Source organism: Acanthopagrus latus, chromosome 16, assembly GCF_904848185.1.
Source record: "Acanthopagrus latus isolate v.2019 chromosome 16, fAcaLat1.1, whole genome shotgun sequence".
Classification (NCBI taxonomy): Eukaryota; Metazoa; Chordata; class Actinopteri; order Spariformes; family Sparidae; genus Acanthopagrus; species Acanthopagrus latus.
Window position 1 is genome coordinate 12505485 of NC_051054.1, and position 135299 is coordinate 12640783.

Sequence of the window (135299 nt, forward strand, 5' to 3'; positions counted from 1 at the left end):
AAGAAAAGGACCATAAACCTCAGATATGGTTGATGATGGATCAACCATAGATCAGGTTTTATCATTTCAAATAATCTATCAGGATAATTGTATAAAGAGGGTTTGTTTTCTCTGCATTTTCAAAAGTCAACCTTCACATCCCCATACTGATGTGTCCATAAATGCTTGCTGTACAGTAGCCGGCGGTAATTCTCCTGGACAGAAGACAAAAGGATGTGAACGAGGGAAACTCCCCGCCGTATGAAAAGCCTGAGCCACAGGAAGCACCACAGCCGCAGCGTCATAAAGATAAGACGACAGGTGTTGTCTGTGCTCTCCAGCTATGTGCCACCGCATTGGCTTTTGTCTGAACACACGCACGCTCCTATGGATGGATGCCTTTTATGGCACACATCACAGAGAAATACACTTCCATGTCCCCTGGTTGCTGTCGTCTGCTGGGCAGTTATCATGCCATTGTCACTGTTTCATTGGTGGAACTAATGGATCTGATAGGAGCATGTTAACCAAGGCCCATACGTTTAAATACATAAGTCTGTTGTGAACAGTGTAGCTTTATGTGGATGTGGAGTTGCAGTTGCTCATTTTTACATTGTTTCTGAGAAATTCTTTAGCTGTCGTAATGAAAAAATCTAATTAGCTCTCCACAATAACCTCGTATGACATTAGCAGGTTGTATTATTGTTGTATGAACATTGTGCAAATTAACAAATGCCTGTGGTTGCATTTAGGGAGAACACACTGTGGATGTGATAGAGACTGCCGCCCGTGAATGTTTAAAAGAAGACGTGTCTGCCCTCTTCAGGCCTAGAAAATAATTTGGATCACAGCAGATGATCAGATTCTCAATGTCAGAAAATCCAATTAACCCAACAGGTGTGGTAGATGCAGCACTGGGCGTATCTCAGCAGGTGTGCCCCCCACCCCCCACTTGTCTTATATTTCCCTTCTTCAGAGTCGCCGGAGGAGAATATCTAACTGAACTCACCAGGTAACTTATTTGCAATTAGATTTGTTTTATTTGCCCCATTTCTCCCCAACAGCATCTGTAGCTTCTGCTGGAACCAATTACTCCCTCAGTAAAAAAGAAGAAGTGCAAAACTGAGATCTTGTTCTCTCTCTCTCTCTCTCTCTCTCTCTCTCTCTCTCTCTCTCTCTCTGTGTGTGTGTGTGTGTGTGCGTGCGTGCGTGCGTGCGTGCGTGCGTGCGTGTGTGTGTGTGTGTGTGTGTGTGAGTCTGAGTGTGTGTGGCGGTGCATCCACAATTTGTGACAATTCCCATCCAGAGGCCAGGATTCTCTGGGGGACTTCCAGGAAATTACACCTTGCTCTCATATCATTCCATCTTCCCTGAGTCTGTTGAGCTGCCCACTTCCTCCTCACCTCCTCCTCCCCCCACCGCTGCAACTGACACAGTTACTCTACCACTATATTGCACCAAAATGTTACAGTAGCCCAGTTTTTGAAAAGCCATTTCATTTTTCACTCTTGTCTGGGACTTGCTGTAATGGGCTCCTCTCACTGCACAAGCTTCCATCAGTGGCACACATTCAGCCTGATACTCACCGGCCTCCTGCAACCTCAGACAGCGGATGCAATTATGACGGGCCCGATGCCCTACTGAACTGCACTGCCAGACTGCTTTTAGCCAAACAGAGCCAAAAGGCAAAAAGAAAAAAAAAACCTTGATGGCTACCAAATCAGAAAGCTTCACTCAAAGAAGCTGTGCAATCCACGATTTCTTATAAGCAGAACAGAAATGAAAATGTCTATAGTCGACAGGCCTTCACACAAATTTGGAGGAGCAATCATTCAGGATTATACACAAACCCTCAATCTTGAGACCAGGGTAAAGTAAGCTGTGTGATACTGTACATGTATCTTTACGTACATTATAGTCGGATGGTGTCAGAAGGATGGAGGCCGGGGAGTCTTACAGAGCTGCAGTAGGTGCAGGTCGAGCTGAGGCTCCTCTGACACGAAAAATGAATAAGGCAAGAGGTGTGCTAAACCCACATGTATTGGCCAGTGAGCAGGAAGTGACACACAGCATGACCCCAAGACTAAATGAAGGGAGCGATACTGAGAAGTGAGACCAAGTTGTTTCCATGCCAAGAAATGTTGTATTAAAAGGTAGAGGAAAGCGTTGTTGAATTGCTGTGTCAGTCGCTATTAGAAGCTTTTGAAGGGGACTTTTCACTAACGAATGCATCCACATTCTGATGTAAGATGTTGCCATGATACTAAAAACTTTCATGTCCCTCTGAGAGGTAATTTTGGTAGCTGTGGAAGTCTGCTGACTTTTCGTCAGGTTCAGATTTAACAACAATAATCTGGTTTAACAACTTTGAGAACTATGATATTCTAATGACATTCCTATCGCCTTCATTTGTGTTTTGTGTTTAGGGCTAATTAGTAAAATGTTAGTATACTAATACACTTATGTGATTGTTACACTCACCAGAGACTCCCGTTCTTGTTTTTCTTCTATGCTCTCTGTAATTATATGCTGAAGTGGTAAACAGCTCCCAATCACAGCAGAATCAGCTGTGACTTCAGGTGTTTATTCCTCCAGAGGGCCGGGCTCTGCACCTGACTGACTCCTCCAAAGCTGAGCAGCTGAGTGCTGGCTCGGCCCCCCCCGCCCCCCCCCCCCCTTCTCCATCCGGCCCTCTCATCATAACACTTGATAAAAAACCCACAAAACCTGTAGCATTTTCACTGCAGTTGAATGCAAAAGTTAATTTTGTGTGACTCAGTCATTCACATTCACATCAAATTCATGTCTGTTAGCAACATTGCATTTATGTAATCTAGAAAAGAATACAGGTGCACTCCCGATTCAGACCTAGAGATTTTCCTGACTGAAAATACAAGATTAACAGTGACTGCAACAATACAACAATGAATCTTTTGCTTCCGCGCTACGCCGTATTTACAGTCACACAATAATTGGGAAGTAGCAGGAAGGAAAAGAATGTCGCACATTGTTAGAATCATAATGGATCATTTCAAATGACAAAGACACTGAAGTCAATGTTTACATTATGTATGTGCCTCTCCGTACTGTACTGAATAACACCATGTGAAGTCTGGACTGGTCTCTTGTTGGTTTTGTCTATTTCCCTCATCGGTGTAATCCTCCCCTCCTGATATGGCAGTGAGGCATTGAAATGATACCAGAAAGCAGCGTGTGTTTGGGATACATCCTCCAGTAATAAAACCAATATTGTGAGATAATTATCATGGATTTTACAATATGCCCACTGCATTTCTCCTGGAGGGGAAAACTGTCAGGCATTTGCAGATGAATTTTGCTTTTTATTAGCTCACAGTAAAACACTGCCTCAGTATCTTAGATGTAATACAATAGCCTGGCTTTATAGTCGAGGGAAGCTGCAATAAAAAATAAACGCACCAGCGGTTGCATACTAATGTAATGTGCAACATAATACATATTATAGTATAGTGTAGTATGTCACCTTGTTTGATGTTGCATATTTTGTGAGATATAAATGTCCAGAGGAGCCCCTGGTGTAGATGCTCACCTGCCAAAGGCAACAGCATTTAAAGATAAGCCAGTCTGCATTCTGTTGTTGCCACAGGATTTCTATGTAAAATAAATGCTTGTTATTCCCAAAACAACTGCAGAAATTGTTATAATATAGTGAATAAATGGTGAAATCAGTATGTCAACACTATGAATCTAAATCTATACTCAAATAAAAGTGAAATTACTCAATTAATAGAAGAAATTGGCTATTGGTTATGTTAACTGCCTCCTGAAGCCCATAGATTGCTTCTATAACTCATGTGCGTTACATGCGTTACTAACCACCCCTCAATATTAAATACAATTTTGGATCTGATAAAAAAAAAAATTATACAATAAATAGTCCCTCTTACAGCTGAAGTTCATCCTTGTGAACAAGTGAGCCACTTTCTATAGCATATGGCACAGAAATCCTCCAACAGTGTATTGCTGTTCCTGAATTTCTGCACACAAAGAGGTTTCTTCAAAGTTTCATCTTCAAACTATCCAGGTACAGCGACTTTCGACTGCCATAGCAACCGTATAAAATATATATAACTCTCGTTGTTGAAGACATTGGCATGTTTGCTTTCCTGTCGTGTGTCTACAGAGTGTGAATGATGAATGGATCAGCATGTCAAGGTGAGCCGAATTCAAACCATGCATCCTTACCAGCTGAACCAAGGGAATTGCTTACCTTTCATCATGAAGAACGTCCCTGAAAAAAAATACATGCTAAACCAACTACAGGGCAGTTGCAGCCATTATTCTAACCTTTATAGCAGACACAATTCCACTACCACCTGTTCCCAGTCAGCCATGTGTTTTGCCTCAGTTTAATTTACTGCACGGAAGGTAATTCTGCGGTTTTAGTACGTTTTACCTCAGTATTGTATAACAGAAATGCAGCAGTACATCCTTACACTCGCAGGAGCAGCAGGTTAGTCACTCCGACTGCCTCTTTGTGGCCTGTCAGAATGAGCCATGGCTGAGCAGGTGGGATTGTCCCACCACGGAGATGTATGCATCAGGAAGCTGTAAATCCTCCACTGCCTGCCGTTTGTTTACGCCTCCTGTTTCCCGCCAAACAAACTACAAGATTTCCCATGAGAGCGTCCCGGCCCCCCACACGGCGTCCTCAGTGGACATGCTTTACGGGCGCCACAGCCAGATGAAAACAGTTAAAACACCATTTTTTAAAGAAAAAAAAAAAAAAGGTGTGTTTGTGCAGAGGGGCGCGCGAGAGCTTAGATTCAGCTCAATTACTAGCACAAAACGAGAGGGTGTGCGATAAATCGACGTGCCGATCATGCCTGTCGTTCCTTTGAATAAACGCCCTGATTCATTTCGCGGACAAGCAATTATGCTCGAATTTTATTTTAATCCATCTCCGGATTCATGCATCAACACCTACAACACCAAGGCCTGTGGAGTAGGAGCCGGAGCTACTGTAGTGACAGGAGGAAAGTACCACAGTGCTGGTACGACATGTACTGCATATGACTTTGAACATTGTGCTTAGCCAACAACACTACTGCACGTCATGTGTGGCTACTAATTGTCCGTTTTCCTTTCTTTAGGATCAAACTTGGATTTTAATTAAATTGAGCAGTTTCCTTGTTGTCAAACTCAAGCTCATTATAAACAGTCTATGCTTACCCTGAGAGTTTCAGCTCTTTCTCGCTCCAAATTATGTCACCCCAGATGAATCCTGATAATTAGATGCGCTGAAATGTCGGCAGAAGCTTCTCATTTGATGCGTTTACACTCTTTCGAGACGGTTTGACTGGGGCTAAATCTAGTCTAAGCCTTGTGTGTGAGCGTGCACCTAATATTTGAGTTTTATGTCTCTGTGCCAGAATGTTTTATTAACGCGGAGCCTCACAGACGAGTTGACATATTTCACTAGTGAAGGACGTGACCCTGGTTGTTTATTTCCCATGATGAAATTGTCCAGAGGTTGATGACTCCGTAAATAAACAGTCCGTGGTGCAGTAGCTCTTGGCTTCCTGGTGACCAGTGTAATTATTATTGTGTAATCATCACCGGGCAGACGTGTTTCAGGATTTTCAACATCACATATCCTCGCCCAGGCAACCTAGCTGGGGTTCATCAGCTTCTTGGTGGCTTGTGTGGTCCACAGACCACCCGGCATGATCCCCAGACATCGTAATGTCTTATCAGCGACACTGGTGATTTCTTTGATGGTGTCTCTTGCTGTGCGGTCCCCTGGCCTACAATTCTCTGCACCTGACCTCCACTGGGTCCTTCGAAATAAAGATTCTACAACTGGGTGCCAACAGGAACAAATCCAGCAAAGTTTGATGTTCCTTTAGCAAGATAATGAGGGGGTTTTTTTGCCTCATGTCACTTTGAATTTGTGGTTTTTGATAACAGAGGTCAGTACATCCTCATTTCAGTCTAAGTGAAGCAAGCTACCTTTTGAGTTAGTGTCATTTGTAATCGAATATTTACTTTTGTTCACTTTTTACCATATTTAAGACAATCAAATTGTTCTGTTGTAGCTGGCTAATGTAAGACACAAAGATACGCTTTATTAAAATGTGTCATTTTCAAGGTTGAAATACTTAAATAGTTTATCTGGATAAAGACTCAGACTTCGGTGTATCTCATCCACTTCTAAAATCAAACCTGTGCCCCTGTTCTTGCTCTACTGTACAAAAAAATGTCCTGTTGCTTTTCAATTTTTTGGCTCTGCAAGACAGACAAGCATGTAAATTTGATCTATGTCGCCTAAAATCACAAATCACACAGCTTCAGAGGGCCTGAGCATAGGCACTGTGACACCGTCTTTCCTGAGACCCTCAATTCAAGAGAGGAGAAGTTTCCCAAAGAAGCAATTCAACAGAGGGAAGAAAAGGAAACCAGACCAGAACAGACTAACTAAATCACAGAATATGCTGATTCCAGTGACAACATTTCTGATACATGTAGGGGGCGCCTGGTTGCATCAATGCCGTATGACCTCCCCTCCACCATGGTGACCTGGAAAAAGGAAGGCCACACAAGGAAAAAAAATAACAAAAAATAATCAAAGCGTGTGCAACTGTTCCTGACACAAATACAGACACGGGGGCGACGACCCAGATCCAACATCTGCATGAGACACCGACAGCCAGGAGACAGAGAGCGAGAGAGGAAGAACTTCTCTCGCTCAAACATCCAACAATCTCGTCACCATGAAAAGGACACATTACTGGGGCCTCACAAACCCAATTACACGCATTAAGCAGACCTGGTCATACAGGATTTAATCTAATTCGCTGACAATTAATGGACGTCATGTGGCTGTCTGTTAACACCAGAGCAGCTGAAACCTGGGCTGCCACACAGAAAACAGGAAGTCTGGCAACTGCCGCAGTCGCTTTCATCAGTGATTTTCGTCTTTTTCCTCCATGGATTTAGAAAATCAATTGACCTCATCACTCCATTATCATTATCTGCAAATGTCTTCATTAGTGCACTGTAGCAAGGTTCAAGAGTACAATAGTTCTGTGAGAAATCATCTACTTTCTCGGGTGTACATTTCGCAACCCTAACCGCCATCTTACTTTCAACCAATCTATTAATCGAGCTCTGCGTCTTCTATAAGTCGCTGTGAGATTTTACTAGTTTTTCTACCCCAGCCACCTTACCATGCTTTGTCAGCACAATTTACTGCCTATAGATCCGCTGTATGGACAATCTATAAAGCCCTCCCTCCCTCACGCCCACGCAGCTGTTAGAAACTGTGTTGCAGAGGGAGAAATTAAAGGGCCAAGCAAACAGGGGATCTATAAACATATTATGTCCTGTTGTTAATGGAAATGTCATCAGCAGAAGTCTCACAGCTCTATTGAGCGATGAGCCAATTTCCCTGACTCTCTCCAAACCACTCACATGTAAAATGGCTGGAAATTCGCAGGATTAAGTATGTACAGTAGCGCCAGCTCGCCACCAAAAACAAAACGACCAGATTTTCCGACCAATTAAATTTAAAAGCCTCTTATCCCGGTTTTGAATGGACCGCAATAAAAAGGAAGTTGAGAGTAGGAATGGAGAGCTTCTCTTGGAGGATGAATAATGACACATAAACATTTACTGTGTGTGGCCGGTCCCTGCTACTCACTGGCCCCTCTGCCCCTCCGTAATAACCACCCTGCCTCCTGCCTACTGAGTTATCATAAAGTGAGGTGTGTGTCTCTGAAGTCTGTATCAGCGGTTGATTGACCGTGACACTGACCGCAGCTCCTGCCGAGGCAGCAGCATCGCACAGTCACGGTCATGACTGCGGGTCACCGAGCGCGGAAAGAGACGACGCTTAACCTTTAATTCTAGCGCTGGCATTCCTTTCAACCTGTGCGATGTTTCTGATGATATGAAGTCATGCAGGAGGAACAGATCAGACTCAGGGTTTTTCTCAGCGTTACATTTGAAAGCAGGAGTTGTTATCAGCGCGCTGTTTTCCGCGATAGTCCCGGTCGACTAGACTCTGCCGCTCTGATCGACAGTAATATCCAACAAATTACCATTTTACCAGCATGTAATGAAAGTGAGGGTGAAATGGGTTCTGCGAGGAGCTTCGGTTTATCAGATTAGGGAGATACAGTCGCCCCGGAGTTATCTCAGGAGAGCTCCTGCAACAAAGACAAAAGAGGTTGCAAATGCAAATACAAATCATGACAAAAAGCACAGAGGTATTTTGAGCTAAATGCTAACTTAGGCATTCATATGATGATAATGCTTACATGCTGATGTTAGCAGGTGTATTATTTACCATGTTCACCATGTTAGTAGCGTGGAAACATGACAAATTGGCATGACGTTGTACACGGCCCAGGATAGGAGGGCTCTGCAGCGGTTGAAACTACCCAGACCATCTTTGGTACCATCTATGATATCTGCCAGGTTAGTGTGTCTGCCAGAACACGTAGGAGCACCTAAAGACGAAACCCACCCCAGCAACAGTCTGTCGCCTTGTGGCGTCTGGTAAGCAATACAGAAGAATTGTAGAACAGTAACACTAGTCTACAGAGCAGCAGAGAAATGTTTGTTTTTCTTCCTGTAGAGTACAACTTTGAACACGAGGTTAGCATGTTATGGGGATGGTGGTAAATGAAAAGTTTGCGAATCACAAAAGATCCCACAGATTATTCTTAGGTGGACATGAATGTGAGTACAGAATTTGTTGGCAGTCCATTAAGTAGCTATTGAAAAAAAAAGACTAACTAACTAAGATTAACATATTGTGAGCTAATACATGTCGTTTGACAGTCCGTGCTTGTGCTGCATAATAGTGGATGGGGCTTGACATTACGGCCCTCGCCATCCTGACTTATGGAACCAGTGTGACCGTATTTGGATGCCAGGGTGGAGCTGGGAAATATATACTGATTGTATTTGTCTGAAAACCAGATAACTCTAGCCACACCCTAACACATACCCTGCTTTATCATCTATTTTACTCTAAATTGGACCATAATTTAGTGTCAAAGAAGACTCAAGTGATCAATCAAGTGAGAATTTGGGTGTTTTTCTCATAAGCTTCCAAACAATCCAACTTCTACTGAATGCAGGTTTAAGACGCTTCCACTTTACTTCTCAGAACTGGGACCTCCGTCCACTTTTAATACCGTCAGTGCTGCACGCAAAGCAAAGGACGACACTGTCGGACACTTTTAATCACACTGTTGTTGAAGACATGCGGGGATTTACACTAGAAACATTCCCGCTGGTTTGTTTGCTGCTGCTCTGTTGCAACTGACTCCCTTTTATATTCAGTTATATTCATATTCTTTTATTCAGTACTGTTACTATTTGGAAGGATTTGGGGAAAACAGCTTAAGTGTGATGTTATAAATATGAGCGGCTTTTCAATAATGACACAGAAGCTCTGTTGGGACTGATAATATGTGCTTCTGTGGCTCATTCTAGACTCCTAGTGGAGAAAAGTGTAAACAGTTTATGTGGCAACAATCTGAATGTTTTGTTGTTGTTGTTGTTGTTGTTGTTGTTGTTCCTCTCACCTCAGAAACAGACAGTCAGTTGTCTGTTCCAGAGTGCTCCGCTGACTGAGGCTTCCTGTTTGTCTTTGGTTCAAATTGGAAAAAAAAACAAAACTGGGCTTTGTTGTTGTCATGAAAGCCTTCCAGATCTCATCATTATTGTTCCACTCAGACACCCTGAAGGGGAGAAAGCAGCCAAATGCGACTGCTTTGATGGAGTGGCCCACACTTGCATGATTAGGGGGGATGTGGGAGAATGAAAATGATGAAATGAAGAGCAGCAACAAGGCCAGTGGGCCTGCAGGTGTCTTGTTAACACTTGAGCCTGATTGACAGGTGGCGTGTGGCCTGTGTCGAATTCATCGCCGACATTAACCCGTTAACCTTTGTATTCCACAAGTGACCCCTCAAGTAGACCGATAATATGATTGTTTCCCCATTGTTTTCTTATCATCTCCCTCCTTATGGAGAAATAGCAAACAAATGAGCCAGATGCCGCTTGTAACGACTGTATGCAGTATGACCACACGGTGCAAAGCGGTGTGAAATATGTCTGTGAGGTCTGGCAGAGATCCTGTGACCCTGAACACCGTGATACGACTGTTACAGTGAGTGAGCAGCTGTGAGTGTCGCCGCTCATATCTTACCCGAGACATCATGTCCCGAGACAGACAGCAGAAATGGAAAAGGACAGAATGGAAAAGAGACCATCAGAGGATGAGTGGGAGTAGGTGACAATATCAGACAGTCAGCAGTCAGAGCTGAGTGGCTGTCACAAGTGACTTAAAGGTGTGTAATCGTTGCCGACATTCCCATTTACAATGAGAAGTAAATTCTGTCTTCTGACACTCGCTTTTGTCTCTCCGTTACTACCTCCCACACAGAGAATGAGCACGGAGGGCCGTGAGACATGCGGGCCTGAAAGATTTGAGGCGTCAGTCACTCCTCAAAAGCAATATCCTGTTTCACTCACATTAAAGGGTAACTCCACCAGTTTTACACATTAAAGTGTTTACAGGTCTTAGGGAGTACAACTGAGTATGTGGAAAAAGTAGTAAAAAAGGCTTTTGTGATCAGCTGTATATTATCATTTCTGTAGCATAGAGTCTTTTTTACTCTTACAAAAATACCAATAGATGATCCCACAGCGATATGAATGGCTTCACCCTGTGTTGCAAAGCTCTGTCCACAGTATCTCAGACTGTTTACAGTCCATGAATCATCCACTAGGGGGTGCTAGAGTGGAGCAAAAAAACAATGATCACAGCAGAGGTGCTTCATGAGGCATTCCCTGTAATCAACAGTTCTTAATGAATCGATTTTAACATACTGTGATGAATTGTTAAAAAAAGTCGGTTAAGTGGCTGTTTTCATTAAGGACATTTAAATAAAGCTCTTGCTCCTCAGTGCTAGTCACGCTGAGGGTGAAGTATATACTGTATGTGACCCTTTGACAATGAAACTGTAATGAGGATCGCGATAATTATGGCCACATGCCTGTAACTATACAGGATCTGTGGTGACTCATAACGGAATGCACTGCTCATAACTGACAGCAGTCATGCTCAAAGCCCCGGAGGGAAAGAACTGACCAGAAAGAAACCATAAAGAGTGTGGGATGATGTATGGATGTGTCATAATCTCAGCTGGGGGATTTGCGTTTCTGTGTTTACCTGGACAGTGTTTGTCAGTAAAAGTCACTGGGTCAGATAATTGAGTAAAAAGAGACAGATGGTGGCAGCATTTACTGCTGATTACATGGAGGTCATAAACTGCCTTTCAGTAGCTGGGGGTGTCAGGTCCAAGGCTATTAAACTGCCAGAGCCTGAATCTTAGAGGGATGCAGCTGCACCGGCAGGAGAGTGGAGGGGTTTAAACAGTCAGCCAAAACTATAGACCCCATCATAGAGAGTACACGCCCACGATATGTACTGTATATTGTGTTTCATATCTGCAACAGTGCATGTGGTGTTTTGTGCAACTCAACAGTGTATTATTTCAAAAAAGAGGGTTAGCACTCGATCGTCTTCCCACATCATTGAAGTTGGCATCCTGTGGCGAGGGACGTAGCTGCTGTCACTCACACAGAGTAAAATATTCCATACCGCGGGCCTCCGGGCGACTGCAAAATTGCACAGAGTGGCTGTATGTGCACAATGCAGGAAATATAAATAGTATGTGCTGATTTAGGGCCATGCGCAGTGTCGTGAAATGACACGAGGACACAAGAGAAGCGATGTTCTCTGGCAAACCTGCTGGACAATGCAGAATGCATTATTCTAACAAATGGTTTATAAACCCGTCCATGATTTATGACCCTGTGGTAAATATCCACGTCGTCAGACTCTGCAAAACTGGAGCTGTGGAGATTTTCAGAATAAAACAACAGGCCACACTTGATTTTGACCAACTGATAAAGTTTTGTAGTTACTGAGGGCAAACTGTGATATTTAACCCAGCTAGAGATGTACACCTTGTAGAACAGTGTAAATATAGATTACACAAAGCATCAGCTCTAATTGAATATACTGAGGTTTACAGCACTGCAATAACCCGCTGATGTTAGATTTATATCTGCGGATAAGTCACTGTTTGATTCCACTGTGCAGGGCTCAGCTCACCATTCATTTACATTAGCCTGGTGTATTGGCTTCCCGGGGAACATCTGCTGTGGAGAGTGTTTACTGATCACACTGATGCATTCGTCCACCAACTCCGTGAGACAGACAATCAATATTCCAATTACAGGTAGATGTCCATTCTTGCACTGTAGAACGCTGAACGTCAGTCAATACCGTTGTCAAAATTGTATGTACACAAAGGTGCTCGGAGGGGGATATGTGTTAATCACCCTCAGCTTTGTGGGGCTGATTGCTCAAATAAGTCAATCTTCTACGCTATAATTATACAATTAAATGTAAAAGAAAATATGCATAGTTATGGATTGTTTGGGGACAGCATAAGATGTAAGGTAGCTATAAATTTAGGGTGAAAGTCACAAATGAATATCACTAATTTTCCCAAGTGGAAAGTGATCTTTGGACCCAAAATGTACCAAATGTACCTACTACTCAACTGTTTGTTCTCATTTTGTAAAAGTGTGATGTGCTACAGTCAGAAGACACTTTTTTTGTTGACCTGAACTTCTCAGTCTGGCTAGCATGTGCATTTGTTTTGGCAGTGAGTGAAAGATACCTCATTTTTATGCTATTTTCTTCTTTAAAACAGCTTTATCCTTTGTAAGACTGTAATTGTAATATGACAATGATGAAATAAAGTAATCGTTGTGTTTGTAGCTCATTCCCTCAAGCTGTGAGACCCCTAAATTTATCTTCAGCCATAAAGAATAGTTTTCATTTATGAATTATCTGTGTGCGCTGTTGGCAGGCAGAATAACGTTGGGTCGACCCATCCTCCATCTCAGTTCCATGGAAATCTGATCAGCAGTTTTGTATAATTCTGCTGACAAACCAACCAACAAAAAACAAACAGGCAAAATCGGGTGAAAGCATAACCTCCAGAATAGCCAGTCTGCTCGCTGATGGACTAGTTTGCTCATGTAGATCATATAGCGGCATCAGTATTAAACTGAGACTGTTTCATAACCTGATGATACATTTATAAGATGTGTGGTTCACTCACAAATGTCAGATTTCCTGAAATAAAAACAGTATCTATGTTTAAAGATAAAGTACTGTTCTTTACCTTTCGTGACATCTTTCTGCTTCCCTCCTGCTTTCTTCTAAATGAGTTTTTTGTTCCAATTTTGTTTTGTGTTTCTGATGCTACATAAACAAAACAGAATAAATTGGTATGTTTTTACATAACCTTCAAGTAGCACAACAGCAAGCAAGCCTCCTTTCCATGTGTCACTGACTCCTGAACATAACCTGCACAATTATATTGCTATATTGTCATCGCATCATAAACCACACCACGCCTCATTATATGGCAAACACTTTTTCAGCTAGAAAGCGTTACAGTCCTGCTTGGGTGGGTTTCCCGTTGCATGGCTGTTGTCAGATGTTGTTAACATGAGGACGAGAACATCCAGTGCCGCCTCCTCACAGCTGATGTGTGTCTGTTCAGCTTGACTGGCCCGTAATGAGGAGACAGAGCCCACTCTTTTTCAATTAGGACAGAACACTGAGAGTCAGCCAGAGGCCCTCCAGCTCAATCACGTCAGGAGCTTTGCTTACTTTCTCCCTGCATTCTAACTCAACTGTATTGACACCGCAGTAAAGTGGGCTGAATCACCTGTCTGCACTCCCCGGCTCACCGTTTGGAGGGGATAAAGCGTCCCTGCATCAGCATAATCAAGTCCCAAGGCTGCTCTAGTCCAAAAAGAGCACTGTTCACAGTTCCCTGAGTCTGACCTGCCAGCGCAGGTTTAATGCTCTCTCATCCTCCATCCATGGACATCCACAACTATTAAAACCCCATCCTGCTCAGCTAGGTGCATCGGACACTAATGGAGACTGACTCTGTCCGTTTGCTTTGTGTTCCATTCATTTCCTCCAGCCACCACACTTGTGCTTAAATGGAGCGCGGGTGGGCCGGAGTGCTGCTCTCAGAGTCAAGATCCATTCATGATCCTCTGGATCATCCGCGGATCAAGAGCTGTGTTCTCCTCTCTCCCTCCCTCTCTCCCTCCCTTTCTTGCTTTCTCTCTCTCTCTCTTGCTCTCTCTCCTAAGGCATAGATTGGCCTCACATTAATGTTGATTAGCAGAGTGTGAAGGGAAGTGAGCAAACATCCAGAGGAGGCGCTCCTTATGAATAAATATTTGTTGTCCTTGTTTGAATAGTGAGGAGTGCTCTCTCTCTCCCTCTCTCCCTCTCTCTCTCTCTCTTACAGTACTTAATGACCTGGTGTTTGCATCAGCCGTCTGTTTCACAGAATCTACAAAAGCCTGCTCTCTCCGTGGTCATGTGAAACTTGCTCACACACCATTTCTCCTAGTTTTCTTGTGAATGCACATCCCTAATGCATCCTCATCTATAAATCATAACTGGGGCAGTAAAACTCGCACACTGCTGAAATACATAATGCACTGCTTTGTGGATGCGCAACATGCAGTAAATTAGGTCAAAATTTAAGTCGTATCGTAGATATACATCATAGAGCATGTGCACACCATATTTGGTTTCCATCATCAGCACCTACAGCATTGCAATCTCCCTGTGCAAGGATTGGAGAGAAACCCAATGTGCTGAACACACGCTGGCGGAGCTACTGTACATGAGCAGAGCAGGGATTGGTCCACAGCTCTGCCACTCAAACAGCAAATACTCTCCCACTTCCTCTGTCCTCCTTTCCTGGTGCAGCCCGAGGAGGGGAGGGGAATGGATCTTTTCTGTGTGACTCGCCGGAGCTCCCTCAGCCTGCTCCTTACCACCTGTCCTTGACTTACTGAGCTCGTACGAGGCTGAGTGGAAGCCGTGCTCGCTCCCTCCTCTCCTCTGGCTCCGCTCTGTCTGTGTTTGTGTGAGCAGCTGACATTTTTTGTTTTCTTTTCAATCTCTCATTCTGTGTGGGGCTGTTTCTTTCTACCTGTGGTGCTTCAGTGGAGTGGCAAGGAGGGGAACATTCGTCCTCGGCCGGCGGAGCTCTGATGGGAGGCAGTGCTGGCTCTGGCTGGGACTGGGGATGCTGAACGGGGGGAGGGAGGGCCTGTTTGAGCTGGGACAGCAGCTCCAGCAGCAGGGGGAGTATCAGGCCGCCCTCCACTGCTTCCTCAGCTGCCTGTTGGGACTGACCCATGTGCAGAGCTTCACCTCTCTGCCCAACTGCCTCCACCAGGTGACACACACGCTGCCTTTCTTTCACTTACACACACATACACACACACACACACACACACACATACACACACACTAACATGCATGTGCATATTCAACACATGCAACCACATAATCTGCTGTATCATGTATTTGCACAGCTGTCTAGACACATTTGCATCAGTTCTCCTGTAGAGCATCATTCATTATCGCACAGGACAACCTTGATATCAATGACAACAATGTCAAGTCTAACAGTCCATCATGTGTTCCTGTGTTGACACTGTGTGATCATTTCAGTCTCAGTAGTACTGATAGTGTGCATGCTTGCTGAACGACATAACAGATGCAGCTGTGAGTAACAGTGTGATTAGGCAGCTCACACTGTCAAAATGTTTTAATATCTATTTTATTTCTGTCCCATTGTGTTTGGGCTATGTTTTGGCACTGTGTAGCCAGGCCAAAGTCTTAGCAGATTGCAAACTGGGGTGCCTTTCAAAGCTCCTCTGCAACGGCAAGGCTATAATTTTCATTTTGTTTAGTAGTGGCTGAAGGCATGTCCAAACAAAGCCTTTACTCTGGTGCTGCAAGGAGAGCACAGCTACTTGTTTTAACAGCCCATGACATCATGCACACGCACAACCTAGCAATAATGCTGGACATGAGTTATTTAATATTTAACTTTGTTCCCCTGGTTGTTGTTTTTTTGTGCTTTGCAGATCGCAGAACTCTTCATCACTGAAAAGAATTGTATCCTTTACAAACTCAGGGCAAAATCTCGCTCCCCGTTTGACACTTTTACTATCACCATTCCTTCACGACTGTTAGCAGGAAGGCTAACTATACGCTACCATTCCCTCTGTGAGCATGTAAAGGATTGTTAGTGGTGGAGGGCATGGCAAATTCCAGCACAATGGAGGATGCAGACCCTTTATAGAGAGCGGTGTAAACGGAGGGGGGGATGAGTGGATGTCTTTGGCGACTTCATAATAACACAGTTGTCCCAGAATGCCACACATATTGTGTGTAGCTCAGTCTGTGTGTCTGTCTCATAAGAGGATTTGTAGGCTCTTATCTCTGCACAACAGAGTGGGAGAGCACTAATTAACCTGTATCTGCACTGACGAGTCCGCACGTCCCCACTTCGCCGCTTCTATAAACCATAGCAGTATAGGACATAGAGATAATAGAGAGGTGTTACATTTCAGGATATATTACCTCCATGGCTCTTCTCCCCGTCACTGAGACAGTCCAACACTTAACTTGCCAGCTCAGGTTATCTACCTCAGCAAGGCTCTAGCACTCTCTGTCCACCTTTTCCAAAATAGGTCGATTTGCTGAGCCTCACTTCGTCAATAGCCGGTGGTGGGCCACTTCTCTGCATGAAAAGGTATCCGCTAAAGAGGGTCGTCTACTGTGACAGGGTTAAGTCTTTAGACATACACAACATTATTACATCACATCATCAATAGTAATGCTGTGGCATTTCATGTATGGTAGAGTTACCATGTTACATTGTTTAACTCTTAGTGTAAGGCCATGAAAACGTAACATACAGTGTTTAGTAGGGCAGAGAGGAGCAGCTCAATAACTTTATAATCTTGCCTCGAAGAACAGAATAATGTAGACCAATGCTTGCAAACAAAAAATAGTTAACAACAAAGTAAAGTACAATAGCTAAAAGCAAAAAAAGAGGATAATAAGCCTGCTATAGAGTAAATGATAAAATGGAAGAAATACATTGAATAAAGTATAACACTTAAAGGGAAACATCACCAATTTTACAAATTAATGTGTGTTTACAGGTCTTGGGGAGTCCTACTGCATATAAAAAAAAAAGTGGCTCCAGAGAAAGCTGCATTTGATCTGATAAATTACCCCCAGTGATGTCACTCAGTGGCCGAGCTGGATTGTGGGTAATGTAATTGACAGGTTTTGAAAATGAAGAAAAAAAACGTCTCTTGTGATCATTTGTTTTTGTAAACAACTTGCAGTGCTCAACCAGTAGACCTTTTTAAAACCTGGGGTCTACATAACCCACAATGCAACGTAGCCACTGAGTGACATCACTGGAGGTCAATAATCAGATTATAAGCAGCTTCTTCTGGAGCTACAAAACTCTTTACACTACTTTTTTCCACATATGCAGTCGTACTCCCCAAGACCTGTAAACACACTTTTATGTGTAAAATTGGTGGAATGGCCCTTTAAGTGATTGTAAACGTTTCCAGGGTACCCTTTAAAAGTCCAGCTCCATTTATATTTTGGGTTGGTAGGTCTGGCCAGCCACCAACCCAGAGCATCAGTATTTGATGAGTTGGGACTGAGACTCTACAGTCAACTGGACCTTTGAAATTAAATTCAAAATTAGGGCTTTGAACAACAGTAGTGGTGGTGAGAGTCCAAGTTTAAGGCCTTTTGCAGATCGTCCCATGTATAAGGTGGGCTGTAATAGAATGATTCTTTCCGTGGAATGAGCAAGAAGCCAATTCTGTGGCTGAGTACCAAGATTATGCAAGTTCAGAGTTAAAAGTATGTGGTCAGATTCCAGAAAACATTTCCAAGTCCCATTTGTTTTCTGCAGCAGTTCTCATGAACATCAAAAGGGGCTATGATGCCGATGTTGTGGTCTTTGCAGTACAGTCCTCGAGGGAGACAAGGGGAAGGGTCAGTGTGCTCGAACTGGGGGTGGGTGTGGGAACATTGGCATTTCATACAAATGGAATTTCTTCACATGCTGCCTGAAGTAGGGAAACAAAGCTAACTTTACATAATCAAGTACAAAGTTTTCAAACTCTTGATCTCTAATGCTGAGCGCAGGCTTCATTCCAAACAAATACTGTATTAGGTGCGGCTCAAAGTGTTAGTGGCAGTGCCGCAACTGCTTAAGGCTTGATGCTTCGCTATCAGCGCTGGCAGTTATCCACAAGTGACCTTTCTCCGAAGCCAAAAGCTCTTTCGGCTGCCGAGTGTTGTCTGATACGTGCTTCTTATTATTCTTTTAAGTGTGCTGACCTGGATGATTTGACTTTAATATCAAATGAAGGGGAATATCAGTACAGCACAGTACAGTACAGATAGAGTAGTAACAGACAGGCACAGGGAGCGTTCCTGAGTGTATCCCAGTGTGGCACATGTGATCAGATTTGCCTTTGAAGCTGCAAGTGATAATGTAAATTCCTGTCGGGTTTTGGATTGCAGTCAAATTGCCAGTTCGTGGGAGGTTGTTCCCTGTCTGTGTATATATATAGGAGTAAAGTAGAGCACACGTGCCATGGATAGGATTGTGTGAGGTTCCTGTTGTGGCGTTGTTGTGGTCCAGCCAGGCTAAAAATAGCAGGCAGAAGTAGTGCTCTGACCTTTGATTATGGCTGTTCTGCTAATCCTCCCTCCCAGATGGTCTACCTCATACTCGCCTCCCTCCCAGGTGACTCACAGGTATACTGCATCCTGTGACATACATCTTCAGAACATTAGAACAAATTTGTAGTATTGTGTGCAATAATAATATGAGAATCCCGGCTTTACGTGACAGGTTGCTGTGTCATCTCTTACTGTACTGTACATTGAATTATTCAGCCGTACATGCACTAATAGCTTTCCAACATCCAGCCCTCACCATCCATCATCTTCCCCGCTAACTTGAGGAGCTCATCAAAAGGAACATTTAAATTTTTAATCCATCTGTCCTCTCTTTTTAACAGAGCTGGGTCATGGTTTTCATTAAATCCCCTGGTGACAACGTGAAGGAAACCAGCTGTTGTGGTTTTTCAGCTCTGAGCTTAACTGTTCTGTAAAAGTGGAAACCAATTGTCCATCTTCCCAGCCTCTGTATAAAAGCAAGAATTTCATTTTATGTGAGATGTATTAAAGTACAATTGGCAAGTGGTGGCAGCGCAGTGATGAAAAGCGAAATACCCAGAATGGAATTTATAGCGTTTTACACATGAGAGATCTGGTGTTAAGTAGGACATTTAGACAGGCGAGGCCGTGTTTATTTTAAGCATTCTTCGTCCCATTGGTCTTTAAATCCACCTGACAAGCGTCAGTGGTGTCATTTTACAGCGGGACGGACTCTCAGTACGCAGAATGCTTGAGACAAAGGGCTCTATTTTTAGGATGCTTTTTATAGACGGCCTTTTCAAGGAAACAAAAGTGGCATCCAGACAAATCAAAACACACAAAAAAAGCAAGAGGAAGAAGAAGAAGAAGAAGAAAACAGACATTAAAATAGGCATATAATATGAGATGATACAGTGAAGTGTAATCAGATACATCTACTGTGTGAGTCAGCATTTTAAACAGATCATAGAAGTCCACTACAAAACCCACAAAACAATGACACAGACACCGGCGGTTGGCAGAATCCAGACTTCAAGAACAACAATCTGTTTTGGTGTACACGCAGTCACTCTCTAAAGGGATGGAACAAAAAAAAAAAAAGAACAGTAGGCATGATGCTGTTTTTAACTTCAACAACTGACTGACTAATCCCAGCGACATGTGAGACTGATCCTTCACCTATATAAACAGATGGGAAGGCCCTGCAGTTCATTCAGGCTGAGAAAATGTTCTATGAGGTGGCATTGATCGAGCTCACTGCTCTTCAGGGGAGCACAGGCAAGTACTTTTGACATTAAGCTATTGATCAGTACTTCTCAGTATATACTGGAAGTGCATTTTTGGTTTTGCGTGTATATGATGCAGCCTAGGATTAAACACAGACTTTAATGGTTTGTGGTGGAGCTTTATTTAACTTACAATGTCCTCGTGCCATTTGATACTTGTTATATTTAAAAGACAGAGACTTTATCATTCTGTAAACTTATTTGATTCCAAAGAAGTTCATGCTCAGGTCAGGTTGTAACTTGTGAATTATGTGAAATTTGTCAGCAGGCAAGTAAATAATTTAGCATGTTTGAAGAAGTCTTTAAAATATAAATGAATTGTAAATTAATATTTACTTTGGTTTCATTGGATGAGCTGTTTGGGAGGAAAACAGCAATAGCAAAAGAATTCCATTGTTTCTGTTTCCCTATAATAAGTATCAAATGATTTCTTTCAGCGAAAAATGTCAAGAAATTATTAGGAAATCATGAGAAAATCGTGTTGTTGTTGTTTTCCATTTGATTTTAGGCTGTAAACAGTCAGTGGCTGACAGTAACTAGGAACTAAAGTTACCAAATAAATGCTGTGAGTAAAAAGTGCAATATTTCCCTCAAAATACAAAATATAAAATGAAATAAAATAAAATAGAAAAACTCAAGGAAAGCCCAAGTGCCTCATAATTGTATTTTACTTTATTCTGCGAAACTATTCAGCCACTATGAAATGTACCCACCTCCATCTTTGTTTACAATGTACTCGCTGGAGGATTAAGCGAGCACATTCACAGCGAGGCCGCTCATTCATCACCTGCTGCCGCTCCAGACGTCTGCCTCTGCCTCTCTGTCTGCTGCTGAGGCAGCAGCGCAGTGTAGCGTGCTGGGCACAGCGGAGGAGAGCGGGGACAGACGTAGTAGAAGACAAATGGCCACGCTTTGCTCATTAGGATCTCTGTGTCGCTGTGCAATAGTGAAGCCCCTGATTCAGCACTCAGTTGGATTGAATGCTGCACTCCTCCAGGGGCAGAGCTGGCACTGTAGCTGCAGCGCTCAAGCTTTATTTCTCCCTCAGAGGCTTTTTTCAGATGTGCCCTTCTCACTATTCACTATTTTCCCCACTGACAGCTGATGAAATTGACATTTTGTGGTAAACACCTGCTGCAATGATTTATGTGCACTTGCTCATGGCATATGGTTTAAAAAGCCAGAGTCATTTCTAGCCCCGCAGTCGTACGTGTGTGCTGTGTACAGTACACGCTGTATGTTTGTGGTTCGTCACTCTCACTCTGTGCATGCGTGTGTTCCAGTGGGCGTGGTGAGTGTGTTGTTTGACTCCCTCTGTCCTGCTCTTATCTCTGCTCTTGTGTCTCCAGTCCTCAGTTGGCTCCACTCTGCTGTACAGGCTTAAAGTCCACAGCGGTGCCAGACACTAGAGCTTTATTTTTCAAGCTCTGTGCAGTGGTAGAGAGGGAAAGAGTGCAAAGGACAGTGAGGGGAGAGGGATAAATAGACAACCAGAGGGGAAAAGGCTGCGCTGACTGTGACTCCATGCCCTGTGTTTGTGTAACAGGGCCTCAGGAGGAGGCTACTTTGGGCTCCGCAGGATGGACGACCCCAGAGGAGCTTTCGGAGCAGGCCTCCCAGGCACAGCACCTCGAACGGCTGGCCCAGCTGTGCATCATGAGCAAACAGTAGGTAAAACTGTGTCCTGCTGTAGCTTCTGTTGTGGAGTAATTAATGGGGCATTACATGTCCTGTGAGTTTAGGGGCCCCGGTCGGCTCATCATGAGTGAATTTATTGATGAATAAAGTCACTTTTATGACAATTGATATGATCATTGTAAAAGTAATATGTATACGTGTGTGTGTGTGTGTGTGTGTGTGTGTGTGTGTGTGTGTGTGTGTGTGTGCGTGTGTGTGTGTGTGTGTGCGTGTGTGTGTGTGTGTGTGTTCCCTTGAATTTGGGTTTTCATCCCTTCACAAAGCTGAAGCTTAAGTGAAAGAAGTCCTGACTCAGTCGTAACAAAGAAAACACTGCGTTGTAGAAACAACTGCAAAGTTTCTGTTATCAAGTTGTATTACATAAGCAGCAGCTTGGAGCAATACAAAGCTCATTTGTTGATAAAGCTGATGAGATCAGACCGAAATAATCTCAAGATAAATATTTGGCTTGCAAGTGTAAATTGGTGTGAGAGTCTAGGAAACTGACCTCATGGAAGTACACCTTAGTTTCATAGTTATGTGTCACATAGAGAAGGTTAGGTCAGCCACTGATGCTTCCCTCGGCAGCAGGGGCGGTTCTAGGGGGGCCAACAAGGGACAGTGCCCCCTTAACTCTGAGTCCAGACCCCCCCTGTGGCCCCCCGTCAGGGAGTCTGCATCAATAATACAATGACAGATTTCTTGCAATGATTTTGTGGGGGAATGATTTTGAAAGGAATGGCGAACATAAAGTCTCTCAGCAGTTTACTACCCAATCAAAATTGTTGAAATTGTAAGCATCGTTTAAGTCCAATTTTTCCCTTTTCTGAATGAGGCATTTGTCTTTTTTTCTCTGGTTCTATGTGCCCCCTAACAAAAAAAAACTGGTCTAGAACCACCACTGCTCAGCATGGCAAACAGAAAGACCTCCACGTATACATACACGCATTCGTCCTATCTAGAATGGAAATTTTTCAAGCTAGTTTAACTCCAGCTCTGAGCCTTTCTTAGCCCGCCTTGAATTTCCCTGTAGATGTGCAGAAAAGAGACACCGTGCTCTACGTGAGTGTCACAGGAGGAACACCTTAACTGGATCTGGTGGCTCTTGTTGCAGGGGTACTTTGTTAGGCCGCAGCATGCCCCCATTTTCTGTGCCTCTGTTGTCATTGTTTGGATCAGGCCATTTAACCTGATTGCCAGAGAGGGTGACGGGGTGGAAGGTATGCTCGACCGAGCGCTGGTCACACTGCTTCATTAATGCAAGGACCATAGAGTGGTTAAACTTAGATAAGACGGTAGCATGACTATACCCAGACACTTGGGTTTCTGGCTAAGCAGGAATTTCTGCTCTTTAATCTTTCCCTGCATACCTCCACCTTAAGCCCCGGGTTTTTTGCTCTTGCGAACAGGAAGTTGTGATACTTCCTGAATCTTTCAGCGGTGGCGTAGGAAGTCCTTTGGAGCGGTGAAGGGCTTTTCTGTCTCTGCCTATCGGATGTCCCCTGAAAAGGACCTTCTAAAGCAGCGCAAACTGACACCTGGCCCATTACTAATTGAAGGGAAGTGTGGGTTTTGAACAGCAAAGCCGACATGTGTCACACTAAACAGAGCTTGCTCTACATCTATAGGCACACGTGAGGGTGTGAGGGTGATGAATGTCCTTGGCTGACTTGCCAGGTCAGATATGAGCGGAAACAGCTGGTAGAGCCTCACAACAGCACGTTCACCTAGCTTACTGCTAAGCAGAGGAGTGGTGGAAGGGCACAAGTCAGTAAACTAACCTGTGCGCGCCATGCCTTCTGTAATTCACCCTGGCCAATAGAAAGGGGTAGTCAGCGCTGGCAGAAATAGAAGGTTTCCACTTCCTCCATGAGGCGCCTGCAGCCCTGCTCTCTGCGTCCAATCAAAGCACAGCACACGCATGTTTAGATTTCTCTGCTGCTGCGCTTCACTGAAACAGATCTGCTCACCTGACAATGCATGAGCCAGTAGATTTGATTAAGGTCAGGTGTCATTGTTGTCTTTGAAAACATTTACATGGAGGAAGAATGGGCCGAGATAGATTTCATCCGATAACTCAGCTTTTTATGAGACTGCTTTGGTTTCCAGCAGGTACAAAATATTTTGCTTCAGCTGTCTCATGGTGCATTTTTTTCCTCTTTCCTATGCAGACCTCATCTTGCTCTGGAATACAGCGGTAAGGTATGTCAGTTTCATCATCCTCTTTCATTCCTTTTCAGATTTTTGAGCAAATTTAAATTTGAGTGAGGTTTATTGAGAACTAGATTTAAACGTGGATGTTGTCTTTAAGATTGTTTTGACATTTAAACTTTCATTTGAAAGATTTCAAATGCAGTTCTTCTGCACTGTGGTATTTGCTACTTTAAACTGAGTAAAAGATCTGAGTACTCCCTCCACCAGTTCACACCCTGTCTGTCCGCTCATCCATCCTTCAGGCTACAAAGATCCACCAGAGGGCCTTCGGTAACGACCACCCCATCACGGCCAGAAGCCTGGAGCTCATGGCCAACGTCTATGCTGAGATTGGCAAGACTGAATACTCAGGTAAGCGATCAGCCGGGATAACTGACACAGTAAACACTACTGTCATGAGAAAAAGAGCCTCAGTTGCCTATTCATCTACAGTATGTAGATGAATAGGCAACAAAATCACAGTTGTATGAATCTGTGAAATAACAGGGTAGGACATTTTTTTTAGATAGTATATAATTTAACAGCGTACAACATGCAGTCTGAAGTATGAGGGTGGAGCCCTTACTGTCTCGTGAGGCGTGACACTACCAGAACAGCGATGTTAATCTCAAGAACAAGTTATCTCCTCCCTGCTTTAGAGAGCACACAGCACACTGAGGATGCTGTTGAAGTAATTCAGTTAGCCTTTAAGCCATGTCAGATGTTGAATTAATAAACACTCGCATTCATGTTGGACACAGAAGTGCTTTTATGCAGGGCATAAAGGAATGGTTTGCCTTGTGACAGTTTGGGGGCACAGTTTGTCGTACAGGATGTATGCCTGGCTTGCATTAAGAGGGAGCTCTGCATTTTTGTGAAGAGTGCTGCGGTGTTAAAAGCAATACGTAGAAACCTGCTTTTGCTGTTGAGTCAGCTTCCGAGGGCAGCGGTGCTGAACAGGGCCAGCTACATACAGACATGAGCGTGCAGCAAATAAAGACAAAGATTTACAACACTCCCCGTTCTCAGACCTCAGGGGACATGTGCTTGGCGAAACGGTGGAAGAGTGAGGGGTCAGAGAGTGGTTGTAGTTGTTGTTGCAGATCAGAGCTGTGCACTTTTTGTGACCCTTTATTTGGGTTGTACACAGAGAAATCCTCTTTGACCCACAGTGAGACGCTTCAACAACAGTCACGTTTAACTGTTTCCAACTCCCGTCCTCTAGATACTCTTCACTGGAAACTAGGCCAGTCACCCTCCTTCAGCTGACCAACTATTTACATGTAATTTCAAGATTAACAGCTGACTACTTGGCGAATTATTTGGCTGGGTAAGGCAGATAGCTAATGGTTCACTTTATGATGGACCTTCCCGAGTGTTATTAAAAACCTGCTCCTCCAAAACCTTTTAGCAAAAAGAAATGATACGTAGCCTACCTTCATTTCTTCATACAGTCTCTTATGAAAGATATTTAACTGTAACTAAATATTTGACCTTTTAAAGGAAACACTAGAACACAAGAAGCTTTTCCTGTTTTGTTTCTGTAATGGGGGGAGGGTCCTTAGTATAAGTCTGAATGCGTATTGACTTCTCCTGACACATCTGTTATCTTTGTTAATCCTCTGATTTAATCTCATTTTACAGGTGTGTGATTAAAAAAGATAGAAATAAAATTTTAAAAAATAGTAATAATCATCTATGTAGTATGAAGTAAGGATGAGTTTTTCTCTTTGCCCAGGGCCACCCAAAAGGGGGTGGAAACAGGAAAGCTTTCAGGGGCCCAGCCACTAGGGGGCCCCATGGAGGCCAGCATTAATAATGCTCATCCTAAATATAAGCAATGATTAGCACATTTTATTTTGAAAAATACTCTAGTCTTCACTCCAATGCAGCTGCATTTTGTCCTGCATTTGTGCACCAAAATTGCAGCAAAAATGTACATTGTATTTATTATTGATTTAGTCAAATGTAGCCCATTTTCTTACTGACACAACATCTAAACATTGAGACTGCATCGTGATCCGAGCAATTTTTCTGATCTAATACTAGCTAATGTTGGTGCTATGCAAAGACCTGCATACAAATCGGGATGCTGGAAAAGACGGGAGAAGAAAAGGAGGGAGAATAATGTGATGACAAACTTGAACGATAGCCAGGAGGCTAACGTTACTGCTAACCTTCCTAGCCAAGAGGTAGCTAGTGTCAGTGAGGGAGCCTTCACCACCTGTGAGAAAGAGGATAATGTCAATAACAGCAAAGACACTCTGCATGTACTTATGTGAGAGAGAGATCCTTTACAGGGGCCCAGTCATTGCTGTGGGTGTGCCTGCTTTGTTTTTTTGTTTACAGCTGGTACAGCCTCTTCTTGTCTTATAAAAGTGGAACTATGATAGAAAACAACTTCAGTTATTGTTTTTTTATTTTATTTTATTTTATTTTGTTTTTCAGGGACATGTTTATGTAGGTCCAAGAAGTCATTTGGAATTGTGTAAAAGATGAAAAATGATTCTAAATTGTCCTGCCTATATGTCTCATTTAAGCAGTCCTTCTCCATGGAAACTGTTCTCATTGCAAATGACCCAGAAGAGTAATAGGCTGACTTATCAACTGATTAAATCACTGATCCGTCAGCCGAGGGACTAATTCATCAGCCAGTGTTGACAGATAAAACAAATACTGTATTTAGTAGAGACACAGGAAATGTTCAGGCGATACAAATGTAGTAGACGCTCAGACTGAGATCCACTTTTTACCTCTTTGGGCAGTGGCACTTCTTTTTGAAAGATGAGGTCAAGTCAAGTTGAATTTGGTGAGTAGGAATACCAAAGCTTTTTAGCTCCAAAAAACAAGTGAGTACTCTACCAGCGCTGACAGAGTTAACACTGCTGTCTTCTCTCGGGCACATTTGCATGTTTCACTTTGTATGTTTAACTTCAGCTCAGCGCCTGTCTTCAGACTGCAGACTCCTCAGGTCTGTACTCACGTACGGTCATGGTTCTCTTTCTAGACTCCCTGGGTCAGTGTGTGTCTGCGCTGTCCAAACGCTTCGCTGCTGCAGAGTCCATCAGAGACTCGACTGTCAACTGTCTTCCTCATTCCCACCGGGAGAAACACTCAGAGGTCCGCCACAGAAAGGACACCCACCACCAACAGGAGGACACGCCGAAGCCTAAGGTAGCTTTGACGACCCCCTGCGGGTGCAGTATTACTCTACTCACCAGCAGTTTGTTTGATAAAGACGCGTACCTTTGTGTCTAATGCAGATAACCAATGTCAAAGTACCCACCTCCATTCTAAAGAGGCCGAATCACATCTACGGGTCGGACCCAGAACCCAACCATAGGCGGAAAGGCGAACGGAGGGTTCGATTCAGGGAGCCAGAGACCACGGTACATGGTGAGAAAAACAGCTAGCAACCAGTTTGCCTGCTCAGTCGAGAGACGCCTCGATGTGTTTGTACAACATGAGTACAAGAGGGCCCTTAACACACACAGCCTGCAACACAAGTTTACACTTAGCAGTAAAGAGAAAGAACAAAATGCATAAAAAGAGATTGCATCGTGAACTCCTGTCCTTGAGAGATTCAGTACTATTTAAAAATAATGCCGAGAGACTCCCAAACAGGAGCAAGCGATTTACTCTTTTGGTAATTCATTATGCATGCAAATGAGGCACCACCGAGTCTGCTCCAAAGAGATAGAGAAAGAGTCTATGAGGGCAAAGCACCATCACAACAGACTGACGGGCCTCTTTTCTGTCGGTTCACAGACATTCCTTACAGTGACTGTGTAGGTGGTAAGTCCGTCTGAGGGAATCACCGTGTTAATGTGCATGAGGGTGACACGACACGAGCTTTTATGATCCAAAAAAAAAAAAAAAAGTCCACTGGGTGCAAGTGTGTGTCTGTTTTTCAGTTCATTTCTTTAGGTTAAACACTTGATTAACTTTTTGTTGCCTGCCACACAAAATAGATTGAAGCTTTTCACTCTCATCCACTCTTTTGATGTTTAAAACAGTTTGAGAGCACAGTTTTTGCGTCACTCTGCGCTGTATGTACTGTATGTTATCACGTCACATCCTCCACCGGCACCACAGAGTTTGCCCTCTTCAGTCTTTCAGCCAAGTGAAAGATCAATTCAAATGCTGATTTACAAACAGAAAACGGTGAAAAACTGCTCTCTGTTTCCGTGTTCGCAGCCTACGAGACGACGCAGTCCCGCCCCCACCTCGCCCTCTTCACTTGCCTCTTCCTGCTGATGTCATTCCTGGGCGTGGCCATGTACTGCACGGACCGCCGGCGCCCGCAGCGAGTGTGCGAGGAGCTGGAGGCCGCTCTGGCTGTATACCTGCTGCACATGAAACAGCTTCTGTGGGGCTGCTGGATATGGCTGACCATGCAGTGACTCAAAGCGACCACAGGGGGAGAAATGGAGCCTCCTTAATGGTTTTTTTTTTTTTGTTTGTCTTTTTTTATCAGACCCCTCTTTTTTCTTAACTTGGAAGGAGCCCAGGCCGACCAACACCTCAGCCATTTGGCAAAAGGCTCTGCGAAGCACTCTCGCAGTGAAAAGGGAAACGTGTAATCCCAGAAATATGTAGCTTCCATTTCTGTATGTATATATGTACTAAGGAGGTGGGCATGCCTCCTCGTTTTAAGTTGAAATGATTTTTGCACATCTGCAATGTTTAAGCTCACGTATATAACGCTCACCTAATCACCACAAACGTCAGGTTTTTTGTTTTTTTTTTCTTTTTCATATCATGGTCTATCGTATGCGAGTGAACGTTTCCATGGAATGCACATATTTATTTTGTTACCTGATTTTTTTGTGTGTATATCAGATATTACACAGAACTGAATGTGTATATATGGCTCAATATATAAGGACTACTCACAATACTCAGCCTTGTAATTGCACATATATGAATGTAGAGATGTTTGGAAACGGCTGTGATCCGAGGGGAGGAAGAGGAGGAGGAGGAGGAGGGTGGAAGCACAAATGTGTTGGATAACGAGACAGAAAAACAACAGGGCTGCATCACTTCACAGGACCAGGTTGAATGACTAACAGATGAAGAGAAAAAGAAAGAAAAAAAAAAAAACACCACTTTCCTTACCGACTGTCTTCAGCTGATTCCTGCAGCACAGTGTTATGAATTCTCTCTCCTTATCTATTGTCGAAGAGAATATACTCAAGCCGAACGAATGCTAATTGCTTTTGACGGTGTTTCCCCTTTATAGCCGCTTGAATCCCACAGAAAACATCCCCTTGTCCTTAAATGTTATTTATTCTTGTATACTGTATATCTGCATCAAATATCCAATTCGGTTCTTTTAAAATTTTTTAAACTTTTTGTTACGTTTCTATTTTAAAAGAAAATAATAATATTCAGGTTTTAACCACGATGTCAAACGCCCATCGAGCTTTGGACACATTGCATGGATGATGTACCCCCCACACACACATACACACACATCACTACATCATTACTACTTAATATATGAGGCCAAACACAGAAATATAACAGAATCAGATTATTATTGTATGAGTCCCTTTATCAGATGAAGCAAATATAATTCAAACAGCCAAACCGACACACATACGGATTATAGGATATCAAAGGGCACAGTGATGCACGCCCCATGGACCTCTCATCGTCAGCAATAACACACATCACATAGTTTCCAGTAAAACATTGCTCTTTATATAACAGGTTTCAGGGAACTCAAAAAAAAAAGCTAAAGTATTTTACATTTGAATGTCAAAGCAATATAAGGCTGATAACGCCCGGATGGAAGGACGGACCCGCTCTGCACCGTCCAAACTAAATTGTCATCAGCAATAAAAACAATACCCGGTGAACTCACGTCCTGTATGTGCACACTGAGCTTCGAGAGCTGCATTTCACGGCTGTCCAAACATTTACGGTCACTTTGAAAGAAGTGCCTTTATGGAAGGGTTTTCTTAGTTCCTAACCGTTTTATGATTTGTTTGGAATAAAACTGTCATTGCCTATCAAAGTCGAGCAGGTGATTTTGCTTTTTTTTTCCCTTCCCCCCTAATCTCTTACAGCAGGCGAGTGTGTGATGTGTATGCGACGGGTAGAGAGAGATGCATGCAGGGTACATGTGTGCGTCTATTCACAGTAGCACAGTATATTGGTTTGTAGCCTATAAAGTGAAGGAGAAGCCTGAGTTACTACTGTATATGGCACAAAATAGGATTCGGTTTTTGTCTCACACAGTTCGCTAGAAGCAGTTTTTTTCCGGACTGGCTGCCTGATCCACGAATGTTCTGAACAACAATTTGTCACTTTTATATATAAAACACCTTTTGTAACTGTTGATAAACGTGTGAATACACTGCAAAAGCACACAGCGCTTTGCTTTGCTGCAGCATGCAAACGAATTCATATCAGGTAGTGTGCGACCTACCAGAAAGAAGCCTACTTTAGGAACACAATTATTAGTCTATAAAAACAAAAGAAAGTCCCCTTATATCTAAGAAACCCACCACCCCTATTAATTTGTCATGCATTAGGTCCATGCAGAAGTTTCACGAAGACAACATTATCCATCGGCCAATCTGTCCCGAGTCATTAATACTGTGCTGGGTTGAGAAAAACTGGGTGTATATCTCCATTAAATTGTTTTAATAGCGCCAAAGCTAAAGTACGGCTGTATGTGTTGAAGGGGAATGCACACAATAGATGAATAACTCTATAAACCGGGGACAGCTTTTTGAGGGGAGATCAATTACCTTTGGAGAACAGAAGCTAAAGCCCTCCGTTTGATCAATGCGAGCGGAAGCCAATTGGTTTTGATTGTCTACAGAGGCAAACCTTGGTGTTTTCTCATGGCAGGCGAGAGGACTGTACAGCTGAGTGTGAGCTGAGTGTTTGTGTTTTCTAGATCAGGCCGGTCTTGTAGTCGGAGCCGCGGCGCGAGGAGCGGCCCAGCAGCAGGTCCTTCTCGTGGATCAGGCTGTCGAGCAGGTCCTCTTGTCTGTAGTTGTGGTACACCTTCAGGAAGGCCATGACCGCGATCCCCAGCCAGGTGAGCCAGGCAGCCCACAGCCCGAACTGAAGGAAGGGGACGTTACGAAAGAGGATTAGTCTCAACTCCACCTACCCTCTGTCACATAAACACGACTGAGCTTCGGGGTGACGATGAAACAGTCTCACCTGAGCTATAGCGAACTGGTCGTAGAAAGCGGAGTTGTCCAGGCCCAGTTCTAGATCGGTGTCCTGCAGGTCCTCGCAGCTAAAAACGTGACAAACACAGGCTGGCGATTACAGGAGGGCCACCGGACTGTAACGTCGTGTTCACAGTCTGAAAAGCTGCTCTCGCTCTTACCTGCTGGGCATGCTGCCACCCTCTGTGATGGAGTCGCACCACATGTTGAAGCCCACGCTGACGATGGTGCTGGACAGGAAGACTGTGAACACCACCAGGGAGCTGATGAGCAGGTTGAGGAAGGCGTTGAAGATGGAGCTGCGGGCAGGTGGAACAGGAACAGAAGAGGTTAACATAAAAAAAAATTTTAAAAAAAGAACAAAGTGTGCCATCATTTTCTTCTGGAACATGTAGGCCTATAATAAAACATCACACAGCATACAGGGATTGCTGTGCTGGAGATGCTGAACGTGTCCGAGAGCCACAGTATGATTCTGATCTTTCAAAGCCTGTTTCCCTCCATCTTTATGATGGAGGAGGACAGTGACTAATCGTTTTCAGGGCTCATTCACGGGCTTTTAACATCATATCACGCCTTACATCACATGCACTCTATAGGATGCAGCCACAATAGCGCACACACAGCATCAGGGCGCGTGAGAAACACATTTCTACAAAGACATTTTAACCTGAGCCTGCCCTATCGAGCGTTTTCTCTGGTGCCGGTGTTGAATTGCGTTGATGGAGCACAAGAGGAATGTCACTCACTCGTCGTGTCCCTTGCACAGGAAGAACAGCAGCCTCCATGCCTGCACCGCGGACAGGATGAGGGACGCTATCCCGACAAAAGTGATGAAGCTGCAGGAGGACTCGGGTCCCCACTCCTCCACGATGTAGCGCTGCTTCGACACAGTGATGTTCTCATTCTGCCACATTCCCCGCGTGAAGAGCAGGCATTTCCCCCCGAAGTCCTCCGTGTTCTCGGACAGAGGCACCACGGCGATGAACCCGAACACGAAGGCTAAGAAATAAAGGATGCACTGGGCGAAAATTAAATTATCGAGGGCCATCTTTCTTTTTTCTTTTTTTTTCTTTTTTTTTTTTTTGCCCCTGTCTCCCTCTTCTTCTGCTCTCTGCGTCCTGGAGAGACTGCGGCTGCGCAGTGGAGGCAGCGATGAGCGGGGGCGCAGCATCCGACGACGCGCTCTGCTGCAAACTAATGAGCAGGCTGAGGCCTTCAGGGCTCTCCATCTTATCTTCATCCAGGCTGTGGAGATGTTCCTCTTCAAAGTATTCAGCAGTTGATTATGACATTTAACCTCTGAACATGTAATTTACCCCCCGCAGATATAAGCACAGCTCATCCTACCATTCTGACAGGATGGTATATATGCTCTGTTTCAGCTGGTTCAAACTCTTCATTGAAGCCTTCAGATGTCTTTATGTTTCATGGCTGCACTATTACACAGAAGCCCAGAGGGTCAAGTGTGAATTTCCATTTTCAAAGTGTGATCAAAATTATTTTCTCTCCCGTGTTTATGAGACCTTTGTGTTTATAATCCTTCCGTTATGTTTCTTTCTCCTTCTTTTTTCATCTATGAAATGTGGGAAAAGATGAAGGAGGGGGAAAAAAAGAAAGCTTGGTTTCACACATGAAAAACAGGTCTTGAGTCACAAACACAGGAGAGAAAATCATTTAGATCACACTGGGAAAATGATTAGCCTGAATTAAAAACGTTGACTTGCCCCTCAGGGCCTCCGTACTATTCCATCAAACCTAAATGTTCTTGATGTGCATCATTTTATCAATTTCCCCAGAATTCAGTCTGATATAGTTTCTATTTTTGGAAATGTTATTATCGCCTCTAGAATTTAAATGTGGGCTGCACAGCGATTCACGTAATTACCTGGTAAACATCCAAAGGAGAATAGCGTTTACTTATGATAGTGTGCAACTCTCCTGTTGCAGTGTGTTCATTCATCATGCCCTTGTACACACACATTTGGTACACACACACACACATACACATAAGGCAGTGCACTCACAAATTAGAGTAATGGTTTGTTTATACATGGTGACAGTCCTTAAGGAAGGGCAGGTAGCTGTCACAGCCATCTGACATGCTTCGCTGAGCCCATCTGGTGAGCTGGCCAAGGTGTCTTTCAACCTCCCTCTGCCTCAGTGCCGCTCACAGTGCCCTCCAGTGGGTGACATGGCTGCACAGTCAGACCCCTCTGCTTCATGACTGAAGCGTGATCATTGCCTTGATGCGTGCCCTACAGATGTAGGATGAGGCAGAGTGTTTGGGTGAAAAGACATTTGGTGAATTGCATAAGAAAGGTTTTGCTTCAGATACGGTAAGGTGCAGGGAAGCTGCACATTCAGGTGGCAGAAGTGAAACAGCAAAGAGAGCAGCTCCTTTAGGGAGCTGGCACGGAGGCATTTTGTGTCAGAACGTCGGAATCCTACTGCAGTTTCCCAGGAAAATGTTCCATGCAACACACAGACAAGTATTTATGCAAGAGCTCTCCAGACATCAGACGGCTATTTGTACCCATCATACAAACTGCAGTGTTTTGCACGCTCTCCCTTGCACATGATTTATGTGTCATTTTGCTGCGGCGCAGCGCTCTGATTTCCATGACGTTATCATCTCTCGGATTAGCTTGAGTTATTGTATGTGTGCCGAAGTGTGTGTGTGTGGTCCTGGCCTGGGAGTGGATTTCATACCAGCGTTTTGCTTTTTTAGCATCATTAGATATTGTTACATATGTTTCATGCTTCTTGTGCTTTCCTGGCCCTGGCAGGTCTTTATTCTTGAGACAAATAGTCCAGATTACTATTTCCCGTAACGAATCGTTTTCTCTGCTGCGATACATTATTCTGCTGCTTGTGAAACAGCATTTCCTCCATTTTTCTGATAGAAAAATCAAAGCACAGAACAGCAAAAAGGCCTCAGAGGTGCTGCCACACCTGCAAGGTCACAACAACTCCATAACACATCACCCCCCCTTACACATGGAGGAGATTACACACAGAGAACTCCAAACCCTACTTTTAAATAATACAGCATGTGTGGGCTCGTGAACTGGGCACCCAGGGGAGACCCCGAGCAGAAGTGTGTCAAGCTGAAATATGTGTTAAGTTATTCACCCACAGAACAGGCCTCAGAGGGAGGGAGGGAGGGAGGGAGGAAGATGCTAACCCAAATGCAGTCCCTGGGCTCAGTGCAAATATAGGGAGCGATGGGCAGCAGAAAGCATTGAGAGGTCATCCATTTTTCATGAGATGCAATGGCAGCAAAGCAAACATCCTTTTTTTTTTTTCAAGAGGGGATGAGAAAAACCATCGAAGAATCTAAAGTGCAGAACCATTTTCAAGGACACCATCAGTGCATTTCAAACAGAGCTCATTTAAGCCCCAAGTGGACCACCGTGCATCCCTGTGATGTTGACCAGATAATAAAAGCACATGACGACAGAAGCCATCCCTTTTACCGGAGGTTTAATTAGAAAAATATTCAATAATTTATGTCTATCAATAATTCCTGAGAAATTCATTATGGACTGAGTGTTTCTGACACGTGGTGGTACAGTGGAAGAAAAAGGGCGTGGCAGGACAATAGCACTGAGTGGGAGAGGCTGCTGGTCGAGGCAGCAGCTGTCGGAACAATCCAACCAGGTGATTGACGAGGAGGGGGAGACGGATCGCGTCAAGGTGAAAAGTCCACGTGGTGATGATCAAACCTGTGGCGTGGTCGGGCGGGAATGGATCCTGACGGTGTTGCTTTAGGATTTGGATTCAGAATGGTATTCTGAATAAAAAGAAAGACGCATCATGTTTCAGATTCAGCTCAGTCCTGGACGTGCTAGATCCTCAGGCTTTCTTCACTCGTTTTCCTTTCCTTGATCGCGTCCTCCCACTTCTTATGGCACCTTGTGAACCCCTCCCAAAACTACTCCAACCTGCGGGCTCCTCTTTGTTTGCCTGTAACACAAACCAACAGCAAAAACAGACACAATTACAGCCTCATATCCTGGGCAGTGATGTGGAGGGCCTGATGAAATATCCTGTACCCATTAATCTTTCCCCAGGGGGGCACAGGAGACTGGGAGCACTGATTAAATGTCCCTAATAGAGGCCGTTTGTCTCGACTTGAATCTTGGATGTTTCAACATGCGACATCACTGCGACTCGCCTGCCTCTCTCTCTGCAAATATTGGCATTTTCATAAAGACAGCAAAGTCGATAATATTTCATTTTGTGGTATCTTTTCTAAGCGGGCATGATCTCTTGATCGACGACTTTGTTTCCAGCACCTCATCCATAACTGTGCCACAGTTATCATCATAAACAGTCACGCGTAAGGTCACATGGGACGAGATCAGAATTTATAGTTTGCACTAATAACTCTGCTTAATATCCTGATTTTCTTATCTCTAGCCACTCTGGCATTAAATAGACCAATCAGCCATTAAGCGTTTGTTATTAAGTTAGCCATTAATAGTTCTCTATTGAGCAAATCCTACGCAGCATCATTTCTGGCCTGATGAGCAATTAGATAACACTAACAGCATTTCTTTCCAAACAACCCCCTGGAAGCAGGCACTCCACTGAGACTGCGACTTAATGAATGTGATGCATTGACTACAAGCACGCACTGTACAACCAAAATAGATTGGCCTTGATAGACACATGCTGTTTGTACAGTATAGGCTGCTCGGGCCCAAAGTATAATCATCATAAATTAACATGGCCTAATTATGTTTCACCTGCCAAGCTCCATATGGTCCCCAGTTCTGAACAAAATAATTAGCTGACCGCATCCCAATTAAACAATTATCCAATGAAACCTCAGTAAAACAATTACCTGGTCATATCCGTGGAACCATTTTACAGTGCTTACCAGTGTTAGCATTCAGGTCGATGAACAACAAGGCAGTGAAATTATGTCATGTAAAAACATGACCCCATCAGAGCAGGGAAAGGATTTTAACAAACAAACAACAGCTATGATCTGTGCATCTGGATCCAAAATCCCCTGAAACACTGCCTTCATGTTTCTAACATGACATCATTGTAGGCGGAGATCTCAAAAGCAACAGTGTTTATGCTGGAGGACAGGAGCGAGAGGGGGATGAAGGGTAGTGAAGAGGGCACCTGCTGGGTTCTGATGAAGCAAAACCCTCTGGGACCAGAGATGAGATCATCCAAAACGGAGACGCTTGTCAAGCTTCCTCGCTGGAACAATAGTGACCCCTACTGATCGCACTCCTTAAAGTGAATACACACAGCTTCAGTGTACCTGTTTGCCATCTCTGCTGTCTCCTTTTTGCTTCACAGTGAAATCCATGAAGTTGACCAGACTGTAGGAGGGAGGTTGGCTCAGTACGAGTAGAGACTTCATATCATCTGTGAATGAGCACAAACGAAACCAAAACATCATCAAAACGGCCTTCTAATGAGTTTTTATGATCCCTTGCTGGGCAAAATCTGACACTCTTCTTCTAATTGTCTGCAACACTGCTCCATTGTTGCGTCTTTAACCCTTGTCCCAGTGACAAGGTTGGGGCATCAGCGTGGGGCAATAGGCCGTAGATCCCTGAGGCCCAGCTGTGATCAGCACAGCCCAGCAGATGGAGAGAGGTGTGCTTGCAGTGGTAGACAGTATACCCCCCACTGAAAGTGTTGGAGAGGGAGGGGGTTGTTTTACGGATGACTGACTGCCGCAGCAAGGTTAAGGGAACCAATCTCTGACACTTCACTTCCTCTCCCTGCAGCAGAGACCCCCTGCCTTTGGTGCATTTACCTATTTCCTGCTCCCTGTGGTGGACAGCAGCACCTCTGACAAACAATTATGGTTGGCCAAACACACACACACACATAAATTATTCAGCTAGCGCTGGCATAAATCAAGTTTTTCAATTAGCAAGTGCTAATGACCATTTGCAATGTTTTGGGAGCACTAAATGTCACACGTATTTGATTATCCCCCCTGACCACTGTACAGCATGTGGCTGCAAGTGTTTGTATGTGACTTTCTAAAGAGGAAATAGTTGATGTGCAAAGACAACAAAAGATCAAAAATGTATTTACCTGATGTATTTGCCGTTCCTGCATCTGTAGCAGACGGAGGGCCACTGGAAGCACCACAGGTTTCCTGGTCCTGTTTCCACCAGCTGCCTGTTTCGCAACGATCGAGCCGGCCGGCTGAGGTTCTCTGGAAACAGGGTTCATCCTTCTCATTGGCGGTGTCCGAGGGAGCAGAGGTGGTTTTGATGTTGTAGGTTGTGCTGGAGGTCAGAAAGCTACCAGAAATCTGCTGAAACCGTGTGGGGCGAACAGAGCTGCACACTGGGGGGAAGAGGGAGACATCCCAACTCGTCCCTGCTGATGACCTCGAGCTGCAGGCTGCGGGATCCTCTGATGGAGGAAGGTTCTGCTGAGGGTCCTGAGTGGTCTCAGATGTGGCATAGGAGAAGCCTTGACCGAAGCATCCCGGTGGGTCCTCCTGCTGGTGATTCTCATACGTTTTCTTGGCACATAAAAAGCACACGAAGAACCCCATTTTTAAAAACACAGATGCGAGTCAACGTACAATATGTACTTTTTCAGTTGGATGGAGATACTGCATACCCAGAGAGGCTCTTCCTGCAGGAGACAGTCAAATGTGGCAGCCTCACCGACGTCGAAAATCTCATACCGGATGCGATCCAAATGGTCCTCTTGGTCAGTTTTCTTAGTTTCCTCTGACACTTCTTCACAACTGGCCACTTTCTCTGCAAATAACAGTATGTGAAGTGATGTGAACAGTGAGAGTGAAGCACATTTCAGATGGATAATTTTGTACCAACACACCATCGTCAGGCGAGAGGAAGCTGTGACTCTCAGACTCGGGTTCACAGAGATCAGGTAGTGATTGGTTGTTCTCAGTGCTGTGGAGTAATGAAGAAATGATGAAGTAATTTAGAAACTGAACCATAGGAGGCAAATGTCACTTTCAATTGACTTAGCGGTGTGAAGTGAGTGAGATAAGATGACCTCTGACCTCTTATTTAAAAAAAAGGTTTCATCAATGGAAGGTCCAGGAAATGCATCAACACCGAGGAAGTCCTTGCTTGTGAAAACATCTGTCTCAACGTCTTCTCCATCTAGAAATCAATCGAAGTTTCTCTTAATCTTTCGACCACATCTTAATGTAAATAATGCAGATTTTATATCCAACACAAAGCCTACCCTCTGCAGAAAGCACCAGCCCGGCCACAGCGTCGTTGTCCAAGTTGCTGAGGAAAATGGGGTCTGTGGCGCCATCTAGTGTCAGCATCAGCTCAGGGCACTCTGGCAAGGCGTGGAACGGCGAGGGGGTTCTGCTGTCCTCTTCCTCGTCCCCCTTGCTTTGATTTTCTTCATCGTTGAGCAGAGAGGAGATTCTCTGAAGAGTCAAGGTACTCTCATAAATATGACAGCGTTGCCTTCTCAACAGAGGCAGGGAAGAGGCCGAGGTGAAGGAGGAGACGGACTCAGTGCTCAGATCCTCAGAGGGAGAGATCTGCTCTGGTGATTCAGGTTGCTGCTGGGATACAACCAAAGGGCATTATTTCACAGTCACATGTTCTGAAAAGAAAGAACAGTCTTGAAGCAGGCACATTCAGAATTTTACATTTTGAACAGGCTGCGGTTCCTCTTGTGGTTCATCTGTACGAGCTGCTGGCTCTGTTTCCTCCATCAAGTCCAGTGGCGAGGGGCTTGGCGCGAGATGACGCAGAGCCTGGGTCGACAGGAACATCTCTCTGCTGTGCCATTTTCTCTCTGTGTGCTCTGGCCACACCACCTCACTGGAGGGAAGAGCGTGGAGAAGGGATGAGCTGAGACCTCTGGGTCACTGCACACATTTTAGCATAATCCAACCTCAGTACCTCATTTTGGGACGTGGCTTTCTCACTTCCATCACAGCATTTCTGACCAGTCGGACCAGCTCCTCTGAGGACACTGTGTTCACTCTCTGAGCCCGATACAGGTCAGCAGACAGCGGGCAGGGTGGCCTTACTGCTGACTTGTCTTATAAAAGGAAATGTCACGGTTAAACGCACTGCACTTTATTCTGCCCTGATACCATTTAATATTCCATTCACAACCAGCCTTACCTTCCTTGAACACTGATCCTGTAGTCTCAATACCATTTACGTTCTCTCCTTCACCCTAATAGAGATTTTTAAGGTAAAAAAACATAATTTCAGAGCTCAATCTCTCTGGTACACCCACTTAATTGCTGTATTACAAGACATTCACCCACATGGTATCCTGCAGGGATGTACTTCAGAGCCTCTGCACACAGACCGACTCCATCACAAGCCTTGAGGAAGTACATGACCGTGTCGTTGCTTTCAGTGTGGCCTTTCTTCAACAGCGTCCAGGCTTCGGAGACGCAACTAATAGACATTGTCAACAGCACACAATATGACAATAATTTAAATGTAAATAATCTTAGCTCAAGAGTTTTCAAAGTGCATCCTCAGTCATAAAAACTTTTAGAGCCCTGGTCTGCGATGATCAAATTAAATTATCACAGATTAGTTTGGCGTAACGTACTTGTTTTGAAGCAGCACATCTGCAAAGAGCTTAGCATCATCAGCACTTTCTATTGCAGGCGTGGTCCAGTGGAGGTACCTCAACGCCAGCTGAGGCTGCTTCCTTGTTAGCAGACAGTGGATGATGCAGCCGTGCTGCCAGGAGAGCCGGGGAACAGCAGCCCTGGGGCTCAGTAGCAGCTCCATGGAAGCCTGGATAACATGTAACATGACATTAGCACATGAGTGACAAGGTGTCAGGGGCCCCTCGATCACAGCATCGATTTTAAGTGGCTGTCAATCATACAGTCATTGATCGACATCCTTGATCCTATTAAGAGGTTGTGTACCACAGTCCTTCAAAGTAGCTGATATTAAACATCCTCCTAAAAAGCCTACATTTTATCCAGAGGTTTTAGCCAACTTTAAACTCATAACTAACCTTTCTATGTGACTTTATACATAACAATAGTTGTGAGAATGTGAGAATTTCCCATCAGGTTTTAAAGTGCATCATAGCATCGAAAGATGCACACAACTACCACATCAGACATAAAACAACTACATGGGACAATAACATAAAACAACTACAGAAAGACACAACCCAGCTACAAAGGGACATATAATTACCACAAAGAGATACACAGTTACAACAGTAATATAAAACAACAACAAACAGACACAAAATACAAAGGGATATGCAACTATCACAAGCAGACATGAAACAACTACAAAGATGCAGAAAACTAGCACAAAGAGACACAAAATTGCGACCCTGACAGACAAAAAGACACAAAACAACTTCAAAGAGACACTGTGTCTCTTTCTCTCTCTGTGTGCTCCTATAAAGGAGGGTTGGGAGGCCACATGTCGGTGCCGAGGGGCCTGTTGTCTCATAATCCATGTATGATAAAGCAGCAGGACGAGTTTTTCCTTCATGAAACGGAATCAGTAACATCTCTCCTACTTGTTGTTGTGGAGAATATTTCCTTTACTTCCTTCATCAATGAAAGCATTTCCTCTGCCCAATGAGAGGCACACTGTAATTTCATCACTAATGAGTGGCACAGTGGAGCGTTATTACATTAATCATATGCGCTACTCAAGTGGCCCATTAGTGTCACCTGCAGACTGTTATGGCTGCTGAAACGAGGACACTAATGTAATCAACGGGATGGTTAACTGGCCTTTGATTCGCACTCGCGATCACAGTCAGCCTGCATATGTTCATTTAAAAAGACTTCAGAATCAGCCGCTGGAGCATGAAATCAGTTTTGCCTCTTGGCTATATACCTTGACGTGTCCATGGTCGAGCATCCAGAAGGCCCTGATTTGTTGGGAAAAGCTGGAAGGAATGGTGAAGGCGTGGCAGAAAGACTGAAGGAGGTCGTCTTTGCACTGCAGGAAGTTTGCCATGTCCAGAACAAAGTACATGAGCTGCGACATACAAAGGTTAAGAACTACATAACAACGAATCATAAAGCACAACAAAGGAAAAAAGGGGGCTGTACAGTATGATCCACAGAAGATGTTTTTGAAAAGATACAAGCGCTTGGACTGACATGTTGTCAATATGAGGCACCAGCACGAGCTTCAGCAGGGACTGCAGGTTAGGAGGAGGATAGCACTGGTCTGTGCAGCATCCATGTTGTCTGTCCAGCTGAGTCACCATGCCCTGTATCAAAGAGCTGAATCTTCCCGTGACTCCTACCTCGCATCTAGTCGAATGTAAGAAAGTAGAAAATCAGAGGTGAAACGGGAGGACAGTTTGTAACAATGGCTCAGAATTCCTTCATCGAGTCAAACCGTCCGAGTTACCCGGGTGCCTCGAGACAAGCCTTCCTTTGGCCGTGACCCATTTCTTTCCACATCTGGGATATACGCTTCACCTCGTGAGCCTCTAGCAGCACCAGCAGAGAACAGGAAGACTTTTTAGAGACGTCATAACAGTTCATCGTGTCAACGTCATGTGATTTGTGTGATCAAATCTGTACCAGGCTGCTTGGGCAGAAGCCCCATGATGCCCCACCACTGAACAAGCCGTCCAAGCCAAATGTGCTGCTTCAGAGCCCTGTGCTCCCGGTTCCAGCATCCACGTCTGACGTCTGAGGAGCCCAATGTATCCCCGCACACCACGCACGGCACCCCCATGCCTGAACAGAAACATTTTAACTCGAGTAAATTCACGTCGAGAGGTTAACTACTGTCAAAATCATCATCCGTGCTGCATGCTGAACGTGTTCTACCGTGCCAGAGGTGGGCCGAGCTGAGCTGCCTTCTCGACCACTGGGCCAGGGTGAGCAGGTTCCTCAGTCTCTGGAGCAGCATGTGCACTCTGGTGAAAGAGCTCCGGTCCAGAAACATCCACAGGCCCTGGCAGCGGCTGAAACCTGCGGGGAGACATACAGAGATCCTGAGCGTGTGCTGTGAAATCCAAACATTCAGTCGTGGTTGATGAACACGTTCTTACTCACATAATGTTAACAACTCCTTTTTAGCGAACTCTGACGTCCTCTGGACCCAGCTGCTGAAAGTCAGGGGGATTTCCTCCACATCTGCTTCACCTGCAGCACAGATGAAAGTCGATGAATGGAACAGAACAGAACTACTTCTGCCGCTACCTTTATGTCAGTCGAACGCTTCTTGTCACGTACCTTCAGCTGTGAGCTTCCGTAGCCAGCGGATGATGGCTCCTATGTTGTTGCTGGCCAACGCCTCGGACCACTGGTGCTGTGTATCCATCATGACTGCCCTCTGACCCCAGGGTCCACACAGAGACAAGGGAGTTCACATGATGGGAGCAAAAATAAGTTATACCTGTTTATTACAGCAGAAGAAACAAATGGTTATTACTACAGGTGATATAACCATAAAGACACATGTGAGATTAAGGCATGAATGCGGTATCTGTCGTTATTTTGGGAGCCTCCATGGAGAAAACTGTAAAGATTTGTTTGAACACTCACTTGGAGACGTGGTTCAGTTGTCCAGCCGTTAAACTGTCCGTGTGTGAAGCGGTGAGCGCTGTGTGCTCTGTCTGCCCCGGGGATTTGCTGACTGGACCGGTGGCTACAGTAACACTCTCTTCTTACACAAGCTACTTTGGTACATGTTAATCCACTAATCTCACTCTCAGTTAACATTTCATTGGCTGAGTTGCGGCGTGGCTGTGAGCGCGTGCGTGTGTACGTTTTGTTGACTTCACTAGTCACTACTTTCTCGACTAATCGTTTTGTTGTTTGGTTTCTGAACGATGAAAAATGTTGATTAGTGTTTCCAAAAGTCCTCAAATGTGTTGTTTTGTCAACAACCTAAAGGTATTAAATTACACAGGAGTAAAGACACTAATTTTCAGCGTTTGTTATCTAAAAAAAATACTCAAACTGATGCATCCATTATCAAAATACTTGCAATGAAGGTTATAGTTGACACCAAAGCAACTGATCGGTTAATTGTCATCACTCTGGACATCAAAAGTATTTTTTCTGTTTTTTCTGACATTTTCTACAAAACATTTAAGCTGCACCATGTAGTTTTGGAAAAGAACTACAGAAAGTAAGACAGGTAATATTTGCAAGTTTGCAACAGAAAGAGGTCTTATTTCCACGATTGAATAAAGGAAAATAAGAGAATATAAAAGGAAATTAGGTCCCCAGAACACTGTCAAAGCTGGAAAGGTGGCAGGGAGATGACTGCTAAAAGAAAACGGTCTTTAGTTTTAACCCTAGTGGAATGTTTCCAGCAGTAAACAGCTGTGCAGCAGCAATTTTTTCCTTCTATAACTGTGTCAGTGTGTAATGACCTATTTACTTTTTCCAGATCATGTGTGTGTGGCCCTCATAAAAATTACCAGACTGCAGAACATGTGGAGGTATTGTTAAGCGAAAAGCAATTCATTTTGTAATTCTTTCTGTTTACATACACTCAGTTTTGTAATTACAGGCTGGCCTAATTAAAACACAAAAAACTGTAGGATGTCAAACACTTTTCACAATGGATGTCCAGGCTTTTATAGTACTTTTACGTTTGACACACATGCACACACAGACGCGCCCTCACGCGATGGCCATCATCCATTACTTTTTACGGTGCCGGGACAGTCTACAGATTTGCGTAGGTGACAGAAGGTAGGTCCAAATCCTCTCGTGGGGCCCAGGGATGATTAATGATTAAAGGGGATTAGGAGGTGGGTCAGGGCTCGGCTACTAGTCTCACTCTGATGCTGCCGTGGCTGCCTCCATACTATTTGTGTCACTACGACCACTCGCCTCTCGCAGGACTAAATCTGAGGACGCCGGCGGGAAAACAAAGTGAAAACGAGTGGAGGAGGATGGCAGACGTTCGAGGTGAATGCTGACCAGGATAAGGTAGGAGCAGTGTGACTGATTGGACTCTGTGTCAGTTGCCTCTTTCATTTCATTGTTGGGAACTTTGTCCAGACGGAAATTCCAGATTCACTGGAATTCCGTTTTTTTAAAACCACATTGCAACTCGCTGATCTCTTTTCAATTTGATACATGTGAAGATTGTTTCAAGCCTGTGCTCATCTAATCACATGTCACTGTGTTTTGTCTTAGCAGTGTCTTGTATTCAAATAAAATGGTGCTATTATGTGATCTTACATACTTTTCATATTTATAGGCCTGCCTGCATCTACAGTATAACCAAAATGCAGCGTCCACAATATATCGATCATGACTACCAGGCTAAGCTGCTTATGAGAGGACCTTCGGAGAACTCTGCAACCAATCCCCCTCCCCTTGGTCCCCCACACCCCCTAGAGGATAACCTGTTCCTCTCCCCTGCTTCACCTGCATCCCACCCTTAATCACCCCCTGGACTTTAAAGGACGAGAGGAGATATATATACAATGGCAGTTCTGAGAGTGAAGTTCACCAAGACCAAGAGGGACAAGCTGGCCCAGGTGCTGTGGATCCTGAACTGGATCTCGGTAGTGACGGGGGCCATCCTCTTCAGCCTGGGCCTCTTCCTCAAGGTGGAGCTCAACAAGCGGCAGGAGCTGATGGCTGAGAGGGACATCCAGTACGTCCCCAACATGCTGATCGCCGTGGGCCTCATCGCCTGTGCCATAAACTTCCTGGGTGGGAAGATCTGCTACGACTGCGTGGACAGCACCAAGTTCCTGCGCTGGAAGCTCATCATGCTGCCCTACATCATATGCACCTTCTTCTTCACCTTCTGCGTGCTGGTGGGGGCCCTGATGTGTTACAGCATGCGCGGGGAGCTGGAGGAGTCTCTGAACCTAGGGCTGACGGAGGCCATGAGGTTCTATAAGGACACGGACACGCCGGGAAGGTGCTTCCTGAAGCGCACGGTGGACGTGCTGCAGATAGAGTTCCAGTGCTGCGGGAACAATGGATATAAAGACTGGTTTCAAATCCAGTGGATCAGCAGCCGTTACCTGGATATGTCCCAAAGAGAGGTGGTGGAGTAAGTAAACGCTACAGACTGAGGACGCTGATTTATTAAAAATTATATTCACATTTAAGATGGCATAAAAAGGGCAAAATAATATTTTCTGTAATCATTTTTGCACAGTCTCAAACAATGACACACTAAGTTCAGATCTTTCACATGTAACACCTGCTATAAAACCCTGAGCTTCCCCCTCTTCCTCCTGCTTTCTAGCCGACTGAGAAGCAACGTGGAGGGGAAGTACCTGATGGACGGCGTCCCCTTCAGCTGCTGCAACACCTTCTCCCCCCGGCCCTGCATCCAGCAGCAGATCACCAACAACTCCGCTCACTTCAACTACGAGCACCAGACGGAGGAGCTGAACCTGTGGATGAAAGGCTGCCGCCGGGCGCTGCTGGAGTACTACACCCACATCATGCAGTCCATTGGCCTCACGGTCCTCATCACCTGGCTATTTGAGGTGAGAGGACACAAGTTAAAGGGACATTCTTACCCTAACCCCAACCAATCATCGCTCTTTATGCCTAAACCTAACCAGACCCCTCGAGTAGAGAGAGTCACAACAGCAGAAATACAAATTGCTGATCGTCAAGTCTAGTCATGTAGACCTTGGATAGTTCAAGGAAGTTTTTTTTCCTGGAAGGAAATTTGATTACACTAATATGAGAGACAAACGATTGGTGAAACTGCTGCCATTGCTGTGAAACAATGGTCCGCTGGAGCGAATGGAGATGGACTCTCACTACTCAAGGAACCCAACCAACCCAACCAAGGAAGCCAACAAGTACTAGCCAGTCAGAGGCAGAGTAGGGCCGTCCATGACTTTTCCCACCATTGTTAACCAAAGTTCACCACAGGTGTAACATATGGCAATGTAACAAGTAATGTGGGATATCAAATAAGTGAGTTTACCAGACCACTGTGGCTTGTTTGCATTGTGTTTGAGGCTGGTGGCCCGAGCCTACACCGAGCTCCTGCTGGCACAGCACGCCTCAAAATACAACTGAACTGTGGCAGTCAAGTTGCATTGACTAGTGAAGGGCATGACTGGTGTCATCTCAGCCTTTGCATGAACTCCGCTATGGCACATTCACTTCACACCCTCACAGTACTAATCCTTGAGTAAATCTCTACCGTCGTATTATCTCTGTGTCCTCCCTGCAGGACATGAGGTGGACTCTCTCATTGTCCCCGACTCAGCTGCATGTCAGTTAGAGCTGCGGACACTTTTAAGTTACAAAATGACTGCAGCAGGCCATAAGGACAAAACACGCACAACTCTACCTGTGTGACCGCCTTGTATCATGAGTTGCGTTCACATGCTTGTGTCACGTGTTCACTAATATGCTTCTGTGCGACTCGTTTCAGCTGTCAGTGTTGACGGGGGTTCGTTTCCTCCAAACCTCCCTGGAAAACGTGCTGAGGCAAGGCGACCCCAACTCTGAGTCCGAGGGCTGGCTGCTGGAGAACAGCTTCATGGAAACGGCCCGCACGAACCTGAACATCATCAAGAGCCTCGGCAAGTGCAACCAGATAGATACAGCCAACAACGGGGACCCAAACATTAATGTTCCCTGCACGTCTAAAGCAAACTACGGGCCGGACAACGTGCCCCCGAAGCCAACACCTGAAGACAGTTGACCTCTCATTGAACAGCATCTTTAAAGGGCCTTCATCTAGATGCTACATTTAGTGGTTTGAATCCACATGAATCCAAATCTCTCGGTTGCATGTTCTTTTTTCAGCATAATGTAAATCATAGATCACCACAACTGTACACATCTGTACTGTGATTTGTTTACAAATGATATCTGGTTGCCTGTGTTCGGTGTGGTTTCACAGCAGGTGTTCTTACAGTTCCTTACACCTGTCTGCTTGCGATACCGGAGTCACGATGAACTCGAGATTTGTATGAAGAGAAATTAGGGAAAGTGATCAGAAGTTGAAGGCCACGTTTTGCCTGATTTTGCCTCAAAGTGTGATAATAAAAAGCAGTGGAAAGAGGTTAGAACATAACTTATATTCTACATGTAGTGGAGCAGGGTGACTTGGCCCTCAGGTTAAATAGAGCCGCATTTCCATCCAGAACCATTAGTCCTAGGAAACATTTTTCAATGAGTTGACAGCCACTTGTTCAGAGACCTGTGAAGGTTAGGCAAATTAGCATCTCATGTACGAAAAAGCATCCGCTGTTTTAGTGCACGACTATACAACAACGGCCATCATCAGTCCATCTGTCATTTGCTTGCTTCTATAATTCTTACTTGATGCGTCAGAGCACAAAGAACTAAAAAAAAAAAACTGGTTTGCAGCTGTAGATTTTTAATAATACTTTGAAAACCCACAGAGCGGGAACTTTTTGGGGATCAGGTCCTGGGGACATCATTTAGGCCGTGTTCCCTGCAGTGGAAAAGCACTCGAGTTCCCTTAAGGTTCCTCGTCTCTGGGGAATGTTCCTGCATTGAAAACGAGCTCATATATTGCAGTACAAATAGTGGAAGAGCATGAGAATGAATTTTTAGATATGTTCTGGGTGTTCAGATTACATTAATGGATCACTTTCTACTTCTTGCTTACACATTAGTTAAAAGCACATAAATAGATAGAACTCGGATTGCTGTATAACATTGTATAAAACATTTCCTAGAGCGTTTGAGCTGTCACTAACATGGATCTCATGTGCCTCAGCAAAGCCGCCATGGTCTTACCAGAACACCTCAGTCACTGTCGCTGGGATGAGCTACCACAAGCTGGACAATAAAACTTCTGAGCTGGTGACGGTCAGGCATTATTGTTTGATTGTTTCGTAAGGGCTCCAAACAAGCACAGTGGAAACTAGGCTACCATGTCTTACTTTGTTTTAATTATAAAGCCTTCAACATATTGGCTTGTGGTCAAAGGAACTCTGCTTTCTTCGCCTTTCTGTTCAGAAATTATAGAGCACAGCTGAGAAGGCAAATTACAGCTTAAGCACTCAGGGGGACAACAACAAAGAAACTTGCAGGTTGTTAAATTAAAGCATGAAGGTTAATAAAGTACTGTTCTTGCTATGAGACATTTGAAATAAGAGAGTGTTTTCTATTTCTGCCTTGGGCAGACTTGATAGACAAAACAATGTACTCTATGGGTGAGCAACATGGTAGATTTTAGAAACTGTGACACTATAGTACTCAGATGTATTCAGGGCACAGGAACAGTTCATCTGTATAGAGGCTAGTGTTTTTATTTCCACAGCCTGGAAGTCATGTAGTACTGTCAAACAACACAAAAAGGAGGACATTTTGTATTCACACTTTTCCTGAAAAGGCTGAGCAAAAATGAACAGAATAACTGAAAAGATATCATATAGATTGCTTTCAATAAAAAGTACATTTCTTTCTTAAATAGAATATTGAATTACTTTTTCTTAAAATCAAATTGTATTAATTGAATCAGCACCATATGGTGAAATGTGACTATAATCTGTATAGCAATGGCCCCTTTAATAGGTTTTAATCATTACAAACATACAGTGGATATCTGATTATCAATTTGGCCGAACGGGATTTTTCTTTACATATATGTATGTTCATATAATTCACAAACATAATCTCAAGAGGAGTGAGGATTTGTAGCCTTAAAACAAAATTTAAATTAAAAAAGAGGCTGAAATATTCATAAAACTTTAATTTGGTGTCATGAAATGAAATGATGGAAGCAGATTACTGTGTACTTCTGATTATTCAACCTGTTTAAAACAACTTTGAAAATAAGGTATATTCTAAAAAAAATGTTTCATCCATTACATATGTGCCTCTATATGTGTGTAAAGGTTACAGTAAGATGTGGCCTTTATCTGACACAAAAATGTGTAAAATATGACCCATGCATGAACATTTCCAAATGAACGTACCTTCCAAAACGGCATAAGTCAGCAATTATAACTTAGGACAAATCTGAATGTCTAACACAAAAAAAAAAATGCAGAAAATTCACAGCATCACTGAGGAGAGAAATCAAATACAGGAACTGATAACAGAAACATGTCAGTGTGTATCTGATGTTTGTCTTTATTGGAATGAGCCTCTTTGTAAATTACATTTTTCTTGGAGAAACTCATTCTCACAGCAGACAATCAAATTAAAACAAGGCGACTTGGGTTTACTATTCTTCATCTTCCTCTTTTGACTGTCCCACTTTTCTAGACTCCAGCAGGGGTTTCATCGGGAATGGACCGGCTGCTCAGGCCTTCTTTGATTGTAGGAGGGCTGTTTGTTTTCCGTGTGTTTGTGGCGTGTGTGTGTGTGTATTTTGGGTGTGTGTGTGCTTCAGAAGCACTGGAGCACATTACGCTCTATGGCTGTGCTCTTTACTTTTTGGCCCACCACAGCTGGAGTAATCATCACAACATCTGCCACTCAAAGGCAAACATAACGTTGACCACCTCGAGGCTGCGGGCAATTTCTTCCAGGATGCAGTGCTGCTGCCACAGCTGGTTCAGCTTCTTGTAGCGCTCCGGGCAAAGGTGCAACGGATTGCCCCTTCTGGAAATTTAGAGACAGAAGGTGTCATTTATTCAAGTGTTTGTACAAGAAATAAAAAATACTTTTAATATGACAGAACTGTGTTCTTCATGGCCATGGCTATGCTGCTCAGACTGGCTGCAGATGGCGGAGGTGTTTAAACTGCAGCAGCAATTACTTTTTTGCCTGTAGGAGGCAATGTTGCCATGTCTGCATCTACAAAAAAAGCTACATCTCTTACACAAGATGAGGATCTGTCTCCCCATAGTCATCCAGGTAAGGAGCAGGGTATGTGCTTCCTCGAGTCTTACTGGCCATCAATACGATTTCACACTCTCTTATCCTGTAAACATGACATTAAACTTTATTTACACAGCACATTTCATGCAAGAAGTCAAATAATGCTTTTTCTAGGGCTGGAAAATCCCTCCCAGAATTTACGCACCTGAGGAACATCCCCACTCCAGCGCCACAGGTAGCGGCGTGGGCTGTGCAAGCTCCCACATCTTCCCCATCCAGCTGGCTGAGACAGCAGGAGCTCTGAGAGCACAACATGGCCCCGCAAAACAGGCACAGGGTCGGATGCTTCCTCTCATCGTCTGTGGACTTGGGACACCTGCGGAGGGGAAGAGTGGGTTGGACACCTCAAGCTGAGTTTCCACTGAAAAGCTCTGACTGAGAAAGGACTTCAAGTGGCCACGTACTGAAAATGACAGGCTTGGTTGAGGAGAGCACTGTAATCCTCTGGAAGATCAATCAAGCGATTCCTTCTCCTGGGGTATCTGGAGAAAGTTTATTAATCAATTATTGGAAGATGTTTTGTTACAAAATAAAATTAGGGCTGAAAGAATACGAAGGCTGAAGTTTACCTGACAGTCTGCATTTTGCCATTCAGGGCTTTGGTTACAGCTGGGCTTCCACACCACCTAAAAAGACAAAACAAATGATAAAAATGTTGACCCCTCCAGTGAATACTAAACGATCACTGATCACACTAACATTGCTCATATGTTTATCACCAACCTCTGCAGCAGTGGAGTAACAGGGTCTCTGTGCTCCTGGAAGAGCTGGAACAGATCAGAGGGTAATGCCAAGTATTTGCACAGTTCCTCCATCTGTCCTTGAGGGGTAGCTGCAAAGACCGAAAACGTCAGCTTCCATTCATTAATCATCGCGTGCAGTCTGTTAGTGTGATTAAATACTTCAGTTTGACCTACCAGCAGCACTAAATAGCTCCTCTGGAGGATGCACTCCCGTAAGGCAATTGAAAAAGAGAGCAGCACAGCGCAGGAAAGGTTCAATTCCTCTCTTCACTCTCTCTGCCACAGAGCTGCCAGAGACGTCTGGAATTTGCCTGGCGAGCAAACCACAGAACAACCGGTCAAACAAGCTGAAGGCAGTCTGTAAGATCATAAACACCTCTGGGCATGCAGCATGTAAAGGGACAATGTTTGCTTCAACTGAGAGGGCATTTGTTTCCATTACAAACAGGCAAGGGTGATTCCTGTCAGGTTTGCTTATGAAGCAGGCTAAAAAAAAATGTCTCAGTGAATATGTCTTTAGACAGTGTTCAACGGGGAACACGGATGGCGATTTGTAGGTAAAAGTCTACATGCAGTACATGGAAGGACAGCACTAAGAAATGTGGACAAGAAGCATTTGTACCTGCCAGTGTGTTGTGACACTGTAGTGAGCAGTTCTGCTGCTGCTCTCGCCTCCTCTGTCTCTTCTCCACCTGCTACTGCAGGGAAATCTAGGCAGAAGCGGCACCATTATTTATTAAACATAATCATCCATATTGTTGTGCAGCATTCTTAGATAGATACAAGAAGTACTGTCAGACCAGAATGGATGGTGGAGACATTTGCCATTTGTACCTGGAGAAGTCAGGAGGATCTGCAGCATGTGAGCCATGGTGACCAGATGCAGGATGTGCAGGTGGTTGTAGGCAGAGCTGACAGTGGACGGCTGTAGGTCCACAGCCTCCTCCTGATACAGTGAGGGTATAGACAGCACTAACCCCACCTGACAAAACACACAAGAGCACACACATTAACAAAGTAATAGAAAAAATCTAGCTCTTTAAGTAAAAGTTGGGAGAAACTCAAACAAAATGTATATCTTTTAGGGGGAACCTACCAAGAGATGGAAGAAGTCCACCTCCAGGAGAGAAGGGGTGTTCTTTCTGCTCAAGACCGGTATCAAAACTGAGGAAAGAGGTCACACATATGACCACAGTGCTAATGGACATGACAGCCTTTTTTTTACAGTATGTGTTTTTACAGTTATATGAAAAGCTATACAATTACATCTATTAGACAAATATGACGTAATCTTAGATGAGCACATACCACCCAACATGTCGGTGAAGTGCCTCTGAATGACAGTCTGGGAGCTCTTAAGTCTCTGAGTTGCCGAAAACTGAACAATTGCCTTCAGACCTGCAAGCTAAAATACAGAAACATCTCACAGTACTGATGACAAAGCTCCACCCAAACCATTATTCATCGTATGCATTACATGACAGGTTTGCACACATCAATATATGGCATCCAACCTGTCTGTTTTGCAAGGACCCAAACAGCGGCTTGTCCTCTTCCTGCAATATGTTTTCTGTGAAGACATGCAAAGAAGTTGTGAGAATAGCAAATGAATGAAACCAGACAGCGAGACACAATGAGCCAAGACTTATTGTACCTATGGCCTGAATAGTGAAGGCACACGTGTTCCAAGCCATTAGGGGCACACGTGGGCACAGCTCATTGGGCGCCGTCTGCAGCCCCACTCTGTGGACTGTGGTGGCGCACACAACCAGCATCTCCACTATGCTGTCCGAGAACTTCCTCCTGTGACAAAAAAAAAAAAAAAAAAAAAGCGAAAAAGTAGAGAATTAAGACTGCTGCACTATAGGATAAAAAATATTCAAGAAGGTGACAGTTTCACTCACGGTTCTTGTACTCCATAGCTCAGTATGGATCTAAAGTCTGGCTGGCTCTCTCCACACAACCCCGTGTCCGCATCAACACTGCTTCCTTCTGTGTTGCAATCTGCACGAGATGTACAAAAGCATCAATCATCTCATCATCACCAGATTGAGAAACAACTTTGCATGATGACAGTTGATGGTGCTCATAAACAATCAATGAATCAGAAGATGCAAATTCAAACATTTTCCACAGCTGCTTTATAGAAAAATTCCTTCATCAATATATCCAATTATGTCTGTTATTTTGAAGCAACAACATGTGAGTTTCTACGAGATCAGATGACGCTCTATGTTTATGACATTTGGTGCATTTTTTTCCATTGGTGGTTCAGTTTTACACTGGTGACACTGACTGGCAAAGAGCTAGAGTGGCTCAACCCAAAACCTCCAGCACACAAATAAGTGGAATGTCTTTTCCTGTGACATTGCACTGGTGTCTTCTTACCATTGTCCTGAGTGACTGATTTGAGTCCTTTAACCCTGGCAGAGAGGATCTGGATCCAGCGAGGCAGGGTCAAATGCTGTCCAATTATCTCTGCATTTTCACTATAAACATTGAAACAAATATTCACATTACTTCTATATATTATGTCAACTGTAGATTGGGCTGAAGAAGGTGTTACTAACTTACTAGTTAAACATCAGTGGTTCCAACGGTATGAGAGGGACAACAGTGTTGCACAAAGACTTGCACAGGGGACACAAATACTCCCCATTCTCCAGGTCGATGATCAGCTCAGCATGGAGCCGGTTCCTGGTTGTGTTCTGAACAGCCTCAAAATATCTGAAAATTACAGAAATTAACATCTGTCGATTGTGACTTCACACACACACACACACACACACAAGCAGAGCATATCATAACTCACTTCTGCCAACATGTGGCATGCATGACGTGTCCGCAGCTGCCAGTGTGGGTCCCAACTGCCAGTTCAGGGGGCATGAAGAGCGGATATGAGGTCCCTGTCCCTTTAAGGAATAAATATAATGAATATGTGCCATTTTCCCCATGAAACTGAAGCTGTTAACAATTCAATGACAATATAGTAACTGGAAACTGACCATCTTCTCTGCTGGTAGGTATCTTTCCTCTGCACTGTGTCAGTACTGTGGACCTCTGGACACATGCTGTCAGTACCATGGCTTGAGCCTGGGCCGCCACTTCCTGTTCTTCCTGGCAAAGAATGCAGGTGAGCACCTCCCTGTCAGCTGGAGTGGACCCTCGGTGGGGCCCGACGGCAACACACAGCTCCATATGCTCCATTGCACAACTAGAGGAATTAGCATAGCCCCATGTAGAATTAGTCAAATTATTTGGTTTGGATCTCACGCCATCTTTAACCACCCCTGATTTTTTAAAATGATCCTCCTCACCTCTCAGCAGCTGCAACAGGCTCGCCTTGTATCCCGCTCTCTGGCATGTTGTCATACAGCATCTTGTTTGACTCAATGAAGTTCTTCTGCATCGCTGACATCTGGGCCATAATCTTCTGCCGGTGGAGTTTGGCTGCCTCTGCCTTCCTTTTGCGCTCAGCTTTCTCTTTGTCCTGAGCACTCTGGAATGACAGCGACATGTTTCTGTTAATTCAACTCGATTTCTTATAGTTTCAGGGGCAGGCATGACTAATCACTGGATTGTGTTTGGCACCTTGAACTCCTCTTGTGAAACCAAATGAATGATGGCGAGTCAGTGGGATGTTGTAACAGGGAGGTTGTGTCAAGACAGAACAGCTCTGAGCACTTCAATAGCGTACCTTTATTTTGTGTAATTATTCATTTGGTATTAAGGTACTTTTAGAATGTTTTTTTATATTTCCTGACCACTCCATTCCAAAAACTTGACACATTTGATGTCGGAGACAATGAAGCTCCCTTGAAAAAGTGAAATGTCATCAGTCATTCTCTTACCTCTTCCGGCTTGGTTGCCTCCACACTCATGGAAGCTGTTGGACTGGACTTCTCTCTAAGGCACTTGACAATTTCAAACATCTAGCAGAAAAAAAACATTCATATAAAAAGGTAAAGGAAATTTCAAAACAAATGAATCGCTCTACAAAAACGATAAAAAAGCATTGTATGATGCAAATGATGAAAATGCAGAACAGCCTACCTGTAGAACCCATTTGACCATGTCTTTCTGAGCTTCAAGGGAAGGTACAGACTTAATCTTGGACAATAACAGGAACACTGACTTGCTGTGTTCTGAACCGATTTCTGGAACAACAGAAGAGACACTAATGTCACAAAATCCACAAAAACAAACCAGTTTATAGCTTTATGAATATTAACAACAAGACAATTAGTTTTCACTCACTGCGGGCCTTGAGGCTGAAATCGAAGGTCACTTCCTCCACAGTGCTATCCTCAAGCTGGGTTTTCTCTTCAATCAGTGCCTGACCTATCAAGTGCAGGGCCTGTGTGGTAAATGCATGCATTTCATTACTGCAAGTGGTTTCAGTAATAAGTATCAAAGGCTGATCAAGGTCGACTCTGTAAGGGATGTACCCTCTGGATCATGGCTTCTGTCCAGTGAGTGGGTCTGTCCTCTACAGCTCTCTGCAGGACACGTCTCAGGACGTGGATGATAATGTCACAGCAGAGAAGACGCACTATGCTGGAGAAAGCTGGGCAGAAGGCCGGGGGTACCGGAGGACGCAGAGCTGGGAACAAAAAGACAGTGCATTAGTAGAGCTGAGGATCATCACATCTTCAAATTGTATGGAGGCCTGTGCAGAGCAAAGATGTTGTTCACCTTTATCATTGCTCTCCTGAGTCCTCCTCTTTTTTTGAGACTCTTCTGCCTACAACATGTGAAAGATAATGAAATCAGGAGTATTCAAAAATACTTGTGTAAATCTAATGTAACACTGTTTTACCTTGCTGTGCTGTGATCTTGAATAGTGGTAGAAAAAGGGGTTGAATTCTACCAAACGTTCTTTTTTAACTTCATACAATCCGTGTCCTGAAACCCCTGGTTTTCTAAAAACAGAAAAGATGGATTAAATCCACTGAGAAATAGCTGTTAAGACAGAACCCGTGGAGTAAGCTGTGTCACAGTCTTTACATACTTGAAGGTAGCAACTTTGGTAATTACAGCCTCCAGGCCTGTTTCATGGCTCTCCTGCATCAAAAACATTAAGAACACATTAAGAAACGATAACTCTCCCATGAAAACTAAGATTTAACTTTATAATTTAGAGGTAATATGTAGTTTACGTTCTCCGGTAGACCTTTGACCAGGCTACTATGAGCCATGGGCTCAATGCACAGCAGGTGGACAACCTCCCTCATTGTCACGTCCTCTTTGGTCACCTGACTGACACCGGGGACATAGCGCTCACCTGGAAACACAACACTTGTCAGACACTGTTGCATGGTTTGAAACTCTACCAACTAATGTCTCAAGTTTGATTAGTGGGCCGTACCAACGATGACGATGAGGAGGTAGAGCATCTCTTCGGTCAGTCGATTCCACTGAATCAATTCATCCTGCAAATATTATTTATTTTCATCAGTGTTTGGTGGCACCAAATCATTTTTTCCTGAGTAATACTTATGGTGTTGCTTACCGGGTCTTTGCTTGAACAACTCCCATTAAAATAATCAAAGAGCTCAAATCTCAACAAGATCAGCATGAGGAAGTGGTTGGCATCCATTTTGGAAGCAGCTATCTGTAAACAATTTTTGCAGAGGGTCATATATCACCAGATTGTATAATAGGTCAAAGTTAAGAGCACGAGAGAAATCCTGCGTCTGACTGCCACCAACCTGAAGCATGAGAATGTCCTTATCGTACATCTCGTCCCTGCATTTCACATCCTGATAGTAGTAGACCTGATGAAGCAAAACAACAATGTGCATTAACTGATAAGAAAATAATTACAGCGAGCATAGAGAATTAAAACAATGCCCTGAACTTCCACAGAAAAAAATCAGCATATGAGTTTACCTGGCTGACCAGTGACAGCCCGTTTCTCCTCCACATTTCAGCTGACACCTGTGCAGCCAGCACCACACAGCGCAGAGGATGCTCTGCCAGCTGGGTGAAGTCAAAGCTCTCCTGCAACACGCCACCAGAAAATTCAGACAAACTTCATTCAATCAACACTACAACGCAGCACACAATGAATGTCTGTTTGCTGGCTCACTGGCACCAGGTGCTCCCTACACATTTAAGTCAGTGTTTGTTTGTTTGGTTTTTCACTTACAGAATTGTCCAGATGTTCAATCGCCCCTGTTCTGCACAGAAGTACATACAGTCCTGGGGATGACAGTGTACAGAGAGGTAAGTTCACAACTACCAGGAAACTACACTAACAACTCAAAGAGAGTCTCAGGTGTTATATAAAGTTCTCCTACCAGCCAGTAGCCTGGAGATGGGCAGATGTATGCTGACGGGCTGCTGAGACACTTTGTACGGAGGAACATGGAGGATGTGCTTGCACATGTAGTAATCAGTGGCTTCCCTGTGGAAGGGCTGGTTATTGCATTCCATCAGGACTTTGTGGCACTCTTTAAAGCCAAGCAGCAAGAGCTCATCCTGGTGGGGACACAAGCAATATATTTGACCATACAAAAAGTGAAGGGTCAGTGAGCAGGTGCAGTACTACTAACTACTAAGCATAGTATACGTTTCCATTGCTTTAATTTAAATACTTCAATAGTATAATCAAGCTATTTTCATCCCTTTGTTGTTCTGAATTACGTATGTAAATAGATATCATTCCATTTCAGATGTTTATCAGCCAAACTGTAGTTTGTACAAGTGCCACAAGATGGCAGTGTCATTGAGTTTTCCCACAAGGACAAATTGAACTCACATCAGAAGAACACCAGTCCTGAAACATAGCAAGAATGTGGCGCAGCTGGATCTGAAGAGAAAAGCCAGCTTCCCATTCTGGCTCCACCGCAATGTGTTGACCAAACTGGCGCTTCACCTCCTCCATACCCTGATAAACAAAAGTGAAAGAGTGCCAGGGTTCATAACTATCTTGTTTGTTGCCATCAAAGAATGAATCATGGTAGAGTAGACTGAAGTTTTACCTGCATGCATTTAAGAAGCCCAAGAAACACTTTGAATCCCTCTATGAACTGTGTCCGCAGCTCGTCAGTCCATACTGAGGGTTTACTGATGAGAATATACCTGAGAGAGAAACAAATTCAGATAAAGACAAAATTAAGTAAGAAACAAAGACTAAGAGCGTTCCTCCTGTTTACTAACCTGAGGTCGTGGAAGATGACCTGGATGCGCGAGAACTTGTCTGAGTTGTAGCCGAGGAAGAAGAAGCGATTGTTAACATCCAGATGTTCCTGCAGCAATTCCATGACTGTATCAACTATCACTTTAATGACATTGGCCTCTTTGATCAGCTGTCTTGCCTGTGGGTGGGACAGGAATGTGAGAAAAAAGAGGCACCAACATTAAATCATTATACTGACCCCACTAAGATATAACTGATGCGGTAGCAAAACGCACTTACCAATGTGGGCACAGTAAATATCTGAACAGACAGAGCAGTGATGGATATACTCCTCTCATGATCATCATTTATGAAGTCCTTTTGTAGCTGCTTAAAGTGCTGAAAAGAAAAAGATAGTTAAATAGATAGATAATTTAAGCAAATTAAAGGCAAAATGTCTTTTTAAAAAATCCCTTTTTACCTTTGTAAACTCAATTGCAAAGAGCCTCTTAAACTCGGTCTCCATCAGCATGCTAGAGAAAATCAGTTCATGTACTATCTTGCGTGCACCTTGGGAAGATCAGAAAAAAAATGTTCTCGTTAGTGTCAAGTGGAATCAAGTTGGGCTTGAGCTTGTACTCTGAATGAAAATCAAGCTACTTGCCTTTGAACATCCGGGCATCGTGCAGCATGAGTCTGCTGATGAGGCAAGGCTGGTCGCTGTCTGGATCTGACTCCAGTGCCACCTGACAGAAGGCCTGCCTGAAGCCCACTGCGCAAGACACACATACAGGGTCATGCAACTGTGCATGGGCAACTGAGCATTAAGGTGTAGACACGTTTTCTAAAAAAGGTATACGTCAAGGGTGCGCAATAACTACATAAAGCTGTGAAATTTGTGTGGTGGCAATGATGGCAGCACCTGAGTAACCGATGATCTTCTGGAACCAGGAGCCAAGGCGCAGGGCGAAGGTTTGATGAGCCATTACCGCTGCATGAAGGATCTCCACACGTAGTGGCTGCAGGGATATGTGCTCGGAGTTGGACTGCAACACAGCAGTGAAAGAGTTAGAGCTCACTTACAGATCTAAAAAAAAAAAAAACTGGACAATAATCTTTCTCAAAAATTATAAATCAATGTTTTCTAGGGTCAGTGGCTGGTGTTTACCCTGATGAGATCCTTTGCTTGCTGGCAGGAACGAAGAGTACCTCTCTTTACTGCCCGCCGGCCCTGTGCAACAATCAACAATATTAACAATGTAATAATCTGCAATGGATATCATGAATGAAATCATGGAAACACGACATGATAAAATAGTTTTTTTTTTTTAAAAAAAAGAGTCAAAAGCAAATAAAAGTAAAAGTACCTCTTTATCAATAAGTGCTGTGTGTGTCTGTGCTTCAGCCTCATTACAGTTAACAGAGCGCTGCAGGGTGTAGATCACATGGTCGTACGAGTGGTGCTCATCGTTGTACAGTACACAGTAGTATGCATTGTCTTTTGTCCTGCATGGATGAAGACATGATCAAAATTAAGCTTAAGTGCTTTGCATATGAATAAATGCATTTGCATGTGGTCAGACAGGCTGTACCGAGGCTGGAGTTCCGCTGACAGCTCTGAGTTCTCCTCCCACACCAACAACTCTGTGACGTAGTGCAGCAGCCCCCGGAACAGCTTCTCAGCACGCTCGTATATCTCAGGCTCCAACAAACACTCATCCTGCATAAAATGAAAAAAATCCCACAAGGTTCAACTTTTTGAGCAGGTCACTTCTATATATGGGACATTTAGCACACTTTTGAGCACTTTTTTTTTTTTCATTGACATTAACATTTTATCTGGAGTGATTTAATAAATGCATTGCTATGATTGTTTTTTTTTTTTTCTAATATTGTAACTTTCCCAGATTAAGACACTTAGAAGAAATCCACCTTCCACGACAACTTTAAACTTTGCTGAAACTGAAGCTAGTCTGACTCTGACAAAGTTTGTTATGATAAACTTTATTAATTCCCCGTTTCCTGTGTTGCCAGCAGTGACTCTCCAATATGGCAAGGAAGTGGTCAAAATATTTGGCTTAATAAGAGTTTCAGTAGCTGCTGGTCCAGTAAAGGCAATATCAAATTCCCTGAGGGCAAACATTCCACATTGCAGCTAAGTATTTCATACAAATGTCCGACATTCAACACATAAACCAAACAAATCGCACAGCAAGTCTGTGTATTTACACCGGTCTCTACGTCACACTACTGTGTGAGAACAAGCACTGGAATCCACCAAGATCCAAACAACAAGGGATCTAAGACATCATGTTCAGTTTTTAGGGTTGCTTTCATGTGTCACTGTCTGTTAAGCACAGGTTCAGATCTGGCGTAGAAAACACAAAGCAGCCTCTCAGTGATGCCTCTGTTAATAGAGGCACCTGCTGTTTACGGAAACAAGCACAGAGCTGTCACGCTGTAATTCTACTCAAAGCCCGGCATGATCTTATCAGTGGAAAACCCGATCGGCAAAGAAAAGCCTGGCAAACAGTGACAACCAATCATCAAAAGCAGTATGGTAGCAGAAGGCGTAAACTGAATACATCCCTGCACAGCTTTCCACCAGCGTTCACACATTCAATCACCCTCCGAAATCTTTTAACCTAGTCATACATTTCCTAAGTTGGTGCAGGTCAAGACAGCGCTTTTCTTTCGCGTTTCCGGAACGAAAGCTACAGCCAAGAGAGCAGCCTGCAGGACTTAGATGGGAAAATAAGCATTCTGGGGTTCACTGACACAGAATGGGACAAGTACGCCCCTCCCACATCCCTCTTTTCCGCTCTATTATGTAACTCACCGTCACCATGGCAGTGGCTGCCCCCGGGTCGTGTTTGGAGCAACAGGGGCCGATCTTCCAGGCTTCTTCGTCCCCACAATCACAGAAGCCCCCGCCTGATGACGCGTGCATCTGGGGAAAAAAGTGCGCATACTATATGTCACTGAGGGCAAGTACTGGATACACAGAGCAGCAATTAAGTTATACAACTGTTCTTTAACTGTGGGAATATGTTATTAAACAACACTTGGGTTCCAACGGGAAAGGCCAAATGCAAGTCTGACAATGAATTAATCAAGCATAGCTCTTAGTGTACTGAGAAATATGTTGCGTTTTTTCTTTAAGTTTAAGAGGCGAAGAGGAGGGTAATAAAGCTGTTGGGAGTAGCAGACTCACTCCCAACAGCCAACAGTTTAGTGCTTTGGTACGAGTGGGCCAGTTCAGAGATGTCAAATCAGAGCAGAAATCCCTTGAGGAGTGACTTTCTATTATTCTCATTTATACAGGGGGAACAATCTGACTGTGACTGACTAATATTCTCAAATAAACATTTCAATTTCTTTTCTCTCTTTCTTTTTAAGTTAACTTTGATATTGACACCAACCTTGTAACGATGGCTTTTGTGCACGCTATCCTGGAAGCAGTCCATGCACATGATACAAGTGGGGTCGATTGCACAATCCCTGTAAAAAAAGGTTGGAGAAGATTTGTTACTTGATGGAGCAAATATCAACAAAAGCTAAAGACGTGCCAGTCAAGTTCCTGTATAAATCCCTCCTGCATCAAAACAAATGTATTTAATTCAAAATTAATATTCAGTGTCAAGTAGGGGTGGGAAATCTGACAATTTGAGATTGTAACCAATCTTGCAGACACCCACAATACACTTTCTGGGCAGGTCACATAGATACTTGAACAAACTAAACTAGCAGTGTAGGCGACAAGATGACTGTATTGACTGGGCAAATTGGAAAGCTCTTTTTTTGGGTAACAGAATGCAATAAATGTAATGTTAGCTATAGCTAGATGATGAGCTCAAACCAAAAACCAACTGTCTGTCTCAATACTGTTACAGTGCCTTGCTGGTTTATGGTAAATATCTAAACACACCACTGACCTGTATTATTTATAATTATGTAAAAATGTACCAGTGATGCCTTAAATACAAATCACGCTGACCTAGAACGTACATAAAAGTTTTGAGGATGAAATTGAGAAAAACTAGTGCAAAAACTGATAAACGAACAGTTCCACATATCTATGTGAGTGACTTCACATCATTCAGGTCCACTCACAAACTGACCGCACTGCACTGAAACCTGAGAGGTCCAACTCATTAACTATTCATTTTTAACACTTAGCCTAAATTATGTGGGGTTGTTGTGTAATTAGACCGCTACAGAACTAAAACCTCTTGAGGCCAAACCATGACCTCCAAAACTACTTAATGATGTGAAACAGTCTTTATGTACTGTCAGAATATTCCTGTCTCTGGCTTTATGTCTCATCCAGAAATCCCAGGTACCAGCGGGGCTGATATTTTTTGATACCTACATTCCATACCTAAATATCAGCGGGAATATTAGTCACTGATAAAAGCAACTAAAGATTCAGTACTTAATCATATCTAATATTATCATTGCTGTCATAGCATATTCATCACAGGAGATCAGAGGCTCTATTCAGACCTGCAGGAGTAGACAGTCTCTCCCTCTTTGAAGACACGTCCACAGAGCTGGGAGGAGGTGCAGGCCTGCTTGAGCTTCTCCAGACCCTCCTCAGGATCCTCTCCAAACAGGAAACACTCCAGGGGATGGAAGAGTCGGCTCTGCATGAGCTCCTCCTCCTCCTGGGGGCTGTGCTCCGTCTTCAGGCAGAAGATCTGAGGCACCTGCTCCTTCAGGTAGCGGAGCAGCTCCGCCCTGCTGTCTGCAGCCTCCAGCCATTCCTGCAGGACAAAAGGGAACAATGTCATGACCGGTTTTGTGATGACTCACGTCTGTCTCTACACAAACTCTTCTCACAGTGATGCCCACATACATTTTTTTCCTTTTACATATTGTGTCATGGTACAGAACAGATCAATCAATTTAGACTTCAACATCTTGTTTTGGATTTTTCATTTTTAACTATGAAGACATACAATATTGGGAAGAGAGCAGGACAAGTATCTTTCAATATGATTTTAGCATTAACAGCTGATGCAACCAGGTGTGCTTTCACATTGATATTCTTTACAAATCTGAGGTGGGGAAACATGCACCACAAAAAAAAAAAACACAGCTGTTTGACACCTCCTGTCCTGGAATGGCAGAGGAATCAAAAACAACTATGCTCACAGGGTTGTTTTATACTGATGAAGCAAAGATCTATGACACCATAATGACTAGTATTAGTACTACCTATACATTATCACAACACAAGTAAGAGCACAAGTCAAAAGCAGTGTTGTTTTTGTTTCCATTAAAACATCTTGTGAGTAACATGAAGCTGAACTTTGGCACTTTATTGTGTTTAGCCCTAAAGTAGTTAGTGTGAATGACACTTGGACTGACTCCATCAAATATGTGATTGTTTTATGGCTGATGTTCTACCCTTTTTGTATGTTTCTATTTATTTTGCTGCTATGCTGACAGCAATATTTACTGTAGGATTTTCAAAATGGTGTTAAAATGTACAGTAAGTTTTTAATGCATGGCAACTCATGTCCAGGCTCTTTGTACAAATGCAAGCACCAAAACACCGAAGGATGGAGATTTACACCACACCAGAGGCCACTGCTACATTTTCCCCGACTGTGTTATCGACTCTGACAGGCCCCGAGTCCAAAACAAACAATACAGTCACTGTAGGTGAGCAATAACTGCAGTATCCTCTGCAGAGACATTTTAACCATTTAGGTAGCTAGCACATGAGCTAACTACGAACGATAGCCTGGTGGGCAGACGGCGTTTAACTGCGCAGTCACACTATATTGCACAGATTAATTGGCAGGTTATATTTCAGTGTTCAGTCCCTGGGTCTCGGTGACCACTGTCAGCGATATTTGCTATTTGAAAATCGTACCTTGCTGAGCTCCAGTCCGTGTACAGATTGTTCACCCTCCGCCATATTCCATTTGCCGTAAAGGAGGAAGCGTCAGTTGGAGACTGGTCCAGTTGTAACGGGACAGCTTTTGCGACGCTATCAGGCTATAATAAAAATAAAAATAAACAGTCCTTTGCAGATTGGTGTCTCTGTGTGGAGCAGTTACATTGCTCTGTGTGGCCCACGCAACCACAGATTTCAATTATGTCGCAGGTTTAAATGTCCAATTTCGCCAGTGCAGTTTTGACTGTAGCTGGTGCGAGTGCAGGAGCTCCCCCCGGCCGCTGGAGGGCGCCGACCGAGATCCTACCTCCTTTTCACGGTGACGAAAGCAGCGGGGTTAGAGGTCAGGGTTGAATGTTTGACAGAAGGCTGAATATGGATTCCATTTTTCATGAGAAAGTAAGTTAAAATTTAATTCAAAGCGTTTAGCTACAGAAAATTTGCCGTGTCCACTTTGAAACCCTTGAGCCTCCTGGCGGCGGTTTGTTTCCCGGCGCCACCTGGACGGTGTTGGGAGATTTGTGGTGGTGTTTGGCAGTATTGTTGTCCATATAGCTATGATGCTAACTGAACCTGCTAGTCAGAGATTACAAAAAGTTTCTTTGCAACTAGCGGTATCAAAACCGAATGCTTTGCCACAACCGCAAGCACGTTATTTTGTATCATGCTAGTAAACAAACTGGCTCAACAAAGCTATCTGGACTTATTAGATTAAGAGTAGTTGTACGTGAGTTAGCTGTATGTAGCTCTACTAGTGTGTGAATGCTACCGTGGGGAAAGACCCATAAAAGTGTAGTGTCATCTTATTCTGTGTTCTTAAAGCTAAGAAAGTCTTTAATTAAGCTATTTGATCGTGTGTCTTAACAGTAGCTAATCCTTTATTTTTCAGCAAGAGGGCTCTCTTTGCGCCCAGCACTGTCTCAACAACCTCCTGCAGGGTGAGTATTTCACTCCTGTGGATCTGTCCTCCATCGCTCATCAGCTGGATGAAGAGGAGAGAATGAGGATGGCGGAGGGAGGGATGGCCAGCGAGGAGTATAGGACCTTTTTACAGGTGAGGACACATGGAAGGTGAATGTCAGTGCAGCAGCATGTTTATTACACTCTGTTGCCAAACACTAACTTTTTGATCTGGAACTGTGTTTCTAGCAACCATCTGGGAACATGGACGACAGCGGGTTTTTCTCAATACAAGTGAGTTTGAGATTTCATTGTTACTTAATGACAGACCCACAACCACTAAAGGCTGGTGATATCATTTTCTTCTCTGTTATCCAAATCCTTGTAGGTAATTAGCAATGCTCTGAGGGTGTGGGGCTTGGAGCTAATCCTTTTCAACAGCCGGGAGTACCAGAGCCTGATGATCAATCCAATGTAAAGTTTCATTGTCAAGACTTTTTGGGGGGATTTCTTTATCTGTATTCACAGAACGTTTTGACATTTTAAGTTGATGGTGACATTCATTCCTATATTCATGTTTCAGAAATGAGAAAGCCTTTATTTGCAACTACAAGGAGCACTGGTTTACTATACGCAAACTTGGACAACAGGTATGAAGCACTTAGCGACATCGTAAACAATTGCAATTCAGTTGTACTTTGACTGATGACTCTGTTTTGTTTTTATTGCAGTGGTTTAACCTAAACTCACTGTTGACTGGACCAGAGCTGATATCTGACACCTATCTAGCACTTTTCCTTGCACAGTTACAGCAAGAAGGTAATTTGAAATTGACCTTTATTCATGGTATGTTTGCATATTGCATTGCAGAAAAGTTTATAGAAGTTGTCTTTGTGCAGGTTATTCCATTTTTGTGATCCGAGGAAACCTCCCTGAGTGTGAAGCAGAGCAGATCCTTGGGATCATGAGAGTGCAGCAGCAGCAGCGGCCAAGGCTTATTGGAGAGGAGGAGGCCCAGACAAGTGCAGGGTATGTACTATATTTGAAGACACCACAATGTGGAGGAACCAGAAATTACTTAGAAATTACTATCTTGGTTTAGATTTATGGTAGAAACTGATTAAGCCTTTTACTGTGAGCAGCAGGCCAGCAGCTCTGGCCCAGACGGAGATGGGCTTTGGTGTGGAGGATGAGGTTGTGGATGAAGATGAAGAACTTAAAAAAGCTCTGGCACTCAGCAGACAGGACATAGATGTGGAAGATGAAGAAGCTGATCTTCGCAGGGCCATACAGCTCAGCATGCAAGGTAAAGGTTGAGTCAGCTGGAGTTTTTATATTGTTTTCTTTTGTTCTATGAATTAGTCCTTTATGCATGCATTACATCAGTACGTCAGATCATTTGCAGTCTTTTTTTTTTCCATTTTGAGTAGTATACCAAGTTCTAATATCATTTCAAGAATATGTTTATTATCATTTTTGCTATAAAGAATTGATATTTACAAATGTCGACACCGAAAATTGTGTCTTTGGTTGTAATATTATAGGAGCAGTGATGAGCAACAAGTCCTCAGAATCTGAAATGGGAAATGTGAAATCGGGGAGTGCTACAGGAGGACAGAAAGCAGGCCAGAGTGAGACACTCACAGCCGAGGAACTGCGGAAGAGAAGACAAGCCTATTTCGATCGGTGGGTTTAACTGCATGACTGATGACTACTGTTGGTGGGGTGGATAGTGCAATTAACACTGCTTTGTGATATCTGATTATCAAGGTTATGGTGTAACTAGGTTTCATATTACATTGAAACATTATTGTGATGGGGTTTTTTTGAGGCCACAATTTGTGTTCTTGACTGAAGGATTCATGAAGACAGGATCCCCCTCCTCTGAATGAACAGAAAGTGAATTTATTTTGATACAAATTCTGTCTGTTGACTTCCTAGGCAGCAGCAACAAGCTCAGCCGAACATTCCTCAACAACCAGACACAAAATCGACAACTGGCTCAGGTAAGTAGATCTGTAATTATGAAGCAGATTCTTCAATTAATTTTATCAGAAGGCCAGAGGAAGACATGAAACATACTCACTTAAGCCCTCCTCACTCTTCTAGGATCAGTAAACACTGGAGAGGAGGACCAACAACAAAAGCCCAGCCAGTGAAGAAGGTGTGAAAGGTTTTCCTATGTTGTTTACCAGCTGCCTGGATTGGCAACCCCTTACAGGGGTAGCTTTGCTCCTTCCTCTAACCTTTTGCACATGCGAACAAAAGGAAAGTCAGGAAAGGCTGACACGTTTCCCCCTGGTTAGTTCGCTGACAGGCTATAGAGAAGAGAACAACGACAAAGAAAAGGCAGCAGTTAGTTTAATCTAACTCACTGAGGCACTGAGGCTGGGAAAAGGGTGACCACAGAACTCATGACGCAGTTAAATCCAAGTTTGCAATTGCCTTTTTACCATGGCGCCTTCTATTTCTATTGTGTACTGTTTTTTTTTTTATTCTCGTTTTTCCTCTGGAAGAGATGGAAAGGAATCTTGAGCATACAAAGGGTGTGTTTAATGAAGTGGGATATGAGTGTTGTGTGAAGGCCACAGGAGACCAATGCTAAGACCACAGATAAAAGTTTGACAGATAATGACTGAGCCTCCTTCCTTTATATTGGACTTGTGTTAAGATGCAATTCCAACGTCTGCCCCACCAAAACACCCATCGTAGTTTTGAAATAATTTTCTTGCCGCAACATACCGAAACATCTTTTAGCCAGTAGCACTAACACATGTGGGTCATTTATTCCCGACTTCATCAATTATTTTACCTGTGAGTGAAAGAGTGAACTCTTATGGTATTTAGACAGCAACATATTTTGATGTTGTGGCTTTGTTTTTACCTTTTTAAATGTATAAGTAGGCATAATAAGAAAAGAACTGAGATTACACAGCTCGCAAACACTTAATTTAAGGGTGTTTTTGTCCATTCTGGATGGAGAGCGAGCAACTTGATAATTCTATAGCGCTATATCCCGAATTGCAGATACTTTTGCGTGATGCATATTTTTCATATCTTGTCCAAGATAAGTTGACGTGTAACAGGGAACAAAGAAGAAATCTGTAAACACCAGGGAACAGCAACTGAAACATAGTTGATGTTTCCAGCACAGTATGATCACTTAAGAACCAAATTAAGTCTGACATGTCCAACAGGCCTTCCTTGTATTTGACTGCATCTGTTGTTTTTTCCTAATCAGTATTTGTCATGAACCAGCTAAAGAAATGTGTTACGAACAGAAACAAACAGCTGATGATTTTACTCTTGTATGTTACAGCCCATGAAATAAGCATTTGATTGCACTGATTTGACTTTATTCCAATCATACTTAGATCAAAGTTTACACACGTTGTAGTTCTACGAAAGTATCTTCATTTGCACTGAGGTTGTCATGAATTAAAGGGCAATTCCAGTATATAAACCTGGGCACTACTTTTTTTTTGTTTGTTCATTTGTTTTACATATTTTGGGGTCTAAATGATTACTGGGTACAAATGTTTTGGAAATGATTCAGTTGATTACCTCAGTTGGCAGCCGCAACATCCCGTAATGGCTGGCATCTAATCCTTAAGGCTAAAAGTAATTCCTCAAGAGTGCCTGTTTTTGTCACCAACATGTTTGGATTATTATTCAAAGCGCCTTAGAAGGATGCTTACAGAGACAGACCTCTTTATTTTAGAAGTCTGATCCTATTTGATTAAGCAGAAACAGCCATTATATCAATCTGTTCTAAAGCAATAAATTTACTTTGCGGAACGCAGAAGTTGCTCGTCTGCTGTGGCCCCGGTTGGTTGTTTTGTTTATGTTATTCTGTGATTTCGGTGTTACTTCAACACGTTACTTTGGCATTGCCAACCAACATGTCGAAATACCAAAAGAAAATAGGGCTTGGGTTTTGAAAATACCACAATTACCCTTTGAAGCTACGGAAGCCATTGGTGGATTGATGGCCTAACAGTAAAATACAATGAAGGGTGACTGTTATTTAACCTCATACTTAACACAGTCTAAAAATCCAAAGAGAAAAAATAAAACATCAAAAACGTGTCACCGTGTGTAAACTTAAAAGTGTGCATTTTATTCTTTTTTTCACTTGATTCTGACAACAGCTTGGTTTAAATCCCTCTTAATTCCCTCTACAAGCTTCTGTTCAGACCTCAAAACCAAAATCTGGTTGCAACACATAATGCCGATGAATAGACCACATTACAGCATTAAAACAGTGACATTAGTTTATGGTTGTTTGTTCTGGGTGACCGCATGGATATATCTTGATGCTTCCACTAAAGTATTGGATGTCATGACAACTTTTGACTTCTCGTGCTGGATTGACCTCCAAGATGATTCCATGATTTCATTACCGTGTTTGTTTCCTTTGAATCTGTTGGGCCTTTTTTTTCTTTTCTATTTAAAATGCACCTGTAAAAGGGTATTAAGTGTTGGTAGCTGGATTTTTATCATGACATTGTTTTCACTCATTACGTTCTTACAGTAAGTACTCATCATTTTTGTTATATTTCACATTACCATAGCACATTCTTTCATTAAATGTATTAGGTCTTGTTCCAGGATTAAAGTGATATTCACTCCACCGGAAGTTTCTCCTGTTTCATTTTTTAAAATATTTTACACTAAAGGGACTCTTCACCTCAAAATCAAAAGGACATATTTTTCTTCTTGCATGGCTTGTTATCCATCTTGATTGTTTTGGTGCAAGGTGCAGAGTTTTGGAGATATCAGCCATAGAGATGCCTGCCCTCTCTTAAATATTATGGAGAAAGATCAGCTTGTGGTGCTCAAAGCTGTCGGGAGCAGTTTGATGGCAGAACTATTTTCTTTCTACCAAGGCTCGCCCACCTATCACTGCGTTGGAAGGGAGCGTGTATCTACTCATGGACTGGAGGTTAGTTAACATTACAGCTCATCCAGGAAGGATGCCGTTAATGTTGGCATCCTACCATGTCAAAAGCAAAAGCCTCTCATCCATGAGTAGATACACACCTCCTCATGAGTGGTGATACAGTGTAGTCTGGTAGAAAGAAAGTACTTCCAACATGAAAAGGCTCACAAAAAGTCTGTGGATTATCTTGAGTAACCAGGTCATGATTTTCTGGAAAGAGACATTGCTGTTGATATTTGTTTTTGGCACTTTGAGCACCACAAAGTTCCATTATATTGGAGAGAGGGCACACATGTGTAGCAATGGGGACCACAGAAATGACCCTCAGGAGCACACCAGGCTGGACTCCTTTCATCAGCTGATCGGAGTCTTCAATCAGCTGATTGGTCGAATCAGGTGCACCCTTGATTGGTCGGAACAAAAGCCTGCAGCCACACAGGCCTTCATGGAACAGTTTGGACATGATCCATAATATCTGGAAAAGGCCCTGAATGTCTAACAAACAGCTCTGACGCCATTTGGAGCAGCCCAACATCACGGTTAATGAGCAACAGACAGAGCACACTTGCACTTTGTATCCCCAAATAGTAGATGGAGCTTCCACACATAATCTTGGCCACCCTGAATGGTATGTATGACAGCTCTTTAATCTTGGGGGAAAAAAAAATTCTCGATCATGAGTATGAATTGTATTTCAAAGCTTGTTAAAGCCATAAGCTATTTATGAGATGTCAGCATTTGTAGATGCGTCATTATGTAACTATTGTGCTTTTTAAAATAATCTATTAATGTCTATCTGTTTGCGTGTTTCAGTTTGAGCACCTATACCTTTCTCAGTCTCCAAACATGGTGATACACAAAATGAAGATGGGATTTATTCCCATTGTAACCTGCATCTGCTTCCTCGCTCCCATCCAACACGCACACGCTCCGAGTGCCACCATCGCAGATCTTTCCTTCAAAAATATGGACTTTGCCATGGATCTTTACAGAAAAATATCCAGCTTCCATGACAAGAACATCTTTTTCTCACCCCTGAGCATCTCTACCAGCTTCGCCGCTCTCTTAATGGCTTCTGGCGGTAACACGCGTGAGGAAATGCTCAGGGGACTCAACCTGGAGCAGCTGGAGCAAGCTGACCAGCCAGAACTCATCCCAAGACTCTTTCAGGTCCTCAGTGAGAACATCACGCAGAATGGGTCGCTGAAACTGGACCAAGGCATGGCCCTCTTCATGTCCCGGCAGTTAGAGGTGCAGAAGATGTTTGAGGACCAGATCAAGGAGTTTTTCAATGCCGACATCAAAAGTGTAGACTTTGGCGACACAAAAGGGGCCATCCACTTGATCAATGAGTATGTCAAGCGCAGGACTGGTGACAAAGTGACAGAGATCATTTCCAGCCTGGATTCAGAGACCAAACTCATGTTAATCAACACCATTTTCTTCCAAGGTAAGTTAAACCACATTGAACTCCATTTGCATTTTGACCTCTGACCTACAATGTACACAAGTAAACTAACAGTAATGTTTTCTCTGCAGGAGCCTGGCAGATGCCTTTCGATGCCAATTTCACTGAGAGCACGCCCTTCTACATCGACAACTACAGCGTTGTGCAAGTACCGATGATGTTTATGGAGGATAAATTCTACATGATGGAAGACTTTCAAATTGGTGCCAAAGGGCTGAAGCTTCCATACCAGGAAGGTGTTTCCATGCTTATTCTGCTGCCCAACAAAGGCGTGGACTACACTGTAATAGATGAGGAGATCACAGCAGAGAAGTTCCTCAGCTGGATCAAAAGGCTGCAAAAAACGTAAGTAAAACTGGTCTTTCGCTTTTCTACCATTCATTCTTCTATATTCTGTTCTTACTTCTGCATGTTGCACTCAGTAACATCTGCTTCAGGCAACATACTGTAAGTCCAAATACAAAATATCAACGAGTGAGTGTTCTCGACATGTCTTATTTACAGCAAACTGGAAGTCCACATTCCCAAATTCAAGATGGAGCAGTCTTACTCCCTCCACAACCTTCTACCAGAAATGGGCATGGCCAGCATCTTCAGTAATTCAGCCAATTTGACAAAGCTGAGTAAGAGCAGTGGTCTCAAAGTGTCAGAGGTTAGTAGTTTTTTTTTATTTCACCATGTTGGAACAACATACTCGCATGTTCTAACTTCACGGATGATGAACTTTACATCTTGTCTGTAAAATCACAGGTGCTGCACAAGGCTGTGATCGAGGTGGATGAGACCGGGACGACTGCAGCAGCAGCCACAACAATTGGCATTACTCCATATTCCTTACCCAGGACCTTCACTGTCAACAAACCCTTCTTCTTCTTCATTTACCATGAAGACACAAACTGCATGCTGTTCATGGGCAGGGTGATCGACCCCACCAAAAACTAGCAGCCGTGACTGTGCTGTGCTCACACATGACATTGTGTTTCTTCAGGCATTTTTCTAAAAACTTAAATTTATCTTGAAATGCTTGTGCTGGTCTTTTCCGAAAGCCTACCTATACAGTAAGTGCTACCTATTAAAAAAAAAAAAAGTAAATGATGTCAGTGTGCCTTTCATTTGAATTTTTTAAAACTCATTTCATTGTTTCTTAAATGTGTTCTTAAACAGTGTGGATACCAAATGAGGTCACTGAGGGTCTATGCATGTGAGCATTACAGTAACTGAACCACTGTCCTCATAATGAGTAAATGAATGAATGACCTAAATTGCAGTCAAATGCAACAGTACCACTTCCAAATGAGTCACTTTTTGCAGGGGATGTCATGGTTAATAAATAACTTTAACACAGCAGTTTTAAATAAACAATAAAAACTGCAGACTTGATTATTCTCAAAACCATTAACAGTGACTTTTACAATTTATAATTGTATGCAGACGAATTGCAAACATTTGCTTTTGGCTTTTTTTTTCTCCTTTAAGAAGCGTTTGTTCCAGCAAATCATTTCTTCCCCAACATTTTCCTTATTACTAAAGCCATAACTTTAGTTAAAGCTTTTAATACGTGTTGTTCCACTCTTAAGATTTCTCCCACTTCTAACACTGGCTCAGTCAGATGAGCTATGTGTGGAAAATATGATTTATTTTTTTTCCGGAATCGTTTTAGTGAATGATCAACAGGCTCTTAGATGATTTAAAGATACTGTTGTGTTGCTGACAACATGGTATTTGGCTAAACAAACATCAGCAGGGACAGTTTGTTATCCTCTCTGACGAGCAAATAAACATGAGTAACATGCATGCAACTGCAGCGGACTGCAGGACAGAAATCACTGTTCCTGCTTTCTGGACTGATAAAGTTTTTCAAACCACGTGATCAACACTGTCATGGCGGCGCCCTCGTGTCATGCGTGGCTGTTATCGTTTGTAGCTGTATTTTGACATTTCCAAACACCACACTGGATAAAGGTAATGCTTTTTAGATAGTGTTTACTTATACGCATTATTTAACTGTCTATGCTTTCATAAATTAAATGTGTTCGATAGTTTTAAAAGCCGTTTATACATAAGTTAGCTAGCTGGAGTTCTTCGGTACTGTAGCTGCTAGCTGCTAACTTCAGGCACACGCTGTAACAGCTTACTTTTAAAGAGACGAATCACCATATTGGCGTAACTCATTTAATTTCTGCATTTGTAGGAAAATGAAGACGAAGAAGATGAAGCCGAAAGCCAAGCTGTCCTCCGGGCTTTTAAAACGAGCCAAACGGAGCATCCATATGAAAGGCAGCTGGAAAGCTGTGGAGCTTGATCCCAGCATCTTCTCCGAGGAGGGCATGGAGGGTCTGGTGTGCTTTGAGGAGCTGACAAACTACCGCCTGGTAGACTCCGAGAAGGCAGCAGCCAAAGCAGAAAGGGAACTGATGAAGAGAGAGAAGCAGAAAGAGAAGAGGAAGGAGAAGCAGAAGGAGAAGAAGAAGCAGGCGAAGAAAAGAAAAGCCAGCGAGGCAGGGGAGGAGGCTGGAGAGAAGGTGGATGTGGAGAGCAAAGATGGAGAGCAAGCAGCTGAACCAGCCAAGAAAAAAGCCAAAAAGAAGAAGAAAATCAAGAAACCAAATGCAGAGGAATCAGCCCAATCAGATGACATTTCTGCAGAAGTTACACAGGAGGATGTAGCTGCAGAAAAGGAGGGAGGGGAAGATGAAACGGCTAAAGATGACCCCGTAAAAGAGACGGCCATTAGCCAAGACCCCGATGCTCAATCAAAACCTGCAAAGAAGAGCAACAAAAAGAAGAAAAGAAAAGCAAAGCGGCAGATAAAAGAGGACACAGTCCCAGAGGAAGAGCCATCAGAACTTCAGGCTCTGGAAGAAGACAAAACAAACCAGGAGTCTACGTCAGAACCTCCCACTCTGGAAGAAGAGAAGCCAACCCAAGATAAAGTGACGAAGCCCCCCAAAAAGCAGCAAAAGAACTGGACAAATGCAGCACTTTGTGGCTCTAATGACAAAAATGCTGATGTGAGTGCATGGAAGGACCTGTTCATTCCCTCCCCTGTGCTAAAGGCGCTGAGCAGTCTTGGATTTGCTACACCGACACCTATCCAAGCCCTGACTTTGCCCTCCGCTATCAGGGATCGTATGGACATCCTGGGGGCAGCTGAGACGGGTAAGATAAAACACCTTTTGCTTTTTTTTTTATCTTGTAACAATCTGATCTCTTTATGTTTCTTTAAGTGAAGCTGACATGAGCGCTTTTATTACAGGAAGCGGGAAGACGATGGCTTTCGGCATTCCCATGATCCATGCAATCCTGGAGTGGAGGAACAGTTCAGAGAAGCCTGCTGATGACGACACTAAAGCAGCCATACAGGTGGAGAGTTTGTATTTACCTGCTGTGGAGGAGCCCACACAGGAGGAGACAGGAGAGGCAGCTGAATCCGCAGTAGAGGGGGATGATGAGGAAGACACGATGGCTGATGAGGAAGGCGGTGATAGAATCACGGAGCAGGATCAGTCTGACACAGATGAACATGAAAGTGAAGATGAGAGGCTCGGATGTGTTCAAGTAATTGAAAATGCAGAGTTTGACTTTGATCAGGCCGCTGAAGGAGAAGAACAACCTGCTGGTAGTCGAGGTCAGCCTCTGCTCGGGCTGGTGCTCACTCCCACCAGAGAGCTGGCTGTGCAGGTCAAACACCATATTGATGCAGTCGCAAAATTCACAGGTAAGTCATTAAAGATTTATGAATAGTTAAACAGAATTATGAATATAAAAATGCTCAAGATGCTGTTGTGCAGACATCAAAACGGCGATCGTGGTGGGTGGAATGGCTCAACAGAAGCAAAGACGGATGCTGAAGCGAAGACCAGAGATCATTATTGCCACTCCAGGACGTCTGTGGGACTTGATCAAGGAGAAACATCCACATCTGATGAACTTGAGACAGCTCAAGTAAGTCACAATGTGCACATTTGTCTACTATGATTGGGTGTTCAAAATCAGTATTACTTTATGGATGTACATGTGGCATCACAGATAAATGATCCAATTGAGTACAGTAAGGGGAATCCCACTATACTTCAATACATCAGGCAAAGGTAACCTCATACACTGAACAAAAAAACACAACACAATAACTTGAAATAATATAAAATAACCTTTCGGAAACAAACAATTTTCAGGCCATAAACGTCAGGTCATAGTCTTAAAGGTGCACTATGTAGTTGTGGGGAATCCATTTTAATCAGAAGAGAAAGATCTTCATTGACTGACATTTGTTTCATGCCTATACAAACTTAATAAACAAAGTGAATAAAATGTTTATAGTTCACGTAAATTGCTCTGTAATTACCGGTGCATGAGTAGGTTTAAGATAAGAATCCAAGGTATCCATGGCATTGACTTACTAACATCCACATCCTGTGGGGCCTCAAGAACAGTATCATCAGCGGTAGCCTCAATAAAGCAAGGAAAACTAGAACTGACTGCAGGCACATTATTGCTGTTTGGAGGAGGGGTCCCTGTGTAATCACCTCCAAAAAAAATAGCCAGACAGCAGCAGCAAAATATTTGTTGAAAGCTAAAAGATACCAGAGGTGGGAATTTTGTTTTTTAATCAATTTGACTTCTTTCCAGAGTCTGAGCAGGAGCTTGTATCTTCAGTATTATGCTGACAGCTCTGAATACAATTGAGCAGTTGCATCTAAAACATCTAAATGCTGAATGCTGCGATACCTGTCTTCCTCTTTGTTAAAAAACCCTGCACAATGTATGTTTTATTCTGACCTCTTAACAACAGATGGAAAGAGGGATATCAGAAGTGAGATGAATATTTCAGTGATATGAATAGATATGGCTTGTTTGTCCTCAACTACTCTTGGTCATGTTGTTCTACAGGTGCCTGGTCATTGATGAAGCAGATCGCATGGTAGAGAGAGGCCACTTTGCAGAGCTGGAGAGTCTGCTGGAGATGCTGAACACGGTGCACTTCAACCCCACGAGGCAAACTTTTGTGTTCTCAGCCACACTGACCATGGCTCGCAGCCTGCCCACCCGCCTCCTGCAGAAAAAGAAGAAGAATCTGGACCAGAGGACCAAGCTGGAAATTCTCATGGAGAGAGTGGGGATCAAGTCCAAACCCAAAATCGTTGACCTCACCAGAAAGGAGGCGACTGTTGAGACCCTGATGGAGACACAAATCCACTGTCAGAAGGAGGACAAGGACTTCTACCTTTATTACTTCTTGCTCCAGTATCCTGGCCGCACCATGGTCTTTGCCAACAGTATAGACTGTATCAAGAGACTGAACTCCCTGCTGGTTATCTTGGACTGCACTCCGCTGCCTCTTCATGCCAACATGCACCAGAAACAACGCCTTAAAAACCTGGAAAGGTTTGCTGAGAGGGAGAGGTGAGTTTTGCAAATATTTCCTGCTGGATCCCAAAGGTATTTGTCTTAAGCTAGGACTTAATTTTGTATCTATCTATGATGAAATATAAAAGTCCATTGACTGCAGTTGAGTGCCTCATAGGTTTACCTTGTATGAGTGAAAAAGGCCTGGAGTATTTCCAATGAATAATTCCATCGCTAACATATATGTACAGAATATGTTCTGTAGTTGTGCAAATGGAAGTAAGTCTTCCCAAAAGTGCAGTTCTTTTTTTTTTTTTTTTAAAGAATTCACTCACACAGATTTCAGTGAAGGGTGTGGTGACAACTCGAGTGCTCCTTGAATTGTCTGAACATGTGCTTGTATTGCTGCCATCTTGGCAAAGAAATACATAACTATAATAATTTATCATGTGATGTACTTTATGTAAGATCAGAATATTAATTTGATAACTTTGAGTCAAAGGTTTTTGTCTCCAGTTCTTGAACTAAGCAGTAGCTTTGTGCTTGCTGTCATCTGAAGACCTTATTTTGCTCTGAGAACAGTTTGTTTATTAAGTTATGGAAAAAATGTATTTCCATGTTTGTCTTATTAGCTCATTAATATTGTAAATCTTAAAATTCTGAGTTTGAATTTCAATTCCAAAACTACATAGTGCCCTTTTTAATAATAAAAATGTCATTCACAGTTGTGTTCTTCTAACTACTGATGTGGCAGCAAGAGGACTGGATATCCCCAATGTTCAGCATGTTATTCACTACCAGGTAAGCTGTTGTCTATACAATATATCGTTTTGGCTACCAGTTACTTGGATTCCAGTGACAACTGTCTTGTATAATCAACTATCCTAATTAACACAAACACTGAATAGGTTCCCAGGACATCTGAGACGTACGTCCATCGGAGCGGCAGAACAGCGAGAGCCACCAAAGAGGGTCTCAGTTTGCTGCTAATCGGCCCAGACGACATGATGAACTTCAAAAAGATTTACAAGACTCTTGGGAAGGACGAGAACCTTCCCATGTTCCCCATAGAGACCAAATGCATGGAGGCAATCAAGGTTAGATCCAGGATTGCATCGTGCCTTAATGACACATTCAAAGAGCTTCTATTAGATAGTTTATTGCCCGTTTTTCCTCCATAGGCGCGGGTAAACTTGGCCAGACAGATCGAGAAGGTCGAGTTCCACAACAGCAGAGAGAAGCAACACAACTCCTGGTTCAGACAGGCAGCAGAGGCCCTGGAGGTTGACCTGGATGATGAGCTTTTACTGGGTAAGAAAATCTTTTGTAACATGTTCAGTTTATTTAAAAATGTTCAGATACAGACAGCTGAATGCGTCGCCTATGTCCACAGGCAGAGCAAAGGATGAAGACGATGAAAGGGAACAGCAGAAGATGGTGAAGGGGATGAAAAAGCATTTGAAGCATTTGGTTTCCCAGCCTGTATTCAAGAATCTGATAAAGACCAAATACCCCACTCAAATGGGAAAGCTGTCCCTGCCTCACATGCCTCGGGCAAGGACGGAAAGTGCCCTCACCAGCGTTATAATAGAGAAGAATCAGAAGTTAAAGAAAGGTGTTCCACCACAGCAGAAAAAAAAGAAGCAGAAGAAAGGACAGCAGCAGTAACATGTTAATGGAAATGTGTGTTTAAAAAGGATTTATGTAGATTTTACATACATTCTTTGCAATTCATCCAAATACTTCTTGCACAGTGTGCAAAAATTGTATTTCCATATGTTGTTGAATGGCTGTACACTGCAAGATTTTATAAAATCTGTTTTCATTAAGTGTTTAAAAGCCCAGCAGGGAATCTATTCATCAGTCAATATTCCTGAGTGGAGTCCTACTGGATCTCTGGTCAGTGTTGAGGTCGCGGGTAGAGAATGTTATAGTGTGATGTTTTGTAGAGGAGGTGCAGGGAGGGTTCAGCATCCTCTGGAATGATGTGGTGAGCCAGCTGTTCATCGCCTTCCATGGAGACGATGTGAATGCAAATGTCCAGCGCCTGTGACAAAGCTAAAATGTCCACATGGTCACACTCCATGGCCATGGCCTCCACTTCCTGAATGAAGAGAACAAAGACATAACAAGTCATTTATATTTGCTTGACTCAGTTAAAGATGCTGCACTATTTTTTCACTAGATGGCAGTAACACTTTGTCACTAACTTGATGACAGTAGACTTGCAGATTGGGCGCCTCCACAAAGTTGCAGAAGAAGTCGGCGTGGTTTTGAAGGTGTGCCGAAGTGAGCAGCCTGAGATACTGCACCACACTGTCAGAGGTCAGGTGTTCATTGAAGAGCCGGAGCAGCACATCCTCCTGCTCACCGGCCTGACACTGCTCTACAACATATACCACCTTCAAGAGAACAGTAACTATTAGGTATTTGTCCTAAAACTGTATAATAAGCAGCAAGTAGCAGATTAATCCCCCTTAACAAAGAGAATAGTATTAGAAATAAAAATCAGTGGGATCTCCCTATTTCATTTAGCTTCCCTCAATAATGTGGACAATCCTATGAGATGGTAGCTTCAAGGACGTTACAGAATATTGGAAAAGTGACATCTCCATTTGCTTTGCAATCAGTGTAATTATAAGAGATTGACACCCACCTCAAAAACATTTTAATTTATCCAAGTTATAACTTTATATGTTCCATTTTGATTCACCCATTTTGTGGGGACAATGATATAAACTACTTTACTCAAAGTTACCCCTTCAGCATTATAAGTGATGTGACTGTGAAAGGCAAAGAAATGCATCATTTACGTTGTTGAGGTGGTGCTTGAAGGAACTCTCATCAAATCCCGCAGAGGAAAAGTCTTCGCAGGTCTGAATAATTTTCTCCTTAAATCTGAGAGCCAAACAAGAAGACAAGGCCACACTTGAACTAGAGTCGACTTCCATTTTTGGACGACCGGTAGCAGTGATTATGACTGACCTCTGTAAAGCCCTGGCATTGTGCAGGATCGACTCCAAGTGTGCGAAGCAGAGGGCTCTGTAGAAGCAGTTCCCATCCCCACGCACTTGTCTCACGGAGGAGAACTGGCTGCTCAGATCCTAACAAAAGGACAACACGTGTTAATAACAGCACATGGAAGCATGTGAACACCTGCAATAAGCCTCCACACACCCTGAGTGAAAAGCCTACTTTGTATTTGGCACCCGGCGTTTGCTCAGGGAACAGCGACGAAATGTCCTCTGAGCCTGAGACAAGGCAGCCAGCCTCCATCTGTCGAGGAACAAACAGCTTTACTGTCCGCGGGACCGAACGGCAGCTCCGAGGGACATACCTCCGTGTTGCAGCGGCATGGACACACTGTAAGAACACGTAATTACAGGTGCAGCGTGGCGAAGAAATAGGCAGTGCGTCACAAACGTGTCAAGACATTGTTGCAATTTTAGTTGCATTCTGTGAGAACCGGATGTTTGCAGGTACCACGTGTTCGTGTTAAAGGGACAGTAGCATGCCTTTGACATGAAGGCTGAAAAAGAGCCTTAGAATAACAAGATGAATAAGCAGTATTACAGCAGCAGTTGAAATAAAGAGCATCAGTTAAAACACTTGTATTAAATAAGCTAAAAAATATATATTGAATGTATACTTAAAAAAGCAGTAGACACAATAAAAACAATATAAATAGGACACAAACACTACCTAGCAGTCTAACCAGACATGGCAACCTACAATTAGCTTGTTATTGGTTAGCTTTTCTTCTGACTCTTTGTTTGTAGTAAAATCAGCAATTCTTGTAAAAAGAGAAATTCTTTGTTAGACATGAAATTAAAAAATAACATTAAAAAAAAAACAAAAAACAAGAGTTATTATCTAACCTAAAGTTAAAATGTTGTATTCTATGTATCTGGGAGATGCGTGGCTAATAACACATTACAATAAATACTACATGTATATGTTGATATGTTTTGAATCTCTGAAGTAACTAAACCAGATATATTTCACTCTAAGGTGTACTATAAAGTACCAGAAAATGTACAGATATTTCACAGTTATCCTTTAAGGGTATACACTGCTAGTTTCACACATTGAAGTGGGTCTTCAGGTCTTGGGGAGTAAAACTGCAATACGTGAAAAGAGTAGAACAAAGCCTTTTGTTGTTCCAGAAGAGGCTCCATGTAATCTGATAAATTTCCTCCACTGATGTCACTCAGTGGCTAAGTTGCATTGTGGGTAATGTAGGCACTAGGGTTTCAAAAACAAAGAACTATCCATAATGAGACTAACAGTGTTATAGGCGTGCAGTGTGACAAGTGAACTGCTTTTTCCAAACCTGCTGCCTCCATTACCCACAATGCAACTTCAGGCCCTGAATGACATCACTGTAGTATACTTACTATAAACAGAGTTGTTGTCTCTCAGTCTGACAACTCAGTCTATTACTTCTGCAGATCATTGTCAAAGGTGGGGCTGAACACGTTTCACAGCTTTAACTGCATTACCCAGATGAGCAGCATTGCAACATAATTAGTGATAACTGTCTGCTCTTGCAAGCTGTAAGAAAACTTGTATGACAACAGGAGGCAGGAATGTGCTGTCCAGAAAACAATAATGGATTAAACATTTTGCCCTGTACAATGTGAGGGAGAGTCAGATTCTCTCTGCATCATGACTGTAGTTCATGGATACAAAGCAGAATATCACAGAGTCCTTACTCTACAGCATTTAGAATATCTTGTCATTACTGTTTGTATCATCTAAATCTGAGAAAACTGCAAACATACCATCACACACGCCACTCTGATGACAGCATCATTTGACTGTGTTCATTTTATTTTGAAATACAAAATATTCCAGAGATACAAGTTCTGATGCTCAAATACACGTGGTTACCTTATTTACAAAATCTACAAGCGTTTAATTGCAGTGCAGAGGTTGGTGCATATAATTTTGAGTTAAGATTTTTTATGCAATCAAACTCAAATTTGTAAGAGTCAGACTCCTCTTAGATGCTGATAAAAATATCATTTACAAGTTAATTTACTGGCTTTTCCAGAGTCAAAGGTCCAAAATGAAATTAACACTTAACACCATAATGACTGTACAGGTCAACTCGTCGTCCCACTCTTTTTACTGACTTTACTTGAACTTTTGATTTGTGTTTTGCTGCCGATGCTTTTCATGGACGCCCTCTGTCTTCTGTCCGTCAGAGCTGATTTACTTGTCAGTGCAGACCTCGCCTCCATCAGCCTCCTCGCTCTCTTCTCTGTGTCGGCTTTGTCCAGGATGTACTCCTGAAATCAAACTGCAGGTTACTTAAAAAGAGACGTAAATTATAAAACGTGAACACTAATATTTAACAATTTCCTTAATGCATCACCTTCACCATGTCCATCATTGTCAGTGTGTTCATGTTCTCCAGAGGTCCATATGTTGGTAGGTAACACTGCTGTGCGAGGTTGTTGATGGCCATATGCAAGATTCCCACTTGTTTAACCTTCTCTCTGGTCAGGCCTTGCTCCGTCAGCAAGTTGGCCTCCGCCTGCTTGTTCTTCTCTTTCAGGGTTTCTAACTCACTCTGGAGCTCAGACAGCTCTTTAATGGCCATCTGCAACACACATAAACACTCTTATGGGTTGTTCATCCAAGCATTATCATACATCTGCATAATTACTGTGCATGTCTGACCAATTTCTGAAAGCGGTGCTCCTGCTTCATGGTATGCAGCTGTCGCTGGCCCTGCTCCACCTCCTCCTCCAAACGCCCCAACCGCTGCAGCAGCTCCTGGTGGGTGATGGACAGGGCCTCATGGCGCCGGATGATGGGCATAACCAAAGAGTCAGAGCCGTTATCATGGTAAGCTGAAAAGGATGGTGCAGTGTGGTCATTAGGATTAGGACACACAAGACAGTTCCGTGAAAAAGTCCGTTTTGAACTTACTGCTGGGGAGATACTCGAGCGTTTTCATCAAGTAGTCCTCATAGATTTTGTATTTTGCCATTCTTTCCTTTAAAACTTGCTGCCTGTGAAGTGAAGTGAAGTATGGTAAAACTGAGGTATAAAAGGTGACTTGTGATGTATCTTCATTAGGAGGCCTCGGTTTAAAGTTCTCACCTGGCTCGGAGCCGTTTCAGCTGTCCCGTCAGATCGTCTATCTCTCTCTGCTTCGACACGTTCAGCTCCCTTGTGGCCTCGTACTTCTTCAGTGCCCGCCGTCGTTTCTCTTCATTTTCAGCCACGAACTTCTCAAATTTCAGCGCCCTCTCTTTAGTCTGGGTGAATATACATCAAGGGAAACTGCATCAGGATGATGATAGATATCCGCTCCTTAAACATTCTTGCATTCAAGTAGTTCAAGGTTAAAGTCACCCAAAAATGAAGATGGAGAGTTGAGTGAAGTTTTGTTTTTTGTGTTTTTGGAACTTCACAGCAATACAGTGTTGCAGCATTCTCCTGAATTACTGAAGTAGTTCCATGTGTTTTGTGGACTACTTTACCCGACTGTCCATCTTCACAGGGGTGAGCAGGCACAGTAACAGAATTTTCATTTTTGGGTGAACTAATCCTTTAAGCGGGGGAGTTTAATTCACCTGCTGCTGTTTTGCTTCCAGTTCAGATCTTCTCTGAGCGAGAGCCTCCACACGGCTCTTAAACTCCTGCCGTTTGAGGGCCAGCTGCTTCTCCACCTCCTCCAGCTCGGCCTGTTTCTTCAGGACCAGGGTCTTCTGCAAAGTGTTCACTCCAGTCTCAAGGATTCTGCTGGAAGTCTGAATATGTAGAAATCCTATTAGCTGCATGAACACTGAAGCACTTAGAATGTCTTACTGGCAATGAAATATACATTTCTGCATTATTATTTTATCGTTATTATATTTCTTAACTGCAGAGTTTGACAGCAAGTTATTTTATCCTTATTTTTAATTTTTTTTTTTTATCTCATGCCCACTAATTGTATCTTACCTCTGTCACAACAGGTATATGGGTGACATTTTCCTCTTTTTTGTGCCTAAGGAGAAAAAGGAGACATGCATAAATGGCTTTTTAAAGAGAAAGTAAGTTAACATGCTGCCCAACAGCACAGGCCTACCTGGTGTCCTCCGACTGTGTTACAAACACGTTTCTTACTCTGGTCTGCACCGTCAGTTTCAGACGAGGATCGCTGCTGTCTAAGAATGGAAGTGAAGAAGTCGTCATGCTGTATGTATATATATTTTTATATATAGGTCTATATCGTCCAGGAATCCTGAGAAAAATGCACAAGTGCAGTGTTCGGACGATCGCAAGGACGACCGAGGGTCTCTTCCGGATGTTTTCCTGGATTTGTGTAGCTGTTGCCCGGGACACGGAGGCGACACAACAGGCAATGTGCCGGGATCGTTTCTCTGTTGTCATGGCGGGTCTGTTTTATCATCCGCTGAATGAGACGCATTGAAATGAGTTAGAGAACATGAAGAGCGCGAGCGCTGTTCGACTTCACGCGACTCTAACTTAACTGGAGACTATGTTAGTTAACTAACTGAAACTTAACTTAAAACTAAAACTGTGTTAGAAAGACCATTTTAGTTCATTGAAATACATATTAAAACTAGAATTTAGAAATAAAGAATACTATCTGAAATTATTTTGTGTTTTACAAAACTCACTAAAAAAAACCCCAAAATACACAGAAAATGTCTTTGGCTTAAGTCAAATAAGGCAATTGCATTGATGCATTATGTTTATTCAGCCTACATGACTGTGATCGCCTTCACAAAGCTTGTATTTTTAACATCTTAAACCACGTCACTGAGAAATCCCCCCATATTATAATACTGAAACTTACCAAATCTTAACTTAAAAAAAAAGTGTAACATTTGCCTCAGAGATGTTGTGGAGTACTGTAAAGTTACGTACAATGAAAACACTCAAGTAAAGCACATGTACCTCAGTTACATCCATTCTGTGTTTGTTCACATTACCACATCACACTTGCATAAGTTGCCTATTGAACCACAAGGTTTTTCCAAACTACTTGTGATGTCATAAAATCATGCTCATGCGTAGACATCAGAGGAACTGTCTTTCCTTCTGAGACGTGTGCGAAAACAGCCCGTTATTGTCACACTCTGCACAGACGTCATTCTGCACAGCGAAGGTCAAACAAAACATTTTTGAGTGAAGGGAGACTTTAAAAACATTAAATCAAATGAATATCTTTGCATGGCAGACACTGATACGACATTCCATGACAGAAAAAGCAGAGGTTAACTTTGAAAAACTAGAAAAGGCTGCATCCAACTTAGCTTGGCCATTTTTTTTCTTCCCAGCAGACATTTTGATGTGAAATGGCAGGAAAACCGTGTAATTAATAATATGAATAATTGCTGAATTTTCTCTAAGCTTCACACATTTCAGCGCCTGTCACTGTGTGTCTTGGCTCGCTGACAAAGCTTTCAGATGCACTTAATAGTGACTCAACCATGGTCAATGATATTAATTACACCTGCGCCTGCCCTGCTATGACACATGGAACGGAGCCATTCCTAATAGTTTTTGCTTCGCCTAAGCGTTTCCTGCTGGGACCGGTTTGTGTACTGTAATTTCGTATGAGACAGGGAACAAAACACTGGTGATGTTCAGCGGAAAAATTCCATGTTGTTCCACTTCAGTTATTGTGAAAATGTCACGTGCACTGAAATACCACCTCTCAGCATGGCTGCTGTCTTCTTTAACGCTCTAAGTCCTACCTTCATGATTGTTGTAATGTTAGAGCTATAGGTAACTGCCGTGAATGTAACCTGGGTTTATTTTTATGGATGTAGCATAACAGTGTCTCTACATTTCCTGTCACGTTTCAACTTTTAAGTAACTCCAAACACAACAAATGAATCAACAGTGCTGGCATTTTTGTTTTGTTTTGGGGTTTTTTGTTGTTGTTGTTGTTGTTGTTGTTGTTGTTGCATTACCTGGAATCAAAAGAAAAAAGAAAAAAAAACCTAGTTTGTCTGTCACCCAAAAAGACAGTTCGCAGCCTCCTCAGAGCTCGTCCAGTCCAGTTCCTCCAGCTGTAAATAGATATGTTGAAGGACTTGTTTGTGTCAAACAAAAAAAACTCAAGCCACTTCCAGTTTAGATGCAGGAAGCATTTTTCACAAACACTTCCGAAGAAGTGATTGTGAAACAAATCAGCTGTTTGCAGTTGTGTACACTTCAAGTACGTTTTCACACTTTACATTATGCGAGCGCTGATGCAACAGAGGCACATTAGACAGTCCTATAAAGGTGGTTCAGCACGTGTAATGGCATAGTAGCGTCTGTGGATGAGGAATCACTGACATTTTCAAGTGGTGAGTTGATATCTTTGATTTACGGTTCAAGCTTTCCAAAAAGTTTTACACAGTTGTATACATTTTCCTCCTCCAGATGTCTGCCTGTCTCCTTTTTGTGTGTATTTCATGTTTGTTTAAAAGTGTAGGAGATAAAAACAGCCCATTAATCATAGTTACAGTTAAACAAATAAGCTGGAACTCCAGCTCTATGTGTTTTTTTGTTTTTTTTTTATGGCATCTTTCTGCTTCATAACTCACTCTAGCAGCACACACGACCTCACATCAGCGAGCAGCAGGATCAAGTGGACTCAAACACAGTTGAACATGCCCTTAAAAGGCATCTATCCTCCTGGCCTGAGCTGCTGCTCTCTTATGTCTGCCAGTAGAGACTGCAGCGCAGTCAAATGAGAGAGGACTTTAATTCATACAGTATGGCTTCACACTATCATACTGAGTGTGTGTTATCCTTTCTTTAAGGGACTTTTTTTTAAAATCGATGTTATTAATGCTCTGACTTTTCTAATCTTCTGGTCTGGATCATCAGCTCCATCGCTGGTTAATGAAGAACACGGCAGCGCTCTGTTGGAGCTCCTCTGGCTTTGCAACACATCTCCTCCTGTGATGATCGCAGTCAGCAGATCCAGGTCTCTTTACCAGAGGCTGAACAATGATATCAAAGACAGGCTGGCTGCCTACTCCCTGAGTCTCCACACATCAGCCAACTCAACGGTAAACTTGCTCAGGTGAGAAAAGTGATGCTGCTGAAGCACTTGCATAGAGTGCTCATGAGATTTCCATTTCCAGACATGTTAAAGATCCCTAATTAATCTCTTTAAAACGTTCTCTATAAATTGAATAAAGTAATTTAGTATTTTTGTGACATGGCATGGTTATAAATCATCAGAACAGCCGATCGAGATAATTAGTTGTCCAAAGAAAAGGAACAAAGAAAAACGTAGGCTGTCCAAATTTGCTTTGTTCTGAATATTAAAAATCTGAAGCTCCACTGACAACCAGTGAGCATTTGTCCAGACAAACACAAACCCCTTATGGTGGGCATGTTCCTAAAAATGATAAATATTCTATAAATAACATGAAAAAAAGTTCTAATCTTACAGCAACAAGCTGAATTGTCATTCTGCTTCATCTGAGTAGTCCACATCTACTGAAGGTGAAATGTGACACAATGATTGAATGAATGAAAGCTCCACTGCTCTGGCACTTATCACCTGCAGGCAGCCTGTCTGTAAATGTGCAGCAGTTATTGTTCTCCACACCAGTCAGAGGCGACAGTGATATGACTATCTGCTGCCGGGATGAGTTTAATTTCCTGTAGATGCCAAAGATTGCTGTGTTGTTTGTTCATTTGCGAAGCACCTCTCAGTTGTGGAGAAGCTGCAGCCTGCTCAACTTGAATCAGTGTGTAAGTCACAAGACAGGACGAGCTGTTTTATGTTTAAATAAACGTTTGACACTTGAAGCTCATGAGCTCTGCCCAGAGGTCATGAAAAATGAATAATTATGTCACTGTGACTCTGCATGTGACTCTGCAGGCACTAACAATACCACTTAGCTTGTCTTAAAGGGGAAGGAGTCTTTTTTTTTTTTTTGCAGGATTAGTTGTTTTTACAGACAAACTACGCTGCCGAATCAAATTTAAAAAGCGAAGTGAAGACACAAAAATGTAAGAATTGTAACAGGGGTTATATGAGGGAAACAAATTTCTTAGTTCTTAGAGAGGATGATGGTGTGGACACAAACCACAGGTTATTGTCATACCTGTAGACACCACTGAGGATACAAAGGTCGTGTCATCAGTGTTGTCCCCGGGAATTCGGGTGTATTGAGGAGCAAATGCACAGAATGAATTAGGTTTAAAATGTCAAAAAAAGAAAAAAATCTAAAAGTTCTGCGAAAAAGTGTGGGGTCTCATGGCCCCGGTATCACTAAAATCTTGGCTACGGCCCTGCTAGGGGTTTATAATTTATCTTCTGCAGTCCTCATTGTTCCTTATTTTGTGGGTTTTTTTCATTCTGAAGTTCCCCTTTGAGATTATTGCTCGCTATTATCTTGATGCTGAATGTGGGAACCAGCCGGTGGAGCAAAGACCTCATGCAAAGACGCGACATCTCGGTGCAGACCGCATTATCTCCGGCGCTGTTCGCCTTATCTGTGGATGTCCGAGCCTCTTGACATATATGGATAGACCCGTCACCCTGCGGCCTGACAATGCACTCCCAAAATAATCGGAGTGCGCACAGCTGAGCCCCGCTCGGCTCCGCGCTGCTGCTCGCTGCTCCGCCGCCGCTGCGCGCTCAGAGGAAACGCCGCCGTCAAATCTCTCACCAGCGATCAGTGATGACCAAATTCAGCTATTCTGAATACTTATCTCAGTTCCGTAACGCCGGGGGTAAATGTAATAATGTTGTGTCGCGACGGCGTGGAGACGGGAGGAGAGGAGACGGTGCGAGCGACGAGCCGGAGTGAGTCTTTTGTTATGGGCTGCTTGACACAGGGAGGCTGTGTGTGTCTGAGTGTGTGTGTGTGTGTGTGTGTGTGTGTGTGTGTGTGTGTGTGTGTGTGTGTGTGTGTGTGTGTGTGTGTGTGTGTGTGTGTGTGTGTGTTTGTCCTTGTGCGCAACTGAGGTCCTCTGTGTTGCTTTAGAATAGAATAATCTCAGTAACACATCATATTAACCGTTATTGCACATAAAATAAATATACCTAGATTTAAAGTCCTTGTTCGCATTAAGATCATCCCTTAAGCAGTGCTAGTGTCTGTCTACAATAACACACATTTCACATTTAAGTGTGAATCACTGCAGATGTTTTTCTTTTCTCCTTTAAAAGGGATGTTGACCCGGTGGTCTTCGCCATCAGGAGAGGGGACATGAAGGCTGTAAATGACGCGGCTTCATCCTCTGCTCACCGCCTGCTGAAGGAGAACAAAGATGGGTGGATACCTCTGCACGATGCTGCCTTCTGTGGACAGACGGAGTGCTTGAAGATCCTACTGAGAGGTATGACAGTAAAGGCATGATTGAGGTTTCCATGCAGTGTTAACGGGGAAAGGATTAACATAGATCTCTTCAGAGCAGTGTTTTCAAAAATGAGCTGGTTTGTGTGATGTGTTTGATTTCTGCTCCAGCTCATCCAGGTTCAGTGGACAAACGTACCTTGCAGGAGCAGACGGCCCTGCTGCTTGCCGTCTCATGTGAACACTCGTCATGTGTGCGGTGCCTTCTGGAAGCAGGCGCTGACCCCGACATCAGCAGCAAGAACAAAGAGACCCCTTTGTACAAAGGTGCAGCTGTGACATCAGTTGTATACAGCAGAGCTGTATTGACAAATTCTAGTGTGTATCGGCCAGGTGTTTGTCAGAACTGACTCTGTGTTGTGTCTGTTTCTGTAGCCTGTGAGTTGGAGAGCGTGGACATGGTGAGCCTGATCCTGTCCTACGGTGCCACTGTGAACCAGCGTTGTGGTCAGGGCTGGACGGCCCTCCACGAGGCTGTATCCAGGGACAACACAGACATCTGTGAGATGCTAATAAGAGCCGGGGCCTCAATCAATCCACCCAATACCTACAGCATCACACCACTCATTGTAGCAGCTCAGCGAGGACAGATGAGGGCACTGTGTTACCTTATTGGAAAAGGTACTTTTCTGCACAAAACACACTTTTTCATATTTCTGATCCTGGATTAAAGGTTTTAAAGGACTGATACTTTTCTGTAGGTGCAGATGTGAACATGCAGACGTGTGATGGTGTCACAGCGCTGCACGAGGCGAGTAAAAATGGCCACAAGGAAGTGGTAGCAGTGCTGTTGACTAAAAACGCTGATGCAAACAAACCCACAAACTCAGGACTGCTGCCGCTACACGTGGCAGCACAGTATGGACACCATGAGTAAGTGGGGATACGATTACTTTTAAAAAGTACATTTGCCTCCAGATGTAGTGTAGTGGTGATATAAAGTAGCAGAAATGTAGAGTACTAAATATACTTGTATTTGTTGTCTTTCTGTATTTTGTGTTGACATCCTCACTCTGTGTTCAGCCTTGTGTCCCTGCTTGTCCCAGTGACAAGTCGAGCCAGGCTCCGCAACAGTTGCATCAGCCCCCTCCACCTGGCAGCAGAGCACAACAGACACACTGTGGCAGCTGTGCTGCTGAAGACAGGTGCAGATGTAAACGCCACACTGGCCCACAGTCACTCAGTCCAGTATGCTGATCGCCGCGCAACAGCCCTCTACTTTGCCATCGCCAACGGCAGCACCGAGACAGCGGAGGTGTTGCTAAAGGCAGGAGCTAGTCTAAGCCTGGACCCGGTCAGCCCTCTCCTGATGGCGGTGCGGCAAGGCTGTGTCAGCACCGTGTCTTTGCTTTTGGAGAGGGGGGCCGATGCGAACGCCACAATCCCGTCTCATGCTACAACATTCCCCGCTGCTGTTGCACTTTGCATGAATAATCTGCCTCTACTCAAGTGCCTTTTGGACAATGGCTGTGATGCCCTGTCTTGTTTTACATGTACACATGGCAGTGCCCCTCATCCGACAGCAGCGGGGTCCCACATAAGAGGTGGCAACAATGGATATGTTCTGCAGAATGAAAATATGCTTCATTTAACCTGCACTGAGCCACAAGAAGGAGCAACACAGGTGTGAAAAATGAGCAAAAACACTGCCAGATTTCACAGCAACTGAAACTTGTATATTTTTTGTGAGCTTTTCTTTTTCTCTTACTTTCTTCTTCAGTTCTGTGAGTGGATCTCAAGTTCAGTTGTGTGTCAGCGGGCTGGACCGATCATAGACCTGCTGCTGGAGCATGTTGCTCAGGTTCAGCTGTGCAGCAAGCTCACCGAACTGCTGGACAGCCAGGAAGAATGGCTCGCCGTTAAGAGGAAGTCACGTAAGCATCAGAAAAAATCTTATCAGTCACTTGCCCCCCTAACATGCAAACGTGTCACTTTCACTTCCTCCCACATGCATACTACACAAAAGTGTCTTTTCTCTTTTGTCTCCAGTGTCACCTCGTCCACTGCTGCACCTTTGCAGATTACGGATTCGGACCCAAATGGGGAGAAACAGACTGAAATCTCTCACGAGCCTACCCCTGCCAGACAGACTGATCAGATACCTGAGCCTGGCTGACTGACCTTAACATGAACGTCAAGCAATATAGGCATCAGAGCTGTGACTAAATTTATCATTCTGTGGTTCTTTTTTTAGTCAAATCTGTAAATGCAGTTCTCTATGTATAAAACATCTATTTATAACATGAGAAGTGTGACTATAAGTTTCTTTAATCTGTCTGTCAGATTGTTTTTTAGTTTTATAGAGAGTGATAAAGCAAAAAAAAAAAAGAAAAAGATCTGGTGCCCAAAGGAGTTCTCAAGGGAATTCGAATCATTTATTTGAAAATAAAAAGGCATCGTTTCAAATGCGCCTATCAAACTTTACTCTGACAAAGAAAAAGCAATCTATGTCCCACATTCTATTCTCATAGTTGAAAGAGGAAACTAAAACAGGATGCTTTCATTCATTTGCATGACTTTTGGTATTTGAAAAAGAGACATCACCATCTGTAGAAGCCTAAAAGTAGAAACCTTTTAACTTACTGTCAGTTTTCAGATACTCTGAGGCGCCAGACTGCCATGAAAGTGAGCGAGATGAAGCTATTCTGCGAGTGCAACTTAGTCCTTTAGATTTAAACAGCAAAAATAGATGAAGCATTCCAATAAGTGCTGGAGGAAGTGTCTCATGTACAAATGTGGAAAGAGTTCAAAGGGAAACATAATTAGGCTAGTCCTATTTACACACTCTGTGTGTGATGGGTCCATTAGTAGAGTAATTAAATGAATCCAAACACACTGAAGATGGGGGACTGGACGGTGGGTTTGGTCGGTATGGGTTTGACCACAACGTGCGTGTGGATTTTCTGTCCATAAGGATGCTCAGGTCTCTCCATCTCTGCCCCCGCTGCTTTGCTCCACAGTCCCAGGGGCGGATGGGGCACAACAATGTGACTGTGGAGGACCTGGTGTCCGTGGTACTGGAAGGGGCAGCAGCCGCACACACTCACACAGTGGTGAGAGGTCAGGTCCAGTTTCACAGAGTCTTTCTCCGCAGAGTTGCGTCGACTGGACGCAGACAGAGTGGCCTTTGCGTCATCGTCATAACTCCTCTTCCTCTTTTCGTTTTCGCCGCCCTCAGATGCGCCTGCGGGGTGCTTCCTCAGCCCCAAATGTGGGCGCTCCCACTTAGTTTGGGTCAGCTTGGGTTCCTCCCAGAAGGAGGCTGGCAGCTGGCGCTTCCTCATAGGCACCTGCTCCACAGCGCTGCTCACATTCTCCACACCTTGAGCATCCGAGCTGGCCTTCTCTGCGACCTTCACACTCTGGTGAACAGTCCCCGCCGGTTTGGCGCACCCGTGCTCCGCAGACCTGTGCGTGTGGCACCTTGGGACTCGGGAGTATTTCTGAGAGAAACGCTTGAGTTGTTTCTGCAGATATTTCCTGTGATCCACGGAGCGTCTGCACGGAGCTGACTTGTCCAGGGCCGCCTTGATGTCGCTGGATGCCAGATTCACAAAATTCAGCAACGTCTTGACCTCGCTGTCTGCGTTTGCCATTTTGTCGCAGTGCTTTTGAACAAATTAGTCCATGTTAGAACTTGTAGTCCACCATCAAGTCCTGAGAGGGAACCAAAAAAAAACAACAACACATTAATTACGCATTCCTCTCTGTTTTACGAGCTTTGCAAGCAAGCCTAAATCGAATGTGATGATGTGCAATAACCCTTTACTCACCACTGCCGGATGAGTCCAGAGTCTCTCTGAAACGCCGAGCACAGACGCTTCTCTCCAGGCTGCAGTAGGGAGCACTTCAACAAGCTGAATGAATATAAACTCCTTGTAGTTATGGTGCTTTCCTTGAACCAATCAGCGACCCCAGGCCCCTCACAATGCACCCCAATCAGCCTCCAAGCGCCCTGGTATCGGATTCTTCACCATTGCAAATTGTAGTCATGGAGATCTGGAAGAAGCCGCTGAGGGGATGCGATATTTTTCCTACACGGTGATTTCTGCGCCGAACATCTCCCAAAACCATGAGTGCGCGCGAAGCAACACGAGTGGAATTTCTATTCTAACTTTTATTCCGCCGCTAATGTTGAGGTTTGTAACGCGGATACCCCTCATACCCTCCCCAAGAGTGATGTCAGCTGTAGGATTTGGGGAGGAGGGCGGGGGGGATCTAAAGAGTGCATAACCATGGAAAGGGGCTTGAACGCTCAAGAATCTTGTCTTTCTGTTTGCCCCCTCAATCGAGCGACACAAAGGCTGAATTACTCATTCAAACCTCGCGGGACAAAGGGAAAGGAGCTGGATAGCACTCCTGCATTTGTAGTCAAACATTTAGAGACTTAAATCGAGTCGTCATGAAGGAGAAAGAGTCGGACAAAGCCCATAGAATTGCCATCAGCAAACATTTTCCTGTGTCATATTATGGGGTCTCCATGGCTCCCTCTGGCCCGTGGACAATAGCACAAGTTTGCACACTCGAATACTGTCACCCTGCCAACGGCAACAAGGGCCCAAAACAGGACAATCCCCAGAGAAAGCATGGGCTCCGCGGGGAAGGTTGCAATGGAGGAGGAAAAGGGGACTTGTGAAATGCTAATTGAGCTTCATCCCCTTATTGAAGTGGGGAAAAAAAGAGTACCTATCGTTCCATTGAGCCGCAGCAGCAGTGGAGTGAGATGTGAGGAAACAGTTTGCCTGGTAAGTAACACCTCATGCCTGCGAACTGCGCTGGCCTTAAAGTGTCCTGAACCAATCTAGCATCAGGATAGGGAATCTTATATAAAAAAAAAGAAGAAGAAGAAGAAGAAAAAAAAGAAAAGGAGAAAATCTGCAGAGGCTACAGGCCATTTGTTCAGAGGGAGCTGCAGCAGGCCAGATGATTGATTGCCTCATTCACTCAGTTTGGGGTTGTCTGAGGAGAGCCCTGCAGGTCTATATGTGCTCGGGCTGGTCTATCTTTTCAGGCGGTGCATCCCTCTTGTTCTGAAGAGGCACTGGGACCCTATTGTCCTCCTCTCCTCTCCTTCCCCTCACCTCTCTGTTCAGCTGAAAAGGCCAATTAACAATGGGGCTCCCCTCCCCTGGCCTGTCACCCCACTCCTGGGCTTTTGAAGTGAGGGAGAATGAGAAAAGAGACTGCGGAAGCATAGTGGCCTTCCATAAATCCAGTCCAATGTGTCGCTGTCCTTGTGCCAAGACAGGTGGACGGGATGCGTGTCGATCATTCCAGATATTTTGAGGGTTACTCTATATTTACCTAAGCTGTTTCAGAGGGTCGTGGTGTCAGCCCGCGCACAACATCAATCCCTGAAACACAGGCAGACATACCAGCATGCAACTAACTGCTGCATGTGTGCACTGAAGATATGCAGCTACCTTGCATGTCTGTGGTGCCCATGCAAACTGACTCACAGGAAAGGCTGCAGCCAGGGTGTGTTGCACCGTGACGCTAAAGACTAACTGAACCATCATTCATCACCATGTGTGCATTCGGTAACAGAAATGTATTTAGGAAGAGCCCAGTGGAGCTCTAACATGATTTGAAACCTGACTCCGTTCGCACCAGCTCCTTGGCAGAAGCTGTCCAGGAGGCATCCATTAGTGGACATTTCTATGCTGAGCTCTCGTTCCCCAACACACTCTCATTAAAACTTGTTTTCAACTCTAAAGTAAGGGCAACGAGGAGCATTCATTTATAGACAATCACAGTTAAGTGGGCCTAATATTTATATAACATGAGCAGTGATTCATAGGTAAGGCTCTAAGTTAAGAGCTATAATAAGTACAAGAAATGCAATAAATTCACCTTCAGACGATACTGCCCTTCACTCATATTCCTGTCCCATTTTGTTATAGAGACCAAAATGCTTAATTTATTAATTCACACTTGATTTGTTAATATATTTAAAGGGAGCACCTTAATGTTATGTGTTGCCAGACCTTCCCACTAGATGGCAAGCTACCTCCACAACCATACAGCCAAGCTGGACTGTTACAATACAGGAGAAACACACAGATACTAAAGGTGGATGCAGATGAGTTCATTTTCCCAGAACATTACTTCTCTCTGAATGACAGCGGGTTTTAAAACCTCTCTTTGTCTGATGTGATGTATTTGGGCCCTGTTTGTTTGCAGGGGGTGCTGATTAAGTATCTTGGCAAGAATAATAACAGTGAAAGACCACAGTAATCTTATTAAGAGGTTCCCTTATCTGACTTTAAAAGGGATGTGATGTATGTTTGTGGCAGATTGAGGCAGCAGGAAGGAACCAGGAGGATGTAGTGCTTTTCTCTTGTCAGATAATCGATAGTGGGACAGACTGTAGGGGAGGATGGATGAGCCGAGCCGCTGGGCACACTATATGCCAAACCCAGGCTTGTTGTGCACTTCAAAAAAAAAACTCTGAAAAATCTCTGCATTGTGCGCACAGATGCAGTTTAACAGCAGCTGTGGATTTTCCACTCTAAAAGTCATCCACGGCTCTTGTGCATGAGCTCACCCCATTACTGTGTGTGAAGGGCTTTTTGATAGGCAAGAGACGTGATGAACGCTCAGCCTGCGACAAAAGCCTGTAGATGCTGAATCCATTGATCTTAATCCAAAGTTGCTTGAATAGTTGGCTTTGATGCTGTTTGTGTTGTTGGGAATGAGCAGCCTGTGACACGACTGGCTGTCACTTCAGTTATTTAAACCACAAGCAATGCTTTGAGAGGAACAGAAGTCATTTGGGCACGGCAGTTATGATTGTGGATTTATGAAACATGAATAAGCAATGACATTTACATGCGGGCTGGGGAAAGAGACACGGCCCTGCAAAGCACCTCTGATCCCTCGTTGAAGTGCCTTTAAGCGGGATAATGGATCTTTAACAGTGTAAAGGATTGGCGCTAACAAAGCTCCCTGTAGTGGGTGCAGAAGTGGAGTGTATTCAAATTGTGCAGGGCTGCAAATGGGTTTAATTTCATGATTGAGGAAAACGGCTGTGAAATGTTACAAAAGAACGGTGAACGATACAGGGCATTACTGTTTGGCCGTTATGGCCTCTCTAAACAACAAAGGCTCTACATAGAGACAGAACATTTCAAGGGTGCCAAGACCAGATTTCAATCGAGAAACCCCACAAAATGTGTCTTTTTTTTTCTTTCCTTTTCTTGAGGAAAATCAACCGTGCTCGAGGTTTAACAGAACATATATGCATAGAGAGTAGGTGTGGGTGTATGTTGAAATCACGAAGAGCCGACATCATGAAAATTGTGAACCGAAGACTCTACATACAAGGAAGCTGTTCTGTAGAAGCAACAGAAGTAGTGCAAACTATGAAATAAAGAAAAAAGACTGGATAAACATGCACACATGCATACATCATGAACCACTGCTGGATTTAGGGGGGTGATCACTCCTATATTTGCAGAAAAAGCATTTTTTGCCCCCCCCCAGAAAGTGTGATGCCCCCTTTTATTTTTATTTTTTCGCCCCTGGCCCTCAAACAGCCTGTGTCCGCCCCTGTAACAAGCACAGCCTGCAGGACTTGTATTGAGAATTATGTAAAGTAACCTCACACACAGGTGGTACAGGTACTTTCATAAATGTGCTGATGTAGAACACTGTGGTCGTGCCAAATTATGATCTCAGTACACAGATCCAAACGTGACTCTGCCAGTGAAGGGGTTTTTTTATTTTTATTTATCTATTTTTTTCTTCCCACTGTCTGTGAACTATTTGACTCAATTCCAATAAACTGTGAATGTCACGTTGGCTCTCAGGCACCACGGTCATGGCTGTGGGCTGTGGGGTAATTTCATAACTGTGCCTAGTGGAGACCACCAACAACATTATGCAACTCTGCACTTTAAAAATAAACAAGAAAAAAGAAAAGAAAACCCTCCCATTGCAGTTTGATTTTTTGTTTTTTGTTTTTTGTTATTTGTTTAGTTTAGTTTAGTTTTATCTCCAGCATCGCCTCTTATCACCAGTGCCAGTGTCAGAGGTGACCGTGTCAGGAAACACAAAATGAGGTTGTAAAAATAAACGCCCTAATAAATATCTTATAAACGCCCCCCTTTTGTTGCCGAGCATTAGCGGGAAAGTGCCGGGTTACATCAGTGTTGTTTATCTCAGCCTACTTCGGGACACCGGACCACGGAGTGTTCTCGCAGGGGCACATCGAACATGGGTACGGCGCTGTTCTCGGTCGGTAGGCGTCTTGCACTCTCTCTCTCTCTCTCTCTCTCTCTCTCTCTCTCTCTCTCTCTCCCTCCACTTGACTTCAATTCGGTCTAGTACGCGTCATCCTTACGGGCTCGCCTCCACGCACTGTGGGTTTATACTTTCTGCCTGGTTCACTACACACACACACACACACATATATATATATAAAACAAAATAAAAATAAAACAAAGAAATCAAACATAAACACAACAAACAAATCCCAGCTGACGTTAACCGACGCCTTTTTATAAGCGCATCGTCTCTCCACAGTGAATGTGTGTGTGTGTGTGTTTTTAAAGGAGGTGGTGGAGGTGGTGATGGAAGAGGAGGAGGAGGAGGAGGAGGTGGGATGGGATGGGTTGGGGTGGGTAGGGGGGAGTTTTTGAGAAGCGGAGGGCGAATTTGTTTGAGCACACGCTGTCAGGACTGAGCTGATGTGAGCGCCGCATCAAGTGCGCGGCGGTGATGCTCCCGTATAAAGCAGCCCGCTGTATTTTGGCACAGAGGGGGACGCGTCAGTTTAACCCTCGGCTCTGCCCTCCGGACTCGCCCATACACTGCTCAGCCTAGATAAGTTGAGGGAGATGTGTGAGCCGGTTGCGAGGAATCCTGCCGCACGATATTCCTGAGGATCTCTCTCTCTCTCCTCCTCCTCCTCCTCTCTCTCTCCCTCTCTCTCTCTGATCGCGTGTGTGCGTGCGCGCGCGTGTCTGTGTGTGTATTTTTTTTTCTTTTTTTCTTTTTTCTTTTTTTCTTTTTTTTTTTTTTCTTCAACTTCGATGGCTTGAGTGGCCCATTTGCACTCATGCTTGCAGCCGAGGAGGGATGTTAAGGTACGGGCCATCTACCGCCCTCACATTGCGCGGAGTAGCGGCGTGATTCGGGTCGCTATCTGAGTGCCAATAAGACCAGAACAAAAAAGAAAAAAGAAAAAACTACTTTCGAGATGTGAATTAATCGAGGTTCTTGCTACTCGTTCCCGCCGGCTCGCCTGTCCTATGCTCTCGACAACGGGATCTCAAGAGGAAAATGATTGTGGCATAAACTATTTCTGGAGACGCTTGTCACAGATACCGCCGCTGAACTGGACGGGGTGGATGGTTATTTCCCAAACTGTTCAAGCCTATGTATACTGCATTCATCTGTTGGAAACGCTGCCTAGTGTCTTCGAGAACAGCGCAAGAGGAATGCTGGTCCAAGAGCTCATGCCATTTACTTTAAGTTGTTGGCCTTTTTTCTTCGGTCACTGCCTCCTCTCACTGTTTTTACTCTCATGCCAGGTAAGCAGCATGATCAGGCGCGCCACTTGTCAATTTACGCATGAGAAGAGGTCTGCACTAATGTCGCTGGAGTTTGATTTTAGGATAGACTCTGTGCAACCGATTGTGTTTTTATTTTGTTGTTGTTGTTTTGTTGTTGTTGTTGATGTTTTCATGCAACTTGTGCATTAGGCTGGAATTAATATTGCATGTGTGTTTCCACAGCATGCTGGGGTCACCAGTCCGGGGCAACACCTGTGTGTAGCATGCATGTGTAGAGTTTCCACTATAAGGCATGAGGGAAAATAAATAAATAAATAAAAAATAGCTATGCACACACATACAGGCACGCACGCACGTACACGCACAGACACTCAGCTCCCTTGTAGTGGGAACATGGAGTAGCCAACTGTGTTTTTATGATAACAATATTCAGTTATCCCACCAGGATCCCTGCAGCAGGCATATGTTAGTGATGAGTATTCTAACCTCTGCCCCCTGCTGCTGCCTACAGATAGTGGTGAGCTGTTGTTCACACGCACACAGTGTTGCCAGGGTTCATGTGTAATGTGATCTGCTTGAGTTTCCAAGTCCACCCACGCACACTCCTCGGGGCAGCCTGCTGCCCACTCTGTTGGTGGGTGGTTTCTTACAGGGAGCGGGCTGCAGCCATAGACGTGATACTATTCTGCATGTACTACATACACAGCAGCCCCAGCAGTGACAACAACGCTGGAGCCTGTGGTATGAAAAGAATGCTGAGAGGATATCCACAGTGCTGCGAACTGAGAGGCTGCTGAGTGTTCGAGCATCTCCATTTGTGCCGCACAGTGTTGTGCTGATGGTACTTCTGAGTAATGCACTGAAGGACGGATGCCTCAGTCATTTCAATGCCTCTCTCTCTCTCTCTCTCCCTCCTCTTTCTCTCTCCCGCACCATAAGGGAGAACTCCAGAGGTCATGCTCACGGACTGTGGCGGAGAAAGTTAGTGAACAGTGCCAGCTGGCATGCCACTGTCGAAGATACCCCCCCCTTCCTCCCCCACCGCCTCCACCGCCTCCCCCACGGCTACTGGGCACCACAGGTAAAGGCTCCCTGCACAGTGTCCCAGGTTTCACACCTGTCTCCCTCCCAAGTCTGCCTGTCTCACTCTCAGTCTGCTCTCGCCCCACAGTTGGATCTCACTCCTAGCCAGATGCAGGTGTCAAGCGACTGGCTTGTCTGAAGGAACTGTTTTGACGTGAAGTGTTTCCTTTTATATCCGAAAGGAAAAAAAAAATGTACCATCGGCTCCTCTCCTGAGATTGCTGTGCGAGTGCCCGTGCATGGGCGCAGTTTTTGCACGTGCACCTGTGTGTGTGTGTGATGGAGCCAGCAGGATGTTGACAGCTGAACACAAGACTAATTTATGCCGGGTCTGACCTTGGGGAGTACCCAGCTGCCTGTGAAATCCATGCCTGCTGGGCTGCCAAGCTCAGTGGTTCAGTGGTAGGGTTTCCCCCGGAGGACCCCTGATTAAAACACAGATGAGTTAATTAAATTAGCTTTAATTTGATAGAGATAAGGGGCTAATGAACCATCCCAGTAGTTCCAGCTTCATTTGAAGTTGAGCTGGCGGCTATAAGGGGGTCTGTGTGTGTGTGTGTGTGTGTGTGTGTGTGTGTGTGTGGTTCGTGTTTGGAGCTTGTATACAACAAGGACATGTACCTGTGTGGAGCTGCTGCCTGTTGAGGCGCTTCTCCCTCTTTTAGAGATGAATCCACTGGCAGATAGGCGAGCATATTTCACCGGCCTGCTGGCTGAAACTTGATATGATTTGTATGTAGTCTCAAGCACCTTAATGAACAGTGCGCTGAAATATGGGACAGGCGTTGCTGATGATGCAGCCATTCTGAGCTATTACCGTGACTCTTTAACATCACTCACCCTGAGCCTTTAATATTATGAGTAGGGAGGAGCACTTAATCATTAAAGTCTCAACAGACAGCAGTGTAAAGGTTTTAATCAATCAGTTCCAGTGATTTTTCTCTGTCTGGTCCATTTAAATGGACCTCTATCCCCCCCCCACCCCCCACCCCCAACCCCCATGACTCACCATATGAGCCACCTATGCATCGAGAGTTATAGACCCTTCTGTGAATGTTGGTCACTGCATAAATGCTGTCAGGACCATCTGACTGTGAAGGTGGGGGGTGGGGGTTGAATGCCCAATTGCTGCCGACGCACGAGTGGAACGCTGCATCTCCAGTGTTCGATGCCTCCGTACACAGCTGTATGTCACGATAAATATGATAAGCAGGCCAATTTTTATTCCATTTCAGCTTTACACACAAATGTTTGCAGAGGGTGGAGACGCCATGAATAATTCTTCAGTTCTCAATTTAATCTATACACGCGCATAATTATCTTGATATCCCCCCAGTAGCCCAATTTGCAGAACGGTTAGAGCTAAAAATTTTGCTTTAAACTGAAGTCTTTAAAAATGCAATGAATATGCATGGCTAACGTGCAAAACTGGGACAATGTCTGAGACCGTCTCTATCTTGTGAAAGTCTCCAAAAGGAAAAAAAAAAAAGAAAAAAAAATTGGGGAAAAATTGGCAGTTAAGTTAGGCTGCGTGTGCTAAAAATGGTTTTCCGAAGTCCCTCAAAGGAGTGTGCTTTATCACAATGAAGTAGATCCTTACCACTGACTGAATTAAATCCCACAGCCGTTGACAAAACGCAGGATTAAAATGGAAGTTTGGCTGAGAGGAGCTTTTAAATTCATAGTGACTTATGATGTGGTGTGCTGCACCGGGGAGAGCCGTGCCTTTTTTTATTCGCTCTGTAGAAATGTGCTGTGCTGGAGAAATAGTCCACAGCATTACTAAGGAGTATTTGTTGCTATGGTGTAAACCCTTCCTCTCATTCATAACAAACTAACTGTGAGCGCAGGAGCTACGAGTTTGTTATTGTGTATCCACTACAGGAGCATGAAACTGGAACAAACCGGCGTTCGTATAGATAGATATGCACATGACTAAACTGATTTATAGATGGTGGGAGAGCATCAAATGCTGCAGAAAGAGAGGCGGCAAAGTTCTGCATTACAGACACGAAGTTGCTGATGCGCATAATGTTATTCAACATTCCTGGTGAGTGGTCTTACTCCACGGATCTAATGTGGAAAGAGCAGGAGGTTCCTGCAACAGTAATTGGTGTGGACAAGAGTGCTGGTGTAAGGAAGGCTGACGGGACCTTAAATGATTCATGGTGTCGGCTTGGATATCTTTGAACGTTGAACCTAAGACCTACAGAACAGGCGAGGACACAGCGACTTCCCAACTCAGAGAGCAGGGGGGAAAAAATCAACTCCATGCCGCTCTGTTGTTGTGTTGTGTAATGCAATCACAGAGGATCTGATAACAGGGATCAGCACAGTTGATGTTTTTTTTTTTTTTTTTTAGATTTTCTGACTTATTTTATTTTCTCAGATGTATTATATTCATTCTCTTCTTCTGCATCCCAATCTCCCTCTGTCCCTGCTTCTCCTTTTTTTTTCCCTCTCTAAGTGGAAAATACTGTGGTGCCCTTGTTGACACCCTGGTGGATGGAGATGGACATCATAGTGCTTGGAACAGTGGGCTGTGCCTCGGTCGTCTTCCTCCTCTCAGCCATCATCATCTGCTACAAGGCCATCAAGAGGTTGGGTGTCACTTTTTTTCTGTCCTGTTCTTGCTGTCAGTGAAATTACTCAGAGTAATGACGAATTGAAATAGGAACTGTCACAGCTGGAATACTCTGCATATCGTGTGGAATTTGACTCACGTGGAGGCTGAATTATCTTTGCTGCCTTTGAGTGGGAGTGACGAAGGAGACTGGGATGACCCTGTCATCACCCTGCCGGGTCGCGCTGAGGTCAGAGGTTAGGTAATGGAATTGGCTGTAAATGTCAACCAGGGAGATCCACTACACTGACTCACCCAGAAACACCCCGTGTGCCGAATTAGCTAATTGAGCTATGTGACTCTATGAGACTGTGCTGATTTTCATTTGCATAAGTGTCTTAAGCTGCCTCGAATGGCAGCTGGGTTCATGAAAGTGGAAGCAAGAGGCGAGCGGAGGAATCCCAAGACGCCCACTGTTGCAGCGGGGAAACTGTTTTCTCCCATTTGGCTTATTAGAGACGAGGCTGCGTGAGGTTTTAGCCCGCAGCACAACCCAGACCCAATTCTCTGTGTGACATTCAGGCAGCCCGGTGTCACACATGCACGCCGACATCCACGTTAATGTTCGCAGACATTTAACAAACACTCGCACACACATCCGCGTCGTGCAAAAGCGAGAGAGGCATGCAGGGGACACTTATGTGCACCCATCCATAAACACGCACAACCTCTTTACATGCACAGATACATCATGTTGGCATATTTACACTCTCCATAAAATGTGGCGTAAACAGGGACTCCCTCAGAGTGGCCGCAGACCCGTGTGCTAAATTGGGGAGCGACTTCTGCATTTTATTTATGTGTATTTAACTTGATTTACTATCATACCTTTATGATTTTTACGGAGCTGTATTAAGCCTGCACGCCAGATACGGCTCTCCGCCGCAGAACTCTATTTCTCCTTTCTTTAAACAACAAATAGGCAAAGTCAGGCAGCGGAAGTAATGGGTGGTTGGCTCAGGAATTCATTATGGCAATTCTCCAGCCCCCTGTGTAGCCAAGGGGCACCTTTTTTAATGCAGCAGTGGTAGGAAAAGTGTTGTTGCAATACGGGCTCTAGCCCCAAACCCAAGTCATTATTTATGAATTAATTTGCGCAGTCATTCAGTCGCAGGCCACATCTTTTATACATGCAAGCGGGTCGTGTCCTGAAGCTCTGTGGGCTCTAGACTGCAGACTTTGTGCCATGGCCAATCTGCCCTCCACTCTGAATGAGAAGGGAAAAATACTCAGGTCCAGCCAGACTGGCTTCATTAGACATTCATTAGTCACCGTCCAATAGGAGAGCGGTCCAGGGAAAAATGTGATTCCTTTAACATTTGTCACGGATGCTCTAATCATCCATCGTTCCTGAGAGGAAGGGAGAGGAAACAACACAGTTAAAAAAGGACAGAAATGATGTTGTCTACCAAAGCAAGCAAAGGCAGTAATTGAGCGTCTTAGTCAATAACAATGTGAGAGAGGGTTTGTCAGTGAGAGAAACACAGCCAGTTATATATATAGCCCTTCCAGCCCCTCAGTGCTCCGGGCTTTCCCAATGAAAATCAGCTGGCCAAGGGCCAAGGCCTGAGCACCACAGACAGCAGAGGAGCTAGCTCTGCAGGTCCCAGCCCTCCTGGCCTTTTGTTATTTTTTATAATCTTTGTCTGCCAGTCATCTGTCAGAAGCAAAGGGGCTGGAGAGGAAAAAAGCACTTCCATACAATTCTATTCAGCATCCACAACACCAGGGAGGCTGGTGTATGCAAGCATAGAGAAGAGGATTCAGACACACGCTGCGTTTCAGTGTTGCTGTGCCATTTGAGGCAAAAGACATGATGCTGCAGTCCAGGCTGTCAGCCATCCAAGAAGCCAAAACAAACAAAACTCAAACCAAGTGACTAATGAAGCTAGACGCTTTTCCCAATCACTTACCGCTCGGGGAGGCTTGTCCAAAGACAGATAATACTTCACAGCTGGTCCCGTCCAAGGGCAACACAGTATATCCAAAATACTACATTAAGAGGAGAATACTTGTCAGGCAAAATGGTTTTTGAAATCTAATATTAACTAATGCATTATTAATCTCGTGTTTTATTATGAAATTGACAATACCAGCTATGTCAAAAATGGGGACAGATTTTCACAGTCTGTTTTTTAATGCTTTTTCTTTGAACCATAGCATGTTACTCTAATTTCCAGATGGCTGGAGTAATTGTAAACAGCTCAACACATGTCCCAATTTTGCCATGATCCATTCCCCAAACTTCAAACAGGAAAGTGTGCTGTGATTGCACAGCTTTGATATGAAATATTCATCTAACCTGTGAAGTGTTGTGTTGCCACCTGCCATGTGTCAACAGCATGGCATCTATTATTGAAGGCCCGGGTAGAGGTCGGTTTGAGGCCCCAGTGCTCTGCCCCATGTGGTGGCCCAGAGCGACATGGTCAGTCTGAGCAGAGATTACATCCTGGGAGAAATAAACCGGGTCCAAGCACCTTCCAGCAGGCCATAGATCACCAGTGTGGAACCGCATTTTACAGCATGACAGATGAAATACTGACCTGCCAAAAAATATTCAAAACGAAAATCATTAGCGAGCGTCAAGGACGCAGCACAACGTTAAACGAATATCGACCCCGCTGACGCTCTGTTCCAAGTCGAAGAATTCCCGGACTGGCTGTAAACAATGCCATCTGTCCCTCAGAGAAAACTTTGGTATATCCCAGCTCCCCTAGCTGCAGCCAATCAGCCAATATTCTCCCCCGCAGCAGAATGTGTTTCCACCCCGAGGCTGGACAGTTTCCTTTTTGAGGCTTTCCCCAGGTCCCACAGGGACGCAGCAAGCAGCATCTGTCCTACATAGCCAGCATGTATCCCCGGTGTCCTCAGACATACGACCCCTCCCAGCTGACAGAGTCCCACAGGAAGTCTTAGTCACCGTCTCACACTCTGTTTACAACTTTCCTCGAGAGCCATTGACTCACATCAACAACCCTGATGCAGTTATTCACAGTGATCTAGCTCATACTTAATGCTCCAAAATAATAACACGAATATCAAGATCAAATCGGGACTATGAAATGGCAAAGAAACATAAATCATCAGTGTTAAACTGCGGTCAAAAGTTTATTTGCGTTGCATGCAGCCTAAAGTGTTTAACCAGAAAAGATCTGATGAAAGTAAGCAATTACTATGAAGAAAAAGTTGCAATAATAATGATAGCAATGATAAACAAAACATATAAAGAGATATCTACTGAAGTTAACATGCTAACCAGCTAGCCCCTGCTGTTAAAAGTTAAAAACTCTTGTGCTTGCTGTGTAAACACTAAGACTCCCCTATTTATGTACAATATCAATTTAACAAGTGTCTAACTCCTACATATTGCACCTGTTACTCAAATTCAAAATTGCCTTAAAACTAGAGACACATATTGCCAATGACACACACACACAAACACACACACACACACAGAGTAACAATCTGAGAGCATTACGAGCTGATGCTCCACTGCACCTGGTAAAGAAAGTTCTTTAATTTCTTTTTTTAAAACTTTGAGTGAGTTTGCTGATCTAATATCAAGGGGAGGGTGTTCTACAGTTTAGGGCTATAAAAACAGACTGCAGCCTTATGAGGTGTCTTTTGGGACACTTTGGGAACTTCTAGAAAAAAACAGCAGAAGATCTGAGAGTTCTCATTGGGACAGAAAATGAGAGGCAGTTGTTGATATATGGAGGTGCTAGATTATGTAAGGCTTTGCAGAGAAGTAAAACGACTTTAAAAAACGAATTGTGCAGTAAAAGATACAGGTGGCCAGAAGGGATTTGTGAAGGGAAGGGATTCTTGATTAGTCGACTAGTCCATTTAACGATTCTGCCCTCGCTAGATGACACCGAAAATACTGGCATATTATTATTATTATTATTATTATTATTATTATTATTATTATTATTATTATTATTATTATTATTATTATTATTATTACCCTGGTAAACTGGAGGAGGACAGGACAGTTAGTAACAAAAATGAAAACATTAGAATGAAGAGACAACAAATATTACAGAAGTATAGATATAAGGAGATGGGAAACTAGAAGAATAAGCATTCATCACAAAGGTTAACAATGTGGGTTAGCTGGTGTGTCAAGGATGTGTGTTTTCTAACGTTAAGTCCAGTCTTAGAAATATATTGGCAGTGCAGTGATGCCAGCAGACACTGAGGTGAAAGTGATGCCTGTTTTTTTTTTTTACTGGTCAAAATCCTGGCCGCAGCACATTCTGAATTTTCTAAAAGGCCATACAAGGAGATCAGTGCAAAGAGAGTTGCAATAAACTAAGTGGCTTGTTGTAAAAGCTTGTATCAGCATTTCAGCACCATTCTGAGTTTAAAAATGTTCTTGTTTTGGCGATGCTCCTCAGAGGACAAAAACAAGTCAACCTATAGTGCTGAGGCTGTACACAGCGGTGCTTTGAGATCAGCATCAACATGCTAACATAGCTACTCACAGTGATGATGTTAACTCTGATGCTAATGTTTACCATGATATCGATCTCAATTCAGTGTGTGAGCATGCTACAGCTCTGCCCATCCACACCAGTGCAGCCAAGGTTGATGGGAATATCATTCTGTCTGTAGGTGTTTGGACAGATTGAAATGTTTATAGTATCACCAAAGTTATTATGAATAAGTTCATGGCAGTCTGTGAGTGGGCGGACAGACAGACAGACTGAAATTGCTTTCTGCAGAGTAAAGTGAGGAGCCACACTGTGAGTGTTTACCATTTAGACCCCATTGAGATTTTTTTTTTTCCGTCGAGTCGAAGCCCCTTTAAAGACTGTTAAAGATCCTGAGCGTGACTTTAGTGACGGATGAAAGTTTTCCTGGAGTAACTTCAAATGAAAACCTGGATGGAGTTATGCTCAGCAGGGCTTCTGAGGAGCTCTGATGAGCACAGGAGGTGGAGGGGCGGAGGTGGTTCACAGCGCTCAAATGACAGCTGAAAAACAGCCAGAGACAGGAACGTTTTTTTTTTATTTTATTTTTTTTATAACCCAACAGCAAACAAGATGGTTGTTTAACAGGTGTGGTGAAATCAAATTGGCTTTGGTGAATGGTGGCAACAACAACGACAGCTGACAAATTGAGGTGACAGCGAAGGGGAAATGAGCATGTGCAAGAGAAGTGGGCATCCTAATTGAAAGGCAACCAATATTTATGTCAATCATGCAATTTCTAGAGAAATGTCCAATGTTGTTATTGTACCGTCTCAGATTGATTACAATTTAGAAAATGTCTGTGGAAATAGACATGGTGCTATGAATTATAATTCAGTGTGTTAGCCACATAATAAATGCTACAGTTTTCAAGCCCGCAGTGTATGAATGCATGATGTATTTTATTTGTTTATTTTTTTCTAAGATCAGGTCAAAGGTGCCAAAAAACAAGGTCTTGGACATGGACATAATAACAGAATTAATATACTGTATACATACTACCAACAGTTGACCGTGTTTTTTTGCTATTATAAATAATTATAAGAAACCCATCAATCTGTCATTAACATTATTAAGCCTTCTATAAACTATTAACAAGTTTCTTGTTAGTGCTGATAAATGTCATATATTCTAAATATAAAAGTTTAACAGTGACATAATAAGTAAACAAATGTCTACCATAAACAAAACTACATAATCAAGAATCAAGTTACTAATGTTCCCATTTTAAAAGTTAACAGCCTACTGAGGCTTATTAATGATGTTAAGCTACAACGTCTCGCTTCAGTTTGTTGTGCTGCTGAGTCGAAGTTGGACAGAAACTAGTTGGACGTGTTTTTTGAATTGTGTTAAAGAAATTTCCAGCAGATCATTAACTGCTTGTTGGAAAATAGCAGAATATTATTATACAATTATATTGGGGTTAATTTAAGATACATTTGGATGTAATTATTGTTGGAATTTCTAGGAAATTTAAAATATGTTGCTCGGTCATTACCACCCCGTGTATCCAAAATCACCAACCAAAGACTTAAGACTGTCTTCTAGCTCAATAACTATAGACTTGATTGTGCTCTAACAGTGTTTTCAAAGTAATTTTAAAATGTTTAACTCAGCAAATTCAGTTACACAGCTAAATTAGCTAATATTAGTTTACTTCATCCAGAAAATGTTGCAGCAAAACCCTTGAGTGTATCATACTGAGCAACATTGGCTTTTAACATTGATTAATTCAACTTTCATTTAAGAGAGAGATTACTTATTTTTATTTTTACCCCCTCTCTGACTCAGTCTCGACAAAAACACACACCCGACTAAACTTGACAAACGTAGCTTTTCTTGCAGCGCCGTTGCATCGGACTGCATTATATCATGTGTGAGCTCATTTCACCCTGCAAGGATTCCCTCTCCCTGCGCGACGCGCGGGAAGGGAAAAAGACTCGTGCTGGACTGGACTGGGAATGACTGTTCGTCAAAGTTGGACTGGCCAGCCAGGGCTTTCAGAGGAGAGGCGACACCGAGCTAAGATGTCGCTCAAGGGTCCTCTGTGGCAGTGAAGGCAGTGTACAGTGTTGAGCGGGACAATGACTGTACTAACTGTATTCAGATCTGTCTCTGAGTTACATAAGCCCGAGCAGGGGAGAGCAGCTGAGGGGGTCGGTGCAGAAGCCACAGTACACTGGACAAATATAATAACCACAAAGGCACCGAGGAGTGCATGAAAAGGGCTGTATTGAATGATACTGCTCTTCACAGGCCAGCAGCAGCAGCAGCAGCAGCACGGGGATCATGTGTTGCAGCTTTATTTTGCACCGCAGAAACGAGTGTTACAGCGCAACCAGTGTTGACTGGGAATTTCGTATCGTTACGTATCGATGCTATTCGCAAGTTGTTTTGACAGCCACACACATGCTCATTACTTAGACGGAAGATTGCATCTACCAGTCAGAGCAGGTAATTGCCTCATCCCCTGCGTTGCAATGCATCTATGCCTCCTGTCTCCTCGCAAAAGTGACCTTTGAACATTGGGCTTATTAGAAAGGATCGCTGAGACCAGAGTATCCACCCGGAGCAGGCGGAGAAATCAAATCAGCCTAAAGGTTAACTGTCTAGAAACTCTGTTTAATGACGCGCCGTGTAGCCAGCGTCACATCTCTTTTGTATTTGTAAGGAATTTGTCCTCACTTTATCAAAATGTTTGTTCGCAGGAAACCACTACGGAAGGAGGAGAACGGGACGAGTCGCGGGGAGTATGCCATGAGCATCCGTAACAAGAAGGCCATGGGCACGAACAACACTGTGGTATAGACTGTCTCCTGGTAGACGCAGGAAGTGACATCGCAATTACCGTCTCTCACCTTTCCCCTCCTCGAAGTACCACAATCCCTTTCTCGCCCAGAACGGAACTGGGTCTTACCCGAGGTTTTCGAATAGGTAAACCTTCCCTCTTTGCTTGGCATGTTGCTCGGACAGAAGACACCATTCAGCTTCACGGGGAGCTGTAAAAGATGGAAGGGGGGAAAAAAAATCAAGGCAGAAAGGACAAGAGAGAAAAACCCACAAACCCCCTATGGTGTTGAAAGTGGCACAGCAGGCTGAACATTATGCTCTTAGTAACAGCAAGTGTTGCTGACAGGCTGGTTGGCTGCTGGCTGGAGAGGGACTGTCTGCCAGTCTGCTGCAGATCCAGGCCTCACACACTGTTGACATCTGCAATGGAACAACAGACAATACAGCAGCCCTGCAGTCCCACGGGCGGCCGGACAGGACAAGCCCCATCACACACAATAAATAAAGTGCATGCAGTTTTTACAGAGAATGCAACGTTTTTTATATTCCAAATCCACGCACTGTCTATCTTTTGTTCTCCATTCTCTCTTTTTTTTTTTTTTTTTGAGACAGACGCTCTGCAAGAGGCATGATGTTACTGTCGGTCCTGGCTCTGACACGTGGATTCATCTGACTATGCAATTTAAAGAAATCCATGGGGGAGGAAAAAAAAGGAAAAAAGAGGAGCAGCGACATTGACATGGGACGTTCTGGTTGTTGTGACCATGCCAAACATGCCACCGAGGAGTTCAATGTAATATACTTAAGTCATCCATCGATTTTATTTGCTCTATTTATTTATTTATCTACCTTTGAATTTATTTTTCTACTCAGAAGAGAAAAAAAAACTGTCTTGTAAGTTACTCACATCTTTACAAATCCTGAACATCTTGATGAATTCATCTTACTTCTTGATAGCTCTGTTTTTTTAAGTGAATAATTTATAAAGCATATAATTCATTTGTGATGCTCCGATGCTTTAAGCCTGCTGTCAGTTTGTTGAGACACTGGTGCAGAAAACACGCTTGCTCTGCAAAGAGTTTTTTGCTATCAGTTGCTTTGTCTCTGGGAGTTTGATCCGCTTTTCTCTGTTTTCCTGAGACCCTCAGATGAAGAGTCATGGGTCTGTATGATGTGCTACGTGAATGTGTGTTTTCCAAACATTAGTTCTGTGCTGCATCATTTGTCAGCTCCCATTTGAGATTCGTCAATCCCCCCCAAAATTTAGACCTGCCATCTCAAGTCATTTTGTTAAATCTTGCTGTCTCCAGGTCAGCTGGATGCCTTCAGTTGTGTTTTGTTTGGGTGAGACAATCTTCATTTTTCTATCTGTCAAGAAGGGCTTAGCCCATCGCTATAGAAACAGGGGACATGAGCCCAGGGCTGACCTTGTGACTGGTGAGAGACAGGAGACTTAGCCAATAGCCAGAGATCAGGTTGCACAGAGGATGGCCTCAGCAGGGATGTGTGTGACTCAGTGCTGTCACAGGCATCCTCCACGTCCCCGCTGGAAAAACACAACTGAGCTGAACTGGAGCATCACTCAACTCTGCTCTGCTTCTTCTTCTTTTTTTTCTTTTTTTTTAATATTTTAAAATTAAATCTGCGTGTGTCTGCGTGTGTATGTGTGCGTGCGTGTGCGAGTGTATGTGCGTGCGTCTGTCTGTGAGTGTGCATGCTGATGAGTGTACTCTGCGAGAGTGGGCTGTACTCTGTGGCTGTCAGTAAAGTATAGATATTGGCTACGAAACTGTGGAAAATTTGGAAAAACACATGCTTGCATCTAAACATGCACACAGATTATTAGCTAACAGTATACCCCACCATGTACCTATATGAGAGAAATGATGGATGCATGAATGTAAATATTGATATTTAAATATCTGCCTTCTGGACTGTTAATTAATGTACAGTGTAACAGAACATAATGTTTATACATAGTAAAACTTAAACAATGTGCTACCATTTAGAAATTATGTCAATGTTGTCATGTTGATGGAGCAAGCCATTAATGTATATATGGCAATCAATAGTACATACACAATTTATGCATTATACCAAACAGATAGAACGATGTGCATAAGTTGATTTCATTGCTGAGTTTTTCAGTTGTAAATAAAACTGTACATAACAACAGAGCGACAGTCTATTGTGTTTAAAGGTGTGCAGGAGTCTGTTGTCGTGCTAAGGCAGACAAACCGCCTCATATGTGGCCAAGGTGATAAAAGTGAGACTGTTATATTTAGCCTGTGCCCATCCTGTTCTGTCTGCACTGTGCTGTGTTGTCTTGGGCAGAGCCGTGCTGGCTGTGTCTCCTGGGCCCCCCGCAGTGGAGGACATGTTCTCAGTCTGTCTCGCACAGTGCATCTTTAATGAACTGCGATCATCAGGCGTATTCCACTCCATGGGGCTTAATGACGCAAGCGTTAAAACTTATAGGTTGCATATTGTGCTAGCTGTGGGCCCAATCCATAATAATGTGACAACAGAAAATTATGGACGTGTGCACAGCCCAAGTTACTGGAGCCAAATTTTAAAGGGAGTTATTAGGAGGTACAGAGGCTTAGTTCTTACATTAAACCAGTCATTTCTATTTTATTTTTTGCACATCAACTGTAGTTAATGATGTGAAACAAACAAGGCGAGCAGACCTGTACTACACAGGCTGATGCAGAGGTGCACTGAAGAGGAATGTCAATGAATTACAATGTGAATGAGGAACCATAGAGCACTTTGCCTTCCTTGCTTTAGATGTGCCACTTGATGGTAATGCCAATGGACACTCTGAGCAATTTAAACATTCATGCATTGTCCAGCCAGGGCGCTGTGGATTTCATTGTAATAAAAGCAATGTGACAGCGCTAGGCAGGGGGACCAGGGGTTGTCACTGTCTCAACAAGCTTTAGGAGGCTCTCAGAAGGTAGTTCCATAGAGCAAATGGACGCTGGGACACAGATTCGTTGAAATTTCGTGCTCTCGAAATTGTTCCTGTACAAAAAAAAAACAACAAAAAAAAACGACTGGATATTTTTGATGTGCTGCAGCCTTCGCTCAACCTGCTCTTTAATCAAGAAATGTCCCCGATGCGCACACCTGGTGCATGAGTACAATGTGTGTTTGTTTGAGAGCTCGCGCAGTCCTTTCAAAGCTGACCTTCACAGTCTTTGAGGACCCACTCACACCCTCTCCGCCTGAGAGGCCTTTGGTCAGCGTTAATTACCCTCAGTACCTCCAGCTGCCTGCTCATCAGGTCAGCGTTCCCATATGGTCCTCCAGGAGGCAGCAGGCAGGCAGGCAGGGGCGGGGAAAGTGCTGGATACCTGTGGGACACTGATTACATAAGCTGCTGCTAATGAGAGAGGTTCTCTCGGAAAAGGGCTGCGAGTTCAAACGATCACAACGGTGGCAGTGGCTGACAGATGCAACCCCAGAGCAAGGGGGACTTGATTAAACACACACACACACACACACACACACACACACACACACACACACACACACACACCTATGCACATGCTGGGACACATGCACATAAACACCTGCATCCGTCATCACTTTAATACACACTCACACACACAGAAGCACACAGCAGGAGAGGCTCTCTTTGATGAGCCAAGACTAGAGGTTGATGAGAAGGGGCACTGCAGCCTGATTCAGCTAGCTTAGGGTCACCGGGGAGCGCGTGTGTGTGTGTGTGTGTCTCAGTACATGTGTGTATATTAGTCACATTGTGTGGTATCATTATACTACTGAGTCATTTGGCACACACCTCTCAACATGGGTGCTCTTATACATGCAGTGACTGAAAGGCTAATTTTTTAAAAAAAAGAAATATATTCAAATAGAGCTGGGCTTATTTTTGCCCAATAACTTAATTTCTTCTTGCTGAATACATTTATATCTTCAGATCTTATTCATCCTAAAGCTTGATAATGAAATCCTTGCAGCAGCGAAGATCAAAACAAAGATTAATGTGCTGTTCGGCTCTCTAGCCCTGCTGTCATGTCATCTGTTATTCTCAGACAAGAGCTTCGTGGTAATGCGGTTAGACCTCACAACAATGCTTAATCACAACAAACCACATTAGGCCAAAGGTAATTGTGTTTGCTTGGTATATGCGTGGTCCAATCTGTTTCGCTGCTGCCAATGAAAAGGGGGATGGAGAAGTAAGAAGGTGGGGGCTTTCCACTTTGGGGCGAGGAGGGGGGCATAGCCGATATAGTCTTGTTTACCTCCAGTGTCTGGCTCCACCTTATCGAGTTACAAAGCCGCTGCTGCAACTCAGATTGGCCCTCTGATCGATCGGAGCTCTGATGGCGAGAGGCAGCATGACTGACAGTCTGACAAGGATCTCAGATGGGAGCTGAGTAATGCATGTCATGCCATTATTCCCGGAGACACCTGAGGTTCGGTTTCTCGTCCGGAGGAGTAAACAACAGAGCTGATTCTTATCGCCCTGCCATCTGCATTATGGTAAACTGGACATTTTCCGCATCAGTCAGGACATCAAAGGGCAGTAAATGTCACATTTGAATTTTTCGGAGGCGTTGCAATTGGCAATTCATGTGAAATGACAAAGTGTCTCAAGGTTTAGAAAAACTCGTACTTTATTATCCAGCTTGCAACCAAGCAACTTAAAAAGTGTTAGAATATGAATGTCACGGAGTGAGCATGTCTAAGATTCAACAAGCGTTTGCTTTCAGACCCTCACTATTACTAACACGGGTCTATAGAAACCTTCTTAGTCATCTACTGACTCGTCAAATCTGTTGAATACAACAGTTAGGCACCGGATACAATTATCCCACACATCCAGCCAAACCAATAATTATCAGCTCCAGTGCTAGAACTTTAAAATAGCATAGATTTACTGTACATATACAGGTATTATACTAAAGGTGCTGACAATTATTTAGTCCCACACATCATCATTTTACATGAAGTCCTTTTTTTTGGTCGGAGAGGATGCATGCAGGTCTTAGGACCCAGACTGGACCCAGAGGTGACCGCAGAGCAGGTCACATGGGGTAGAACTGTGAGGCAGCCTCCGATGACTGGATCTCCACCTGAGCCATCTTGAACTGGGTGCACTGCAGCCATTTGCGCAGAGCGAACGGAGGAGCTCCGGAGGTCTGGCCCTGCAGACACTGGTGGTTCACCCGGTTCTGGATGGCCTGGAGACGCAACTGCAGCCCCGCAGAGAGATGCTGATGAGGGAGGGAAGGGAAGATGATAACGTTTTAGTTTTGCGTCGATAGCTACTGCACTATGTTATCAATCTGTCTCAATAATGGCACAAAGTTTATTTCAAATGCCTTACTTTAAGGTTTGACTGAATCATGGGCAGCCACATTGGAATTAACTATAGGAAAGAATGAAGACGGATAAGTAATTGACTACATGTTAAGGTGATTATACGCCATATATTCTTGTAGAACGAAATAGTAGAGTTACAGCAAACCTTGACAAAAATGGTCGAGTTGCACTCTTGCAGGGCTTCCATCAAGCTAATGACGTGAAGACACACCATCTCTACCATCTGAGGAAAACATATCAATCACAAATGTGATTTTCTGGAAACAGAGTTACAGTTGCTTCATAGAAAACATTGAAACTAAACTCCTCTCCTCATATTTCTTATATGAACAAGCACCACTCATTTCTAAGCCTGTATCCCCACCCTAGCTAGCTTCAATTGCTCCCCAGTGAAAAAGTATAAGGCAGAGCACTCACCACTTTATTGTGGGCCATGAGCTGCAGGATGCTAGGTGTAACCCGACTCCAGAACTCCAGGCCGGTGAGGATGGCACTGGAGGAAAACTCCGTCTGGTTCTGGTTCACCAGGGACGGAGCAGCGGCCGCCTGCTCGCAGTAGATGGTCCACAGCTGGGCGAACATGAAGGCGTGGAACAGAGAGCACATGTGCAGCACCGACGTCTGGGGACAGAGATCGAGACCAAAACAGAAAAGGCCAGTGAGGTGGTTATAGATCAGACTAATAAGACCTGGGAGAAGGGAGTTTAACGGGATTTCTGCCAGACCTTCGACTGTTCTGGGAAACCAATGAGGATGACTATAAGGTGATCTGCGATGTGGGAGCCAGCATCGAGAGGGATGGGCATGCAGGAGGTGGAGCCCTGGTGCAGGGCACAGTGTGTGAGGGAGCCCAGAAGTAGCCAGGACAGCTGACGAATGTGGGACACACACTCGATGAATTCCTTTGGCCTGCAAAGAAAAACTATTGATCAGTCTCACTAATGGTCAGTTTGGTCTTTAAATACGTGAAAAGTGAAATTTCAGGAAAATTCAGTCGCTCTCTCTTCTTACCCCTGTTGCATGGTGGATGGCGGATGATAGAGCCAGGGAAGATAACGGACAACAGCTTTGTTATCACGATGATTGCCTTTGCTGATCTCCATGGCGGCGACTTGTGCCAAGCCCACTTTCAGGTTCCCCCCGAAAGTGTCCTCATGCAGAGGCTGACAGCAAGCCTTCATATGGCTCTGGATCACAGATTTGGAGGGAGGAAAAGATAAGGCTGAATATGGAAAGACAAAACTCTGCATGTGATAAGATACTCAGCAAGTTGTGGCGCTCGAACAAAGACTTACTTTAAGTTTGGTTAGCGTGTGCATATCTGCAATGAAGTCCAGGAGTTCACTTATGTATTGTCTCATGCATTCCATGGCTGCTGTGGTGCACTGTCGGGAACACAAACCAGTTTATCCTTTAGGAGGAATCACAGCAGGGACTAACTCTGCTTCCTGCTGTTTTATGAGGCTGATTGTAATAAGATCCGTACACGCATCGACGAAAGTCTTACCCCTGGCAGAGTTGCGATCATGTGCTTTTGGATGATGGTGGATTCTGCCAGCCGCGTACCGATATCTGCACAAACAAACTGGGAAATTCGAGGGGATCTGTAAGAATTTGTTCTCAGGATGAAACAGAATGTGATTTTCTTGCAAAGCGAGGTGCGTGGAAGACGGGCCATTGTACCTGGACCAGCAGTAACAAGTTTGTGTCAGGCAGGGGGGACTTGAACTTGAGAGCCTGCAGAAGCTCTAACACCACAATGCGGGACATGTAGAACTTATCTCGCTCCTGGATGCGAGGAGAGAAGAGAGTGGAGTAAATGTACTGATGCAGCAAGACTGCCTTTTTCTATTATCGCTCTCCCTTACTCATGCTGCGAGGAGAGCATAAACTCTGTAGTCTGAATAGAGGGGGAAGGACAGGCAGCAAGATGGGAGGGAGGGGAGGCAGGGAGACAGAGAATAGACAGAGAATAGTGAAGCCGAGGAGTAGATTTAGGCCAGTCCAGATCTCTCCTCCCAGAGTCCCAGGCAGCTCAGATGAGGCTGTCAGGCTGCCTTCTCCCTCCCTGAGGACAGGCTGCTCTCTTTGTTCATCCCTTCCACACAAAGCCCAGCTGCCTGTTTACAAACCACACTGTCATCTTCTGGCTTCCACTTTGCCTCTCTCTTCCCTCTATGCAGTCATGTTTGCTTATGTTAGGCGCAGGCACACGCACCTCCGCTCTCACAGAATGCAGAGCCGCCCCTGACATTTCTCAGCGCGGCGGCTTGTTAATGCGCATACCTGTCCGTGGCACTCTCATAATTAAAAGTTGATGGAGCATGGCCGTTTGGTAAATAGCAAATCATGGGCTCTTCTTAAGCTATGGGGGCCCAGTGGCATTTAGGCGCGTAGCGCTGCGTGGATGTGATAAATGGTGCGTGGCGTGGCAAACTTCAGCTGCTCTGGAAAACCTGACTTTGTGTCCTCCAGAGATAACTGAAAAAATAAAATAAAATAAAAAAAATCTTCCCCGCACTTCCCAGAAACCTCACCTCTCCATAAAACAACTGCACAGGACAGGTTCCAAAAGCAATTGCTCACAGTGACTCCAGCTTTTGAAAAGCGGATATTATATGGCAAGGAATTAAAGCGGGTGAGGAAAATCAATACTGCAGGAGACATAAAGCATGCCGTGTTGACAGTGGTGGAGGACTGAGGATCCATCTGGCCCAACAGTGCAGACAGGCCTGGCTCCATCTCTGTCTGAGACAGCCACTCAGAAACACACCATACATCCTCGGCCCTAGCACACCAACTAATCATGTTAATCAATACTGGCTGATTGCCTACTTAATCATCTGTGACACATGGCCACATTTCTGGCTGACTGGTGAGTCGGGGAAGTAGGTGTAGCAGCAAAAGAGTGATGAGCGAGAGGCCTGCGAACAGGAGCTTTTTAACACTGCAGATTAGTTTAAAAGATTTAACTCTTCCAAGGCCGTCGACACATGCTTTATTCAAGCTGTACCAGAAAGATATCATGTAAACACACTCGTGAGTACCTTGTTGAAGGCTTTGTAGCACAGTCCACACAGTTCTACGAGGTAGGAGAGGCTGAACATGCCATACTGGATGACAAAGCTCAGCAGCTTGGAGAAAGGCTCCAGGAGGCTCTGTATGACGGAAGACGAGGAGGAAGGGTTCGTTATTAAAGGCCAGAATTTAGGCATATCATTGTGTAAAAGTCTGCTCTGGGCTTACCCGGGTTGCATTTGTAGTTGGGATTTTCAACAGACATATGATAATCCTCAAGCTGGAATCCATGGGGCACTAATGAGACGGACAAATTGCGAACAAACAAGTTGAACAATCCTAAATGTCAGCAGGTTTTACAAGTGCAGAAAATGAATGCCTGGTGTATTGTCATATTCCTGGACGCTGGTGTTTCAGATTTGTCTGCAGTGATACAATTTTGCACACTAATCTGACCTCCAAGGTCAAAAGCATCAGAGTCAAATCAATTACAATTTTAAGACTCTGTCGAATTGAACCCGACAAGGGCACCGCTGGATGCTTTTTCCTCAAGCCATAATCACATTAAACCATATCAGACCATGACTAAGTGAACGGAAGGGTCGATATCTACCTTGAGAGGAAGCACGGAGGGCAGTTTTGTGAGGAAGGTCTGGAACTGGTTGCAGATGGTGGTCCACAGGTTGCTAGGGGAGTCCATGGGGAGAGCCTCCATGAAGGTGGCGATGTTTTCCAGGCAGTGCAGCATCGTGCCCCCTGCTGGCAGACTCTTCTTGTTGTTCAGGCCCTGGAGGGCACAGAGGCATAAAGCCATAAAAGGGTTATATAATGGCATTCTATAAGCGAAGATATTTCCATTTAACTGATCATTCAGCCCTGATCAATCGCATTCCACTTGATGAGTGCGGGGGGATTTAGGACACCGAAGCACAGATGATTGCTTAGATGAGCTCATGCACCAACGAGTCGTTATCTGTGTCAATTATTTAGCTCAACAGCATCAATAAACTGGTACAGTGGTGCAGAGTAAGGCAGGTTTTCTTGGATGCCACCCCCCATGATTTGTTATTTTAGATGGGCTTATGCTGTGGATGTTAGCTGGAGACACAAATGTGTTTGCTTTGACAAGAGCTCCTCCTGCTGGTTAAACAACTCAACACAATTAGATAAGAGAAGAAATCCCACCTCCAGCAGCATGTTGAGGGCAGCAACAGAGCTCAATTCATTAAAATCGATCAGGGAAGATGCAAGTGTTCGCAGGAAACTTCCATCTGCAAGAGAAAGTTGAAAGAACAACGATGACATTATGTCCACTGGGATACTTTACAAAGAATATGCAAAGAAGAGCTGTAAAATATGCATCTTCTGTAGGTTTCTATAAGTCCTGAGGGTTTTAAAACACTTGACATCATGTAGCCCTTTTTTTTATCTGTCTGGGCATGAAACCAATGATTTGTTAATCTTTACAAATCAGGACTTAGTATTCCAACAATGGTAGAGCCTGAATAAAGGTTTAAATCAGTCATTGAATTGGATTGGGACCCTAAAATCAAAAGACAAAGTGAAAAACTTGGTGCGACAAAATAAGCAGCTAAGAGAGTCTCTAAAGAAAAGGTGCAGGCACTTATTAATGATTTTTGAGTTTCGTTATCGGTAGTGTGAGCAGACCTTTGATGTTACTCTGGAAGAGTTGGGGCAGGATGCCATTAGGGGCCAGCTGGTGAAACATACAGCGGAGGAACTGCTTGGCTACACCTGCTACATTCCCTGGGATCAACATACTGCAAAACATCAGAGGGAGAATGGCCGTGTTGGACTGGCGGTCACACTTCACATCTATAATTAAACTCATCTATAAGCACACTGAATATCCGAGCACTCCAGCGTGACGGCTTTAATGTCTCGTACCTCTCAGCCTGTCCGGAAAAATTGGCACTGGATGCCAACCTGAAAAGAAGTTAAAGCAGTGGATTAGGACTCGGGGGATGAATTATGCATGAGCTCTAAAGGTGAGTTATGAAACTTCATTTAAGTGCTGTGTGGATGTAGATTGCCGGAGCGGCCGCACCTGCCCACAGACTGCATGATGTCCAGAAGCATCGGAGCTGCCAAATCAGGGCTGAGGTGGATGAACATGGAGAGGACGACCACCGCGAGGCCGAGAGTCTCCTCGTCGTATTCCTCCAGCACGGCTGCACAGTCCCGACACCTGGGACACCACGTGGACATTAACCAGGTTGGTTTGAGCGTCAAGGTGACATGTTTAAATACAGGTAATAGCTTGTCGATTGTTTCATCCACCTGTCAGACATCGTGGTCGGCTGCTCATCGATGAACTCCTCCGGCGCAGGGACAAACATGCTGACTGTGCTCGGTGCAGAGAGGAGACTGGTCTTTGTAGGACCTGAAAGAACAGTTGACTTTTGTTAAGTGTCTGACAGTGGATGCTGAATGAGGTCAGTGAGGAATAACATTTTGTAGCGCCTGTAGTGCTATTTATGAGTTGCTGATATCTCCAAAACTAGGCAACCGACACCAAAACAATCTATATGGGTAAATGGCACCGATTAGTCAGTGCTGTTTTCTTAAACGTGTTACCACAGCACGTACACATAAACCTCCTCAGGGCAGAAAATCTAGAAGTGACTGACCCGTCTCCCAGGTGCTGATGTTGTGCGGCGCACTCGACTGATGTTCCAGCTGTCTCTTCATTAGCTGGCTCATGGTCAGAGCTCCCAGAGAGCCTCGCTTCACCTGACGGTACTGAGCTAAAGGTCAGACACAGAAGAACAACATCCGAGTTGAAGCACCAGCTCGGACCAACGAGTGTGTATGTGTGTGTGTGTGTGTGTGTGTGGTTACATGGATATAGGTAAGACACACATGAAAAAGAGATGATCAATGTAATTGTATTAAAATTAAGAATTTAGCTCAGTAGGTTTGAGAAACTACTTTCCAAGAATACTTTAGAGAGAAATTTAAAACATTACATTTTTGTCATTCTCTCAGGGATTTTACTGGGTTTATAACAAAAATGTCAAATAATATTATGTGATTTTAGCACAGCACACAGTTTTTTTTATGTCTGTACAGGTAAAAGTGGTAAATTAATGCCCTCATAATATGTGATACCACAACAGTCAAATTCCTTTTCGAGATTTGGATCCTACTTGACACTGAAGAGCGGTGGCTTGTTTCAGGCATAGCAGCTTCGAGCGTTGGGGCTGAGGCCGACTCTCGTGGCTTTTCCAATGTAGACAGAACTTTGTGATCTGCAAGGCAACACGTGCATCGGGCGTTGGCATGAGAGTTATGCCATTGAATGCCAAAAGATTAAAAACATTCAGTAGCGCTACACACTACTTTTGAGGAGATTCTTATGCGAAGTTTAGTGTTTTCGTTTCACCACCTCTCGTGCTTCTTTTATACAGTATTGAGTCAAATTATAAAGGTTCACAGCCTCTGATGTGTGCTGAAAAACCCTTTAAAGTTTTACCATGGAGGGAAAGGAAGAGTGGACACATATATAGAAACACACCACAGGACGCCACACAGCTGAAGTGGTTGGTCAAAACAAGATTTGCACATGTTTGAGAGTACATTTCTGTTGTACAGTATTAAAGGAGCACACATGTCAGCAACATTTGACTACAAATCATGTAAGTTTTACCTTTTCTGCTGTCCAACAACAACCATACTACCACTTTTAGATTTTTAAGTGCCGTTTTTCCTCCCATGCCAGGCTGCCACTGGGTTCCATTTCAGTTGTGCGATCCATCCCGGTGATCATTAAGACCTGTTTTCATTTTCTGTAAATGCTGCGTTGTTGTTATGGGGTAATGTAGTTAAAGGGGCTCTGTGAAACTTCTGCGTTGTGCTGGAAGCCGGTTGATAGTTTGTATTAGCGGACTCCATTTCTAAACCAACGTTAGCTGCTGTTCTTCCCTCTTAGCAGAGCGACAAGGCGAATATAATACATCAAATAACATGGCGGAACACAGAGACTCATCTGTTCACTAGTCTGTTTTTACAGGCCGACTTTAGCTGTACACTGCTCTAACTCTAACTTCACAACCTATAGATCAATTTATAGTCAAGTTTGTACGGAACATTGTAAAAGATACTCAGTGTTGGTGAATAAAGCAACTGTGATTTAGCTAATTTATAGCCCAATGTTAGCTTTTAACTTCTGGTGATTCACAATCATAACAGTGGTATCATCAGGAGCACTATCAATGTTTTAATAATAATACAATAATAATCATAAAACTGTATTTATATAGAACTGGATGCAAAAATATGTAATAGAATGTGCTTCCAATAAAAGAGAACATATAGGAGTATGAAAAACATAAACATTAACAGAAAGAACTAATCCAAGGGTTTATTATCGAATATAAATGACCATTCATGGATGAACTAAACTATCGTAAAAGTTTATGGATAATTTGAAAATGGATTTTTTAATTAAGTAAGTAGACATTTAAAGATTTGCTGGTTCCAGCCTCTTAAATGTCAGAATAAGTTTCCTTTCTCATTTACAATAGTAAATAAAGAGTCTTTGGGTATCAGAATGTTTACCGAACCAAATTAGCAATGTGAAGATGTGGATTTTAGGCTCTGGGAAATTATGCTATGAGCATTTTTCAATTTTTTTTGACATTCTAAATACTTAACAACATATAAATGACTTGTGAAAACTTAATGCACTATCACTGTAGGCTTTAGTCCTGGATTAAGGGACAGTTACTGTGAACGAGTCCACAGAACTGAATCTCCTCATGGATTTTCATGTTGTATGGCAATGGAAACCACTGGAAGCCCTGGACCATGGGAAAACACATTTTCATGGCTTGAAAAATGGTTAAGTTTGACTGAAGGTATAAAATTTGTTTGTAGTTTAAATGGTTAACTCGACACAACTTTGACCACATCGGCACAGAAAGTGATTTTTTTTAAAGGCATTTGATAAACCTCCTCATATCTTCGACATCTGTGATCACTTTGAAGACACTGGTAAAGTGGGAGTTATCCTCATCCAGCTTTCCTTCTTACCGGTTTCTGCGGCCTGCTCAGCTCCCAGCTTGTCGAACATATTGAACGTGATGTCCAGGTACTCCCTCTGGATGGCACTCACAGCTATCTTCCTCTGCTTCCGTTGTCTGGGCACAATCTGGATTTTGAATTCTGCCTCGTCGTTGTCGTCCCCGTTGTCAGGTTTGGGGTCGCTGTCCCCTTCATCGCCCATGTCGTCGTCATCTTCGTCGTCGCCATACTCTTCTTCGTCATTGCTGTTGCTATTCTTGCTTACTTCTGGTGAGGAGAGTGGCTCTGTTCCGTCTTCTGGGATGTCCAAAAAGATGGTCCTACCAGAGGGGCTGGTCCCTAGTCCCATCCCGGCCTCTGAGGTTACAGGAATGTCGTCTAGAGAAGTGTAAGGGACATGTGGCGTCTTCCTCAGAAGGTCTCTCTTCTGCTTCAAGGTCATGGGGCTTTCATGGCAGACATTTTCTGGTCGGTCTGGAAGTTCTAGGGAGGTGCTGGGAGTCACACGGTGTGGCCTCTTTTCCTGAAACGGCTCCTCTGATTTTCCCTTCTCCATCAGAAGGTCTGAGGTCTTTTTGTCACTAGAACAGTCCTCCACACTCACCTGAACCACAGGAGACAGTCGCAAAGTGTTGCTGCTGGCAGATGAAGCAGAGACCTTCGGGCTCTCATTGAACTTGGAGGCAATGAGGGTGTTGAGGTCGAACTCCTCGTCGCTCTCGACGATCCTCAGTGGAGGCAACGGTTCAAACACCAAGGAGTCGCTGTCGGACATGGAGAGCAGCGAGTGTTTTTCTGGGATGGAGGTGCAGTCAGAGGAGAGGTCGATGAGGTCTTGGTCATCCTTCCCCTGAGCCGACCCCCCTTGTGAGCCTTGGTCAAACTTATCCTCAAAGGTCTCCATGCAGCTAAGCCGAACCTCTGGGATGACGGGCTTGGAGATGTCGGACTGACCGCCTCGAGAGCCTCGCCGGTCCACTGCATCGCTGCCCTCCACCCGCACCGAAGAGCCGTCGGATGAGCCTTTGCCGTGATGCCTGCTGTGGGACGTGGATGAGGACGGGGGCAGGACCACGGGGGGCACCTGCATGTCACAGCGATCAATGCAGGATTTACGTCGATGCTCGTCCAGATTGAAGAGGATGGAGTCCGTGTTGGAAATGTCCAGAGACTTCTGCTTGTGCATGGCCTGGAGCCGCTTCTTCCTGGTGCTCTCCTCCCTCACACAGTGCAGAATGCTGTCCTGAAGGGCGCTGGCTTCACGGTACTCTGACAGCTCGATTTCACCTGATACACAGAAGAAAAACGAGACTTTATGCCAGTGACAGCCTCCCGCAATCTTCAAAATATGTCCTGCTGAAAAAGATTCAATCGATGTGCTGTTATACTACACTTTACTCTGAAAGCCTCTGCTTCTTACTTTTCTTGGCATTCAGCTCAACCGGCTGGTACTTCACAGACTTGCTGCCACCGATCCTCTTCAGGCGGGCAAAGAAGGTCTGTGACTCCTTGTTAGCAGCACCAGTCGGCGTGTCATGGACGTCTGACTCATCGAAAACACTGTCCTCTTCTAAAATGGAGAAAAATTAACATCAGGGGTGCATTGACGAGGCGAACGGATTCATTCACCGGGAAGACTGTCATTTTCATCACATCCTATCATTATATCTACATGGTATAGGGAAGGTTTTTTCATCAAAATGAATTCCTAATCTGAAGTCATGAATGGTGCACATTAGAAAAAAAAGATTTCCCTCCAGAAAAATACTCCCTTAATATTCAAATTAGTTTTTAGTTTTTCAGACCACCCTCCCAAGAAGGCAGCTGCCAAGTTCCAGGACACACAATCAATCGTCGTGTGTATGTATTTTAACGCTCTGCGACCTGCTCGGCACACTGGGTGTTTTTTCTGACGTTGACACAAACGACGTATTGATTTTGCCTCACCTTTTTCTTTCTCGCTGTAGCGGCTCATGTTGGAGTTGTCGCTGTAGAGCGGCCCAGCCGTAGCGTGGGGACGACAGCTGTGATACTGAGCGTTCAGCGTGTTGATGGTGATGTGGATCAGATGGAGGACCACTTTACTGCCGTCCATGTCTCTGTACGGGTACTGTGGTGCATCGGAGAAACACAATAAGCTTATGCTGTCTAACTTTCATCCTCTTTGTGATGCATGCTAGATATCATAAGATATAAAGAAAATAGAGAATAGAATAGAAAACAGCAAGACTCATTAACAGTTAAGTAGTTGAATAAATACTTTAACTATAACTATTAAAATACTGATATAAAAGTGGATACAATGGTGTCTGTTACAATATTTCCATTCAACTAAACTGCTGAGTTCCTTTCGTTGAGAATCACTGATCTATGAGAGTAAATGCATGATGATCCAAGCAATGATAGCCCACTGGCACATGTTAATACAAAGAGTACCTTATAAAGGATAACTAGCAGGGCTTTGAGCCACATCTGTCTGATGTGTGGCCTCAGGGCCCACAGAGAGCATCGAGGCGGCTGTTGGAAGTAATGTCTCAGCTGGGGACACGTGCAGTACTTCAACACCTGGACCACCAGAGGGAGCAGCTGCTTCCCCAAACCAATATTGTAGTCCATCACCTGTAAGAATCAACAGTTAAATCCATTAGCATTTGTGTCACACTGCTGTAACCCTCACAACATCCTCTTATGCACGCTAGATAATCAGGCACTGAATGACAAAAAGGGGAGAATATACTGAATGTCAGTCACTTGTGCAATGCCAGCGATGAAGGCGTTGAAGCAGGTGGAGGTGCGCATCTTCTGAGGTGCAATCATGAAGCAGCCCTCCTGCTGGTCGTAGCCCAGCAGCACGTACAGGTGACGCTTCACCGTGTTGAAAGCCTTGGCGCTGCCAATGTCGGCCTCGGCGCTGCTCTGGTCTTTGGCCATAAATTTCATGAGCACCATGATCAGCTGGTGAACGGTCTGGTGATCTATGCCCGCGTCCTCAGGGAGCAGGTCTCTGATGATGCCGTCGTCCTCGGGGGACGGGGTCTGGCCTGCAAGAGGGGCTGAAGCGTCAGGGTTAAAGTGCGGGAGGAAACGTGCTGCAGACAGGGGAGAAGATGGGGAGAGGGAGGGGGTTGCGGGAGCGGGGAAGGAGGGGTGACAACACAGAGGAGGGGGGAAGTCAACTCAGACAGGTGGTGACATCATCATGCAATACATATACATCTGAGTAATGTGATCGTGGAATATGTGGACGGGATACACAGAAATAACACAGAAAATGACCGTCTAGCTGTCAGTAAGAGAGCTGCTTCTCAGTCTGATGAAAAAACAATGACTGTCATCACAGAGCAAACATTGCTTTTTCATGTCATCTGTCATAATCTCAGATATTGTCTAATATTAAGATAATCATACTGTATTTTTCCCTCCAGTATGATGTGATTGTGATTTTGGTTTGTTATTTACCTGGCAGGACTTTCTCTATCATATCTCCCAGTGTCGGGGCAGAGTGCTCCTGCCTCGTAAGCCTTAGAGCTAAAAACCACATATGAAGAACACAATTTAGGAGAATGTACAGGGGAGGTAGTGCAGGACGCGTGTCTGAGCTTCACAGCAGTCCAGCACACAAACACATACACATAAAACACACACACATACAATATATGGCTTCAAAAACGTATAAAATCCGGCATTTTGACTCATAATATCAAAAACAACCACATCGCGTTTGAAGCCAACACAAACTCTGTGCTTCTGTGCAGAGCCAAGGATAAAATGAAAGACATCCTTAATCAAACTAAGTATGTGTCAAGACAGTCAATGAAAGGAACATTGGGAACAAACGAGCGAGGAGAGAAACATCAGGAAGAAGGGACCAGACTCTGATCAAACAGTATTTGCAAATCAAAAAAAGTAGAAAATGATCCATAATCACCACATTTGGATGGCAGTTGGATAATAAGTTGACTTAAAAACACAGCAATACAATGTGTCTGTAATGCCACACTGGACAAAGCACTTAGAAGGTATTTGCAAACACTATTAGACCAGAGTGAAAGTGACAGAGGTTCAGATCTAAACTGGCCGATCAACGCTACTCACGAAGCCGGTTGCTCAGTGACTCGGGGAGTGAAAACGCCCGTTTGGACTCTGACTGGCTTCCCTTCACGCTGTCACGGAGGGAGCGCACACTCTTCTGCCGATTCCTGGCGAAACGAGCCCGCCGTATCTTCCACATTGCCGCGTCGCTCAGGTTGGCCACATTGGTTCGTACGGCTGTGATGGCTGCCAAAAGAAGGACAACTTAATAAGGGGCACCATCAGGGTGTAGCGTCTCTGTAAATATTATGTCGAGAAGGTGGAGCAGGTGTGAAACTCTGAATGGGGACACGGCAGCTACGCACTCGTAGGGAAAGGGAACTCTTTGTTGCAGTCCAGGTGTAACTGGGCCTCCAGAGAGAGCGTTTCAAAGCGGTTGACAAAGAACTCCCAGCTAAGAGCGGGAATATCTTTCTTCAGGAAATGCAGCAGCAGGAGCTTGCTGAGGATGATGGGACGATCCCTCACGACAGTGTCGAACTGGAAATCCAGGCACAGGCACAACCCCTGGATAACATACAGCACACACCGATGAATACACGGCAGGGCATGAATATATGTAGGCACATGGCTGTATACACATAAAGCTTTGTTTATGAAGTATAAAATGCTAATTTCAGCTGAGGGGCATTTTTTAATTTCATTCGATGTTTCATGGGCTAAATAACAGTTAATCAAGTAAATAATCTTCAGATTCATCTATAAAGATAATTGTTAGTCGCAGCCCTTATGTGAAGAGTAAACTATTCAATAAATGTGCATTTCTGCAAGATTTCTGTCATAAAAGTACAGCCAAACTTTATGTATTAGGGGCCGACCGATATGGCCGATATATAACGATTATTAGAAATCACCGATACTGATCTGCTGCTTTATACTTCATTTCCATTGCATGTATTAGATATATTTAGTTTCTAGTTACTTTGCCGATTCAGATTATTCAGTGTTTATAGGCTATTAATTGTGATGTTTTACCAATCAGATATTGTTTTAAGCAGGACATTGTGTAAGGAGATGTTGCATCAGAGCCAAAGTAGCACATTTCAATGAGTTTATTTCATTAGCAATCTGATGGATACCGATAATTGGAAAAAATGCTGAATATCAGCCCTGACAATCGGCCTACCCCATATATTTATATATGCACTTATCTGTTACTTAGAGGTGCATGTATATTTAAGTGCAGTTATGCAAAACTCAAAACAAAACCCTGTACTTTCAAATAATAACCCAGAAAAAGGCTGTTAATGTAGAGGTGATGATGAAAATGTTTGAAACTTTGGTGCCAAAATTCACAAATATGTCACTACTTGGCCTCAATTAACTCCAGCAATGAGCAAACACGGGCCAAACAAATGGTCGCAGGTCACCTGCAGGGCCGGCCTCTTGATGGTGTCCAGCAGCAGTCTGGCCCGGGTGGCCACAGCCGGGTTGACGTCCTCCACAGAGGCCAGTAAGCAGCAGAAGGCGTGAGCCAGGGCATACTTCAGCAAGTGGTTTTTAGTCACCGCACCGATGTCCAGGAACCGACACAGCACCGCCACCTTCTCGACTTGAGTTTTCATGAGAATAGAGAGTGAAAGGGAACATCATCAGCCACACAGACAGGGTACACAAATGCTTTGAATTGATGACAGCATCAGCCTATAGACAGACACCACTCTGACAACATGACATCCTCTTGTGAGTGGAATGAAATGTGTTCAGTCATCTAAAAAAAGAAAACCCTCAATAATTTTCGTCTTTATTTATGGTGACTCAGATTAAAATCTAAGAATAGACGCTTTATTCTGGAATTCATAAACTCATAGCTCATAGCTCATAGCAACCAGTGTTGACCACTAGGTGTCAGTATGGGAGGTAAGAGATATTTCAGACCACCACCACAAATCCCTGATTGTCACATTTAAGATCATATTTATTTTAAAATAAATATACACATATACACAATACACATGTTTTGGAGATTTTTGTATGAATTACTGATAAAAGTACTATTCATATTAATAAAACTTGTGGTCTCTTTATATATACATATATTTATACATATAAAGACACTCTGCATTACAGACTATTACTGTGAAGCATCATTTTTGATGTCGGGACTGAATGATCAAATTAATTTCACCATTTTTTCCAGGTATTTATACACACAATAGGCTAATATTTGTACACCTTTTGGGGATCATTAACTGCATATCTGCGGCTACTGTCAATTTCAATGTACATTCATGCATCCAGTCCGAGGTCCTGTCCTCTGCCTCTGTCTCAAGGTCATGCAGCTCTACTGTCTGCCAATCACGAGGCGAGAAAAACCTTATTAATCCCACAATTCCTCTTTGCCGCCTGTTTGAGCCACACAGTTGCCATGACAACAGGAGTGGGAGCTGTGGGCAGGCAGTGGTTTAGGCAGCGCGTTATATAAGCAGACTGGGGGTCTTCCAATAATGATTCATTCATTTAAAAAACACGTAAAAATAAGAATTGAGGACAGTGTAGTGAGGTTTGTATACCTGCATAATGAGGTGGTAAACATTTGTCATTTTAGAAGCAAATTTAATGTTTTTTTTCCCTACCATGAGTCTATAGCTCACCTGCTTCAAATCGTATTTTCCAGTCTTTGCTGTTGAAGTTTGTGTTGATGAGGTTCCAGAAGATGTCAGCCCCGTGCGACAGGGAGAGGGCGTGAAGAAGCTGAGGCACAGCCAGGGAGGCCAGCTGGCAAAACTCTGATTTCAACATGGACCACAGGCTGAAACACAAACACCGAATTAGACACACACACGCTGTTGTCACAGAGTTGGTTAAATGCAACAATCTCTACTAAAACAATCACTCGGCACACACCACGGGATGAGCATCTTTTCCTGGATGTAAGCCAGAAACTGGGGGTGATCCTTGCGGGCGAGGTACAAACACTCTCCGTGGAGACACAGGATCTTCAGACAGTTCAGCATGTTGAACAAGATGTCAGGCTCCTCAAACTTGGACATTTCCTGAATACAAACGAGACGTGTGACTCAGCGCGTACCACATGTACGCTCAAATAAATCACAGAAAAACCTCTGTGAATGCCTCAGGTCTGTTTGTGCCGCCACTTTAATATTCAGTTATTCAGAACCAGTACCTGCAGGATGGTGTATATGAGCTTCAAAGACACAGGGAGCTGCTGGTAGGAGAATTTGGAGTCGGAGTTATTCTTCATGGCTGGAAGGAAGAAGAGTGTAGTGTTAGAAATAGCTCTGTGGTTGGAATACAAAGCAGTGCTGAACTCTCAGCAAGAAACAAAATATCATAATTCTTAAAGTTCAACCATCCCTTTAAATATGAAGCTACAACCAGAAGTCAGTGAGTTTAGCTTATACCTTAGCTAAAGCAAATAAGTGTATTTCTTTAAGGAGTACTGATAGTTCCATGTCTTTTTTTGGCTGATACATGTATGTACAACTGTAATTTTGAACAACACTGTGTACAGAAGTGATACACACGTGCATTATCAGGAGAATGGTTTATGGGGTTTTCAGTGTTCGTCCCACTTGGGTTGTCTCCTTCCTCGCTTCCATTCTCTGTGCCGAGGGAGAAATCCGGCTGCGACAAGAGCAACGTTTCCTCCAAGCTATCCGTAGGTTCCTACAGAGGAAACCAAACATCTCATTTAATTTGGCATTTGTAATTTTGTCTGGAGGTAGGCTAAGCATGGTTTTCAATGGGGTCATTTACAAGTAATATTAGAACTCACATTTGTACGATGACATAACAAATTTCTTAGCATGATTTAGCAACTGTACCTCAGCCAGGCACACAGTAGTATTTTGGACATCATGGTTTGGGAACATGGCGCCTGTGTGGCATCAGTTCCGAAGCCTTGCCTGCCTAACGCACAGGTTTCACTCGTATTTGGTGCATAAACATTCACGCTGCGTGTCTCACCACAAGGCGAATCTCTTCCCGGGGGGTCAGCCTCTCCAGGAGCTCACAGCCCAGCTGGTAGCACAGGATGCTGGATTGGCACAGGCTGCACTCCAGGGCCTTCTCATCCTTCTGGCAGGTGTGTGAGCCCCCCCACGGAGCCTGGAAGACGTTGTTGATGATGCCCACGATATCCTTCCCCAGGCTGCTGTCGAGACCCAGCATCACACCGTCGTCCTGAAGCTCCATCTGGGACAGCGGCAGAGACGACAATAAAAACAGGGGGACAAAAAGTGGAGCAGGACGCACAAATCTCAAGATCCCACCTGTGTGCATTGTTGTGACTGGATTGTGAGTTGTTCTTATCTTTATGAATAAGCAAGAAGAATAATTGTCTTAAGACTGCCTAAAATATGCACCAGTGTACACCCTTGGTATAGTGAAATAGTATGACAGGGTTTGCATTAAGACTTTTTTATTATTCCCAACAAATACAGAGACACAACTAAGTCCCTGTAAGGATCCTGTAGGTGTGATCACCTGCTTTAAGATGAGATCAAACATGAGGATGAAGCAGCCGAGGTTCATGTCATCATCGTCGCAGTCCAGATCCAAAGCGCAGTGGCCGGTGGCGTGACCCAGGTTTTTAAAGGGGCTGCACCGCAGGGGGCTGCGGAACGGGCTCCTGAAGGGGCTGGGGAACGGACTGAGGGTGTTGTGCTGCCCACGGCGTCCTGGATCTGACACCACACTCACCTACGAGCAAAGCGCACAACATATAAAGTAAAATCTACGCGTTTCGCTGAGAAACTCACATCATTTATGCCTCTGACAGTCTCTTAATCTCCACTGCCTCCCCGAGCGAAGAGCTGCTCGGCTGTAAATTTCAACAATAAATCGACATCACAGTCAAGTTCAATTAAGCTCTTTAAGGGAGCTATATTTAGACATTGTCAGTTGCCATGGTAACATATGGTACATCCCAGAGAAAGGTAGAAAAGAGGAGCAAAGAAGAGGAGATATGTGCACACCCTAATCCCAAACAGGCATCTGACAGACTGCAAAATATCAACGACGAAGGAAAAGCTCCCAAAGGTGTAACAACATCTGGTCAGCTGGAGTCAAGTAGGTTCTGTGGAATATAATTTAACCTCTGGCTTATTACTGATTTGAAGACTCAAATGACGATTAATTAATTTCTTTGTGTGTAACGTTGGCATTGCTGTGACCCTCACCCTGCGAGCTCCAGTGTTGCCAGACAGATCTGAGGCGCGCGCCTTCCTCTGATTGGCCAGCTCCTTCAGAGAGTTCACTCCGTCAGAGAACATCCCGATCAGCAGCTGAAGAGGCACCACAATGTCCAGTTCTGACAGCACCTAGGTCCCAGAGAGACGCTCAAAGTTTAAAAAACTGGCTTTTTTCCACCTACCACGCAGATAGTTTTGGTTTCATTTTGCATTGTAGAATGGCTGCCACTTTCAAATGAAAACATGAAAAATGAAATCTGCTGTTTTTTATGTATTGTTCGGAGCGGTATACACGTCTTAATGTCAGTGAGGTAAGTGAGAATATGCAGGTGAACTGACAGTTATAGCTAAACAACCACCCAGCATGAGTATACCACAGAGGAACACCATGTCTAAACTGGGCACCACTTCTCTGTCTCATTTGAATGTGACCTATTTAATGAGGGTAAATTCATGCAATCTCTTGATCATAGCTGGGACAGAAAACTTGAAATTGATCCATGTATACAGGGCAGCAAGCTGTGAGTGCATATGGGATGAAAGGCACAACCCCTCCTATCTCTCTCAGTCTCATCCTGTGACCCAGATCCATATTCAGCAGGGCCCCTGCCCAGACTCTCACACTCTCTGACAACCTGTTCAATTCACACGCACTGTGGACAGAACCGCAGGATGTGAACTGGACACAAGGCAGCGTCTGTGTGTCTGTGTGTGTGTGTCTGTGCTTACATGCAGCCACAGCAGAGCCTGCTCTTGCACTGATGCCGGATAGCCAGAGAATCTGCAGCTGATGAAGCCAAACATTTCTTCCATGGAGAAGGGCAGGGGGCACAGCTCGATATCAAACATCTTACTGTAAGCAGAGGGCACAGCAGAATATTAAGTTTCCTCGGGCGTTGTTTCACAGTCAGAGAGGTTTAGCCCTCACTTTCAGTGGTCGGCAGACTAGAAAAAGACAATATCACTGCAGTCCATTTTAGAGCAATGGTTTCCTGGAGGCTCCAGAAAGCAAGATATTTCTTAAAATGTCCAACTACTACAATTGCTTAGCTTCTCACTGATAATACACATTCTGCTGATAAGGTCCTGAGTCCGGACAGCATTTTTCTGTCTAGTCTGAGATTTTTCACAGCTGTGAAAAAACTAGCTTCATGCATTATAGACAATCAAGGCTGAAATGTTCAAAGTAAAACTATTCCCTTTTTGGCTGCTGAATCTCAGCTGATGGTATTTTTGGAAAGCCTCCTTTTACTGACTCTTTTCACACCAAACCTGTCATTTATCTTAAATGTGTCGACTACTAAAAATACACTTCAGCTATCAGGCTGTATTACAGCTGCAGTGGAAATATGTCAGAAATGAAAGGTACAGATTTGTCTCTTAATTCATTTCCTCTTTACTTGAAGGGGTGCGCGTAAGACTGACATGCCTCCTGTCATGAACATTACCGAGATTATTGATATTTAGGACTGTTGTTATTTAGAGTCATTAAGTGTCATCCAATCAAGTATATCGCTTTTAAAGGGTAAAACCGTCGAGAACATGCATTAAGATTATTTAACGTAATGACAGGTGTTAAGTCAGACTTTTGCACACTCCTTTAAATAAAGTGTTAACATCTGTTGTATATATGAGTTATATGAGCTACACTTAACCCCTGTTTATATGCAATAATAGATGTATTTTTTTTACATAATAACAACTGCAATATTCAAACACTTTGAGGCGGTGGATGTACCTGAGCACTTCCCGGAACTCTTTCAACTGGTTGTCTGGCACCTCGGTGCGGATGGCCTCCAACCACTCAGGCATGAAGCACTCCCACAGTGGTTGGCTGATGACATTGTAAGGTATCAGACACAGGATCCGGTTCAGGCCCTCCTTCAGCTGGGTCACTGTGCTGCACGACTTGTCCCAGTATCCTCCCACCTGGGGGAAACAGTGTGCACGGCCAGGCTTAGATTAAACACAGCCGAGAGAGTTCAGATGGTGACCTGCCCTCCATAATTTTAATAAACCTCGGCCCTCGGTGATGTGCTGATGCAATGATATTCTTCATTCAGAGGTCAACAAGAGCTACAGCTCAGATACCTGGAGTCATAATGGTCATGTTGTTTGTGTTATCGATATAACCTTAAAACTGTTTCCCAACCCTCTCCTCTCCTTATGTTAAATTTGAGTATAAACAAGTATATGAAGCAATGAAATCAGCCAGACATTATCCAGATATAATATTGTATGAATGATACTGGTCCAGTGATATAATGATATAGCACTGACAGGGACATTTTGCTGATAATACTACCACTCTCATCATATATGTCCTCTTTAATTCTTTTATCATATATTGTATGTTTACTGGACCTGGGTCTTGGCCTTACCCTTGCAAACTCAACAGGCTTGGGCAGCAGGCACATGACCATGACGTCAAATCGCACTTCACACACTGTCTTTAGCCACTTGGTGACAAACTGAGGCTTTAGCTTCTCCACCAGGCTCCCGACCTCGTCGTCCATCATGTAGGCGGTGGAGTGAAACCACTGGAAGACCATGCTGACCAGCCGGGCCAGACTCTCTGTGGGAGTGTTCTCATTGGGCGTGCACAGGCTCACCTGCAGACGTAAGCAAGGGGTCAGACAAGTGATCTTATCAGTCAGGGTGGTGATAAAACACCACCTACTGTACACAACCTTATCTCATCACTCCTTTGTTATTGACAGACACAGGAAAAAAAAAGCCTGTGATTACACACCAGGAACCAGATGCCAAACTGACTGAGGAGCCGCTGGTCGTGCTGGTCGTCCTCTTTGTTATCAAACTCGATGTTGTCCAGAGAGTGGTGAGAGGCGGACAGGCCCATCTGACGACGTCTGTTCATCTCAAACTCACGCTGTTCTGCATGTATTTCTGCCTCTTTGAGAAGGCTGGATGGATATGGAGAGGAGGAGAGAGACAACAGAGGGGAAGAGAAGACATGAGGGAGTCATATTAGTGGATAAAGAGCAGGAGGAAAATCAGCATATACATTAATAATCTATATCTATAATCATGCAGCACTCTTGTCTATATACCATGCTAAAACATGATTCACAGCATTATAGCCATATGCCCTGCAACTGTGTGTGTGTGACATGTCAGTGTAAACACTGTAAATGCACCTTATAACAGCTTCCACTGTGCACACCAGCTCCTCCGCTCCGCACTCCCGGGTGTTGATGGGAGGGGGCGAGGTCTGGTACAGATGGGTCTCTGCCGCAGCCCCCACCTCGCTGCTGTGGTGGTTGACATGGCAACGCTTGCAGTAGCGGACAGGCCGGTTGCCATGGCGCCCACAGCAGCCAGCCGAGAAGCAGGTGACCACAGCCCTCCTAACATGAGAGCTACAGTTCTGCAAAAACCAAGGAACGTGGGAAGGAGGAGGAGGAGGAGGAGGAGGAGGAGGAGGAAGAGGAGGAGGAGAGATGGGTTTATTTTTATTTCTGGGCAGCAGGCAACAAAACAAAAACATGCCACCATCACAGCAAATCAGCCAATAACGCCTTGTGACAAGCTGCTAAAAATAGTTGAAGGGG

General features: G+C 43.9%; 14 protein-coding genes across 30 annotated transcripts in view; 7 read left to right on the plus strand and 7 right to left on the minus strand.

Moving 5' to 3' along the window:
- The first annotated feature begins 14871 nt into the window (after positions 1 to 14871).
- c16h14orf180 (chromosome 16 C14orf180 homolog) lies at positions 14872 to 29169 on the plus strand. Of its 2 annotated transcripts, XM_037072415.1 has the most exons (10): positions 14872 to 15338; positions 16036 to 16066; positions 19850 to 19936; positions 21491 to 21611; positions 23793 to 23823; positions 24078 to 24186; positions 26822 to 26988; positions 27078 to 27210; positions 27583 to 27609; positions 28012 to 29169. In XM_037072415.1, the coding sequence occupies exons 1-10, from the start codon at positions 15186 to 15188 to the stop codon at positions 28215 to 28217; spliced, it is 1065 nt and encodes a 354-aa protein (XP_036928310.1). In that variant the 5' UTR covers positions 14872 to 15185; the 3' UTR covers positions 28218 to 29169. The 2 variants fall into 2 exon arrangements, with proteins under 2 accessions (XP_036928310.1, XP_036928311.1); XM_037072416.1 differs by lacking the exon at positions 27583 to 27609.
- On the minus strand, positions 28260 to 32153 carry LOC119005028 (transmembrane protein 179). The gene is made up of 4 exons (XM_037072417.1): positions 31760 to 32153; positions 31172 to 31309; positions 31000 to 31078; positions 28260 to 30897 (listed from the first exon to the last, which is right to left on the minus strand). Exons 1-4 carry the CDS (start codon positions 32059 to 32061, stop codon positions 30724 to 30726), a joined length of 693 nt encoding a protein of 230 aa, XP_036928312.1. The 5' UTR covers positions 32062 to 32153; the 3' UTR covers positions 28260 to 30723.
- Positions 32154 to 34479: 2326 nt separating this feature from the next.
- LOC119034480 lies at positions 34480 to 43063 on the minus strand. 5 transcript variants are annotated; one of them, XM_037125516.1, is made up of 20 exons: positions 42526 to 43063; positions 42214 to 42313; positions 42034 to 42123; positions 41806 to 41949; positions 41554 to 41712; positions 41378 to 41459; positions 41106 to 41277; positions 40853 to 40996; positions 39660 to 39772; positions 39286 to 39421; positions 39137 to 39191; positions 38909 to 39050; positions 38653 to 38827; positions 38229 to 38565; positions 38041 to 38143; positions 37851 to 37927; positions 37629 to 37771; positions 37089 to 37527; positions 36298 to 36404; positions 34480 to 34979 (listed from the first exon to the last, which is right to left on the minus strand). In XM_037125516.1, the coding sequence occupies exons 1-20, from the start codon at positions 42700 to 42702 to the stop codon at positions 34869 to 34871; spliced, it is 3006 nt and encodes a 1001-aa protein (XP_036981411.1). In that variant the 5' UTR covers positions 42703 to 43063; the 3' UTR covers positions 34480 to 34868. The 5 variants fall into 5 exon arrangements, with proteins under 5 accessions (XP_036981411.1, XP_036981409.1, XP_036981410.1 ...); XM_037125514.1 differs by having other exon boundaries at positions 39582 to 39772; positions 42526 to 43061; XM_037125515.1 differs by having other exon boundaries at positions 38229 to 38562; positions 39582 to 39772; positions 42526 to 43060.
- On the plus strand, positions 42528 to 48051 carry LOC119034481 (photoreceptor outer segment membrane glycoprotein 2-like). Of its 3 annotated transcripts, XM_037125521.1 has the most exons (6): positions 42621 to 42664; positions 43379 to 43430; positions 43837 to 43926; positions 44201 to 45010; positions 45209 to 45455; positions 46364 to 48051. In XM_037125521.1, the coding sequence occupies exons 4-6, from the start codon at positions 44430 to 44432 to the stop codon at positions 46634 to 46636; spliced, it is 1101 nt and encodes a 366-aa protein (XP_036981416.1). In that variant the 5' UTR covers positions 42621 to 42664; positions 43379 to 43430; positions 43837 to 43926; positions 44201 to 44429; the 3' UTR covers positions 46637 to 48051. The 3 variants fall into 3 exon arrangements, with proteins under 3 accessions (XP_036981415.1, XP_036981416.1, XP_036981417.1); XM_037125520.1 differs by lacking the exon at positions 43379 to 43430 and having other exon boundaries at positions 42528 to 42664; XM_037125522.1 differs by lacking the exon at positions 42621 to 42664 and having other exon boundaries at positions 43224 to 43430.
- Positions 48052 to 48646: 595 nt separating this feature from the next.
- Positions 48647 to 63746, minus strand: ubr1 (ubiquitin protein ligase E3 component n-recognin 1). The gene is made up of 47 exons (XM_037125513.1): positions 63548 to 63746; positions 62170 to 62429; positions 61086 to 61164; positions 60503 to 60613; positions 59256 to 59383; positions 59031 to 59169; positions 58832 to 58894; positions 58586 to 58709; positions 58328 to 58435; positions 58145 to 58233; positions 57964 to 58062; positions 57705 to 57862; positions 57527 to 57626; positions 57304 to 57432; positions 56843 to 57023; positions 56692 to 56744; positions 56433 to 56543; positions 56252 to 56317; positions 56053 to 56154; positions 55909 to 55972; positions 55700 to 55824; positions 55552 to 55604; positions 55360 to 55462; positions 55236 to 55284; positions 54989 to 55143; positions 54798 to 54897; positions 54594 to 54697; positions 54392 to 54472; positions 53858 to 54039; positions 53546 to 53754; positions 53353 to 53452; positions 53115 to 53267; positions 52929 to 53029; positions 52445 to 52544; positions 52195 to 52343; positions 52055 to 52110; positions 51849 to 51945; positions 51637 to 51704; positions 51375 to 51522; positions 51163 to 51250; positions 50715 to 50851; positions 50521 to 50629; positions 50367 to 50423; positions 50202 to 50279; positions 49943 to 50113; positions 49739 to 49840; positions 48647 to 49518 (listed from the first exon to the last, which is right to left on the minus strand). The coding sequence occupies exons 1-47, from the start codon at positions 63590 to 63592 to the stop codon at positions 49377 to 49379; spliced, it is 5226 nt and encodes a 1741-aa protein (XP_036981408.1). The 5' UTR covers positions 63593 to 63746; the 3' UTR covers positions 48647 to 49376.
- A 36-nt stretch (positions 63747 to 63782) lies between these two features.
- Positions 63783 to 69104, plus strand: atxn3 (ataxin 3). The gene is made up of 11 exons (XM_037125523.1): positions 63783 to 63970; positions 64461 to 64625; positions 64721 to 64765; positions 64860 to 64945; positions 65055 to 65121; positions 65203 to 65290; positions 65371 to 65500; positions 65614 to 65777; positions 66016 to 66157; positions 66413 to 66477; positions 66581 to 69104. The coding sequence occupies exons 1-11, from the start codon at positions 63926 to 63928 to the stop codon at positions 66628 to 66630; spliced, it is 1047 nt and encodes a 348-aa protein (XP_036981418.1). The 5' UTR covers positions 63783 to 63925; the 3' UTR covers positions 66631 to 69104.
- Positions 69105 to 69826: 722 nt separating this feature from the next.
- si:ch1073-416d2.3 (protein Z-dependent protease inhibitor) lies at positions 69827 to 71976 on the plus strand. Its single transcript, XM_037071663.1, has 5 exons — positions 69827 to 70041; positions 70227 to 70863; positions 70953 to 71226; positions 71386 to 71533; positions 71632 to 71976. The coding sequence occupies exons 1-5, from the start codon at positions 70039 to 70041 to the stop codon at positions 71821 to 71823; spliced, it is 1254 nt and encodes a 417-aa protein (XP_036927558.1). The 5' UTR covers positions 69827 to 70038; the 3' UTR covers positions 71824 to 71976.
- A 725-nt stretch (positions 71977 to 72701) lies between these two features.
- Positions 72702 to 78061, plus strand: ddx24 (DEAD (Asp-Glu-Ala-Asp) box helicase 24). Its single transcript, XM_037071712.1, has 9 exons — positions 72702 to 72843; positions 73073 to 74040; positions 74138 to 74599; positions 74673 to 74826; positions 75772 to 76284; positions 76953 to 77028; positions 77136 to 77324; positions 77409 to 77538; positions 77621 to 78061. Exons 2-9 carry the CDS (start codon positions 73077 to 73079, stop codon positions 77893 to 77895), a joined length of 2763 nt encoding a protein of 920 aa, XP_036927607.1. The 5' UTR covers positions 72702 to 72843; positions 73073 to 73076; the 3' UTR covers positions 77896 to 78061.
- Positions 77910 to 79559, minus strand: LOC119004624 (ubiquitin thioesterase OTUB2-like). Its single transcript, XM_037071720.1, has 5 exons — positions 79423 to 79559; positions 79213 to 79331; positions 79041 to 79125; positions 78438 to 78629; positions 77910 to 78331 (listed from the first exon to the last, which is right to left on the minus strand). The coding sequence occupies exons 1-5, from the start codon at positions 79501 to 79503 to the stop codon at positions 78128 to 78130; spliced, it is 681 nt and encodes a 226-aa protein (XP_036927615.1). The 5' UTR covers positions 79504 to 79559; the 3' UTR covers positions 77910 to 78127.
- LOC119004622 (ankyrin repeat and SOCS box protein 2-like) lies at positions 79431 to 90831 on the plus strand. 5 transcript variants are annotated; one of them, XM_037071718.1, is made up of 13 exons: positions 79467 to 79592; positions 81929 to 82083; positions 82658 to 82746; positions 82839 to 82992; positions 83202 to 83279; positions 86080 to 86278; positions 88385 to 88554; positions 88683 to 88838; positions 88947 to 89192; positions 89273 to 89444; positions 89595 to 90195; positions 90292 to 90445; positions 90561 to 90830. In XM_037071718.1, exons 6-13 carry the CDS (start codon positions 86157 to 86159, stop codon positions 90689 to 90691), a joined length of 1752 nt encoding a protein of 583 aa, XP_036927613.1. In that variant the 5' UTR covers positions 79467 to 79592; positions 81929 to 82083; positions 82658 to 82746; positions 82839 to 82992; positions 83202 to 83279; positions 86080 to 86156; the 3' UTR covers positions 90692 to 90830. The 5 variants fall into 5 exon arrangements, with proteins under 5 accessions (XP_036927608.1, XP_036927613.1, XP_036927610.1 ...); XM_037071713.1 differs by lacking the exons at positions 81929 to 82083; positions 82658 to 82746; positions 82839 to 82992; positions 83202 to 83279 and having other exon boundaries at positions 79431 to 79592; positions 90561 to 90831; XM_037071715.1 differs by lacking the exons at positions 79467 to 79592; positions 81929 to 82083; positions 82658 to 82746; positions 82839 to 82992; positions 83202 to 83279 and adding an exon at positions 83309 to 83424 and having other exon boundaries at positions 90561 to 90831.
- Positions 81009 to 83907, minus strand: si:ch1073-416d2.4 (coiled-coil domain-containing protein 42 homolog). Its single transcript, XM_037071719.1, has 8 exons — positions 83315 to 83907; positions 83188 to 83233; positions 82818 to 82994; positions 82342 to 82499; positions 82168 to 82250; positions 81916 to 82088; positions 81608 to 81835; positions 81009 to 81521 (listed from the first exon to the last, which is right to left on the minus strand). Exons 1-8 carry the CDS (start codon positions 83617 to 83619, stop codon positions 81336 to 81338), a joined length of 1356 nt encoding a protein of 451 aa, XP_036927614.1. The 5' UTR covers positions 83620 to 83907; the 3' UTR covers positions 81009 to 81335.
- A 93-nt stretch (positions 90832 to 90924) lies between the features above and the next one.
- On the minus strand, positions 90925 to 92616 carry LOC119004778 (protein FAM181A-like). Its single transcript, XM_037071978.1, has 2 exons — positions 92345 to 92616; positions 90925 to 92228 (listed from the first exon to the last, which is right to left on the minus strand). The coding sequence occupies exon 2, from the start codon at positions 92165 to 92167 to the stop codon at positions 91388 to 91390; it is 780 nt and encodes a 259-aa protein (XP_036927873.1). The 5' UTR covers positions 92168 to 92228; positions 92345 to 92616; the 3' UTR covers positions 90925 to 91387.
- Positions 92617 to 97616: 5000 nt separating this feature from the next.
- On the plus strand, positions 97617 to 111151 carry prima1 (proline rich membrane anchor 1). Its single transcript, XM_037071848.1, has 4 exons — positions 97617 to 98107; positions 99029 to 99170; positions 101640 to 101772; positions 108979 to 111151. Exons 1-4 carry the CDS (start codon positions 97826 to 97828, stop codon positions 109076 to 109078), a joined length of 657 nt encoding a protein of 218 aa, XP_036927743.1. The 5' UTR covers positions 97617 to 97825; the 3' UTR covers positions 109079 to 111151.
- Positions 111152 to 113682: 2531 nt separating this feature from the next.
- The window catches only part of LOC119005070 (protein unc-79 homolog), a 32959-nt gene continuing 11342 nt past the window's right edge, over positions 113683 to 135299 (minus strand). For 3 of the 6 annotated variants that reach the window (XM_037072505.1, XM_037072500.1, XM_037072506.1), the window contains 40 exons: positions 134886 to 135115; positions 134480 to 134651; positions 134109 to 134339; positions 133466 to 133656; positions 132457 to 132580; positions 131716 to 131856; positions 131021 to 131236; positions 130502 to 130729; positions 130060 to 130201; positions 129699 to 129778; positions 129419 to 129567; positions 129166 to 129323; positions 127942 to 128123; positions 126877 to 127078; positions 126575 to 126757; positions 125939 to 126007; positions 125231 to 125568; positions 124916 to 125098; positions 124427 to 124589; positions 123900 to 124049; positions 122489 to 123766; positions 120604 to 120705; positions 120085 to 120201; positions 119735 to 119837; positions 119502 to 119642; positions 119342 to 119380; positions 119102 to 119214; positions 118619 to 118704; positions 118047 to 118220; positions 117662 to 117730; positions 117463 to 117573; positions 116099 to 116203; positions 115923 to 116000; positions 115711 to 115800; positions 115427 to 115602; positions 115141 to 115324; positions 114833 to 115036; positions 114561 to 114638; positions 114420 to 114461; positions 113683 to 114306 (listed from right to left, as the gene is read on the minus strand). In XM_037072505.1, coding sequence (XP_036928400.1) covers positions 114118 to 114306; positions 114420 to 114461; positions 114561 to 114638; positions 114833 to 115036; positions 115141 to 115324; positions 115427 to 115602; positions 115711 to 115800; positions 115923 to 116000; positions 116099 to 116203; positions 117463 to 117573; positions 117662 to 117730; positions 118047 to 118220; positions 118619 to 118704; positions 119102 to 119214; positions 119342 to 119380; positions 119502 to 119642; positions 119735 to 119837; positions 120085 to 120201; positions 120604 to 120705; positions 122489 to 123766; positions 123900 to 124049; positions 124427 to 124589; positions 124916 to 125098; positions 125231 to 125568; positions 125939 to 126007; positions 126575 to 126757; positions 126877 to 127078; positions 127942 to 128123; positions 129166 to 129323; positions 129419 to 129567; positions 129699 to 129778; positions 130060 to 130201; positions 130502 to 130729; positions 131021 to 131236; positions 131716 to 131856; positions 132457 to 132580; positions 133466 to 133656; positions 134109 to 134339; positions 134480 to 134651; positions 134886 to 135115 — 7011 coding nt within the window. In that variant the 3' untranslated portion in view covers positions 113683 to 114117. The remainder of the gene's footprint in view (positions 114307 to 114419; positions 114462 to 114560; positions 114639 to 114832; positions 115037 to 115140; positions 115325 to 115426; positions 115603 to 115710; positions 115801 to 115922; positions 116001 to 116098; positions 116204 to 117462; positions 117574 to 117661; positions 117731 to 118046; positions 118221 to 118618; positions 118705 to 119101; positions 119215 to 119341; positions 119381 to 119501; positions 119643 to 119734; positions 119838 to 120084; positions 120202 to 120603; positions 120706 to 122488; positions 123767 to 123899; positions 124050 to 124426; positions 124590 to 124915; positions 125099 to 125230; positions 125569 to 125938; positions 126008 to 126574; positions 126758 to 126876; positions 127079 to 127941; positions 128124 to 129165; positions 129324 to 129418; positions 129568 to 129698; positions 129779 to 130059; positions 130202 to 130501; positions 130730 to 131020; positions 131237 to 131715; positions 131857 to 132456; positions 132581 to 133465; positions 133657 to 134108; positions 134340 to 134479; positions 134652 to 134885; positions 135116 to 135299) is intronic. The other 3 variants (XM_037072501.1, XM_037072504.1, XM_037072502.1) reach the window with 3 other exon arrangements.

What these genes read in the sequence shown, in the direction of transcription:
- si:ch1073-416d2.4 (XM_037071719.1), bottom strand. Translation starts at nt 83,619, where the DNA reads ATGACAACAGAGAAACGATCCCGGCACATTGCCTGTTGTGTCGCCTCC. An exon ending in CTGAAACGGCTCCGAGCCAG is followed by an intron (nt 82,251 to 82,341) that starts GTGAGAACTTTA and finishes TTCACTTCACAG; the next exon opens with GCAGCAAGTTTTAAAGGAAA. An exon ending in AGCACCGCTTTCAGAAATTG is followed by an intron (nt 81,836 to 81,915) that starts GTCAGACATGCA and finishes TGTGTGTTGCAG; the next exon opens with ATGGCCATTAAAGAGCTGTC.
- c16h14orf180 (XM_037072415.1), top strand. Translation starts at nt 15,186, where the DNA reads ATGCTGAACGGGGGGAGGGAGGGCCTGTTTGAGCTGGGACAGCAGCTC. An exon ending in CTTCATCACTGAAAAGAATT is followed by an intron (nt 16,067 to 19,849) that starts GTATCCTTTACA and finishes CTATATAAACAG; the next exon opens with ATGGGAAGGCCCTGCAGTTC. An exon ending in TGCTCTTCAGGGGAGCACAG is followed by an intron (nt 19,937 to 21,490) that starts GCAAGTACTTTT and finishes TTTGTGTAACAG; the next exon opens with GGCCTCAGGAGGAGGCTACT.
- LOC119005028 (XM_037072417.1), bottom strand. Translation starts at nt 32,061, where the DNA reads ATGGCCCTCGATAATTTAATTTTCGCCCAGTGCATCCTTTATTTCTTA. An exon ending in CTGTGCAAGGGACACGACGA is followed by an intron (nt 31,310 to 31,759) that starts GTGAGTGACATT and finishes ACCTGCCCGCAG; the next exon opens with CTCCATCTTCAACGCCTTCC. An exon ending in ACCAGTTCGCTATAGCTCAG is followed by an intron (nt 30,898 to 30,999) that starts GTGAGACTGTTT and finishes CCCTTCCTTCAG; the next exon opens with TTCGGGCTGTGGGCTGCCTG.
- LOC119004624 (XM_037071720.1), bottom strand. Translation starts at nt 79,503, where the DNA reads ATGGAGGCTGGCTGCCTTGTCTCAGGCTCAGAGGACATTTCGTCGCTG. An exon ending in TCAAGCACCACCTCAACAAC is followed by an intron (nt 78,630 to 79,040) that starts GTAAATGATGCA and finishes GTTCTCTTGAAG; the next exon opens with GTGGTATATGTTGTAGAGCA. An exon ending in TGCAAGTCTACTGTCATCAA is followed by an intron (nt 78,332 to 78,437) that starts GTTAGTGACAAA and finishes CTCTTCATTCAG; the next exon opens with GAAGTGGAGGCCATGGCCAT.
- atxn3 (XM_037125523.1), top strand. Translation starts at nt 63,926, where the DNA reads ATGTTTGACAGAAGGCTGAATATGGATTCCATTTTTCATGAGAAA. An exon ending in TGCACAGTTACAGCAAGAAG is followed by an intron (nt 65,291 to 65,370) that starts GTAATTTGAAAT and finishes GTCTTTGTGCAG; the next exon opens with GTTATTCCATTTTTGTGATC. An exon ending in CATACAGCTCAGCATGCAAG is followed by an intron (nt 65,778 to 66,015) that starts GTAAAGGTTGAG and finishes GTAATATTATAG; the next exon opens with GAGCAGTGATGAGCAACAAG.
- LOC119034481 (XM_037125520.1), top strand. Translation starts at nt 44,430, where the DNA reads ATGGCAGTTCTGAGAGTGAAGTTCACCAAGACCAAGAGGGACAAGCTG. An exon ending in TCCCAAAGAGAGGTGGTGGA is followed by an intron (nt 45,011 to 45,208) that starts GTAAGTAAACGC and finishes CCTGCTTTCTAG; the next exon opens with CCGACTGAGAAGCAACGTGG. An exon ending in TCATCACCTGGCTATTTGAG is followed by an intron (nt 45,456 to 46,363) that starts GTGAGAGGACAC and finishes GACTCGTTTCAG; the next exon opens with CTGTCAGTGTTGACGGGGGT.
- ubr1 (XM_037125513.1), bottom strand. Translation starts at nt 63,592, where the DNA reads ATGGCGGAGGGTGAACAATCTGTACACGGACTGGAGCTCAGCAAG. An exon ending in TCAAAGGTCTACCGGAGAAC is followed by an intron (nt 55,605 to 55,699) that starts GTAAACTACATA and finishes TTTTTGATGCAG; the next exon opens with GAGAGCCATGAAACAGGCCT. An exon ending in CCTGTTGCAGCTGCTGAGAG is followed by an intron (nt 53,755 to 53,857) that starts GTGAGGAGGATC and finishes TAATTCCTCTAG; the next exon opens with TTGTGCAATGGAGCATATGG.
- LOC119034480 (XM_037125514.1), bottom strand. Translation starts at nt 42,702, where the DNA reads ATGTTAACTGAGAGTGAGATTAGTGGATTAACATGTACCAAAGTAGCT. An exon ending in AAGCCACGTCCCAAAATGAG is followed by an intron (nt 38,828 to 38,908) that starts GTACTGAGGTTG and finishes TCTTCCCTCCAG; the next exon opens with TGAGGTGGTGTGGCCAGAGC. An exon ending in AACCGCAGCCTGTTCAAAAT is followed by an intron (nt 38,566 to 38,652) that starts GTAAAATTCTGA and finishes GTTGTATCCCAG; the next exon opens with CAGCAACCTGAATCACCAGA.
- LOC119004778 (XM_037071978.1), bottom strand. Translation starts at nt 92,167, where the DNA reads ATGGCAAACGCAGACAGCGAGGTCAAGACGTTGCTGAATTTTGTGAAT.
- ddx24 (XM_037071712.1), top strand. Translation starts at nt 73,077, where the DNA reads ATGAAGACGAAGAAGATGAAGCCGAAAGCCAAGCTGTCCTCCGGGCTT. An exon ending in TGCAGTCGCAAAATTCACAG is followed by an intron (nt 74,600 to 74,672) that starts GTAAGTCATTAA and finishes GCTGTTGTGCAG; the next exon opens with ACATCAAAACGGCGATCGTG. An exon ending in AGCATGTTATTCACTACCAG is followed by an intron (nt 77,029 to 77,135) that starts GTAAGCTGTTGT and finishes AACACTGAATAG; the next exon opens with GTTCCCAGGACATCTGAGAC.
- si:ch1073-416d2.3 (XM_037071663.1), top strand. An exon ending in CAACACCATTTTCTTCCAAG is followed by an intron (nt 70,864 to 70,952) that starts GTAAGTTAAACC and finishes TTTTCTCTGCAG; the next exon opens with GAGCCTGGCAGATGCCTTTC. An exon ending in GTGGTCTCAAAGTGTCAGAG is followed by an intron (nt 71,534 to 71,631) that starts GTTAGTAGTTTT and finishes GTAAAATCACAG; the next exon opens with GTGCTGCACAAGGCTGTGAT.
- prima1 (XM_037071848.1), top strand. Translation starts at nt 97,826, where the DNA reads ATGCTCTCGACAACGGGATCTCAAGAGGAAAATGATTGTGGCATAAAC. An exon ending in TGTTTTTACTCTCATGCCAG is followed by an intron (nt 98,108 to 99,028) that starts GTAAGCAGCATG and finishes CCGCACCATAAG; the next exon opens with GGAGAACTCCAGAGGTCATG. An exon ending in ACGGCTACTGGGCACCACAG is followed by an intron (nt 99,171 to 101,639) that starts GTAAAGGCTCCC and finishes TCCCTCTCTAAG; the next exon opens with TGGAAAATACTGTGGTGCCC.
- LOC119004622 (XM_037071713.1), top strand. Translation starts at nt 79,466, where the DNA reads ATGTCCTCTGAGCCTGAGACAAGGCAGCCAGCCTCCATCTGTCGAGGA. An exon ending in GTGTTACCTTATTGGAAAAG is followed by an intron (nt 89,193 to 89,272) that starts GTACTTTTCTGC and finishes ACTTTTCTGTAG; the next exon opens with GTGCAGATGTGAACATGCAG. An exon ending in CACAAGAAGGAGCAACACAG is followed by an intron (nt 90,196 to 90,291) that starts GTGTGAAAAATG and finishes TTTCTTCTTCAG; the next exon opens with TTCTGTGAGTGGATCTCAAG.